General features: G+C 43.8%; 4 protein-coding genes across 9 annotated transcripts in view; 2 read left to right on the top strand and 2 right to left on the bottom strand.

Annotated features, from left to right (window-relative positions):
• Window positions 1-10368: 10368 nt before the first annotated feature.
• On the bottom strand, window positions 10369-17293 carry angptl1b (angiopoietin-like 1b). The gene is made up of 5 exons (XM_079453447.1): window positions 17216-17293; window positions 14537-15367; window positions 12422-12615; window positions 12066-12336; window positions 10369-11102 (listed from the first exon to the last, which is right to left on the bottom strand). The coding sequence occupies exons 2-5, from the start codon at window positions 15336-15338 to the stop codon at window positions 10915-10917; spliced, it is 1455 nt and encodes a 484-aa protein (XP_079309573.1). The 5' UTR covers window positions 15339-15367; window positions 17216-17293; the 3' UTR covers window positions 10369-10914.
• A 9905-nt stretch (window positions 17294-27198) lies between these two features.
• tada1 (transcriptional adaptor 1) lies at window positions 27199-34565 on the top strand. Its single transcript, XM_079452764.1, has 8 exons — window positions 27199-27634; window positions 27777-27868; window positions 29102-29167; window positions 29253-29353; window positions 29467-29685; window positions 33173-33324; window positions 33404-33560; window positions 34090-34565. The coding sequence occupies exons 1-8, from the start codon at window positions 27561-27563 to the stop codon at window positions 34240-34242; spliced, it is 1014 nt and encodes a 337-aa protein (XP_079308890.1). The 5' UTR covers window positions 27199-27560; the 3' UTR covers window positions 34243-34565.
• Window positions 34566-41092: 6527 nt separating this feature from the next.
• fggy (FGGY carbohydrate kinase domain containing) lies at window positions 41093-59091 on the top strand. 6 transcript variants are annotated; one of them, XM_079451536.1, is made up of 16 exons: window positions 41093-41393; window positions 41705-41885; window positions 42018-42129; window positions 42211-42362; window positions 42437-42525; window positions 42679-42794; window positions 43100-43225; window positions 43299-43402; window positions 43483-43590; window positions 43813-43874; window positions 43948-44098; window positions 44261-44335; window positions 44435-44555; window positions 45716-45810; window positions 45910-45971; window positions 56714-59091. In XM_079451536.1, the coding sequence occupies exons 2-16, from the start codon at window positions 41709-41711 to the stop codon at window positions 56820-56822; spliced, it is 1659 nt and encodes a 552-aa protein (XP_079307662.1). In that variant the 5' UTR covers window positions 41093-41393; window positions 41705-41708; the 3' UTR covers window positions 56823-59091. The 6 variants fall into 6 exon arrangements, with proteins under 6 accessions (XP_079307662.1, XP_079307664.1, XP_079307661.1 ...); XM_079451538.1 differs by having other exon boundaries at window positions 45885-45971; window positions 56714-59086; XM_079451535.1 differs by having other exon boundaries at window positions 41326-41393; window positions 43810-43874.
• A 24132-nt stretch (window positions 59092-83223) lies between these two features.
• The window catches only part of LOC306891610 (cadherin-2), a gene marked incomplete at both ends in the record, with an annotated part of 74236 nt that continues 13280 nt past the window's right edge, over window positions 83224-144179 (bottom strand). The window contains 11 exons of the mRNA XM_079451974.1: window positions 83224-83436; window positions 83672-83833; window positions 89187-89326; window positions 89590-89823; window positions 92012-92245; window positions 112305-112447; window positions 121822-122075; window positions 130020-130205; window positions 130320-130457; window positions 142069-142241; window positions 142355-142499. Of these exons, the coding sequence (XP_079308100.1) occupies window positions 83224-83436; window positions 83672-83833; window positions 89187-89326; window positions 89590-89823; window positions 92012-92245; window positions 112305-112447; window positions 121822-122075; window positions 130020-130205; window positions 130320-130457; window positions 142069-142241; window positions 142355-142499 (2022 nt within the window). The remainder of the gene's footprint in view (window positions 83437-83671; window positions 83834-89186; window positions 89327-89589; window positions 89824-92011; window positions 92246-112304; window positions 112448-121821; window positions 122076-130019; window positions 130206-130319; window positions 130458-142068; window positions 142242-142354; window positions 142500-144179) is intronic.

A 144179-nucleotide genomic window follows, 5' to 3' on the forward strand; every position in this document is an offset into this window, starting at 1 on the left:
GCATAAGTGAAGCCTGTGATTTTACTCAAATTTATGGACTTATTTCCCGGATATTATGGAAAGCGGTTTGCGTATAGTTTGTATATAGTTGTATTATGATATATGACAGTACCTATCAGCCTCAAATGTTATGGAAGTTTCTATGAGAAATAACAAAACGGGAGACTCCCGGCCAAAACGAGGTATTGATTTTACCCAGCCCCGAAATAATATAAAAAAACTTCAACACAGTCTCCATTATTCGAAAAATGGTGGATAGAGCCTTGAAAAAGGATATATGAGCCGGCCAAATCACAGAGATGCCGATTCACATTGGACTAATATTATCACAGGAACTCGGTGTAGGTCATTTGCGGGGGAATTGTTACTTTACAGACATGGCCGATTCCCATGGGATTAAGATCACGGACAACCTCCATAATTATTACAAATGACTAGATGTCCCCAGGTAATACCAATCCTGTGGGAATAAGGCTTAAAGCTCTGAATAGTTTAGCTCCTCAGTACCTAATGAGCACCTGTTGCATTTCAGTCCTTGACGTTCATTGCGGTCTCAGAATTCTGTCAAGTCTTCCTTGTAATGTACGAGAGGCAGGCATCACTCTACCAGTTTAAATCTGGATATATAACATCCCTTAAACATGATTCCAGTCTTTACACTAGTTCCTGATTTAGTTAGATCAACCAAAACTGGGAACACTTTCCATAAAAAAACGTGTTACATTAAATTGAATAGAATGGTATTCTACTCTCAGCTTGTCTGTCTGTTTATTTATCTGAGGTAACCAAAGCTGGAACTGGCTCGTATGTTGAAAAGATTTGTAAATCTTTTTAAGGCACTATACAGTGAAATTATCTGCCTCCTTTTAGTATTTACTATGTCTCCAAAACTATAAATTATTTCTGCCTATTTTCCAGATTTATTGTTTTATCTCTAGTTAACATGTAGTTTATACAAGTTTAGTCTGTCAAGATGCAGAAGTGTTGTGTTAACAAGCCAGTGGAGAACTTGCTCTCCTGGTCGAGTCTGGAGTTTTGGTTTCCTTTCACTGTTTGCTGCTGTTCGGCTTGCTCCCTGGGACAATTCTGACAAGCAAATTCTGCTCTGACTTGTTGACAAAGGCTCAATATCTAGCTCAAAAATACTGTCACGGTGGGAACCAGGCAGGTAGCAGATGCACAAGCACTATAAACTTTAATATAATAAGACAAAGTACAACATCATAAAAGGACATAGTAAATTAAAGTAATCCATGCAACCATAGAACAACAGGGACACAGAAACAACGACTGACAAAATTAAACAAGTTCTTATATAGAAAGAGCTAAACAGGGTAACAAGCTAACGAGACACACTTGGGGAATACCAATCAACAAGAAAAAACACAAAGGACTACAAAACATGACACAGGACATGAAGTAACATAAAAGTCCACAATACACAGACTGGATCGTGACAGAACCCCCACTCTGAGGAGCGGCTTCCAGGCATGGCAGCTATCTTGTAAGCTAAATCTGTGCTGGCGGCTATCTTAGAAGAGGGCTCTGGTGAGTGGGCGACCAGGCTCTCCATACTCAGTATGGGGCATGGAGGTTCCCCCTCTACAAAATACACTGTAAAGGGAGACCCCACATACGCCAAAGCAAAGTCCAAGAATTGTTCAAGTGACCCTTGAGGACCATTGGGGGTCAGATGTGTTTTAAGAGGTTCATTTTATCCATAGTGGTAAAAGTCTAATGAAGCAAACACCGGTAGAAGATAAGCAATTTCCAAAATGTTTCTGGTATGGTCCTCTAGGGTTTGGTTCTCTTGGCACAAACGAATAAGGGCAACTGCTGGATCCATGTTCGGTCAGTCATTCTGTAACAGTGGGAACTAGGCAGGGAGCTAATCAATTTGCAGTATAAACTTTATTAAAATGAGACAAAGTACAATAGAAACAATTAAGAACCAAGTAATCCATGAAACCATAGAACAACAGGTACACAGAGACAACAACTAACAAATGACAAGTGAAACACACAGGCTTATATAGACAGAACAAAACAGGGCAATGTGCCAACGAGCCACACCTGGGGAAGACCAATCAATAAGAAATAATACGAAGGTCTACAAAACATGACACAAATAAAAGTCCACAGTTGCACTACACTTTTTCCTTGTCTTCCATTTTGACGGACAGGGAGGTAAAAAATCTGTCATCATAAATTTGTACCCATCAATATGATGCAAGGTGATGTTACGTGTTAATTGGCATGTTTGTTACGTCATCGCAACATACATGCGTTTACTCTCTGAGTTTACTGGATTCTAATCCAGTTTCTAAACAGAATACCCAATTAAGCCGAAGTTGTTTGTGCCGAAGATATTTAATGTTTCTGTTGTCAGACATTAACTATTAATTACATATATAACTCAGTAATTCATTAATTAATTCACTCACAACTTAAAGCTGCTGTTTGTTCATGAACAGAGAAGACGCAGGGAGACTGTCACGGTGTCGTGCCGGACGAGACAGACGAGAATCCAAGGTTTCCAAAAACAGGTAACTTTTAATAAAATGACAGACTGGTACACGTAACGCAAGACAAGACATTCAGACATTCAATAAACGACAAGGGAATAACGGAAACACAGAGTATAAATAGTCGTTGGTAATGAGCAATGATGGCTGGCAGGTGCGGGAAACGGCGTGATACAAATGACGGACAGGTGCAGGATCGAGAACTAAAGTCCATTGGGAAAAACAGGCAGGGAAACGGACGGGAGTGTTACAGTACACCCCCCTCCCCAAAGGCGCGTCCTCGCGCCAACGAAACACCAGGGAGGGGGGGTGGGCAGCTGAGAGACTCGTGCGGGACATACAGACTAGGACGGGACAGGGAGTCTCTCAGCTGGCTTCCTCCTGGCTTGGGGTCTGGAGGCTTGGGCTCGGGCTGTGGGTCCGGAGGCTTGGGCTCGGGCTGTGGGTCCGGAGGCTTGGGCTCGGGCTGTGGGTCCGGAGGCTTGGGCTCGGGCTGTGGGTCCGGAGGTTTGGGCTCGGGCTGTGGGTATCCGGGGCCATGGAAAGACTGATGGGTGCCGGGCTCCCCGGATAGGCAATGTGCACCCCCCCAAAAAACATTTGGGTTGGCCCCTGGGGTTCCTTGGACTCTGGAGAGAGCTCAGAGACGGGTACGGAGGCCTGGTGAGGCTCGGGCACGGAGGCCTGGTGGGGCTCGGGCACGGGTACGGAGGCCTGGTGAGGCTCGGGCACGGAGGCCTGGTGGGGCTCGGGCACGGGTACGGAGGCCTGGTGGGGCTCGGGCACGGGTACGGAGGCCTGGTGGGGCTCGGGCACGGGTACGGAGGCCTGGTGGGGCTCGGGCACAGGTACGGAGGCCTGGTGGGGCTCGGGCACGGGTACGGAGGCCTGGTGGCGCTCGGGCACGGGTAAGTAGGCCTGGTGGGGCTCGGGCACGGGTACGGAGGCCCGGTGGGGCTCGAGCACGGGTACGGGTGTGCATCGGGGCGCTGGCACGGGTGTGCTTCGGGGCGCTGGCACGGGTGTGCATCGGGGCGCTGGCACGGGTGTAGTAGTGAGGAGCTAAACCATGCAAGGCTTTATAGGTAATAAGCAAGATTTTAAAATTTATGCGATGCTTTATAGGTAACCAGTGCAAGGTTGACAGAACCGGGCTAACATGCTCATACTTTTTTGTACGTGTAAGAACTCGAGCTGCCGCATTTTGGACCAGTTGGAGTTTTTGTAATAGGCCTGCAGGGCAACCACCTAAAAGTGCATTACAGTAATCTAGTCTTGATGTCATAAAGGCATGTATAAGCTTCTCCGCATCTGATGATGACAGCATATGACGTAATTTAGATATATTTTTAAGATGGAAAAACGCAATCTTACAGGTGTCTCAAATGACAGAGTACTATCGAATATAAAGCCAAGATTCTTAGCTGAAGATGAGGGTTTTATGGAACATCCATCAATAGTTAAGCAGTATTCTTGGTTGTAGGGTGGTTTTCGGTCCGATAAGTAACACTTCAGTTTTGTCCGAGTTCAGTAATAAAAAATTGCTACTCATCCACTTTTTTATGAGTATGAGTAAACCTGACGCTATCACTGACTTTTTTTAAGTGAGGGGGTTCAAGTAGACCAATCGTAGCACTAGCTGTCTGTGTCGCATTGATGTGCCGTTACATTTTGGACAGGTGTGTGTAGATGTAGCCCGGTTAAAATAAAAACACGATCAAAAGAGTATTTGAGTAAATTATTTACATTGGCAAATGTAAATGTCCTATTTTATTTGAATGCATTACTCAGTCATATGATCTCAAGTGGGTGGTGCTAGCCCTAAACAGCCAATTATGAGCTATGCAGGTGATGTTCAGTTGTCATGAAGGTGAAGTCCCAGCGAAGTTTTGTTTTTTGGATCTCAGTTTGAAGAGAGAGAGCAGCTAACTGCTAAAGAGGGCAGAGAAAGAAAAAAAACTCATGATAGGAGAAAGATAAGATCCGTATAATTGCTTATTGAGAGCCTAGTGACTGAACGACGGAGAGGATCTATGTGGGCTAAACACTTACCTTTCCACCTCGTGAGCTGATGCAAGTGCCTTAGCATTCACGTGCTCAGACTTTGAAATACAGAACAACGGTCAGGTTTTTTTGAGAGGACAGGGAAATCTGAGGACCAGGACGTTATCCCGATTGTGTCAGATGGCGAGTCAAACCCTTTGAATGAAAAGACACAGACAAGGAGATGGCTTCATTACCACAATCCTCACCTTGACTGGTCGGTGGGGTCTATCCGTCAATGGGGTCCTACCTGTCATGCTACGTGTATATTCTCAAGTTCCCCTGACCCTTCTCCCGAGATTCAAGAATCCATTGATGTGTCCCGAGTCCCTAAGTGCTATCATGATCTCAAAGCGGTGCTTAGCAAGAAGAAGGCCTCCACCTTACCTCCCCACCGTTCCAATGACTGCAGTATTGATTTGCTCCCTGGCTCATGTCCTCCCCGAGGCCGGATCTTCTCGTTGTCCCCCCCGGAACGGGCTGCCATGGGCACCTACATCCAGGAGTCTCTAGCTGCAGGACTCATTCGTCCATCCACGTCACCTGCAGGAGCCGGGTTTTTCTTTGTGGCCAAAAAAGAAATCACTCAACAGCATCACTGTCCGCAACCGGTACCCTCTTTCTCTCATGGCTACAGCGTTTCAACTACTACAAGGAGCATCTTTTTTCACCAAACTGGATCTACGTAACGCACACCATCTTGTACGCATCAGACAAGGGGACGAGTGGAAAACTGCCATTAACACACCCACTGGCCATTACGAATACTTAGTGATGCCCTTCGGCCTAACCAACACCCCGGCAGTATTTCAAGCTCTCATCAATGATCTGCTCCGAGACATGCTTAACCGCTTTGTGTTTCTCCATCTGGATGACATCTTCTCTGCTTCCCTCCAAGATCATATTGAGCATGTTAGGAAAGTACTCAAACGTCTCTTAGACAACAACCTCTATGTTAAGCCAGAGAAATGTGAATTTCATGCCTCCCGAGTACAGTTTCTGGGATTCATTGTGGAGCCTGGCCACATCCGAATGGATCCTAAGAAGGTTGAGGCGGTAGCGGACTGGCCAAGGCCCACATCCCTCAAAGAGGTTCAGCAATTTATCGGCTTCACCAACTTCTACCGAAAGTTCATTAAAAACTTTAGCTCTGTAGCAGCGCCCCTCTCTGCCCTTACCAATGTTTGTCTGGAGTGCAGGAGCCGAGTCATCCTTTCTGAAACTCAAGCAACACATTGTCTCTGCTCCTGTTCTGACTCTCCCTGAATTGGACAAGCCCTTTGTGGTGGAAGTGGATGCTTCGGATGTGGGAGTTGGGGCTGTGTTGTCCCAGAGAGGTGAGGACAAGAGACTCCACCCTTGCGCCTTTTCCCATCGACTCACATCCGCAGAGAGGAACTATGATGTGGGGGACCAGGAACTTCTCGCAGTCAAAATGGCATTGGAGGAGTGGAGACACTGGCTTGAGGGGGCGACTCATATCTTCCAGGTACTTACTGACCATAAGAACCTGGAATACATCCAACAGGCAAAACGATTGAATGCTAGACAAGCTTGATGGTCCCTCTTCTTCAGTCGATTCAGGTTTGTCCTCGCCTATCGACCTGGGTCTAAGAGGGGGGCCTACTAACTGTCTGTTTGTTCCCCAAAGCAGCACGGTCACAGGTCCTTCAGTGGGGGCACTCTTCCCACCTGAATTGTCATCCGGGTACTGGTCGCACCCTGGAGTTTATTCAAAGGCGATTTTGGTTGCCCACAGTCAAGATCGATGTAAGCACCTTTGCAACCAAGGGAAGCCGTCTCACCTCCGTCCTCAGGGGTTACTCCATCGTCTGCCCATCCCTCGTCGTCCCTGGTCCCACATTTCTCTGGATTTTGTCACTGGTCTTCCCCCATCTCAAGGCAATACTGTTATTTTGGTTATCGTCGACCGATTCTCCAAGGCTGCCAGGTTCATTCCCCTGCTCAAGTTACCCACTGCTAAGGAAACGGCTGAATTGGTAATTAACCAGGTATTCCGTATCTACGGCATTCCCCAGGACATGGTTTCGGACAGAGGCCCCAAGTTCTTCTCAAGGTTCTGGTTAGGGTTAGCGTTCTGCCAGCTCCTAGGAACTACTGCCAGCCTGTCATCAGGCTATCATCCAGAGTCCAATGGCCAGACTGAGAGGATGAACCAGGAGTTAGAGACCACACTCAGGTGCATGGCTTCGAGCAATCCTTCCACCTGGTCCTCCATCGTCTGGAGGACCAGGTACACTCTTCTGCTACTGGTATGTCCCCTTTCGAGTGCCAGTTTGGCTATAACCCCCCCACTATTGCCTGAGCAGGAAGCCGTAGTTGGTGTGCCCTCAGCCCAAAGATTTGTCCGACGTTGCAGACTAAAGTGGAAAAGAGTTTGTCTCAAACTCCTACGCACCTCTCAGCTATATCAACGTCAGGCCAACAGACGTCGCAGACCCTGCCCTACCTTGCGCCCAGGCCAGAGAGTATGGCTCTCGACTAAGAACTTACCCCTACATGTGGAGTCCCGCAAGCTGGCCCAAAGGTTCATCGGGCCATTTAAAGTAGCCAGGAGCGTAAACCCTGTCACTTACCGCTTATACTTCCCTAGGACACTAAGAATCAACCCCTCATTTCATGTTTCATTACTTAAACCTGTTGTGTCTTCTCCCTTCATCCCTGCAGGCAGACCTCCCCCTCCACCTCGCATCATTGCAGGCCAACCTGCTTACACTGTCCGCCGGATACTGGACTCTCGTAAGGTGCAGCGATCATGGCAGTATCTGGTGGACTGGGAGGGTTACGGCCCTGAGGAGCGCTCCTGGGTTTCTGCCAAAGACATTTTGGACCCAGAGTTAATAATAGACCAAGTGGGGATGTCGGGGGTCGTTCCTAGAGGGGGGGTTCTGTCAGGGTTTACCCATCGTTCTCTTTTAAGCCACTAGTGGCCCCATTGAGTGCCTATTTGCCCTTCACCTGTTTCATTAATGGCATCAGTTTCACCTGTGTCCTGTTTATGCAGATTGTATTTAAGCTCTCTGTTTCCTTTGTTTTGTGCTTGGTGTTTGAGTGTGTGTGACCCTTCCTTGCCCTACTCATGTTATTTATTCTAGTGAGTCAACTTCAATAGATGTACGAGCTGAACATGTTGGACTTTCCTTGTTGATGGACTCTGACTGAGTCTTTTTGAGTTCATTGTATTTAATTTTTATTTATCATTATTAGTTTTGACTAGTGGGTCATCTGGTAAAGAGGCAGACTCTCACACCAGAGACCCGAGTTCAAGCCTGGGTCCTGACAGCACACGTTAGTTTTGCAACGGGTTTATCGCGAGAGTAGTAGCAAAAGTCAAGGCAGGAATATTTGAAACTGTAGTTACAGGTTTGAGAGGTTGCAGATGCCTATTTGTGGTTGCAATTCCAATCTGAATCTAGGTAAAATCAGTTTACACACTTGTGACTATTTTTCTGCAACTTTAAATTCAGATGACAGATTTGTGAGTTTTTGAGTGAAAATCTCAACATTCAACTTCAGTTTATTATTTTACAAGCTTTCACATTGGGGCTGTGTGTGTTTATAAAAAAAGTATACCCTTGAGTTCTGTATTACCATAACAAACTCTTCTTACCGTTTACATTTTGGCATAGCTGCGGGAGCGTAGTTCGAGCAGGGGTGCTGTCTTTTTTTTTGCAAGGGCATAAAAGTAAACTTGACTTTACTTGAATTGACTGTCTGAGGAATCAGGCGTTTGAAAGTGCCGAATAACCCTAGCACATTGCCAACACACGCTGAACTCATGCTGGTGACTTTCGCACGATCAGCAATGTTGAAACCTACAAATAGCTGTGTTTGCAATAGCTGTACCACACTCTGTGCTGCAGAGTATTTTAAAGAATTATTTAAACAAAATCATTATTTAAACACTTTGATGTCACTAAGTATTTACATTCTCAAACCCACATCAATAATGTCACTATGGTTGCGGGATCATTTTTCATTTGTCATGTAATATGATATTTATGCTCTTATCAGCATAAATACTGTAATCTTATGAGTGTAATATTATAAATGTTCCTTGCGCTCAATGAGACAAAACATTTGTTTTATTGACTCAGTTTCCATTTATACGAGGTGACTTACCTCGTAATAATATAAAAATAATAAAAGCTGACTTACAACAATGAACATTTAAATAGTTGCCTTCTCTAAGAGTGAAGACAACCACAGATATCTGGCATGTTTCTACTCCAGTGGTTTCTTTTACCGCCCGTCTGGATTTCAGCAATGTGTTTCTCATTGTCTGTCCCTGTGACTCTCAGTAGCTCTGTTGTTTTCTAATACTGATCCTCGTATTACATAAACTCTCATCCCTTAAGACAGAGACTTCAGACTGGAAAAATTTCATTTTTATTGTGACCTAAACTTCTCCAGGATTGCAGTGTTAAAGAAATATAAAGACTATGGCACAATGCTACCAGCAACAGTATGTTAACTCAATAGCAATTGAACAACTATAGAAAATATTTATAATCGAATCACTTTGATATCAATATACACTCACTGGCCACTTTATTAGGTACACCTGTCCAACTGGTCGTTAATGCAAATTTCTAATCAGCCAATCACATGGCAGCAACTCAATGCATGTAGGCATGTAGACATGGTCAAGACGGTCTACTGCAGTTCAAACCGAGCGTCAGAATGGGGAAGAAAGGTGACTTTGAACGTGGCATGGTTGTTGTTGCCAGACGGGCTGGTCTGAGTATTTCAGAAACTGCTCAGTTACTGGGATTTTCACGCACAATCATTTCTAGGGTTTACAGAGAATGGTCTGAAAAAGAGAAAATATCCGGTGAGTGGCAGTTCTGTAGGCGCAAATGCCTTGTTGATGCCAGAGGTCAGAGGAGAATGGCCAGACTGGTTCGAGCTGATAGAAAGGCAACTGTTACTGAAAAAAACACTGTAACCACCGAAATAACCACCATTACAACTGAGGTATGCAGAAGAGCATCTCTGAACGCACAACACGTCGAACCTTGAGGCGGATGGGCTACAGCAGCAGAAGACCACACCGGGTGCCACTCCTGACAGCTAAGAACAGGAAACTGAGGCTACAATTCGCACAGGCTCACCAAAATTGGACAATAGAAGATTGGAAAAATGTTGCCTGGTCTGATGAGTCTCGAATTTCTGCTGCGACATTCGGATGGTAGGGTCAGAATTTGGCGTCAACAACATGAAAGCATGGATCCATCCTGCCTTGTATCAACGGTTCAGGGTGGTGGTGGTGGTGTAATGGTGTGGGGGATATTTTCTTGGCCAACTGTGGGCCCATTAGTACCAATAAGGCAGTTCTGAATGCAAAAGGTCCAACCCAGTACTAGTAAGGTGTACCTAATAAAGTGGCCAGTGAGTGTATATTTATATAGGTATCCTCCTCATAATCATCCCAATATGTACCAATTGGCTTGGTAATGCTGTCTCTTCTCCACTAATAAGCTGATGTGTGGTGGGTGTTCTGGCGCAATATGGCTGCCTTCGCATTATCCAGATAGATGCTGCACATTGGTGGTGGTTGAGGAGATTCCCCCTTAAATTTAAAGTGCTTTGAGTGCCCAGAAAAGTGCTATATAAATGTAACGAATTATCAATTATAATTATAAATGCATCCAGGTCTAAAAACATGTATAATGCATGTTGGTGATTTAACAACATTAATTAGCTTTTTCCAAAGTGACAGCAATGGGCCAAAGTGAGGCACATGCTGTGGGTTAAATTGAGCCAGTGTCCACACTTAAGTCAACAAATATTTATTTTTTTAAAACCTTTATAATTCCAATGAAACTTAAATCCGATTTTTGGGCATATCCGATTGAAATCTAATTTAAATGATTGATTGTCCACTTTTTGTATAGCAACTGTTCAGATCCGACAAACATCCTGGAATCAAATCAAATAATTTTGTGATCTAAAATACATGGTACACATATCCGCCAATCTCATTTCTTTTCAGGCTTAATTTCACATATCACAGCAATGTTTGTTTGTGTTCATTTGAACAACTGAGACCATTTAATTAAAGTTTAGATATAAAATGACAATGATGATGATAAACGTTCATCAGCTAAACAAAAAATCCACTTTGCTGTAAGATCATTTTTATAAATGTGAAACATCTTTTTTTTACTTAAACAAATCTCTGCTCAAATTTTTTATTCGAAGTAGATTTGATCAACGCTTATGGCTTTGGGATATAACCATTGAATTGTATTCCCGTTGTGTTTCCACCACGCAGACCTAAACAGACGTATTATGGCTGTCTCTTGTCTCTTGATGCTTTTCTTTAGTCAATTGGCCTGATCATCATACGCACAGACTTCATCGAGTAAAAACCACCCCCATAATCGGCCCAAAATATTCCGTCCTGAAACTTGCTGCGATAAACTCCTCCGGCGTACCACACGCCATTCAGATTGCTTTGGCCACAGGCGTTGTACCACCAGCCACCCTTGTGGAAATGAGCGCAGTTTCCTGAAAGAGACAATAACATTCATTAAGCTCATGCCCGAAATGTCATGTGGACATCAGTAGGATTCTCAATCTCGACACATTTATGTTAGAAATTGCAGAGAGTGATAAATACCCCAGGACACACTAGAATTTCGCTTGCTGCTCTGCACTAGTGTGCCCTAAGTGTCCATTACTGCGTCGATGTTATGTTAGGGCAGTGTTTCTCACACTTTTATGGCTAAACCCCCTTCTGTAGAGAAATCAGTTTTTGAGCCAAACCAGATCCATGAGACTCTTATGAAACGTCATTTACCTGCAAACTCATATAATATTTATTGAGTTCTATTGGTTTGATTTACATTTTTAGGGATTTGGCAGATGCTTTTATCCAAAGTGACTTTATCCTATACATTTATACATAGGTATCTGCAATGCCCTGGGATCCAACCCACAACCTTGCTTTGTTAACGCAATATTCTAACTACTGAGCTACAGTATTTTAATAAGATTTCATTTGAACATGCAGAGAAGAACAAGTGCATGGGTTTTTGAAGCATAGTTGTTAAAGGGCTCCTATTTAGCAATTCCATTTTTCTAAAACCTAGTGTATAATATTGCTGTCTGGCTATACATACATAAAAGTCTACAAAGGTTTACTGCATATGGAGATATTCTCAGTACTGAAATTTGTGACATCTTACTGAAAACCTAAATAAAGATCTGACAAATGCCAATAAACAGTGACATGCTGTGAGCTGGGAGTCTAGTTTATAATGTTGGGAATCACAACTGACAATACCCAAGCTTCCATTTGGGAACCACTGGGTTAGGGTGTGCTGGGATTTTTATCCACGTATTTAGGTCTGACCCAGTGTCACTGCTTTCTGATCCAAACAACACTCCTTCAAACTATACCGAAAAAACACGATCCTAACCTTGTTCGAAGCCCACTAATAAGTAACCAAAAAAGGTATGATTGGCCACCTGAGAAAGCGTCTCTGTCGTGGTCCAGCGTGGTGAACTGTTTGCCATTGTGACTGGTTAAGGAGTCTCCAGCATTGCCCTGGTAGGTACCCAGACGCAGACGGTAGGATTGACTCTCTGGCTCCAGGTGAAAGCTGCTATACGCCGCATAAACCTTCTTATTCATCCAGTCCTCCAGTTCAAGCAATAACTTGTAGTCTTCCTGTCTGCCCAGATTGTAAATGCTTTCCAGACCCAGCCAGTGTTCACCTTCCACATTACCAAAGCCCTTCTAGAGTGGAAAACAGCAGAGATATGGCACATCTGAAACCCTTCACAGATTGCTTAACCTAAATCACAGCTTCAAGCATGGCTACCTTATAGCTATCCCAGTTTCTAAAGAAATTGACGGATCCATCTTTCCTCCTCTGGAGTACAGTCCAGCCCCCTCTGTCCACATCATGCTCACACCAGGCCTGTACGGGCGTCTCACTTCCATCAGGTTTCAGAAGATAAATGCCACTCGTGGCATGTCCTGCCAGCATCGCCTGCAAACAGTCCCGAAAGGGACCTCAGAAAACACAGAGGCGGAGACAAATGACAGGTGCATCTAGTAAAGAAACATAGTTACTTCTAATTAGTAGAAAATTTTAAGTATACTGTTTTGCAGTATAAAGCTAAAGTTTGTGGTGAGGAAGGAGGGACGAGAGCCGTGAGACCAATTCAATTGGAATTGGGACTGTTGATGAGAGAGGATCGGGCCCGGACATTGTGTTAAGTTTGTGTTTATGTTTTGTGTCCGGCAGTCGACCGTGAGGTGGCTGCCGGCATTTTACTTCCGTGTTATTGTTTGTTTATTTTGATTAAAGTTTGTTGTATGTTCGCCGGTTCCCGCCTCCTTCCTTCCCTTTTATGGATCTTCATTACACAGTTTTTTTTACATTTGTGTCATTGAAAGGTATAAGTGTAACCTAGGCTCAAAAATCTTTGTAGCCTTAGTAATTTCGCTGACTAAACGGACTAAGTGTAGAAATGAAAAATAAAACATGTAATATATTCCATACAGATATGGCTTGTTAAGGATAACAACCAAGATGTAATGAGTTGCAATAAAATGTATTTCTTAGCTGCTGCGCAGGTGAGCAGCCAATAGAAAAAATCTATGTTGAGTTGACTCCGCCCCGCGGAAGCGTCTCAGAGAAACGTCCGCATTCTCCGTAACTCAGAGCGAGATTAAAACACATGTTCCTAAATCCTAAATTGTGGAATGACCTCCCTCAATCGATACGATCTGCCAAAACCTTATCCATGTTCAAAGCTAAATTCTAAGGGAGAGCTTTCTTAACTGGGTCTGTCTATGTGTTTTTATGTGATATGTTTATTTATTCTATTGTTCTGTATTTTCTAGTTGTGATTGTGAAGCACTTTGGGCAATGCCAGTTGTATTAAATTGTGCTATATAAATTAATAAACAACAACAACATGTTACACAAGGGAATCAGTGAGCTAAAATGTTTATTTTGTTCTAAATTAGGTGAATGTACACATTGTTGACGAAATATGTATAACTGTACCAGTTATATGTTATCCTGTGTGAGTACGCAGGCCACTTTTGTTATCTGATATGTAGATTCTGGATTTTCTTAATGTTACCTGTGGACTGCATTGGTCTGCAACACTTTTATAGTCTAATCGAGTAAAGATGGCGAGCCACCCACGAGACAACCTGAGACATCTAATATTTTGTTCATTTCGTCACCCCAACGAATTGTTTCACTTGGATTTTGAAGGTTTGAAGTTTTATCCCTTTTGATACTGGAACATTTCAAGGACAAGACATTTTTCATTTGGATATTGGTCTTTGCCTTACAAAAGACGCTGATAGCAGTTTGATTCACAATATTACATATCTGATCTGGACGTTTAAAGTGTTCAGTTGTATTTGAAATGTTGATATTTTGGGATTATTGATAATTTATTTAATTTGTACATGTGAATGGTGGAAGTGATTTTAATCACACAATTGAGATTTGATTTGTTGTCAAAAGTTTTGTTATAAGTACATCAGAATTTTTGTTAAGGCCTGATTTATTTATTTTGAAGGGAATCGCAGATATTGAAGGACCACATCTGATTCATTTTGGTTATTTCATTGCTCTAAAACTAATTTGTATTTTTTGTATTCTTTGCATTTTTTTTCCTTCTTTTTTATAATCTTTTATATGGTGTCGTTAACATAATAATTGTGCCTTATTGAAATCCCAAAGAAATTCTACTCTTCATGAATAAGACCGTTTAAATCTTACGTGTGTGTGTGTGTGTTTCGCCTGCCAAGAATTTTGTTGTCTTCTGATCTGTAGAAGAATCTGGTCCATAGTGTAGACAATATTCACATTGTTAACTCCCATTAACACAGGTGGGTGTTACACAAGGTGGCATGCTTTGTGCCTGACTGGCAGACATGTGGGTGGGTTCAGTCAGCAGATTGTTACCCTTCAAGGTGAAGTTGCCCTGTGGGGGACGCTGCGGCTCTAAGGCACTTTCTGTTGGTGCTGGACCTGTCCTGGAACTTCTGTCTCCTGGAAAGGCCCAACTGTGACCCCTCTGAATCTCATTGGAAAAACGAGGCACATACACAGGGATATTCTCCGGCACTACCTGTACAAGTGGTGGAGGCAGTGGCTCTTGTTTGTGATTTCCATAAACCTGCAGGCATCTCTCCTCCAAAGCCCCGATTAGCACTGACTGGTTATTGACCAGAGCAGCCAGTGCAGAGAAGCGTGCTTCCAGCTCTCTGTAGTGGGCAGAAAGTCGCAAAGCTTCGGCCGTGGCGTTGAGGATTCGGCCCTCCAGCATTGCAATCTCTAATGAATTATCACGCTTGCGAATGATTTCATGCAATAACTGCATGTAAAGTTGGGTAACGCGGGAGTTCATGTTGCGTGACTCTCTGCGCAGAAGTTTCATTTCATTGACCATGTTTCCGTCCACGTCCACAACTAACCGGAGGGTGTCTATTTCACGCCTCTGCTTGGTCAGGAGCTCCCGGACGTCAGCAATGTCCATCTGCGTAACACGCTCTTTGTCTGGGAGAGAAGGTCCCTGGCTGGCACAGATGGGTCCTGTAATCTTCTGCTCTGGGACCAAGAAAGTGTACGAGCATTTTTTAGGTGCCGCTTCCCATTCATCCTCTGCAACAATGTACGCATTTGTGCTTCGGTCACATGTGAGGACACAGACAAGTGCACAAAACATCCAGGTCCAAGGATTCAAAGTGGCTCTTCTCATCATCATCACAGGTGAGAAGTTCTGACCTGTCGACCCTGAAATAAAGAGGCAGAACAATTGTGTAAAGTTTCACGCCCATGTTTCTGTACTTTTTTGCCAGGGGGTTTCCGGATAAAGATTAAAATAAGATGAACATTTGAACAATGCTCTTTTCTGCATACACCACAAAAGAATCAACTCATCAAGAAACCAATATAAAAAAAACTAAGTTTACATAAGTTTTTTGCATTTGCATTTATTCATTTGGCAGACGCTTTTATCCAAAGCAACTAACAAGTAGTTTTATACAGTGGCACATTACTGCAGAGCAATCAGGGGTAAGGTGTCTTGCTCAAGGGCCCTTCAGTCATGACCTGCTGGTACTGAGATTAGAACCAGCAACCTTCTGATCACAAGTCCAACACTCTAACCATTAGGCCACCCTAACCCTAAATAAATAAATAAATAAATAAGAAACGACTAAGAAAGGAATACCTGAAACTTTTATGTTAAATAAATGGCAAAGCACCCGCTTTTTAAAATGAGAACAAAAAGAAAAGTTAAACATAGCCGGCTCTTGATGACAGTGCTTACATATTCTAGTTATTCTATGTTCTTTGACAGTAAAGTCTCCTCCATCGTCTTGTCGGTCAGCTCACTTCACTCTCCTCACATGATGAATCAAATTGGACTCCTGCTGCTGATCTTTGCTGCGACACTTATTCCGCTTACGCTGAATGCAGCAGCCATGTTCAGACGTGCAATTGTAGTTTGGTCTTTAACTAAACTAAGTTAATTATTTCTATAACATTTCAAAATGATGGTGGTGGTCGGTGCCACTGAGGACAAGTGATGTAATCGGTTGGACACCGTGTATCACCGGTGACACAGACTATGGTAAAAAGCCTATCAAGCAGCATTACTGATAAAATGCAAAGCATGGAAGATTAAATAAATAAGTACATTTTGATTTAGAAGATTCCTTTGCAAGAAACAGTAGGCTCGATACACTAAGGTTTGTCAAGCATATGTTTGCAGGAGCCTGGCCATGCATTTTTTTAAGCAAAGCATTCATTGAGCAAAACCAACTAAATCCGACTTATTCGTGTGACTGCAGGAAAAACAAACCAAGATACTGAAAAGAATGACAGTGGTTAGAGGAAGTCCAATAAATTGACTGTACTTAGTGGATTGAGTAATGGAGTCTCCCAAAATGTTGACATTGAGGTTTACTTAACTTGATCATATAGCACTGCATAACTTGGGAATATGATGACACAAAGTAATGAAAGCGATTCACAACGCGATGAACTGGATTCTCCACAGAACTACACAACAAGCATTTTGCATGCAATTTAATGTGTTAAAAGAATGCATTAAATATGATCCAGGTTAACCAAAGCAAACCCAAATCATAAAATGGAGCTGAGTTAGCTAAAGCCTCTAATCATTTTTACAGTGCATATTATATGTGGAAGATATGTCAGAGTTTTCAGTAATACTATCCTTTGGTGATTATTTGTAATGCTCGAGCAGTACATCAGCAGAATAGTGGAGGCAGGTGGGGCTATGGTCCCACAACCACAGAGGAAATTCCACATCAGTCAGAAAGATTTAGATTTTGAAATATGTTCAAAATATAGTGTAAACTTGACCTTATAGGGTCTTTGATTGTAGTCATTGTAGTACTAATATATTTAAATCCCAACAGTAATCTGCGAACATAAAACTGAATATAAAATTGAATACGGTGCATTAATAAAAGCCACTTAATACAACTAGTTCTAGCTGTCTTTGTAAAGTAGATGCAATGTAGTGTTTCTTAAAAAACAAGTATCAAAAGAAGCCAGAAAAATGTAAGAGTAACATTTAAAGCTAAAGAGTTGAAGTGGACAGACACTAACCTTAGTCTTTTCTCCGTCAGTCCAGGGTTTTGAATCCAGGTTTGTGAGTGTGTGTGTATTGAAAGTATGTGAGTATGTGCACACGTCTGACTGCAGTGAAGGGCTTGGCTTATTTCTGCAAAAGATCTTCCCACATTCTCTTTATTTCTCAGCACAATAATTATAACTTTATTAACAACTTTACCATACAAATGGAGTTTTTTTCTCATTTGTCACGATACTGTCAACTAAAGAAATCAATATTTCACATTACAGTCGCTTTGTTACATTCCTTGAATCATCCTTGACATTTGCAAAACAGTAAGTGCATTTCTCAAAACAATTCATACAATAGCAAAACACCATGGATTACCTGCAAAAACCAGTCTCCTGCTCAAAATCCTTAGGCCACGTTTACACGATGAAAAACGGAAAAGTTCCACGTACATATGACAACGTTATCATACAAATCCGCGTTTACACAGATCCGCAAAAAAGACCAAAACACTTTATTACACATGCCACGCCAGAAGTTGGTGACATCACGTTGTAAAGAAAAAAATACCAGAGTCCCTGATGATTGATTGACGGTTTATTGGAAGGCGGACTTCCGTCGCTAAAGAGACCATATAATACAGAGCGCTGCATTTGTCCTCATTTATAGTTAAGAGAAGTGTGTGCACATATACAAACAATCAAACAAGATGGCGAAAAGTTTGGACATTTGAAAGTTTTCCTTCCATCTACTGGTCCTCCCGGGTCCGATCCAAAAGCGCAGTTTAAAAACCCTTCGTCGCAATGAATGAGTGTTAAGATTTTGCTGTAGGTAAATAATTAGTGTCCGCTGGTGGTTCTAGCACTGGTGTAGTAAATCTACACTTTGCTGGAGAAGCGTTAACAAACTTGTAATCCACCGTTGTGTTATTTGTTTCTTCTTCTTCGTTGTGTTTGGGTGTACACGTGCATACCACACCCCCACACCTAAAACGCATGCACACAAGGTTGTTTTCTTATTCTTGCGTACTTCAGGGTTTACATGGAAATGCTAATGCCGTGGTTTTCAAAAACGTATACTTTGAAACCCGTTTTCAAAAGTTTGCATTATCATTTCCCTAAAACGCTGTTTCCATGTAAACGGACAGCCAAATCGCATACATTGTTTTGCGCTTTCACTTGAACTAAGGAGCCGTTTACACGAGACCGTTTTCATCTCTCAAAAATAAATATCTGTGTCAATGACATGTCAGTGCCATCAGAACGACAAGTCCTTGTGTCATTGTGTACGGATAAGACAGTCAAATTTCTTAGTTCAATTCAATTCAATTTTATTTATATAGCGCTTTTCACAATTTGCATTGTTCCAAAGCAGCTTTACAGGGAAAAACAAAAAACACAGAATGGTAAAACACAGAACATGAATAGTTTAACTTGTTATAAAAAAGACCTAGTAAATAATATCTAATGTCAGCATCTCCTGGTGGTCTATTTAGCATATTTTGCATTAAGTGAATGCTTGGCTGAAAAGATGCGTCTTTAATCTAGATTTAAATTGGGCGAGTGTGTCTGACCCTGGACTAGTGTCTGGAAAGCTATTCCAGAGTTTAGGTGCTACGTATGAGAAAGCTCGACCCCCTTTGGTGGATTTAGTTATTCTGGGTATTATCAAAAGTCCTGCATTTTGAGATCTTAGAGAGCGTGATGGGTTGTAGTGTGATAGAAGCTCTGTTAGGTAGGTAGGGGCTAAACCCTTTAAGGCTTTATAAGTGATTAAAAGAACTTTAAAGTCAATACGATACTTAATGTGTAGCCAGTGAAGGGTTGATAACATTGGGGTTATGTGATGGTATTTTCTGGACCTGGTTAGAACTCTGGCAGCTGCGTTCTGAACTAACTGTAGTTTGTTTATTGATGATGCAGGACAACCACTAAGTAGTGCATTACAGTAGTCAAGTCTTGAGGTCATAAATGCATGAATAAGCTTCTCTGCCTCAGCAACACACAGAATATTTCGTAACTTGGCAACATTTCTTAGGTGGAAAAAGGCTGTTTTTGTGACATCAGATGTGATTTCGAAATGACAGGTTGCTGTCTAATATAACGCCTAGATCTTTTATTGTATTTGTTGGGGTAACAGTACATCCTTCAACTTGCAGTCCATAATTAACTTGCGTTAGATTTGACGATTCCCCATTTAAATGGACAAATTGATGTCTGTCTGACAAGTAAGATCTAAACCATTGTAGTGCCTGTCCCTCAATACCGGTATAATTGTATAAACGATCTAGGAGTGAGATGTTACCTTTATCTGATGCTATAAGCAGGTCGTTTGTAATTTTAACGAGCGCAGTTTCAGTGCTATGATGCGATCTAAAGCCTGACTGAAATTTTTCGCGTATGTCGTTATTTTGTTAGAAAGAGCACAACTGAGTGCACACTACTTTTTCTAGTATTTTAGACAGGTATGGGAGATTTGAAATTGGTCTATAGTTTCCAAGTTCATTTGGATCTAAGTTTGGTTTCTTGATTAGAGGCTTAATGACGGCCATCTTAAAGGGTCCTGGGACATGGCCTAGATTAATTGACGAGTTGATAATGTTATAAATGGGCTCAATTGCAACAGGTAGTAACTCTTTTAATAATTTAGTTGGTATGGGCTCTAATAAGCAAGTTGTAGGTTTAGATGTTGCAATAAGTTTAATTAAATCTTCCTGTTTTATAGGTGAAAAACGCTGTAGCCTTTCTTTTGGAGCGAGGTTTGGTGCTAATTCATAGGACAGACTTGGAGGTTGAGTTATTACTATTTTGTCGTGAATGTTTTCGATTTTCTCTGTAAAAAATATCATGAATTAATTGCTACCGAGGTGTGGCGGAATTGCCAGGTCAGGTGGAGTCTGTTTATTTGTTAATTTAGCGACTGTGCTAAATAGAAACCTTGGATTGTTTTTGTTGGTTTCTATGAGGTTACGAAGGTGCTCAGCCTTTGCTGCTTTTAGTGCCTTTTTATAACAATTTGCACTCTCTTTCCACGCCATTTTAAAGACTTCTAATTGCGATTTTATCCATTCACGCTCTAGTTTGCGAGTTTCTCTTTTAAGGGCGCGAGTGGTGCTGTTGTACCATTGTGCAATTTTTTTCTCATTAATCTTTTTTGACTTCATAGGTGCAACAGCTTCTAATGTATTAGAGAAAATAGTGCCCAATTTGCTGGTCATGACATCGAGTGATTCTTTATTTATTGGTATGGTTATTAAAGTCAAGTCAGCTTTATTTATATAGCGCTTTTTACAATTTTCATTGTTACAAAGCAGCTGTACAAGAAAACATTGACTATAAGTAAAACATAAAAGGTTATGGAAGTCAAAACACAGGTCAAATATCAGACACACAATAAATTCCTATATGGAGTGTTAATTAAATAAGACTATCAAATTCTAGCAGCCCCCCGGCCAGGCAAACAGAGCAAAACAGTCTGCAAACGGTGGCGAGGAACCCAAAACTCCATTGGAGGAGAAAAAAACCTCAGAGGGAAACCAGGCCTAACCAGGGGATTCCAGTTCCCCTCTGGCAAAAACTGCAGCCTCTGCACAAGCTCGACAGTGCTTGTGCAACAAGGCAAAATAACAAAAGTTAGATTTAAAATTATCATTAATAATCTAATAGCGACTGAAGTTTTGTAGATTCGCCACGTCCTTCGTCCAGCTTTATCATCAAAGCATTTATCAGGTCTGGGTATTGATTGCCCCCTGCCCGCTCCGGTAACCTTGGACTGCATCCTGCCCGCTCTAGTAACCTTGGAACAATGGGACAAGACTGGCTGAGAGTAGAGTACTGTTCTGCACTCTTTGATGCAACAAATGCATCAGTTGTTATTGGAAGTGTTCCTGGTTCCGGTTGATCTAACTAGTGCAGCCTAGATCTTTGAAATATATATATTATGATAGTGTAGTGTATGCAAGATTAAAAAGATGCGTCTTTAGTCTAGATTTAAACTGACAGTGTCAGGAGTCAGATCTGGCAAGTTCTTTGCAAAGCTATCTTTAGTAGTGGAGGTAATTGTTCTACCCTGTCGATAACGAGTTAAACGTCTGATTCCTGCCGTGCGCAAAGTACCCGTTATAAAATAGTGAACGGTGACATCGTCGCTTTGAGGCGTAATATCTATATTGGTTAGATCGGCTCCGTGAGATATAATCAGGTCTAGTGTATGATTTAATCGATGAGTGGGTCCTTTAATGTGTTGTATTACCCCAGAAGATTGTAGTAGTTCTATAAACGCCAGTGCTAATGCATCGTTAGCGCTATCTACGTGGATATTAAAATCTCCGACAATTAGTATTTTATCAGCGTTAACCAATAGGTCCGATAGGAAGTCCGCAAACTCTTTCAGAAAATCAGTATAGGGACCAGGGGGTCTATACACCGTAGCCAATGTAAAAGAAAGCAATGGTTTTTTACTTTTGTTAGGAATAATTATGTTCAACGCAAGCATTTCAATATGATTTAAATTTATGCTCTGTTCTCTGAGTCACAGTAAGAACGTTTCTAAATATTGTTGTGACACCACCACCCCGACCAACCGGACGCGGCTCATGCATATAACAGTAGTTTGGTGGGGTACACTCATTTAGACTTAAATAATCATTTGGTTTAAGTCAGGTCTCTCATTTGGTTTAACAGTGTACTCTGGAGGTGGTTCTGATGTAAACTATGGCTAACATTTTGATGAAAATTATAAAAAATTGAAGGTCACACCTTAGTGTATGTGGGAGTCTGATTGCAAGAGACTGGACATGATCCAGATTTATGCTTTTACTGTTTGTACTGTCATTTATTGACAGACAGTACATCACTGCTAAGCAAAGAAAGAAAAAGAAACAAAAGTAGAAATGGGAACATAGATTAGATGATTAGATTAGATTAAACTTTATTGTCATTACACATATACAAGTACAGTGTAACGAAATTTATTTTAGGTCTAACCAGAAGCTGTTAGCAAGTGCAGGATATACAGTTAGAATAAATACAGAATACAATAGTGAGAATATAATACAGTGGGCATGGACTATGAAAATATTTTACAGTAGGTATGTTTAATGAAAATATGACAGTAGGTATGTACTATGAACAATATATACAGATGACTATATACTATGAACATTAATACTATGAACAATAATGTACCGGTGGATATGAACAGATAATAATTTAGACTAAACAATAGTCTATTGACTAGTGACTTAAGTGTGCATAGATATTGACATTAGCTATTAAAGTTACAATGCAATAGGTGAGTTAATGCAGTTGTTGGAGTAACAATGCAGTGGACGAGTTAATGCGGTTAATAGAGTTACGGTGCAGTATAAGAGTTAATAATAGGTTGCAGTCCAGAAGATGAGTAAATGCAGTTAATTAGGTTACAGTGCAGTAGATTAGTTAAAGCAGTTATTGAAGTTACAGTGCAAGAGATGAGTAAATGCAGTTATGGAAGTGGTCCATTAGTGCAAATGAGCATTCAGTTAAATATTTCAGATGTGCAAATGAGCAGTATAGAGTGCAAATGATGCTGTGTGTGTGTAAACAGTCCAGTAGAGCAGATAACATGAAGTACTGGTGTGTATAGTTCAGTCATGCATGCAGCCCTGTAGTGCAATGTCAACAATGTTATAGCAGCTTGGAGTTCCAGGTAAGAGAGGTAGTGGAATCAGTGGGGAGCAGAGTTCAATAATGAAACAGCTCTGGGAAAAAAGCTGTTTCTTAGTCTGCTGGTTCTTGTCCGGAGGCATTAAGTTTCTTCTGCATGTCCTCAATGGCAGAAAGTGTAGTCCCTGTGATGCGCTGGGCTGTTTTCACCACCCATTGCAATGCCTTGCGCTCAGCAACAGAACAGTTCCCGTACCAGACTGTGACACAGTTGGTCAGGATGCTCTCTATCGTGCAGCGATCGAAGTTCACCAGGATAGTTGAAGACAGTTGGTTCTTCTTCAGTGTCCTCAGAAAGAAGAGACGCTGGTGAGCCTTCTTGACCAGGCATGAGGTGTTGGTGGTCCAGGACAGGTCCTCCGAAATGTGAGCCCCCAGGAACTTAAAACTGGAAACACGTTCAACAGCCATCCCATTAATGTGGATGGGGTCGTGTGTGCCTCCTTTCGCCTTCCTGAAGTCCACGATGAAAGAGAGGAAGTCATACAGCTTCGAAATAGGGAGACTAAATGATTTTTACTCAGGCATCCAGGCATTTTCAAACAATAAGATTTGTTTCTAATTATCTTGAGCTGGTCCAGATTCTGTTTTTCTGCTCAGACACAGGTGAACAGAGCCTTAATGTAACACTGAGCCACAATGACAATAAACAACACAAGAGTAAATCTACAGTACTTTCTGCGTGGGGTGCATGGGTTGTAACAGTGCCTCTCCTTGCACGTGCTAGTCCTTGGCAAAGTTCTCATTTATATTAGCATAGATTTTTTTCATCCGTGATTCTGCTGCTCTTAAGCATTTGTGGTCACAGAAAAATCGAATGAGGTTTTTCTTCTTTTCCCAGAATCGACAGGACTTCTGCATAGCATCAAGAAAGCAGCCGCTCACAAGTCTATACTGCACTATTCATTCCCTTTCTAAAATAAACACATGTCGTGGCTGGCATCATTCCTGTTGACACACTGGAAAAATGTGCCTGTTACAGCAAATTAACCTCATGAAACTGCTGCTGTTCAATTAAAAGTATAGTCAGAACACATGTGACGGAACATAAAGTGTTTTCTTTTACAACTTTAAAAGAAAATGGCATAATATTACAGTACACTAAAAATGAAGAAATGTTCCTACTATATGTATAAAGGTATGGTTTGCATAAATTTTGTTTTACACTTTTCTAGTCACAAGTTTACTAGTCATGGTTTCATAGAAGCACACATTAGTCTACAAACAAAAGAAAATGACCTAAAAACTCAGGAATAGTAGCCTAACAAACCACTCTACCATTTGTCTCCAATAAATACCATGAACTGATAACAATAGTTGTATTACTCTTACTTAGTTTTATTTCTTAAAATAAAATTGTTTATTTTGAGATAATGAAATAACTCATATTAAATCTTAATAAATCCATTTATATCATCTGCTTTCACATTGATTTTAACACACTTTACAATTCAAATGGGCATCACAAGCATAAATCTCTTTACTAAATGTCACAATCTGCTGCTGGGTCGATATTTATCAGTAAGGAAAAAAATTATCTGGCCTTTATACGAGTGCTGTCCTTTTGTGCAAGACTTTGAGTTAATCTAATGCCACAAACAGAATGATATTTCTTTATAATATTAATATGTGACACTGGCAGCATGACTGCTCTGATTTTGGGTAACACTTCGGTGTGGGGGCAATTCTCACTATTGTGTGACTCCCGAAGAGAAGGGCCGTGGGAAAGATGGCTTGTCCTCGATCCCGCGAAGTCCTGGGGTGATCGTGCCACGAAAGTGAAATATGTGGAGGTGCAGTGGAAAGAGAGGAGTATCTGTAGATTGTCACTCGTTGGTCTCTACGGAAGGGGGGAAAAAACACACGTTAGTCATTAGGGTCTCTGACAAGAACAAGCTCACCCTTTCCTCTTCTTCCTCTGCTTATAAAGGGTGAGCTTGATGGGGACCAGGTGGTGACGATCTGCAGGTGTGATGGCTTGATTGCGCCGTTGCCTTGGCGACGCTGATTTGCCACTGGCCCGCTAGTCACACCCCCCAAACTGTGACGTGGTACGGCGGCTCGCCCTGTACGGGATTAGGGGAGACTGGGGGGGACTTTCTGTCCCTGACCTTGACGCCCAACTTGACCACATCCGGGAGAGCCTGTTGGCGTGGCAATGGGAAGCCCGATGTGTGACCGTGAAGTGGTAGTCCTGGAGCGCGAGGAACCACCTGGTCACCGTGGCGTTGAAGTCCTTGGCCATCCAGGTTAAAGGTGGGTGGTCCTTGACCAGGGTAAAGCTCCTCCCCAGCAGGTAATAGCGGAGCTCCAGGACAGCCCACTTTATGGTGAGGGCTTCTGTAACAAAGTTCCATAGAAGGGAAGGAAGGAGGCGGGAATTGGCAGACATTAACACAAACTTAACACAATGTCCGGGCCCGATCCTCTCTCATCAACAGTCCTGCCGGTCGTCCTTTTAAGCTCCCGATCTGCTCCGTAAAATATGCGGAACCGGTGCGTGCACAGCTGATTGCACTTATCACTCACGCCTCCGGCCCCGCCTCACGGCTCTCATCCCGACTTCCTCACCACAGCTTCCTTCTCCCCCGTGGCGTACCGGGTTTCCATTGGGGTGAGCTTTCGACTGATGTATACGACCGGGTGTTCCCTCCCATCCTTGTCCTGGGAGAGGACTGCTCTAAGTCCGGTGTCGGATGCGTCCGTCTGGAGTACGAAGGGACAGCCGAAGTCTGGGGCATGAAGGATGGGTGAAGAGGAAAGGGCCTCCTTCAGGGTCTAGAACGCCACTTGGGCCTCGTCACCCCACTTGACTTTCTCCGGCTGCCCCTTCTTGGTCAGGTCGGTCAGGGGGCTGGCTAGAGAGGAGAAAGCAGGCATGAAACACCGGTAGTATCCAGCCAACCCTGCCTTCCGCAGATCGAGTAGGACCTTCCGGAGCCTCACCAAATGGTCATCCACTCCGGGGAGTTGGGAGGAACAAGGGGCTACCCACTTTTTGAGCAGGTTCACATATTAGAGTTGCTCCACCTTCCGTCTGCCTGGCTGACGGACCCAGTAGTTGACCGGCCCTACCTTCTCCAGGACGGTGTAGGGGCCCTTCCAGGAAGCCAGGAATTTGACGGTCAGCTGTGGCCTGGTGGTAAGAGAGTTGGGCTTGTGTTCAGAAGGTTGCTGGTTCGAATCTCAGTGCCAGCAGGTGATGACTGAAGTGCCCTTGAGCAAGGCACCTTACCCCTGATTGCTCTGCAGTAATTTGCCACTGTAAAAAAAAGCAGATGTTCCTTTATCAGCGGCATCACTCGGTCGATTCGTTCTCTCATTTGCTGTACGTGTTCGATTATGCTCCTATGCGGGGTGGGGTTTGTTGCTCCCAGGCGTCTCGGGCCACGTCCAGAAGTTCGAAGGGGTAAACCTGGTGGATGCCTGGGGCACCTCTCTCACCCTGAAGAGAACATGATCCCAACATGAGGTCCCAAAATTTGATAACCCAGGCAATTTACATTCCCGATAAACAGATGGCATAAGAGAACTCGTAAGAGAACTCTTTTAACCGCTACAGTAGCCACAGCTAATACTCTGACTTCCGTTTAACAGAAGTACAAGACTGGGAGCCCTGAAGCCAAACCACACTGAAACAATAACAAAACCAGTACAATAAGCAGCTATGCTACCAACACATACCAGCTCATACACATTGCTCATAGCGATGAAAGAAAGGTGCAGGTTTTACATACCAGACATACGGTATACATACGGTACATACCAGAACGCATAACCAACAGATATACAAAAGCCGTGTCTCGTTTTCGGAAAAGCTGCGTCCTCCGGAGGACTCATTTGAAGCCTGTTACGTCATCGACGCTGTCTCATTTCATAAAAGCAGGTAGAATGCTACATATGCACCCTTCTAATGCTTCTGATGCGGTGTACATCGTTAATGCTTATATTTGGCAGATCTTGAAGACATTTAAACACTGTAAACACTGACATTTTGTGTGGTGCGAGAGCAAACCGGAAACTGAGATCCCGACTTCTGGCGACAGCGTTAGTTCGTTGCTACGCTTGTGCACATAGTCTATTAAAGCAACAATACAGGGTTTTTAGGAGGATCTATTGACAGAAATGCAATATAATATATAAAACTATTTCTTCAGAGGTTTATAAAGACCTTTCGTAATGAACCGTAATAACACGCTAGTGGCCGCTGTCAAAACTGCGCCTCTAACAGGTTGGTTCTCGTCACGAGACCTGCGCGTGCGGCATTCTGACAAGATCAAAGTGTGTCGCAACTCTGTTTTCAAGGGCTCTGGTTTGGTTGAGCATGTTTTAAAAAAGAACATGTTATCCACACTTTCTATTAAAGGCTGTTTTTGCAAATAAATCCGCTGGGAGTGTAGTCTAAACCCGCTCTCTCTGGAATGGTGATTTTGGCATTTCATATCCGTCAAACACTGCGTCATCACGTGGTCTTTCACACGAGTTGTACCGATGACACAGAATGTCGGGCTAAATACATTTGGTTTTGACAAAACGGGTTTACACAAATGCACCTCTTTCAAATGCTGACGCACATCTTGCGTTTTATGTCCACATGTGGCAGTAATGAGCTCAGATCACGGGAGCCGCGAGGAAGCAGTTCACATCAGCTTCCGGTGTGATTGTCATGGCGGCTCACGCTAGCGAACTCGAGATAGCCAAGAAGAATTTAACCGATGCCGTAGGAGAAAATGTGAAACAGTGAGTATTTAACATCACGTGTGTCGTGGGTCACGTTGGTAATGGGAACCAGTAGAAGTGTGTTTAATGGTGAGCGGCTGATGTATGTTTGGTCGTGTCACTGTGATGAAACCCACTCGGTTTGTTTACACGTGTCTTGCAGTTACTGGGCCAATCTAAAGCTCTGGTTCAAGCAGAAAATAAGCAAAGAGGAGTTTGACGTCGAAGCTCGGCGACTCTTGGCTCAGGATCATGGTATGATCTCTTGTATGGATGTCTGTGCTCTTGTATGGATGTCTGTGCTCTTGTATGGATGTCTGTGCTCTTGTATGGATGTCTGTGCTCTTGTATGGATGTCTGCGCTCTTGTATGGATGTCTGCGCTCTTGTATGGATGTCTGTGCTCTTGTATGGATGTATGTGCTCTTGTATGGATGTCTGTGCTCATGTATGGATGTCTGTGCTCTTGTATGGATGTCTGTGCTCTTGTATGGATGTCTGTGCTCTTGTATGGATGTCTGTGCTCATGTATGGATGTCTGTGCTCTTGTATGGATGTCTGTGCTCATGTATGGATGTCTGTGCTCATGTATGGATGTCTGTGCTCTTGTATGGATGTCTGTGCTCTTGTATGGATGTCTGTGCTCTTGTATGGATGTCTGCGCTCTTGTATGGATGTCTGCGCTCTTGTATGGATGTCTGTGCTCTTGTATGGATGTATGTGCTCTTGTATGGATGTCTGTGCTCATGTATGGATGTCTGTGCTCTTGTATGGATGTCTGTGCTCTTGTATGGATGTCTGTGCTCTTGTATGGATGTCTGTGCTCATGTATGGATGTCTGTGCTCTTGTATGGATGTCTGTGCTCATGTATGGATGTCTGTGCTCATGTATGGATGTCTGTGCTCTTGTATGGATGTCTGTGCTCTTGTATGGATGTCTGTGCTCTTGTATGGATGTCTGTGCTCTTGTATGGATGTCTGTGCTCTTGTATGGATGTCTGCGCTCTTGTATGGATGTCTGCGCTCTTGTATGGATGTCTGCGCTCTTGTATGGATGTCTGCGCTCTTGTATGGATGTCTGCGCTCTTGTATGGATGTCTGCGCTCTTGTATGGATGTCTGCGCTCTTGTATGGATGACTGCGCTCTTGTATGGATGTCTGCGCTCTTGTATGGATGTCTGCGCTCTTGTATGGATGACTGCGCTCTTGTATGGATGTCTGCGCTCTTGTATGGATGTCTGCGCTCTTGTATGGATGACTGCGCTCTTGTATGGATGTCTGCGCTCTTGTATGGATGTCTGCGCTCTTGTATGGATGTCTGCGCTCTTGTATCGATGACTGCGCTCTTGTATCGATGACTGCGCTCTTGTATGGATGACTGCGCTCTTGTATCGATGACTGCGCTCTTGTATCGATGACTGCGCTCTTGTATCGATGACTGCGCTCTTGTATCGACTGTGCTCTTGTATTGATGACTTGTCGTCCACAGTTCACGTTCACAATGACTTCCTGCTGGCCATTCTCACACGCTGTCAGATCATCGTGTCCACGGCAGGTACAGATGGTGGTGTTCTCGCGCAGATTTCACTTAAGTCACACGTGTCCGCTCCTTCACGTCTGGTTGTTGTGTGTTGGTACAGAAGGACCGGGCTCGTTACAGTGGTCGGGCGGATCTGCATCCAAACCAGGCAAACCTAACCGAGGAAAGAAGAAATTCCCCTCTGTCCGGCAGAAGTTTGACGTTAGTTTCTTTGTCTGCCTCGTGCGAACCTGCTGACTGTTCGTATATTTTGCGCGTGCCAAACCCACCAGTAAAGAAATAAAGCAATAATTTCTCTCCTTTTCTCTCCTCAGCATCGGTTTCAACCTCAGAACCCTCTCAGCGCCGCTCAGCAGTTCAGCCCTCGCGAGGCGGGCACAGACGATGACACGGATCCCATGAGGCTGAGCGCTCAGACGCTGCTGCTGCCCACCAAATGCCAGATCGAAGCTCGAATGATGGTGAGCGCCTTTGAGACGGGCCTGGACAACGTGACAGAGGACGCCGTCAGCTCCCTGCTCTGTGCTTTAGAGGTGAGACGGACTGCAGTCCAGGGCTGTCAATGCGGTCAATAGTGTCCAGCAAGGTACGGGTGTAGTTACCCTGCACAAAGAAAACTTAAAAACCCTTACAGAGATCTAATTTTTTCCATTAAAGCCATTTTTAAATTCCTTTTGTTGTGTGTTTTAGTCACAGTTCCCAACAGCCAGATTACATCCCACCAGTAGAATCCAACGGCGGTGCACTCGCTCAGTCTCAAAGCGGGCTTGGAACAGACGCGTTTTTCACATCGCAGCCTCTTCGCATCGCGATTCGATTTGGCTGAATCGCTCAGCCCTACCTCAGTCATATAATTGTATAGGTCCAGGAGCACTGCCGCTTTCTGTTTTTATTCAGTATATATTTATTTTTAGCAGTGGCGGTCAGTGACTCCTCTTCTGGGGCCGCCGGAATACCAAGCTCGATATAACATGTATTAAGCACCGCCATGTGTGGCTCGTCATGTCAAGATATGTGTTCAGTGCATCGCGTTATGTCAAAATACAAAGGGTTTATGAAAGAAGAGCTGTGCGTTTGCTAGATCCTCGCTAGTCTGCCGTGTAATCAGAGTTAAGTGTCTTGTGAACATGATTTATCCTAAACCCTTTTGACGGGTCGCAGCAGGCACGTATTTGACATGATGCACGTATGTTCACATGATGCACTGAACACATATTTTGTATTCCTGTGCTACCGAAAGAGATGATTTCGTATTCATTCAATCCTAAACATCTGCAGGAAACATAAATCAGTTATTAATATCCTGTTGGTTGTATTTTGTTCAAACGTTTGTCTAACTGACGCAGGAAGTTTTTCTGGACCAGAGTTGTTTACATTTTAAATAAAGATATAATCATTGTGATATGTAAACAGAACACACAAACAACTCAATATAATGCCAAATATTTGTGCATTTAGATTAGATTAGATTAGATTCAATTTTATTGTCATTACACATATACAAGTAGAGTGTAACGAAATGTAGTTTAGGTCTAACCAGAAGTGCAGTTAGCAAGTGCAGGATTGAATAAATACAGAATAAAATATGAGAGAATATAATACAGTGGGCATGGACTATAAAAATATTTGCAGTAGGAATATACTATGAACAATATATACAGATGGCTATATACTATGAACATTAATGTACAGGTGGATATGAACAGATATTAATTTAGTCTAAAATAGTGCAAGTGATTTAAGTTTGCATAAATTATTGACATTGGCTATTAAAGTTGCAGTGCAATAGGTGAGTTAATGCAGTTGTTGAAGTTACAGTGCAGTAGATGAGTTAATGCGGTTGTTAAAGTTACGGTGGAGTAGATGAGTTAATGCAGTTATTGAAGTTACAGTGCAGTAGATGAGTTAATGCAGTTATTACAGTTACAGCGCAGTAGATGAGTTAATGCAGTTGTTGAAGTTACAGTGCAGTAGATGAGTTAATGCAGTTATTACAGTTACAGCGCAGTAGATGAGTTAATGCAGTTGTTGAAGTTACAGTGCAGTAGATGAGTTAATGCGGTTGTTAAAGTTACAGTGCAGTAGATGAGTTAATGCAGTTATTAAAGTTACGGTGGAGTAGATGAGTTAATGCAGTTGTTAAAGTTACAGTGCAGTAGATGAGTTAATGCAGTTATTAAAGTTACGGTGGAGTAGATGAGTTAATGCAGTTGTTAAAGTTACAGTGCAGTAGATGAGTTAATGCAGTTGTTGAAGTTACAGTGCAGTAGATGAGTTAATGCGGTTGTTAAAGTTACAGTGCAGTAGATGAGTTAATGCAGTTATTGAAGTTACAGTGCAGTAGATGAGTTAATGCAGTTAATAAGGTTACAGTGCAGTAGATGAGTTAATGCAGTTATTAAAGTTACGGTGGAGTAGATGAGTTAATGCAGTTGTTAAAGTTACAGTGCAGTAGATGAGTTAATGCAGTTATTAAAGTTACAGTGCAGTAGATGAGTTAATGCAGTTGTTAAAGTTACAGTGCAGTAGGTGAGTTAATGCAGTTGTTAAAGTTACAGTGCAGTAGATGAGTTAATGCAGTTATTAAAGTTACGGTGGAGTAGATGAGTTAATGCAGTTGTTAAAGTTACAGTGCAGTAGATGAGTTAATGCAGTTATTGAAGTTACAGTGCAGTAGATGAGTTAATGCAGTTATTAAAGTTGCAGTGCAATAGGTGAGTTAATGCAGTTGTTAAAGTTACAGTGCAGTAGATGAGTTAATGCAGTTGTTAAAGTTACAGTACAGTAGATGAGTTAATGCAGTTATTAAAGTTACGGTGGAGTAGATGAGTTAATGCAGTTGTTAAAGTTACAGTGCAGTAGATGAGTTAATGCAGTTATTAAAGTTACAGTGCAGTAGATGAGTTAATGCAGTTGTTAAAGTTACAGTGCAGTAGATGAGTTAATGCAGTTATTAAAGTTGCAGTGCAATAGGTGAGTTAATGCAGTTGTTAAAGTTACAGTGCAGTAGATGAGTTAATGCAGTTATTGAAGTTACAGTGCAGTAGATGAGTTAATGCAGTTGTTAAAGTTACGGTGCAGTAGATGAGTTAATGCAGTTGTTAAAGTTACAGTGCAGTAGATGAGTTAATGCAGTTATTAAAGTTACGGTGGAGTAGATGAGTTAATGCAGTTGTTAAAGTTACAGTGCAGTAGATGAGTTAATGCAGTTGTTAAAGTTACAGTGCAGTAGATGAGTTAATGCAGTTATTAAAGTTACGGTGGAGTAGATGAGTTAATGCAGTTGTTAAAGTTACAGTGCAGTAGATGAGTTAATGCAGTTGTTAAAGTTACAGTGCAGTAGATGAGTTAATGCAGTTGTTAAAGTTACAGTGCAGTAGATGAGTTAATGCAGTTATTAAAGTTGCAGTGCAATAGGTGAGTTAATGCAGTTGTTAAAGTTACAGTGCAGTAGATGAGTTAATGCAGTTATTGAAGTTACAGTGCAGTAGATGAGTTAATGCAGTTATTAAAGTTGCAGTGCAATAGGTGAGTTAATGCAGTTGTTAAAGTTACAGTGCAGTAGATGAGTTAATGCAGTTGTTAAAGTTACAGTGCAGTAGATGAGTTAATGCAGTTATTAAAGTTACGGTGGAGTAGATGAGTTAATGCAGTTGTTAAAGTTACAGTGCAGTAGATGAGTTAATGCAGTTATTGAAGTTACAGTGCAGTAGATGAGTTAATGCAGTTATTAAAGTTACGGTGGAGTATACGAGTTAATGCAGTTATTAAAGTTACAGTGCAGTAGATGAGTTAATGCAGTTATTAAAGTTACGGTGGAGTATACGAGTTAATGCAGTTAATAGGTTGCAGTCCAGAAGATGAGTTAATGCAGTTTATAGGTTACAGAGTAGTAACTGTAGTTTACAACAACAGCTGTCATTTTAACTTCCCAAACAGCAGAGGTGAACTACAATGAACTGCGTACAGTCCTTTACTTTTCCATTCAGAGTTTTGCATGTTTTCTTTGCTCTTTTAAAGATCCATTTGAAAGATATTATCACCGCTGTGGTGTCGCGGAGAAAATCCTACCGTCTGCGGGACGGACACTTTCAGTATGCTTTTGGAAGTGATGTCACACCCCGACCGTACCTGAAGAATAGTCTGGCAGCTTATCACAGCGTCATTGAATGGTGAGGTTTGCAGGGCTGATGTGTTTTGATGAGTTTTGAGCGAGTGGTGATTCTGATTGGCTGCTTCTGTCTGTTCCAGTCCCCCCGCAAGCGCCTCACTTCCTGTCGGCCCCCCTCCTCAAGTGTCACCGGATGAAGCGGAGCAGCAGGCGGCTCTTCTGCTGGCCTGTTCCAGTGATGTCATCCCACCCCCTCTTCCCCCCATCAGCGTCTTCGATATACTGGAAGCTCTACAGGTGTGGGTCGTCTTTGTGATGTGATGTGATGATGGTTTTTAGGCTTGCCTCTGAAACAGAGCACATCACCGATCTCATCACTGTCATGATAGTGACTTGTCTAAAGGGCTGTTCACATTATAACTATAACGTTAACTATACATTTGCTTCTACACCAGCAGACGATATCAATTAATTGTGGACTGCATTGTTCCCAATCACTGAAATGAATGACCTGTACATGACCTGCTTTCGTTTTCATTCCCGAACGTCTTTTCTCTACAATATGACAGGCTGGATGCTCGCTCAAGGATAAATATGCGGGATGTAGAGCATACATTTTGCCAGCTTGCTCAGACTTATAGAAGTGTTACATCAGCTAGAAAGAAAATCATTCTGAAAGTGATCGTTCTCTTTATCGTTATAGTTGTGATGGGAACAATGCTATTCTCCTAAATTGAGAAGGATTTTACAGTTATCGTTATAATGTGAACAATCCGACTTATCTGGTATCTATGTTTTGTAAAAGGATTCTGATGTCTCTCTGCAGGTTCATCGCAGGGTAATGCCGTCACATACCATGTATGCACTGAACATGGAGAGGATTCTCGCCAGGCTTTGGCATCCCAGCCGTGAGGAGCTGGAACAGGATCACATCCATCGGCAGCATCTTGCCACCAAAGACGGCCTGCTTGTTAACTGATAGATGCATTTTGATGACCACACTTCATGTGTGTCAGACAGGACGGTCATGTCTACAACACACACACACTCGCTGTGGAGAAACAGCTTTCTGTGTAAATATTAACTGTTGCATGCTTCTTTTTACATTACAAAAGGACTCTGCTATGCTAATGTGTGCAAGTGTTTTGCTGTTGAATGGCAGTGAATATACTGCATGTTTTGTAAATATTTGTGTATACATGTAGCTCACTGAAGCTTTGTTGATATTTTTGTACATCACTAAAATGTTGTTTCTGCTGCCTTAAGACACTCAACATCAAATAAAAAGAATGTCACGTGAAATTTTGTACGTTCAGCTGAAAACATGCTTTTAATAGGTAAGCAATACAGTTTCATACGTCTCATCCGAAGGATCACAATTAGGCTTCACTTTTATAAACTAGCCTTGTACACTTGTCTCCAGGCTCACAGAATATCCAACGTCAATGTTTTAAACATTAGTGAAAAACAAATCACTTGTCTTGCCACCTATGGATGTCATAAAGGGGATAAATGACCAAAAAAAGTCTATTGCTGAGAATGTGCAATATCACCAGCAAAACCTTTCAAAAGAGACAACAATAAAGAGTCAAAACAAAGGCAATTACAAACATGATCACCTGAATCCAGAATCAATTAAAATTGTAACACAGTCCTTACAGATCACGCAAATAAATACTACTACACCAAAAAACAAACCATTCCTAAACCATTTGTCATAATACAATAATTGTTTTATAAATAAAACAATAAAAATAACATAAGATCAGGGAATGGGATCATAGTTATGTCTCTGACAATAAAAAGTCATAATTGAGACAAAAGAAACAGACACCAAAAACATTATTATTTAAGTTAAATATATAATCCATCCAGAAAAGAAAGAAAAGCTCAAGAAGGATGCATTGCATCTTTTATTAAATCCTCATAACGTGTCACAAAACTACGTTTTTGTAATTTATAAGTCTTAGGGAAGAAACAAGAATTGACTTCAGCAAGAAAGAGAAAGAATACGGGGGATTTTAGCCACTTTTGTTTGTGCATAAAAAAGTAACGACATATTCAAGAGAAAAGCAGTTTTAAGTTTAATAGAAAACAATAATATCTTTAAGGAAAAAGCTTTGGGTCATATTTTTTTATATTAGCAGGGACCATGCACACGCAATTCCATCAATATTGGATCATCATAGCACAGGACCTAAAGCTCTCCTGGGGTATAGGCCCTCATAATTTTTTCTCTCACTTTTCCTTAAAAACCTGCAGTTTGCAAGAGTATGCAACACAATGTACTATACAAACTTTCGTGCTTAAACCAATAAACCTACAGTGCAACAACACTGGGGAATGTAAACTTTAATGTATTTAATAAATTACTTGAGTATCTTCCACAAATTAACTTTATCTACATGTTTGCATGCACTGCGTGGAAATAATGAAAGTGGAGAGGAAATTTTCTTGCACATCTGCATTCATTACACAATGATAAAAAAATAATATAGCTGGCCAATCCATCCTTATGCAGCAAGCGCAGAGCAGCATCGGCACAGAGTCACAGGAGCAAAAATAATGGAAATACAATGTATTTGAGATACTGATAGCATAAGTGGGAATTGTCAGCATTCCCACATTTCCCCCAGTGTACTCACAGCTACCCACACTTCCCCCAGTGTACCCACAGCATGCCCACACTTCCCCTAGTGTACCCACAGCATGCCCACACTTCCCCCAGTGTACCCACAGCATACCCACACTTCCCCCAGTGTACCCACAGCATGCCCACACTTCCCCCAGTGTACTCACAGCATGCCCACACTTCCCCCAGTGTACCCACAGCATGCCCACACTTCCCCCAGTGTACCCACAGCATACCCACACTTCCCCCAGTGTACCCACAGCATGCCCACACTTCCCCCAGTGTACTCACAGCTACCCACACTTCCCCCAGTGTACTCACAGCTACCCACACTTCCCCCAGTGTACCCACAGCATGCCCACACTTCCCCCAGTGTACTCACAGCTACCCACACTTCCCCCAGTGTACTCACAGCTACCCACACTTCCCCCAGTGTACCCACAGCATGCCCACACTTCCCCCAGTGTACTCACAGCTACCCACACTTCCCCCAGTGTACTCACAGCTACCCACACTTCCCCCAGTGTACTCACAGCTACCCACACTTCCCCCAGTGTAACCACAGCATGCCCACACTTCCCCCAGTGTACCCACAGCATGCCCACACTTGCCCCAGTGTACTCACAGCTACCCACACTTCCCCCAGTGTAACCACAGCATGCCCACACTTGCCCCAGTGTACTCACAGCTACCCACACTTCCCCCAGTGTACTCACAGCTACCCACACTTCCCCCAGTGTACTCACAGCATGCCCACACTTGCCCCAGTGTACTCACAGCTACCCACACTTCCCCCAGTGTAACCACAGCATGCCCACACTTCCCCCAGTGTACTCACAGCTACCCACACTTCCCCCAGTGTACTCACAGCTACCCACACTTCCCCCAGTGTACTCACAGCTACCCACACTTCCCCCAGTGTAACCACAGCATGCCCACACTTCCCCCAGTGTACCCACAGCATGCCCACACTTGCCCCAGTGTACTCACAGCTACCCACACTTCCCCCAGTGTAACCACAGCATGCCCACACTTCCCCCAGTGTACTCACAGCTACCCACACTTCCCCCAGTGTACTCACAGCTACCCACACTTCCCCCAGTGTAACCACAGCATGCCCACACTTCCCCCAGTGTACCCACAGCATGCCCACACTTGCCCCAGTGTACTCACAGCTACCCACACTTCCCCCAGTGTAACCACAGCATGCCCACACTTCCCCCAGTGTACCCACAGCATGCCCACACTTCCCCCAGTGTAACCACAGCATGCCCACACTTGCCCCAGTGTACTCACAGCTACCCACACGTCCCCCAGTGTACCCACAGCATGCCCACACTTCCCCCAGTGTACCCACAGCATGCCCACACTTCCCCCAGTGTACTCACAGCTACCCACACTTCCCCCAGTGTACTCACAGCTACCCACACTTCCCCCAGTGTAACCACAGCATGCCCACACTTGCCCCAGTGTACTCACAGCTACCCACACTTCCCCCAGTGTACTCACAGCTACCCACACTTCCCCCAGTGTACTCACAGCATGCCCACACTTGCCCCAGTGTACTCACAGCTACCCACACTTCCCCCAGTGTACTCACAGCTACCCACACTTCCCCCAGTTAACTCAGAGCTACCCACACTTCCCCCAGTTAACTCAGAGCTACCCACACTTCCCCCAGTGTAACCACAGCATGCCCACACTTCCCCCAGTGTACTCACAGCTACCCACACTTCCCCCAGTGTACTCACAGCATGCCCACACTTCCCCCAGTGTACCCACAACATGCACACACTTCTCCCAGTGTACCCACAGCATGCCCACACTTCCCCCAGTGTACCCACAGCATGCCCACACTTCTCCCAGTGTACTCACAGCTACCCACACTTTACCCAGTGTACTCACAGCTACCCACACTTCCCCCAGTGTACTCACAGCTACCCACAACATGAAATGAGACAGTAGAGCAAAAGTAGCAGAAATACAGAATAACCGATGTCAGAAGTGAAAATGAAAGAATGTAATTTTTTACTTACCTTGTTTCTGTTTTTATATGTTTACATGTATTATAAACCACTTTAAGTTGCACTACATATATAGCATTTTATTTAATTACTTAAATGGCATTTTATTTAGTTTGTTTGCTCTTGCACCCAAGACTTGCAATTTATCAGGTCTGCAAATCAGGTGGCATGCTTGACCCAGCAGCGTTCAAGGGTTATAAGCGATTAAAGCATAATTCAGTCTTGAAACTTCAATGGTACATTTGGGACTATAAGTTGCTGATGCGCGTCAAATTTGGTGCTGATTTAACAAAAGATATCACGATTGATGAAATATTTCAAAATGTTTGACAGGCCGATCATCCAATCGTGACAGAATCTTAATTGTATGATCCAGCATGACAGGAGGAATCAGTAGACACCGAGATCGAGAGATGTTTTCTGATAAACATTTAAAAAAGTATTTGCATAAAAAATAGCCATTTTCGAGGATTGGCACCTAATAATGACATACAATGACATGCTTTAAAATCTTGCTTATTGCCTGTAAAGCCCTGCATGGTTTAGCTCCTCACTACTTGAGTGAACTTCTCTTGTACTACAGTCCTTCACGTGCACTACGCTCTCAGGTGTCAGGTCAGTTCGTAATACCTAGAATTTCAAAATCAAGTGCAGGCGGAAGATCCTTTTCTTATCTAGCGCCTAAACTTTGAAACAGTCTTCCCCGCAGTGTCCGGGAGGCAGACACACTCTGTTAAATCTAGATTAAAATACACATCTGGAGATTTGTGGGATGTGCATCCAGGGCACGAAGCTCCTGTTCCACCACATCCCGAAGATCCTCCATTGGGTTGAGATCTGGTGACTGTGGGGGCCATTTAAGTACAGTGAACTCATTGTCATGTTCAAGAAACCAATTTGAAATGATTCAAGCTTTGTGACATGGTGCATTATCCTGCTGGAAGAAGCCATCAGTGGATGGGAACATGGTGGTCATAAAGGGATGGACATGGTCAGAAACAATGCTCAGATAGGCTGTGGCATTTAGACGATGCCCAATTGGCACTAAGGGGCCTAAAGTGTGCCAAGAAAACATCCCCCACACCATTACACCACCACCAGCCTGCACAGTGGTAACAAGGCATGACGGATCCATGTTCTCATTCTGTTTACGCCAAATTCTGACTCTACCATCTGAATGTCTCAACAGAAACCGAGACTTATCAGACCAGGCAACATTTTTCCAGTCTTCAACTTTCCAATTTTGGTGATCTCGTGCAAACTGTGCTAGTGGAGAACTGTGCTAGTGGGGATGAGTGGTACCTGGTGGGGTCTTCTGCTGTTGTAGCCCATCCGCCTCAAGGTTGTACGTGTTGTGGCTTCACAATTGCTTTGCTGCATACCTCTGTTGTAACGAGTGGACATTTCTATCAAAGTTGCTCTTCTATCAGCTTGAATCAGTCGGCCCATTCTCCTCTGACCTCAAGCATCAACAAGCCATTTTCGCCCACAGGAATGCCGCATCATGGATGTTTTTCCCTTTTCACACCATTCTTTTTAAAACCATAGAAATGGTTGTGCATGAAAATCCCAGTAACTGACACCAACAACCATGCCACGCTCAAAATTGCTTAAATCATCTTTCTTTCCCATTCTGACATTCAGTTTGGAGTTCAGGAGATTGTCTTGACCAGGACCACACCCCTTAATGCATTGAAGCAACTGCCATGTGATTGGTTGATTAGATAATTGCATTAATGAGAAATTGAACAGGTGTTCCTAATAATCCTTTAGGTGAGAGTATATTCCCAAAATTTAGTCTGCACTACTTAGATCAACCGGAACCAGGAAAACGTCCAATAACAACTGATGTATTTGTTGCATCAAAGAGTGCAGAACAGTTCTCTACCCTCAGCCAGTCTTGTCTCATTGTTCCAAGGTTACCAGAGCGGGAAGGACGCAGTCCATGCCCAGACCTGACAAATGCTGTGATGATAGAGCTGGACAAAGGATGTGGCGACTACAAAATATCAGCCGCTATTAGATTATGAATGCAAATCTTAAATCTAATTATTTTTTATTTTGCCTTGTTGTCCGCGCACTGTCGAGCTTGTGCAGAGGCTGCCGTTTTTGCCAGAGGGGAACTGGAATCCCCTGGTTAGGCCTGGTTTCCCTCTGAGGTTTTTTTTCTCCTCCAATGGAGTTTTGGGTTCCTCGCCACCGTTTGTATTCTGTTTTGCACTGTTTGCCTGACCGGGGGGGCTGCTAGAATTGTATAGTTTTATTTAATTAACACTGCATATAGGAATTTATAGTCTGTCTGATTTTTGACCTGTGTTTTGACTTGCATAACCTTATATGTTTTGCTTATAGTCAATATTTTCATCTAACAATGAAAATTCTAAAACGCGCTATATAAATAAAGAAACAGATTTTATCTTTGAAAATAAAATAATATTTTCTGGTTCCACAGCCAAGTCCAAGTTTCATTTATGGAACCAACTGTACTGCAGAAAACTGTATGGCCTATAATAGCGCATAGTTATCGTTCTGACAACTTTTTATGTTGGTATGTCCTAAATTTGTCCTGATCGTAAACATCAAGGATCAGATGTTATTAAAAATGAAACGGTAATATTTTGCAGTGTTTAATAATGGTGATAACTCTTTGGTCTTTGGAACCTTTACAGGTCGTGTATACATATTATATAGTGGTTTTAATGTAGTTACACTTGTTTGTGACCAATTTACAACACGATAAGATAAATGTTCGACAATCATAGAATGCATAAAACGTTTTGCAGCAGCCAATGGTCATTGATTCCAAATATTTCTAAAAATCATGTTTTCTACTGTATCTTAATACCTTTTTTATGTTTCTTAAATTATACTTCATGATCATAATAATTATAATGCTTGACAGTATTTATTGCCTTTCCTTTAACTAAAGTATCCGGACCCGTATTCTTAAAGCTTCTTCTCAGAAGTATCCTCTCAGAAAGCTCAATATTTGAGATTTGAAGTTAAAGGGCAAAGGGTTGGCCTACTTTAAAAGATGGTCAGTTTAATTGTGAAATGTTTAGTTCATGGGATGTTGAACTTTCTCCTACAGCGGTTCTGCCTGTCAGCTGTTTATATGTAAACCATTTATTGATTCCTGAGAGAAACCCAGTGTTCACGAATCATTTACACCTATTCCAAGACATCCGCAAACACAGTGCACATCTTAAACGTCATCACTGTGTCTTCCCTCTGTACTTGAAATTGGGTTCATCTAGTTACTGAAAAGGCTAAACCATGATAAGAAGTTAGGATTGACTGATATCAAAAACTAAGGCTCTGGACTGCGGTTGTCCGAACTCCGATTCGCTAGGCGGCGCTAACACAACAAATAGGGTCCCAGAAGTGCGGTCCCAGAAGTGCGGAACATTATTGGGACCCAGTGTTTAGTCCGAGCTCGCGCGACGTCGCGTTTTCTGGCTCATACACGCGCAGGTAAACACACACAACACACGCAGCTTTATTGTAAACAGAATACAAAGTGATTTGTGTTGTTTATATTCACTCTGTCTTTTTGCTTGGCAATTAAACATACTGTAATTTCACCGATCTGCTTCTGTGTAATAGTTTGTATTCGTACTGCTTAACAGGCAGCGATGTTTTGATGATCATTGACTATATTGTTTATTTCACTTTGTTTTTTAATGACTTTTGGTTGTGAAAACGCAGCTTTGTTTTCTTGATGTTACCTAATATACTTCACGAAATAATGTGCGTGTGTGTGCGTGCGTGCGTGCGTGCGTAAGAGACATGAGCGCATATATTGGAGTGGATGTGGGTACCGGCAGCGTACGGGCGGCTCTGGTCACGCGGGACGGTCACGTCACACACACGGCAGAGGAAATCCTTCACATGTGGGAACCCTGCGCTGATCATTTCGAGCAGTCATCCGCAGACATCTGGAGCAAATGCTGCACGGCTGTGAAGGTCACTCGCAACTTCTTATAAGCACATCATGTCAAACTGAACACAAGGGACATAGAAAGCATCGCTGGAACATGGTACACAACCCATTTCTCCATTAAACAGACTGTATGCATGTTATTGTTGTTTTTGCAGAAAGTAACACAGGGCGTTGATCCAGACTCTGTAAGAGGAATTGGATTTGATGCTACGTGCTCTTTAGTGGCTCTGGACCGAAACTTTCAGCCTGTGGCTGTCAATCAAAGTGGTGACGCGGCCGTTTTTGTTATAGAGTGAAGTCCAGACGTTCCCTGTAACACTGATGTTGGATTGAGTTTCACTTTTGCAGGAATCAGTGAGAGGAATGTGGTGATGTGGATGGACCATCGGGCTGCTGAACAAGCCTCTCGAATCACAGCCCTGAAACATGAGGTCCTTCAGAGAGTTGGAGGGGTGATGTCACCTGAAATGCAGCCACCAAAATTACTGTGGCTCAAAGAGGTGGGACGTGTCACTGAGAGGTACTGCAGACAGTGTGCATCCCCTGTGTGATCTTTTCTTTTCTTTTTGACTAGAATCTGAGGGAAACGTGCTGGAAGGAAACCGCACATTTCTTTGATCTTCCAGACTTTCTGTCATGGAAAGCTACTGGGTCCTTAGCAAGGTGAGGAGGTGTCTCGCTGCGGATAAATCTTACAAAACCTGTCAAGAAGATTCCTGAAATTGTACATTTTGTTGAACCGTGCTCATCCGGATCACTATACTTGAATACCAATGTGCAGTAAAGGCCCCAACTAACCCAGATCTCCTGATGCAGGTCTTTGTGTACTGTAGTGTGTAAGTGGACCTATTCCCCTTCAGACGGCTGGAACGACACCTTCTGGACTTCCGCTGGACTGGAAGACCTGGTGGAGGACAATTATTTCAGAATAGGTAAGCTAAGACTTATTATTGGACCTTTGGAAGATCGAACGCCTCCGTCTACATTAAGCATGGGTTCCTACATAGCATAGGTTGTGTGGCTCAGTAAAGTTCTTTTCACACAGAGATCCTGAAAGATACATGGAAAATGTGTCCAGGAATTAGTCCCGGGATCGTTTGATTTTGTTCATTCACACTCTCAGTGAGTGCGTTCACACACATCCCGTGAAGATCCCATAATGACTCGAGACTTAATATATTGCAATGTATGTATGCTTTGCCTGCTTAAATTGATCGACCTGCTGATTGATTTAAAGGGGCGGAGACATGTCGTCCAGGCAGTCTGATAGGACGTCTCACCGCCAAGTCTGCCTCAGATTTAGGTCTGAAACCGGGCACCGCTGTGGGGGCTTCACTCATAGACGCTCATGCAGGAGGTTTAGGTAGACCACCACACACCATTCCCAGAGTTTGTTGATAAGTCTGCATGCCTGAACTTCATTATCTCTCGTTTAGGGGTGATGGGATCCGATGTGAGCGGTCACCACCTGCCGTGTGAAAATCAGCCGATCACATCCCGTATGGCTGTTATATGTGGCACGTCCTCATGTCACATGGCTGTAAGCTTGACTGCAGTGTGATGAAAAGAGAAGGTGTGCAGACATGTGAAAGTGTGATTCTGCAGCGCTGTGTTTTGTAGGTTAGCGAGCGGGCGCTGTTTGTTCCAGGGGTCTGGGGTCCGTATCTGTCTGCCATGGTGCCGGATCTGTGGCTGAATGAGGGAGGTCAGAGCGCCACTGGGAGACTGGTTAGTCCAATGATGTAAAACAAATCATACCCATGTTTCATCTCATCTTTAGCAGTGATTACAACAATGCCGTGATTGCCATCCCACAAACTCTCTGACAAACATCCCCCTACTATTAGTAAAGACTTATTTTAAAGTGAAATCAAAGCATGTGAACCTATTGCATGATGTATACTTACAGTATAGTGTATAGTGTTTTCCTAACAATGGGTTATTGAGCAGGTGGAGCATGTGGTGAAAGGACACGTGGCGTACACACAGTTAAAAGAGCTGGCTGACAAGAGGTTGGCAGTTTGTCATGTGAAATCTCAGTGATTCTGCTGCGTGTGGTCTCTCAACGCTTCTCCGTCTCCGTAGCGAGAAGAACGTTTACTCCTATCTGAATGTCCGTCTGGAGAACATGACCAGAGGTCCCACACACCTGGAAAAGCTGACCGCCGGCCTGCACGTCTGGCCTGATTTCCATGGCAACCGCTCACCACTGGCCGACCAGACGTCCAGGGGCACGGTGATAGCTGCACACACTGCTAATCACTGCGTTCTTGTCATAGCAAATCCTCTTCTTAAGTGCACATGCTATTTGATTTGATTTATGCGCTCAGTTGTGGCTTTGCAGGACTGAGCTGCTCGGGTGAAACATTTGAGACCACAATGTATTTTTTGGCTTCAGGTTGTGGGACTCGCTCTGTCACAGACTTTGGATGACTTGGCCCTGCTGTACCTAGCCACACTGCAGGCTATCGCTGTAAGACGCATGAAAACGAACTGTAGATATCTGATCAGATGTGTGTCTGTGACAACGCTGCCATTATTTTCATTGCTTGTCTCTCTCTGTTGCATGAAGCTTGGCACAAGACACATTATAGATGCCATGAGAGAGGCAGGCCATGACATCACGACCCTGTTCCTCTGCGGGGGGCTAAGCAAGAACACGCTGCTTGTGCAGCTACACGCCAACATCACAGGTATGTCACTCGGGAACACAAACTAGATTCAGCAGTTTCTCTTCTGAAGAACAGAAAGAAACACATCAGAAACCTGCTGTCACGCATACCAGTACATGAATGAATGTCAGTGCCTTCAACAAGCAAACTTTTCACCAAAACTCCTACAATGGTAAAGACAGAAGAAAAGAGAAAACATTAGGACAAATGATGTGATTCATGTTCACGTGTGGGGTAGATCTGTGTTTTCTTGACTTCATACAAACCAACATTTGATAATTTTACATTTTGACGCATTTTTAAATGCCCACTGTGTGTTTGTATTGTTTTGAGATGATGATGATGTTTTGCCTGTTGTCCTGTCAGAGGTGCATGTGTGTGTGTGTGTTGATTTGAGATGATGATGATGATAATGTTCTGCAAAGGTTTGCCTGTTGTCCTGTCAAAGGTGCATGTGTGTGTGTGTTGATTTGAGATGATGATAATGATAATGTTCTGCACAGGTTTGCCTGTTGTCCTGTCAAAGGTGCATGTGTGTGTGTGTTGATTTGAGATGATGATGATGATGATGATAATGTTCTGCACAGGTTTGCCTGTTGTCCTGTCAAAGGTGCATGTGTGTGTGTGTTGATTTGAGATGATGATGATGATGATAATGATAATGTTCTGCACAGGTTTGCCTGTTGTCCTGTCAAAGGTGCATGTGTGTGTGTGTTGATTTGAGATGATGATGATGATGATGATAATGTTCTGCACAGGTTTGCCTGTTGTCCTGTCAAAGGTGCATGTGTGTGTGTGTTGATTTGAGATGATGATGATGATGATAATGATAATGTTCTGCACAGGTTTGCCTGTTGTCCTGTCAAAGGTGCATGTGTGTGTGTGTTGATTTGAGATGATGATGATGATGATGATAATGTTCTGCACAGGTTTGCCTGTTGTCCTGTCAAAGGTGCATGTGTGTGTGTGTTGATTTGAGATGATGATGATAATGATAATGTTCTGCACAGGTTTGCCTGTTGTCCTGTCAAAGGTGCATGTGTGTGTGTGTTGATTTGAGATGATGATGATGATGATAATGATAATGTTCTGCACAGGTTTGCCTGTTGTCCTGTCAAAGGTGCATGTGTGTGTGTGTTGATTTGAGATGATGATGATGATAATGATAATGTTCTGCACAGGTTTGCCTGTTGTCCTGTCCGAAGAAAGGGAGGCTGTTCTGGTCGGAGCTGCAGTTTTAGGAGCCTGTGCGTCATCTGACTACAGCTCCATTCAGGTACACTACATGCTGGCCTGCATCTTACAGGTTTTATCATCATTGATTCATTACATCATCAGTCATACTTTCAGGAAATACTATCTGGTGCTTTTCTAGGAAGCAATGAGGAACATGTGCAGAATAGGGCATGTTGTCAGACCTAATCCTGAGCTAGAAAGGTAAGAATTAAAACATTCTGGTGTTTGAATCGCAGCCTGTTTGAAATAATGACGTATTTCAGGAGCTTCGGCAAAGGGGATTTGCCATCCTTCATTCTCTTGGGGTTCTTGATGTTATGATGATGATGATGGAGAAATATTTAAGGTTGTAGGATACAGAGACAAAAGAAACCCTTAAACACCTCACTGTCCACTGTCCAGCCATGACAGTCCTGGCAAAAGTACAGGAATGTTTCGGCTTTAGTTAACGAATTTATTATATTACTACATATTGGCATTTCATACTATTTGTAATGCACGGCTGTATTATTTGTTTAACCATAGCACACAATATTTGACTGCAATTACTGTGTTACCAAGAAACAACTTTTATTTTTGAAATTGTCTAAAATGATGATGATAAAAAATAAGTAAACTTTTTAACAATTTACAGGCTTTATGAGCTTTATCAACTATTACACAAGTTCAAATGAGATCAGATGAGATTGAATAAAACATGTGAGATGAACAATTGATATCAATGATATGGGTCATTAAGACCATATCGTAAAACAGCCTTAAAAGACCAATTGTGAAATGTCCACCAGTAAATATAAATCCAGAAAGGGGAAAATCCACAATCCTTGAAATGTGTCTTGAATGGCAAGTCCACAATTCTAAGAAATAATAAAGAGAACTCCACACTCCAGCAATCATTGGTTTGAGCTAACCTTAACCGCTTGTACCATGCTGCCTCCTTAAGAATCGCTCCAGGTACACTCATAAAACATTAAGACAACATGGAAAACCCATTCATTCATTCAACTTTTATTTCCAGCCTCGAGGTCATTTAGAAAAGAAACATACAACACATACAATACACAACATTTAAAAAAGACAATTAAACCAGTATTCTCTCATAGATGACTGGTATCGGATCACACTTTGCCTAGGATTTGACAACAACATAATAACAGCATTGTGTGAATTATCCAGCCGACAAATAAATGTATCATTAAAGCCAGGGCCAGATTAACACTTCCCTGTACCCTGGGCAACAATATTCAAGGGCCCCATCATCACAACCCCAGGATCACCATAATCTGGCAAAATACTGAATAAATTACAGTAATACAGTCAATATTTCAATAACTAACTGCCATCAAGTGCATTTTGATGTACAGATGTGCAAATGCTCATAGAACTACAAAATGCACCTCTATTTTCTCTTGTCAAGACCACTCAGTCATTATGTTATGAAAACAAAACACATCGGCATCAGTATAATTTGGCAAAATATGATCCACACATAGTCACAAAAAATAAATAAACAACGACTTTCAAAGCATCCAATATTTATTTAACAACACCTACTCCAAACACAAATGCATTGAATTGATTGAGCCTTCACAGAGGAAGTTCACAGACAAAACACAAACAAAAATCCATAGAATCCATCTCCTAGAAACAAGTAGCATTTTGGTCCTCAGCTCATTTTAAACAGAAATCACCGTCACCTCAGAATTCAATAGGACTATCAAGTTATAGCGCAATATAAACATTTTGTAATCTGCTGTTTTATCGCAACAACAATAAACAAACAAAATGTACAGCATTTTCATGGAGCCACCACAAGGAAAAAATTGATCAAATGCAGTATCATCTGCTCCTAAACTCTTTTGAACTTGTTTTAAAACAGAAAACAACCTGTCACATCACAGTTCAACAAGACAGGCAAGGGTTAAACATTTTAGTGCAATATAAACATTTGGAAATCTGTCAATTTATCTCAATTAGACAAGACAAAAAGAAATGCTAAATAATCTGGCAATATACACAATTTGAATCCTAAATAATGGGGAAGAGCATATTTAAATTTGAAATGCTTGATTTAATTTGGCAAACACATCTTACACAAGCATTTTTCTGGACTTTGAATGTGAAACGGGCTGCTCGCAGACTCGACGAGCCGTTCAGATGGCGGTGAGACTCGCAGCAGAATCCGGGTCGTAGGTTGAGGATGCTGCTGGGGGCTCTTCGCTCTCGGGGCTAGCAGACTAGTTGCTAACGTTTAGCTAGCGTAAGAAATTCCCTATTTTCTGTATATATTTAAAATTTTCTGCGTTCCTGATATCCTTCTCCCTTTTAAATTTCTGATTAGCGCTCCCACTTAGCTACTCCATGTTTGCATTTTTTGAGTTGTGTTGTAGCGATTGCCGTCACGCGACCGGCTCAGTGCACGTTGATTGGTTTACCGCCCACGGGGCCCTTTAGAGGTCTAGGGCCCCTGGGCAATTGCCCATATGGTTAATCCGGCCCTGATTAAAGCCAAACAGTTCCTCCTCTTGACATACAAAACAGTTTACTTTCAGTTTTATCATTGTAGGCAGTAAAGGAGCAGTTTAAAAAGCGGTCCAAAATGTCTTGACCTGATCTGAATACATATAACATTTTCTTACTTACCATATATTGGCTTGAGCATATAGCATACGCCGCTGCCTCCTCACCCATTTCATCATTAAAAATGTGTCCCAAATATTTTATTTTAGTGCGTACATTTAGTACTTGCACTGCCAGATTAAAAAAATCTGGAAAATTAAGATCCATATCTTTCATTTGACATATCATGACAGCACTCTTTTTTTGTATTACAGTGGTGTGGAAAAGTATTGGCCTCCTCCCTGATTTCGTATTTGTTTGCATGTTTGTCATACTTTAATGTTTAAAAATCATCAAACTAATTTAAATACAATTTTAAAGATAACACAAGTAAATACAACATGCAGTTTTTAAAGAAAGGTTTTATTATTAAGGGTAAACAAAATCCAAAACTACATGGACCTGTGTGAAAAAGTGTTTGCCCGCCCCTGTTAAAACATAACTAAAACAAAACCTGAGTTCAATTTCTCTAGCCAGACCCAGAACTTATTACTGCCAAACCCGTTCGCACTCAAGACATCACTTAAATAGGACCTGACTGACAAAGTGAAGTGGACCAAAAGATCCTCAAAAACTAGACATGCTGAGATCCAAAGAAAATCTGAAACAAATGAGAAAGAAAGGAATTGACATCTATCAGTCTGGAAAAGGTTATAAAGCCATTTCTAGAGCTCCACAAAGAACATAAAGGCTCGCCTCAGTTTTGCCATAAAACATCTTGATGATCTCTAAAACTTTTGGGAAAATACTCTGGACTGCCGAGACATAAGTTGAACTTTTTGGAAGGTGTGTGTAGCACAGCATTTCAGAAAAAGAACATTATACCAACAGTAAAATATGGTGGTGGTTGTGTGATGGTCTGGGGCTGTTTTGCTGCTTCAGGACTTGAATTCTGCTGACTACCAAAAAATCCTGGAGGAGAATGTCCGGCCATCTGTTTGTGACCTCAAGCTGAAGCAAACTGGTGTTCTGCAGCAGGACACACCAGCAAGTTCACCTCTGAATGGCTGAAGAAAACTAAAATGAAGACGAGAATGAGAATGAGATGCTGTGGCATGACCTTATAAAGGCGGTTCATGCTCTCAAACCCTGTGAGGGTTCTTCCGCAAATATTTAGGAGGCATTCATTTAAGGTTCAACATTGGCTCTTTATTAACCGCCAACTAATGCACCATTCACAGGTGCACACAAAAACAGAACAAAACTAATTGGAAGGACAAACTATAACAGTGGAACCATCCGCATGGGCTCTGGGTCTCAGATGTTTCTCACAGGAGTCCTCACCAGCACTAACCCACCACCGAAAATTCAATCCTCTTTAAACATATGGGCTAAACCATTTGCTAATTGCAGGGGTCTCAGTTCAGTAAATCAACCCTATAAGAATATATATAATATATACAAAACAAACCCCACATACATAGAATCACATGCAGCAAAGCAATAATAACAATATACACAAGAATGAACTCTACAGAGAAATTTAAATGAACAATCCCAACTAGGGATGCTCCGATCCACCTTTTTTGCTTCCGATACCGATTCCGATACCTGAGATTCAGTATCGGCCGATACCGAGTACCGATCCGATACTAAGGTAAAAATTTTAAAGTGCACAATTACTTAATAAACTATGTGCATTGCTGTGCAAGACATCAGGCTCGACTTAACATAAATTTCCTGACCCCGTAAAACAAAATAACAAACTAATGATTCACAAATTTAGTAAATAGTTTATTAAACCAGCACCGGTGCAAAACAAATGACAAATGAAACAAAAGTGTTCACTATCTTTGGACAAAAGACATTCAAAATTAAAGTGCAAATTAAGCAGCTGAATATAACAACAGCTTCACTAGCTTGATAAACGGGTATAAATAAATGGAAACAAAATCTCTTAATAATTTTTAAGAAAGTGCAAAAATAATTAAAAAATCAATTCGCAAAAAAAAGCTGCTGAAATTGAGCAAAAAAGTAATAGCTTTACTGCTTTAGATATTCAAAATAACATGAATCAGATCTTTTTAATGCTTTAGTCACTAAAGCAAAGTCCACTTAACTAAAGTTTAGTGAAAATAAAATTTAACATCCAACACAGAAACAGATGAATAAAACGCTAGCTTCCCTAGCTTAATAAAACTGCACATGTTTGTTGCATTTAACGTGGCATTTTGTGGCACAAAATTCTCATCCAACCAGTGTGCGGTTAAACTTAAAAGCGACATGGTGGACACGTCGCAGCTCCAGATATCTGTTGTAAAACTCACCGCATTGACATCTTTAATTTTTTCGGATATGTGTTTGCTTTTTGACTTTTCGGTACAGTTCACGGTAGAGATAAATATCAGTTAAATATTTACGCTTTGGCGTGTCGTACTGCGGCTCCAGGTGGTTTATAAGGAGTCTGAAGCCATTATTCGCAACGACGGACAGCGGTTGCCCATCCATAACAATGAAAGCGGTGGAACTTATTGGCGTAGCTGTTGTAGAATAACTCCAAATGACAGATATTTTGTCTCGCTCCATGCTGTTCGCTGCTATATGTTCACGTGCACTACGTACAGAGCACGTTGCTAGCGTATGATGTCGCACGTTGCTAGCGTATGATGTCACACGTTGCTAGCGTATGATGTCGCACGTTGCGCAATGCGCAGCCGCCCACGAGAGAGTTTAAGCGCCGGTGTCTCCATGAACTTTTACATCGTCTAGCACAAATTTTATGTCAGATCGGGTATCGGTGACAAATTGCACCGATACCCGATCTAGAATTTTATTACGTATCGACGCCGATACCCGATACGAATATCGGATCGGAGCATCCCTAATCCCAACCCATAGGGTACTCCAAACTACATTTCCCATAGTGCCTGACCCAGGATATAATGGTAATCAGGAAATGCCGTGCCCTTTAATAGCCAACCTTTGTTCCATGCTGCAGCCACAGAACCAGGCGGGACCACGGGTAAGATACTCAATTGTTGAAACTATTAAATAAATACCTCAATAAAGAATATTAAACGCGTATCTGTGTAGTGATTTATTCAAACACTAGCGTGCACACGCTAGTAGATATTCAATGCGCGCATACTGACAACATGCAACTTACACAATACTTTCGGGAGAATTGTTAACAAAACAAAAACAAAATATGTATAAACCCACAGAAACCAAATAGTAAAGACAAATTCAATTTTCCCTAAAGAAATAATATTAGGAGCAAACTTTGAACTAGATAAGTGTGACACTTAGCCATCACACCCTACAATGTGGCTGAATGACAACAAATCTGCAAAGATGAGTGGACCAAAATTCCTCCACAGCGCTGTCACAGACTCATTGCAAGTTATCGCAAACGCTCGATTGCAGTTGTTGCTGGCAAGGGTGGACCAACCAGTCATTAGGTTTAGGGGGAAACACTTTTTCAAACAGGTCCATGTAGATTTGTTAAACATTAAAGTGTGACGAACAAAATACGAAATTAGGAAGGGGGTCAACACTTTTTCACACCGCAATATATTGCACATCGTATTTGATCCCATAATCAGAACATATGTTTAGCAGCTGTTGAAATCATGACTACATGGGGAAAAGATAACCAAGTCGTCAGCATATATAAGATGATTTATTAAGGTATTACCAAGCATACATACATCTTTTAATTGAATTAAAATGAACTCTAACGGTTGAAATAAACTTCAAGTGACATCCATCCATTAGCAAAGCTGAGCACCTTCGTAACCTCATAGAAACCAACAAAAACAATCCAAGGTTTCTATTTAGCACAGTCGCTAAATTAACAAATAAACAGACTCCACCTGAACTGGCTATTCCGCCGCACCTCGGTAGCAATGAATTCATGAAATTTTTTACAGAGAAAATCGAAAACATTCGTGACAAAATTGTAAAAACTCAACCTCCAAGTCTGTCCTATGAATTAGCACCAAACCTCGCTCCAAAAGAAAGGCTACAGCGTTTTTCACCTATAAAACAGGAAGATTTAATTAAACTTATTGCAACATCTAAACCTAAAACTTGCTTATTAGACCCCATACCAACTAAATTATTAAAAGAGTTACTACCTGTTGCAATTGAGCCCATTTACAACATTATCAACTCGTCAATTAATCTAGGCCATGTCCCAGGACCCTTTAAGATGGCCGTCATTAAGCCTCTAATCAAGAAACCAAACTTAGATCCAAATGAACTTGGAAACTATAGACCGATATCAAATCTCCCATACCTGTCTAAAATACTAGAAAAAGTAGTGTGCACTCAGTTGTGCTCTTTCTTACAAAATAACAACATGCACGAAAAATTTCAATCAGGCTTTATGTGGGGAAATCTAGAATATATATATTGATAGAAGAGTATAATTGTTATAATAATTGTGAGTTAAAAGTTAGACCCCCCCATGTAATAGTTTTTGTCATTTCAGTTATTTTATTAATAATGGTAATTTAATTATTCAGTACATGCATGCCAATTTGTAGTATACAGCTATGTGATAAGTGTCCAGTTGGTGGCAGTAAGCCTGACGAAAACCCTCGGAGGAAAACCTAAAAGAGGAGAAGAAGAGTTCGTTCGCGCGAGTGTTAGCGAGTTGTATTGTACTGTGTGCTACGGAGCTGTTGCGAATGATGCGGGCTGAATAAAAGAACCCAACCAAATCACACGCTTGTTCATTCCTTCAAGTGTGCTACATTTAGATCGCATCATAGCACTGAAACTGCGCTCGTTAAAATTACAAACGACCTGCTTATAGCATCAGATAAAGGTAACATCTCACTCCTGGTCCTGCTTGACCTTAGTGCTGCGTTCGATACCGTAGACCATAACATACTTCTAGATCGCTTAAACAATTATACCGGTATTGAGGGACAGGCACTACAATGGTTTAGATCTTACTTGTCAGAAAGACATCAATTTGTCCATTTAAATGGGGAATCATCCAATCTAACGCAAGTAAATTATGGATTACCTCAGGGATCTGTTCTGGGACCAGTGCTGTTCTCGATATACATGCTTCCCCTCGGAAACATTATTAAAAAAACATGGAATTAGCTTCCATTGCTATGCAGATGATACTCAGCTATATATCTCATCAAGACCAGATGATTCCTCCCAGCTATCCAAATTGGCAGAGTGCATTGAAGATATACAACATTGGATGACCTGTAATTTCTTTCTTTTAAATTCTAATAAAACAGAAATATTACTTATCGGACCAAAGACACGCAAAACAAATATTTCTGATTATAAACTGCAAGTTGAAGGATGTACTGTTACTCCAACAAATACAGTAAAAGATCTAGGCGTTATATAAGACAGCAACCTGTCATTTCGAAATCACATCTGATGTCACAAAAACAGCCTTTTTCCACCTAAGAAATGTGGCCAAGTTACGAAATATTCTGTGTGTTGCTGACGCGGAGAAGCTTATTCATGCATTTATGACCTAAAGACTTGACTACTGTAATGCACTACTTAGTGGTGGTCCTGCATCATCAATAAACAAACTACAGTTTAGTTCAGAACGCAGCTGCCAGAGTTCTAACCAGGTCCAGAAAATACCATCACATAACCCCAATGTTATCAACCCTTCACTGGCTACACATTAAGTATCGTATTGACTTTAAAGTTCTTTAAATCACTTATAAAGCCTTAAAGAGTTTAACCCCTACCTACCTAACAGAGCTTCTATCACACTACAACCCATCACGCTCTCTAAGATCTCAAAACGCAGGACTTTTGATAATATCTAGAACAACTAAATCCACCAAAGGGGGTCGAGCTTTCTCATACGTAGCACCTAAACTCTGGAATAACCTTCCTGATATTATTCAAAGATCATACACACTCGCACAATTTAAGTCTAGATTAAAGACGCATCTTTTCAGCCAAGCATTTACTTAATGCAACATATGCTAAATAAACCACCAGGAGATGCTGACATTAGATATTATTTACTAGAATAATTGGATTTATTATATAACACACCATGTAGTGTGTTTTACCCTTTCTTGGGTTTTTCGTTTTTCCCCTGTAAAGCTGCTTTGGAACAATGCAAATTGTGAAAGGCGCTATTTAAATAAAATTGAATTGAATCCATCAGAGTTTGTCCTCATCCTTATGTGAGGCGCAAATACAAATAACAGTCAAAAAAGTCTTTATTTTCACACATTTGCACAGCGTGCTAGCTACTCTCACGAGCCCAAACAATAGCTTTAACGCGATTCTTTACCTTAGCAAAGTCTCTTAGGTGCTGACACCTTCACTCGTTATACATGTAGAAGAAATCCTGACCGGTTGCTGTATAATAACTTCAAAATAAAATAATGATTCATTTTCGTAAAAGCCGTTTATTTGTTGAGAAGTAATAAGAGTCTCATCTGATCAAATGAAATTTCCTGCCAGAGGAACTTCAGATGACACTTCGACTATAGGTAAATAATAGGGGTGGATTCATTAATAGGACAGAGTCCTAAAGATCACCATTTTGCAATGGATAGTTTCACAAACTTTCACCAGAGATGGCTGGGATTTGGGATAATCCGCTGTTACTGGTGAATGAGGCTGAACCGACTATATCTGATGCCATCGTTGGCAGTACAACAGCTTTCCCTCAAGTGGGTGTGGCTTCATCACTGACATACTGCTCATTTTTTATTTCTTTATTGTTAAATGTGCAATGCCACAATAAAAACACAAAGTAGGCTAAAAAGGGTCCTTTCTCCTTAAAAATGTTTTTTAAAGTTGGCATGAAATTCAAACTGTCAATTGAAATTGATTCACAGTGTTGCAGTCTTCATTATTTACATTTAAGCATTTGGCAAACGCTTTTATCCAAAGCATTGCATTATGCTATACATTTGTTTCTAAGTATGTGCCCACAACCTTCGCATTGCTAGTGCCATGCTCGATCCACTGAGCATTAAAAATGATTTATCTGTGCACATCATCATTTTTTATATAAATGTTTTGCTCTTGTAATCTTTAATGAGAAATGTTAAACTCTCAAACGACCTCTCTTCACTTCTGGTCATGAGGAATGATGTTGCGGGTGGGGCTGCAATGACAGATTACAAATCTGACTTCATTTTGTTGGCACCACCCAATTGTTAACGATCCAATCAGTACTCTGTGAATGAAATTAAGTCCCACCCTACATTTTTTTTCTCATTTCAGAAGATGTTTCACTCGTATATACATCATGCCGACTTTAAACTTAGCTTATATGGTAAATATAAATTCTCAGACGAAAATAAGTAAAACATTGCGTTAGCCTTATTTTGTGCACAGTTACGGAGCCTTATTTAAACACCTAAAAAAGTCGTAAAAGTCAAAAAATGACCTGTGGTGTAACTGCGATTGTGAAAAATTTATTCAATATATAAAATGCCATGGTAAGTGTAAAAAATGAAAACAACATGTCTTTCCTTTACCCTGGGGAAAAAGTATATTTACGCCCTTCGGCTGCCCGCTTGGAAAACCAACATATCACGTCGGTTCCATAGAAGATCAGAAGGTGTTAACAATGTCTCTTGAAACATATTAAAAGTTTACAGTATGTCCAGAATGCTGTTGTTAGGGTATTTACCTCGACCAGGGGCATTGCTCACATTGCTCCTCTTCTACACAGTCGTAACTGGCTACCTCACGCATTCACTTTAAGATTCTCCTGCTGACATTTAAGGCTATGAACACTCTTGCACCTGGCTATATCAAAGACCTAATTCACCCATATTTACCAACTTGATCACTAGATCGGGTGATTTGGGGCTTCTAAGCATTCCCAAGTTTAGACTGTCCACTGCAGGTGGAAGGTCATTTAGTGATAATGGCCCAAGGTTATGGAATTCTTAACCCATATCTCTCTGTAACTCTTCTTCTCTATCCATCTACAAAACACAATTGAAAACTTGCTAAGCGACCTTGAGCTTGTGGAAAGGTGCTGTATAAAACTAAACAACTTCTTACTGGCTGCACAAAAACTCTTATCTGATGGTTTACTTATTGTTGCACAGATGCACGTGTATTTGCGAGCGACTTTGGAGTTTGGTTGTGATCAAAAAGTTCTTAGCGCAGTTACTTTGTCATTCAAAACAGGAAGTTGAAGAGTCGATTCTATAGGAAAAACCTGGAATCGAACACCCTTACCTGGGAAAAAGATCTGAATAGTTATATCACAAAATGACTTGGTGGCCATTGTTTGCATTTACTTAACAGTCCTTTAGGATTGGTAACACTTAAGGTAACGTGTAGGATTGGTAATGGAATTGTATTACATGTAGTAACTAATGTATGTCTCCATAATGTCTCTAAAGCTTTTACAGAAAGAAGTATGAAGTGTTTCTGATGCTATACCATCACCAGAAGGAATACATCAAACTGATGAAGGATGGAAACCACAGCAACTCACCGTGCAGCCACTGACACAGATGCACTGATGGATTTAATGCTGCTGTGGAGTCATGTATCTCTTCATATGAATTGAGATTTTTGATTGATTAACATTTCTCCAATCTATCAAATCATCACATGTGTATAAATAAATAATGAGGCCATGTGTTTCAAAAAGGGAGCAAAGGAGTATCTGTATGAGCTCAAGATATCTGCTTATGTCACAACATGTGATGCAGGGGTGGTGAACGCCGGTCCTGTAGAGTTTTCCCTCATCTCTAATCAAACACACCAGAACAAGCTTTACCGCAAATTGAAATGTTCTTTTCCGCAGATCAGGACAATATAATTCAAAATGTGTAGAAACCTGCATTATAGGACAATGGCCTAACCCTAACCAGTAGATCAGAAATGGAAGAGGGACCCAGACCATTTAACAATTTAAAACCAATAAGCAAAAGTTTAAACACTACTCTGTGGCGCACAGACAACCAATGCAGATATCTTAAAACAGCAGTAATATGAGCACGTTTATGAGTCCAAGTTAAAAATCTAGCTGCTGCATTTTGGACCAGTTGTAGTCGGGACATAGAAGATTGACTAATCCCAAAATATAGTGAGTTACAATAGTCCAGTCTGGACGTAATGAAAGCATGAATGAGAGAAAAGGCTTAACCTTTGACTGGAGTCTCAGCTGGAAAAAGGATAATTTTACCACTAAATTTATCTGCCTATCAAACTTCAAGTGTTCATCGAAGATAACACCCAGATTTTTTACATGGTGCTTGACAGCTCACAAAGATTTATATTTGGGGCAGCCACAGAATCTGAAGGTCCGAATATAGTGGTTTTGGTCTTATCTTCATTCAAATTGAGAAAGTTTAGCGATAGCCATGCCCTTACATCACACAGTGTCATGAACTGCTCCGGGACAGGCAGGTTAGATCCAAATGCAGCTTTATTCTCAGAATGGTCAAACAGGCAGAGATCATCGACAGCGTAACGTATGTATGGGATATCCAGAATCGTAAACAGTCACAAGCAGAGGTCAGGGCAGGCAGCAGAGAATCGTAGTCAATATCAAGATACAAAGTAATACACGGAAAAGACAAATACCAGAAATGCAGTGATAACAAAACAAGACTTCGCAGTGAGTGAATAAGTGCACATGGTATATATAGAGTGAATGTGAATGATATGCAGGTGTGTGTGAAATCAGTGCTGATGAGTCCGGGTAGTGAGTTATGGGAAATGTAGTCTGTGAGTGAATGATAAGTTTGATGTGGAGTGCCCTCTGGTGGTTTTCAAGGGCACTCCAGCTGGTGACCGTTACACACAGACAGGCAAGGAGGGCATCGACACCTTTAGAGTTTCGATTAATAGGCAGATTAATTTGCGTGTCATCTGCATAACAGTGAAAAGACAGTACATATTTTCTTAAAATAGAACCCAATGGGAGCATACATAAAGAAAAGAAAATGGGAGCCAAAATCGATCCTTGGGTAACCCACATGTTAAGACAGCACTTTTAGAGGAATGGTCACCTATACTGATAGAAAAAGTTCTGTTTGAAGGTACGATTTAACTACATGAGCAGAGTCACTAATTTAATCAAATGGCCGTCGGAGACCGGGATAAAATGACTCAGAACAGCAGGACATCTTTGGTACTCCGAGGGATCAGGCTGTAGATGATTTATCCCTGTTCTGAGATCATTTATCTTACTCAAAAAATTATAGAAAGTCCTCGCAAAGTTGTGAGGATCCTTCTATCAACGAGCCAGAGGAGGGGTTAAGAGTAGCATTTATAATATTAAAAAGAGTTTTAGGTTTATGACAGTTCTTGTTTATAATTTCAGTGAAATATATAGATTTTGCTGACTTAACAGCTTTCTGGTATTGTGATAGGGATTTTATCCTTGACATGAAGTTGATCCTTTTTCCACTTTCGCTCTGCTCGCCTACACATCTGCCTAAGAGCACGTGTAGAGTCAGTTAACCATGGCTCCGGTCCAGATTTATGAACAAATGTTTTAAAAGGTGCCACCAAATCCTTAACACCAACACAAATGGAATTAAAACTGAGAAGCAATTCCTCCACATTTAAATTGCCATTCCACTCATACATATGTAGGCTTTCTTTGCTAAAAGTGGAAATAAAGTCCTCTCTAGTATGGATGTTAAAATCTCCCAAAATTAAATAATCTTACCTTTATTATTCAAAGTGAAGCACATGATGAAGAGAAACAATCTGTGTGCTCTTGACAGTGAAATAAAAGAGAGAAATAATTTTTACGCACATGAATGGTGTCTTTGTTATTCTCTCTGTGATTTTCTGTGATCAAACTTTTCAGATCAAGTACCACCTTTAATTGTTAAAAGTACCACCTTAGTGACCCCCATAGAAAATACATGACTATACACTCAAATGAGTACTAGAGCTGAGAATCTTTACTTGCCTCATGATTATACACATCCTCCGATTCTAATGTATTCGATACAAACACCTTTTTATTTTATGTTTTACAGTACAAGCACACAACACATCATTGCATTATCCACCGTTTATATAATATTCCTCACAGAAATAAAGGTGAACTGACAAACACAGCTGAACTTCAGTTCAACAAACAAAGCGCATTGATGTCGTGCTCTTGCTGGTTGACGCTTAGGTTTGTTTTTCCATAAGAATTAAGAAAGGTTGTAACGTAAGGGAATTTCATGTTGGAAAAAACCTTTCAGAAACCTAAACTAACACTAGGGGCTGGTTCGAGCACAGAAATACTATGTTATACATCCGACTAGTTTTTTGACCATGTTAAGCATGAGAAGCTTACATGTTTAACATTGTAAAGAAGTCAGAATGCATGAAACACTGTTGACCACCCCTTTAACAACAGCTTTAAACAGCGGTCCAAGTTCAGAAATACATAATAGCAAAAAAGAACTATGCTTTGGATAAAAGCGTCTGCTAAATGTAAAATGTAAATAAGAAGCACAACTCCTTCCTGGTGGAACATTCTTCCTAACGTGGTCCGGTCAACCACATCTCTTGCAACCTTCATAGAACTATGCTTTGGATAAAAGAGTCTGCTAAATGACTAAATGTAAATGTAATTAACATGCAGCTCATCAGAAGCGTCTGTCTGCTCCTGCTCTGTATTTGAGCTGCCTGTCACGTTAAATGATAATTATACCATAGTCTGTTTGAATACTGAATTCTGATTGACTTGAAGGTGTTCAATAACATTGTATTTATATTGTCTTTAATGTGCATTTATTGTCCCAATGTCAAGTCAAGTCAGCTTTATTTATATAGCGCTTTTTACAATTTTCATTGTTACAAAGCAGCTATACAAGAAAACATTGACTGTAAGTAAAACATAAAAGGTTATGGAAGTCAAAACACAGGTCAAATATCAGACACACAATAAATTCCTATATGCAGTGTTAATTAAATAAGACTATAAAATTCGAGCAGCCCCCCAGTCAGACAAACAGTGCAAAACAGCATGCAAACGGTGGCGAGGAACCCAAAACTCCATTGGAGGAGCTCTGGTAACCTTGGACTGTGTCCTGCCCGCTCTGGTAACCTTGGACTGCGTCCTGCCCGCTCTGGTAACCTTGGAACAATGAGACAAGACTGGCTGAGAGTAGAGAACTGTTCTGCACTCTTTGATGCAACAAATGCATCAGTTGTTATTGGAAGTGTCCCTGGTTCCGGTTGATCTAACTAGTGCAGCCTAAAACTTTGGAATATATATATATATTGATAGTGTAGTGTATGCAAGATTAAAAAGATGCGTCTTTAGTCTAGATTTAAACTGACAGAGTGTGTCTGCCTCCCGGACAGTGCAGGGAAGACTGTTCCAAAGTTTAGGCGCTAGATAGGAAAAGGATCTTCCGCCTGCACTTGATTTTGAAATTCTAGGTATTACCAACTGACCTGACACCTGAGAGCGTAGTGCACGTGATGGACTACAGTACGGAGAAGTTCTCTCAAGTAGTGAGGAACTAAACCATGCAAGGCTTTAAAGGTAATAAGCAAGATTTTAAAGTTTATGCGATGCTTTATAGGTAACCAGTGCAAGGTTGACAGAACCGGGCTAATATGCTCATACTTTTTTGTACGTGTAAGAACTCGAGTTGCCGCATTTTGGACCAGTTGGAGTTTTTGTAATAGGCCTGCAGGGCAACCACCTAATAGTGCATTACAGTAATGGACTGTCGTTTGATAAATATTTTTTGACGCATTGGCAACATCATAGTAGATTAGATTAGATTAGATTCAACTTTATTGTCATTACACATATACAAGTACAGTGTAACGAAACGTAGTTTAGGTCTAACCAGAAGTGCAGTTAGCAAGTGCAGGATATACAGTTAGAATAAATACAGAATACAATATGAAAAATATAATACAGTGGGCATGGACTATAAAAATATTTTGCAGTAGGTGTGTTCTATGAAAATATGACAGTAACTATGAACAATATATACAGATGACTATATACTATGAGCATTAATGTACAGGTGGATATGAACAGATAATAATTTAGACTAAAATAGTGCAAGTGACTTAGGTATGCATAGATTATTGACATTAGCTATTAAAGTTGCAGTGCAATAGGTGAGTTAATGCAGTTGTAGAAGTTGATGCAGTTGTTAAAGTTACGGTGCAGTATACGAATTAATGTAGTTAATAGGTTGCAGTCCAGAAGATGAGTTAATGCAGTTAATAAGGTTACAGAGCAGTAGATTAGTTAATGCAGTTATTGAAGTTACAGTGCAATTGATGACTAGATGCAGTTAATAGAATTACCGTGCAGTAGATTAGTTAATGCAGTTATTGAAGTTACAGTGCAATTGATGACTAGATGCAGTAAATAGAATTACCGTGCAGTAGATTAGTTAATGCAGTTATTGAAGTTACAGTGCAATTGATGACTAGATGCAGTTAATAGAATTACCGTGCAGTTGATTAGTTAATGCAGTTATTGAAGTTACAGTGCAATAGATGACTAGATGCAGTTAATAGAATTACAGTGCAGTATATAGGTTAATGCAGTTATGGAAGTGGTCCATTAGTGCAAATGAGCATTCAGTTAAATATTCCTGGTGTGCAAGTGAGCAGTATAGAGTGCAAATGGTGCTGTGTGTGTGTAAACAGTCCAGTAGAGCAGATACATGAAGTACTGGTGTGTACAGTTCAGTCATGCATGCAGCCCTGTAGTGCAATGTAAACAATGTTGTAGCAGCATTGGAGTTAAAGGTATGAGAGGTAGTGGAATCAGTGGGGGGCAGAGTTCAATGATGAAACAGCTCTGGGAAAAAAGCTGTTTCTTAGTCTGCTGGTTCTTGTCCGGAGGCACCGGAAGCGCCTACCAGAAGGCAGGAGAGTAAACAGTCTATGAGCGGGGTGAGAGGAGTCCTTGAGAATGCTGCGAGCTCGACGCAGACAGCGTTTCTTCTGGATGTCCTCAATGGCAGAAAGTGTAGTCCCTGTGATGCGCTGGGCTGTTTTCACCACCCATTGCAATGCCTTGCGCTCAGCAACAGAACAGTTCCCGTACCAGACTGTGACACAGTTGGTCAGGATGCTCTCTATCGTGCAGCGATAGAAGTTCACCAGGATAGTTGAAGACAGTTGGTTCTTCTTCAGTGTCCTCAGAAAGAAGAGACGCTGGTGAGCCTTCTTGACCAGGCATGAGGTGTTGGTGGTCCAGGACAGATCCTCCGAAATGTGGGTCCCCAGGAACTTAAAACTGGAAACACGTTCAACAGCCATTCCATTAATGTGGATGGGGTCGTGTGTGTCTCCTTTCGCCTTCCTGAAGTCCACGATGATCTCCTTTGTCTTGGAGGTGTTAAGGAGCAGATTGTTGGCTGAGCACCATGTGGCCAGGTGCCGGACCTCCTCCCTGTACGCAGTCTCATCGTTGTTGCTGATGAGACCAATCACTGTTGTATCGTCTGCAAACTTGATGAAGGAGTTAGATCCGTTCACAGGCCTGCAGTCGAGTGTGAAAAGGGAGTAGAGGAAGGGGCTCAGTACGCAGCCCTGTGGTACGCCAGTGTTGAGGGTGGTGGTGGTGGAGCAGATGGGGCCTAACCTAACAAGCTGAGGCCTGTTCGTCAGGAAGTCCATAATCCAATTGCAGGTAGGGTTGTTGATGCCCAGGTTTCCAAGTTTGACGATTAGCTTGGAAGGGATGACGGTATTGAACGCAGAACTGAAGTCTACGAACAGCATACGTGCATAAGTGTCCTTGTTGTCCAGATGTGTGAGCACGGAGTGCAGCGCCATGGACACTGCATCATCTGTGCTCCTATTGTTGCGATAGGCAAATTGGTATGGGTCCAGTGTGGGTGGTAAAGAGTCCTTTAGGTGTGCCAGGACCAGCCGCTCAAAGCACTTCATGACAATGGGTGTGAGTGCTACAGGGCGGTAGTCGTTCATTTTTTGGAATGGGCACAATGGAGGTGGATTTAAAACATGCTGGAACCACTGCTTGGGCGAGGGACATATTGAATATGTCCGTGAAGACCCCAGCGAGCTGCTCTGAACATGCCCGGAGTACGCGACCAGGGATGCCATCTGGGCCAGCAGCCTTGCGCGCGTTGATCCGACTTAGTGCATTGTGAACATCAGTGGAGTTAAGTGTGATGATTGGGTGGTCAGCAGAGGGTGTGAGCTTGGTAGCTGTTTCCTTATTGTCTCTCTCAAAGCGAGCATAAAAGGCATTAAGCTCGTTCAGGAAGACGGCATCTGTGGCTATGGGGGTGGAGTGTTTGGGTTTGTAGTCGCTGATGGCCTGGATGCCCTGCCACATGCGTCGAGGGTCAGAATTGGAAAAATGCTCCTCTAGCTTCAGCTTATAGCAGTGCTTGGCCTTTTTGATGCCCCTCTTCAGGTTTGCCCTAGAAGTACTATAGGCATGTGCATCATCCGATCGGAAGGCAGTGTTACGTGCTTTCAACAGGAGGCGCACTTCCTTGTTCATCCATGGCTTCTGATTAGGGTACGTGGTGATCTGCTTCTGGGTTGTGACACTATCAATGGTGGAATTTATGTAGTCCAAAACAGAAGAGGTGTAGCTGTTGATGTCCGTGTGAGAGCCACTGGTGGCCTGAGAAGCAAACAGACTCCAGTCTGTGTGTAGAAACCTTTCCTGGAGTGTAAAGTCTGCCCCCGCAGGCCACACCTTGATGGTCTTCACTGATGGCTTCACACGATTAATGAGGTTAATGTACTTGGGGGTGAGGAACAAAGAAAGGTGATCAGATTGTCCCAGGTGGGGGAGGGGTGTCGCGGCGTAAGCTTTAGCCATGTTTGTGTAGACATGGTCCAAAGTTTTGTTTCCTCTTGTGTGGCAGGAAACATGCTGATGAAATTTAGGGAGCACTGTCTTTAAGTTAGAGTGATTAAAATCTCCCGCAACAATAAATGCAGCCTCCGGGTGAGCAGTCTGTTGTTTACTGATGGCTGCATGAAGTTCTTTCATAGCAAGCTTGGCATCAGCATCCGGTGGAATATAAGCTGCCGTTATAATGGTGGAAGTGAATTCCCGTGGCAGATAAAACGGTCTACATTTAACCATGAGAAACTCAAGGTTAGCCGAGCAGTGTCTCCCGACAATAACAGAGTTCGTGCACCAAGTTTTGTTGATGTAGATGCACAATCCACCTCCTCTTGTCTTACCGGATTCCTCTGCCGTTCTATCCGCCCGGTGTGTGTTGTAGCCCGCTAACTCAATAGCGTTGTCCGGTATACCGCTGTGAAGCCATGTTTCCGTGAAGATTATGACATTGCAGTTCAAAAGTCTTTTGCTGTTGATGATGCGGAGTCTGATCTCGTCCATTTTGTTCACTAATGATCGAACATTAGCAAGGAAAATGCTGGGTAAAGAGAGCCGGTGTGGTGTTAGCTTTAGCCTAGCTCTTAGCCCTCCGCGCTTCCCCCGCCTTTGTTTACGATCTCGACGCCGCCGACGAGCACTTCCGCCCGGCCATGTGAGGTGCGCAGCATCGGATGTTCTGACGATCTCAGGGACGAGTTAAATGTTGCTGATGCAACTTCCGGACATGCGTAAACTGATATCCAAAAGCTCCTGTCGGGTGTACGATGTAAATGCACAACTGTTCTGGACGAACAGACCCGAGATGAGCAAGAAGTACACTATATAAATGCTAAAACTGGAGAGACGCTGAGCCTCGCGATGTACTCGCGCCGCCATCTTGGTCGCCTTGGTAGCATGGAAATCCAGACCTAAATCTGAAAGATCTATATAGAATGACAATGAACGATTTAGACTTGGGCTTTTATCTAAAAGAGGAACAGAAGACAGCGCTGAAATTTGCTGTTTTGCCGACCGGATACGGCAAGAGTCAGTTAGCTCAATGATCTACATAGAATGACATTCTACCCTAGAATTTTAGCTCCAATGATCTATCTATATATAATGTCATTATATATTTTTATTTCCTGTCTTGATTCCTAATACACAACAGATGACAATTGTTAGGTTAAACGTTCAGAATACGATTCCATATAAGGTTAGTATAGCCTAGTTCAGCACTTTACGAATGGAAAGCGCCTCAAGTAGCACCTATTCTCGCGTTCTACGAGTTCACTAGCCTACATTTTGGGGAAAATGTAAATTTTTGGGAAACGCGCGAGGAATTGCGGCTAACGTTCATAACCTTGCACGTAGAGAGCGCTTTTAAGAGCTAAGATAGGCTAGGCTACATCGTTATCGGGAAACCCGGCCCAGAACAGATAGCCTAAACAACAGAACAGGACAGAAAATAATAATATAAATATAATATAGGCTAAATAAAAAACATAAAATAGGCATACAATAAATAGCTATATATGTTTTATACTTAAATAATTAACAAATTACGACGAGAAAAAATAAAACACTGAATCAGTTAAAAATAATTTCCCCATCAGACAAAGTTTTTTCGTATAGATATTTCTGAAATCTTAAGGCTTTTTTTCTTCATAAAACGAGTTGGACATCATCACACAAATGTCTGCGTATGGACCAGTTAAATCAGAAGACCAAAATTCGTCTCTAGAGAATAAGGATGTCACAACAATAATGAGCCACTCACACAAGGTATAAGGTTTAACTGATTTTTTTGTTTTGCGTAGAATGCAAATTTTGTAGAACTTGAGAAATAGATAAAGATAAAATAAAATACGGGAAATGGAAAAAATAACAAATAAAATAAATTCTTTAAACACCGTTTTTTCTTAGGGTTTCAAGGACTTTAAATACTCTGAAGGACTCGTTTCCTAAACAAAATAAATAAAGGACAGAAAGCTATTACTTTATGCTAATACTTGTTTTTAACCTGGGTTACAGACCTCCCAGCAGTTTATGCACGCATGACATAAGCTTTCATTACATTACATTGCTTTCTCGGATGCAAGCTGCACTAACCTGATCTTTCTCTCGTGTAGTATTGTGCGTCTGTGCTGCAACTGTTCTTCAACTTTAAATGGATTTTGCGCGCGCGCTGCAAATCAAATGTAACAAGTTTACTCGGCGACCAATAAGCAATCACCATGACGAAGCCTAGTAACGTGCCATGAACATCTAAAATTTCTTTTTTGTTCTTTTTATTTAATTTAATTTAAGTTACAGTTTGAACATTTAATATTAAAATAATAACTATAAGGGATATTTTTTGGGGGCCACGCCATGGCCTGTAGGAGGGGCACGAATGACCGCTAGGGGGGGCACGGCCCTCGAATGCCCCACCATAGCGCCGGCACTGTGTGAAGTGTGTCCGTGACAGATTCTGTTTCATTTGCAAAATGAGTTTTATTGAAACACTATTGGAAGCAGAGAAAGTTGATTTAATGAAAGTCCAAAGTCAAGAGCTCAACTAAAGCAAACACTGATGATCACAATAACAGTGATTTGTTGAAATTTCAACATTTGCATGCAGGTGCAGAAGTTATATTGATTTATTTGCAAATCAAAAAATGTAGCATTGATTCAATGGCTTTTATCTGCTCTCTTGCTATCAGGGTACCTTTAATATTTCTCTCTGTTTTGATGACATTAATGATACGCAGACAGCATAGGATCATGCACTTTCTGTTAACTGCCAGTGAATCTTCTTTACACCAGTCAAAACCAGCATTGTCAGAGGCTGAAATGAAAAACACCTCTTCGTTCTGCTCCCGATGGGGGTATGGAACACCAAAATGGCCAGACAACAATACATCTGTGCGCAGATTCAGAATATGTGACTTGATCATTTTGGATGTAAAACTTTGATGTTAAATACATTTTTTATGTCAGTTTGATACGCATTTTTGACCAATTGGTCAATTTTACATATTTGTTACGGCCCTTGGCCTGTCTTTGCTGGTTCTCTTGTCCCTCCTCTATTTCAGGCTTAATTGCTGTCACCTGGGAAGAATGGTGTTTAAATAGAAGCTCCAATGTCGGACCAGGAGGTTCATCCTCGCTTCGGACGCCAGCCGTTTACGCAGATGGCCGTTTTGAGTTGACTTAAGTTTATGTCTATTATGTTTATGTCTTTTATGTTTACACTCAACATTCGCATTCATACACACAATACATCCATGCACCCGCATTACATTACTGATATTTACATCCACGTTTGATATTTTAGTTCTGTCGGCTAAACTTGTGTTATATGTATAATAAATGTATCTTTTGCACTGCTTGTTTGAGGCATGGTCTCCTATCTTTTGTTATGGCTCTGAGCCAGTCGTAACATATTTCAATATCAAGGTATCCGCTGGGAAAAATTGTGTCAAACCAGAGCATATGTCTAGCATAAAGTAGCAGTTACGTGTAGCAATTAAACGTCCCAAAGAATTCATTAATACAATATGTTACATTTTTCTCTGATATCTACATGTGGCTTTAGTTAGTGCCAAAATTATACACAAACGGTTTTACATGTCTATTTATAACCCCCTGATTTGTCCCTATAATGAAAAGGTCTGTTATTACCTTATTTGGAAGGGTCATGAATATTCATGTTGAGCACTGCTGTGATTGGCTGTTTTGCTGAGCAGCTCATGCCACTAGCTCACACAGCAAACAGATCACTACTGTCATGGCGTGAAATGGAAGAAGTGCATAAGATCACTGCATCACTAACCCAGCTTGCGGATCTGTGTGTCTGCACAGTTGTATTTGACTATAAGCGACAGAAAAAAGTTTACAGACTTTTATTTATAAAAGACACCAGTCCCCTCACAGAGCCCCTCAATAGTGCATTTATTGAAAAACTGGATTTTTTTTCTTTTTTATTGTTTTCAGTTGGTAAAATTGATGATAATGATTTTTGCATAATTATAAAATTCTCTCAAAATAAAATTTCCTTGATTGTGGAAACCCCCAACTGAAGGGGCCCAGAGGGATTAAACAGCACTGGAGTCGGTGTGTCCAGACGTGCTAGTGTGAATCAGTGATTGGGCCATTAATGACCAAGGCATTTTGTCTGTCAACACCTTTCAGGTCATTAAAGTGATAGTTCACCTCAACATGAAAGTTCTGTCTTCATTTACTAATCAATCATCATGTCATTTCAAACCTGTATACAAAACAAAACAGAATATACAGGATTTTGAAGAATGTTGTTCACATTCACATCTATTCTCAAGTCAAGTCAGCTTTATTTATATAGTGTTTTTGACAATTTGTATTTGTTACAAAGCAGCTGTACAAGAAAAGCTGAATGACATGGTCATTATGCTGAGAGGGGGGAGTTTCACTATCTTTAACTATTAACTGTCTTGAGTTTGTTGAGCTACAGGTTGTTGTGACTGCACCAGACAGCCAGCTCTTTGATCTAGGTGAATGTTTGAAGTGCAGATCAGAGCCGAGCGGGTGTGAGGTGTGAGTCTGATCTTTTCAAATCGCCATTTAAAGATCGTCATCCAGTTGTTGATTTTCCACAGACTGGGGAGGGGACGGGACGGGGGTCCAGGCGTTGGCCAAAAGCTGTTGCATATGGCAGCAGGATAAACAGATAACAACTGATGTATTTCTTGCATCAAAGAGTGCAGAACAGTACTCTACTCTCAGCCAGTCTTGTCTCATTGTTCCAAGGTTACCAGAGCGGGCAGGATGCAGTCCAAGTCCAGATCTGACAAAATCTGGGATGTTATAGCTGGATAAAGAATGATGCGGCGACTTGACACGTCTTCACCGCTATTAGATTATTAATGAAAATCTTAAATCTAACTTTTGTTATTTTGCCTTGTTGTGCGCGCACTGTCGAGCTTGTGCAGAGGCTGCAGTTTTTGCCAGAGGGGAACTGGAATCCCCTGGTTAGGCCTGGTTTCCCTCTGAGGTTTTTTTCTCCTCCAATGGAGTTTTGGGTTCCTCACCATCATTTGCATACTGTTTTGCACTGTTTGCCTGGCCGGGGGGCTGCTCGAATTTTGTTATCTTATTTAATTAACACTGCATATAGGAATTTATAGTCTGTCTGATATTTGACCTGTGTTTCTCTCTCCTTATCTCGGTTCTGTGGTTCTAGGTGATGGCCCCTGTTTGTGCGTGTCTGTGTGTGTTATGTGGAGTGTTTTGTGTGTGGGTGTGTCTGAATCTGTGTCTGTGTCCGTCTTCTGTGTTTTCACCTTATATGTTTTGCTTATAGTCAATATGTTCTTGTACAGCTGCTTTGTAACAATGAAAAGGGCTATATAAAAAAGTTGACTTGACACATAAGATAAAATATTTGTATTTTGGTTGTTAACAAACTAGTCCTTATGTTAGAAGAGTTGAGGTACATTTACTGAAACTCTCTTAAAATTAAATCATGTTGCTCTTGTTTATTTCATGGAATCAGTAAAAACACAAATGCAGTACAGTTACATCTCTTCACGTATCAAGAATGAATAAATTAAAGAAATAAAAGACAGGAAGCGGGGCTAAGAGAGGAATAACATCGCTAACACTTTATGTACAATGCATTATAAGGGTTATTAAAGGGTATGATGCATTATAATTTAAATTTAAAATGCAAAGTGTGACAATGAATTGATGAGTGTTACAATGTTTTTGTTGTAGTTAAAATTTTTCATGAGACATGACAATGCATGATAAGGTCAGATAAAACCACTTTTATACTGTGGAAATATGTAAATACTCGGCTTGTGGTTTTCACAGGAGTATTCAATGGGAAGCATTGGTCCAGGGTGGGATGCTCTGCAGTATAAATTTTTCCAGCGGTCTGTATTTATTATGGATATATGATTTTAAATGTCTCTGTAAAGAAACCGATTGACTGAAGCTCCTGTTACACTGAGCACAGTGATACGGCTTCAGGACGCTATGCACTACCTCGTGGGTCTTCAGACCAACTGCCCCTTTGAAAGTCTTTCCACACTGAGAACAGACGAACGGCCTCTCGCTGGAGTGACATTTCATGTGAATATACAAGTAAAATCTCCGGCTGAAAGTCTTCCCACAATCTTGACACACATAAGGTTTTTCTCCTGTGTGATTGGTTATGTGTTCCGTCAGGCTCTTTTTATATTTGAAGCCCTTTCCGCAGTGCTGGCAGGTGAATGCCTTCACCTCCGAGTGAACGTTGGCATGTACCTTTAAGCTGGTCTTGTACGTGAAGCTCTTTCCACAGTCCTGGCAGGTGAAAGGTTTCTCTCCGCTGTGCATTCTCAAGTGATCTCGGAGGCTTCCTTTAGATGTCACAGTCTTTCCACACTGAAGGCAGCTGAAGCCCGAACACTTCTTGCCTCCAGTTTTTCGAACTCTTTCATGTGAACGTGCAGGTTCTTCTCTGTGTGTGAAATCGTCTTCATTTCCTTCTGTCAGATCTAAAATGAACACTTCAATCGTCAAAAACCCATACAAACAATAAACGTGAAATTCAAGTGACCCGCAGTGTAACATCACGATCAACAGAACTGAATTTGATTTGGTTAACCTCAGTTTGGCAGAATGAAGTGATCAACAAACTTGCGTTATGTTTCTAATGTCACTGTTGTTTGTTTGATCACTGCAACTCATGTACTGTATATGTGAAGAGTTTGGTTCAAAAATGAAATTATTCTGTTTTTTTATTGTGCATTCCAATTAATATCAATCAAACTGCAGTTGGTTTATTTTTAAACCATAATAACTCAGGAAATACAGCTAACTTAAGAAAAACATGATAACATCATAAAAACCATGATTTTTGAAAATGTTTAAAAACTGAGTTATCTAATTTTGGAACCAAACTCTTGATATGTATTTGATCATTTCATTTATGTTCGAGTTTAAATGTTGTCTTTGTCATTTTTTTAGTTTCTTTCTCTGTTTAATGGAGAGTGGACACCAACCTCTTTGTTCCTTAGCGCTGTCATTGTCCGCTCTGCATGGTTCTTCATCGCTCATGCTTTTCTTTCAATGATTGAACTCCTCACAGCTCATCCTATGGAACACTTCTTCTCACTGTGCCAGCATTTATTGATGGATGTGAATGTGGGTGTGGCTTCACTGAAGGTTTAAATGTTGATGTGGGAGTGGCTTAAATGGGCTAGACCGGGCTCATTATGCTATGGACTTGGTCAGTGTCGTGTCCCTTTGATCGTACATCGTGTGTTCATTTATGACCTCTTTATTATTGTTTAGGAAAAATTATTATCATTTCCAGACCTGGTTGTTTCCTGTGGAAGAGATAAGGATTTGGTTTCAGAATGCTTGGTCTTTGACCATAATGTCTGTGAATGAAGCAATACAAGATGACTTGTATAAAATAAAATAGGAAAATAAAATAGATAAATAGCGATTAAATAGTGTTTATATTAAATTAAAAGGTAAAATAGTCAGGTTCAGGTTTTAAAAAGAACTTGCCTGAGTTTTAGTCAGTTGTAAAACTGTAAACGAAGTTCCAGATATGTTGGGGATCCTCTGTCCCCCTTCCTACCCACACACACCTCCATCCCCAAACCAAGACGGTGCTTTCACCCTGGCTGTCTTTATACCTGGCAAACATGGTGTGAAAACAGTCTGCTGTGTGTGATTTGGAAATTAGAGGGAGATCAATTCAATGTTTATGTGTGTGGCGTTTCTTTTGAGAGCCAGTTGGTTCCAGGTTTTGAATTTGATCTGACAAATGATGAAAGTGTTAGAGACTTTGGGGTCTCTCTTCATATCAACGTGTCCCAAACAAAGTTAAGCTTTGTGGTGTTTATGACCTACTGGTGTGTTCTCCACTGTCACTGGTTATCTAAACAACACTCCACATGGTAAAATGTGGTCTAGCTTGTCTCCCAGGACCGTGTGAAGCCCGTCTCCAGGGGCTGCGTGTATAATTTAGAGAAGTCAATTCATGGTTTATTATGTGTGTTAGGTTTCTTTTAAGGTTTTGACTTTTCTCTGACAATAATCAAACGGTTGTTTTGTGGCACAAAGGATTTGCCCCTGCCATGTTCTTCCTGATCATGAAAGAGTTTTTTTAGGCAACAAGGCATTGTGCTCTGACAAAGGTTAAGTGTTCAGGGGTTAAGTCAAAGATTCATTTAAAAAACAAATGTATGTGTTTTTCATCCTGTCTGATTTTCTTCTGACTGGGGAAGGTGTCGGGGGTGTCTGCCAGGCATAGAGTGCAAGTATATTACTGGTCCACATTCATTACAACAGTCGTCAATTAACACATGATTAAAGCACATGCCCAACATGTTCTCTCTGCCTGTGCCAAGAAGGCAATCCAAATGTGTTAGCACCTCTAAACTGTCCGTTTAGCACAACTATAGACTAGCAGTCAAATCAAGGATACGTTTAAAAATATACTATACTATATTTACTATAATAGTAATGAATACATTCTCTGAGAATTTATGTTTATAAATGTATATGTAAGGAAAAATCCAAAGCTAGCCGTGTGTTACAGGGTTTTAATGCACGACTTGGAGGCCAAGAACCACCCGGGAGCTGTGGATTATCCCGCTTATACCATATAGTCTTTTGCAAAGTTAAAGACTTTACTGATGTTTACAGTGTCATTTTAGATCAAACAGTTGAAAATGACGGTTATTTTGTAAGGTGATTTCAAATGTAAGGAAACTGACTGGAGCTACACGTGTGTTAAAGGGTTAAAACGCTAACCATAAACCAATCAGAATCCGGTATTTAAACACACCATAATCCTTGATTTGTCTGCTTTGCATGAAGTGCAGGATTTCATCTCCAGACATTGCTGACAGAAAGTTTTCCAAATAAATTTGATTTATTAATTCATACAGCAGATATGAACCAACATTATTTATAATTAATATTATACCCTTCAACTCATGCAAGTCCTTTTAACACTTAAAACCCAAACCTGATTATTTTATCTTATTTCATTTAATCTCTAGTTATATCTTTTATGTTACATCAGTGCTTCTTATTTCTTTAACTCATCTTGTATTGCTTCATTCACAGACATTATGGTCTAAGACCAAGCATTCTAAAACCAAATCCTTATCTCTTTCACAAACCCCAGGGGTTTGTAAACAACCAGGTCTGGAAACAATAAAGAGGTCATAAATGTACACAGGACGTACAATCAAAGGTGTCACAATCGTACACCTGGCAGGGGTCATAAATTAGGGGTAATAAATCACGTTTTGTCATTCGGTGTATCATATTTACCTCTTATACTTAACTAAGAACGTTTGGGGAAACACTGATTGTCATGATGCAAGAGAGAAGACAATTGCAGGTAAAAGTATGTTTATTAAATAATAAACAGCACGGTCAGAGTCCTAAACACGACACACTGGGGCGGGGAGTGACTCAGGGACCTCAACAGGCAACCGGCAGGTGATGGAGGATATCCAAAGTCCAGGATACTGACAGAGAGGAGAGGAGTGGAGTGGAGTGGAGACGAAGACACAAAGAAAACTCCACAGGAACACATCACAGCCAACCCGGGACAGGAAAAATCACTGTGCACATCACAAGGTTCTGACAACAGAGGACACCAACAACCGAGAATATAAAGGTGAATTAGATTGGGATCAGCTGGCACTAATAATGAGTAACGGTCAGAAGACACCCTCACACTAATCAACTAATCAAGGATAAAAGGCAGTGAATTCATGAACCGTGACACTTAAAGCTTAATCTATAACTAAAGATCGACGTAGCGATACGAGGGCTTGGGGAAACGCATCCCTGGAGAGCTGGGAAACAACTGTTGTGTAAAAACATCCAATAAACGTCTTAGAAAGATCACTTTTACATCCATTCTAAATCATAAACATCTTACAGACATCATCTAGATATCTCAGAGATGTATTGCCGATGATCAAACAATTTAAGTTCATCAAACGTCTTGCATTTGTAAAGGCCGACATCAAATTGACATCTCCCAGATGTACGTGTGCTATAAGGGAGGGAACACGCATACTGATTCAAATGTCTAGCCTGAATGCTCTGCAAGTCACTTTGGATAAAAGCGTCTGCCAAATGCATAATGCATGTATGGAAATGTAATCACCCATGATCCTTGAGAAGGAAGTGTTCCATTTTTACTGATTTACAAGGATATTTGTAGAACACTGAAAAAAAATTGTTGACTTTACTTATAAAATTGTATCAAGTAGTTCCACACAATTGTTTTAAATGGGATAGTAAAAACCCAAAAATAATTTGAGTCCGTGACTTGCCCTCATTTTGTTCTAAACCTTTTTAAAAGTCTTACACTATATGCTCTCAGGCGTCAGGTCAGTTGGTAATACCTAGAATTTCAAAATCAAGTGCAGGCAGCAGATCCTTTTCCTATCTAGCACCTAAACTTTGGAACAGTCTTCCCTGCACTGTCCGGGAGGCTAATAAAGTTGACTTGACTCTGTGTCTGCTCCTTAACATGAAAAAAACGCACATGGATGCAAACCAGCCTGAGTCCTCGTTACCCTATCTACTCTTTCACTGGATGTATAAAAGGTAAAAGGTTTCATTCAATGCATTTAGTTGCCTCCTTCTCCCTCTCTCTGAGTGTATGATAGGAGTGGGAGCGTGGTGTGAGGTGTGAGAGTGACACGCTTGAATTTGTTTTCAAGGTTTAATATTTTTTAGTTTTCAGTTTCTTTTTTTTTTGGTTAGTTTGTTTTTCAAGCCAAGTAGCCCATGATCAGACATCAACATTTTGCTTTAAAATACAGTGAGAGTCAGACAGTGATCTGATGCCCTCGAGCATGTTTATTTCTTATAAACATTTCTGTATGTAGCTTTACGCAACTATGTAAATCTCTTAAGTATTAGGCATAACAGTTAAAGGTACATCAGTGTTTTACAGTTCAGTAAAAGTTCATTGTGATAATTCTTTTAATATATTTTTTTCAATGTGTTTCAACTAAGTTTCAGTGTGTTTTAAATAACAGTTCAGTTTTCAAAAATGTCTTTATACAAGTCTAGTATGCACATTTGTGTCAATTTGTCAGTGAACCCTTCAATGGGATACATGGGCCTGTCCTTCTCTTAAGATCTTTGACATTGTTGGTGTTAGGGAAGCTACAGCTGTTATCAGACTATTTTCAAGTCAAAGTTTGAACTTGCACTCAGGGTGCTCTCGCCTCACACACACCCAAAACTCTGTCAGGGAACTTTTTTCAAAAGTAGTCTGCAACCCGCGGCCTGTGTATAAAATCCAATAGCTCCTCCCTCAGGTGAACAGGTAGCATGACACGGTTGCTTTGGGAAAGTGTAAACGGGTTTCTAACCCAATCCAGTTGCTCAGACTTCTCACTTACTTCAGGGAAGTATGATTTGAAACTAGAAATCACGTTAGCTAAATGTCCATCCAGAAATGTTTTTACAGTGTCTCTCTCCATATTCTCACTTACAAACTGAGGAAAACAGCTAGAGTTACCCTCTGCACAGAAAAGTCTCTGCCTTGCAGACTGAGATTCAACTTCAATTTCAGTTTAGTAAACATATCTGCTAGATACGCTAGTTTGGCAATCCAATTATTGTCTTTAAACAAAGTGGCAAGAGGGGACTGAGCATTGTCTGACAAAAGCAGACATCCAGCATGGTCTCAGCGAGCACAGCTACAGTTCAATTCAATTCAATTTTATTTATATAGCGCTTTTCACAATTTGCATTGTTCCAAAGCAGCTTTACAGGGGAAAAACGAAAAACCCAAGAAAGGGTAAAACACGCTACATGGTGTTTTATAAAAATCCAATTATTCTAGTAAATAATATCTATGTAAATCTGATTTTTTAATCATATTTGCATTAATTGAATGCTTGGCTGAAAAGATGCGTTTTTAATCTAGATTTAAATTGGGCGAGTGTGTCTGATCCTCGAATAATATCAGGAAGGCTATTCCAGAGTTTAGGTGCTACGTATGAGAAAGCTCGACCCCCTTTGGAGGATTTAGTTATTCTGGGTATTATCAAAAGTCCCGCGTTTTGAGATCTTAAAGAGCGTGATGGGTTGTAGTGTGATAGAAGCTCTGTTAGGTAGGTAGGGGCTAAACCCTTTAGGGCTTTATAAGTGATTAAAAGAACTTTAAAGTCAATACGATACTTAATGGGTAGCCAGTGAAGGGTTGATAAAATTGGGGTTATGTGATCGTATTTTCTGGACCTGGTTAGAACTCTGGCAGCTGCGTTCTGAACTAACTGTAGTTTGTTTATTGATGATGCAGGACAACCACTAAGTAGTGCATTACAGTAGTCAAGTCTTGAGGTTATAAATGCATGAATAAGCTTCTCCGCGTCAGCAACACACAGAATATTTCGTAACTTGGCCACATTTCTTAGGTGGAAAAAGGCTGTTTTTGTGACATTTGAGATGTGATTTTGAAATGACAGGTTGCTGTCTAATATAACGCCTAGATCTTTTACTGTATTTGTTGGAGTAACAGTACATCCTTCAATTTGCAGTTTATAATCAGAAATATTTGGTTTGCGTGTCTTTGGTCCGATAAGTAATATTTCTGTTTTATTAGAATTTAAAAGAAGGAAATTACGGGTCATCCAGTGTTTTATATCTTCAATGCACTCTGCCAATTTGGATAGCTTGGAGGAATCATCTGGTCTTGATGAGATATATAGCTGAGTATCATCTGCGTAGCAATGGAAGCTAATTCCATGTTTTTTAATAATGTTTCCGAGGGGCAGCATGTATATGGAGAACAGAACGGGTCCCAGAACCGATCCCTGAGGTAATCCATAATTTACTTGCGTTAGATTTGATGATTCCTCATTTAAATGGACAAATTGATGTCTGTCTGACAAGTAAGATCTAAACCATTTTAGTGCCTGTCCCTCAACACCAGTATAATTGTTTAAGCGATCTAGAAGTATGTTATGGTCTACGGTATCGAACGCAGCACTAAGGTCAAGCAGGACCAGGAGTGAGATGTTACCTTTATCTGATGCTATAAGCAGGTCGTTTGTAATTTTAACGAGCGCAGTCTCAGTGCTATGATGCGGTCTGAAGCCTGACTGAAATTTTTCGTGCATGTCGTTATTTTGTAAGAAAGAGCACAACTGAGTGCACACTACTTTTTCTAGGATTTTAGACAGGTATGGAAGATTTGAAATCGGTCTATAGTTTCCTAGTTCATTTGGATCTAAGTTTGGTTTCTTGATAAGAGGCTTAATGACGGCCATTTTAAAGGGTCCTGGGACATGGCCTAGATTAATTGACGAGTTGATAATGTTATAAATGGGCTCAATTGCAACAGGTAGTAACTCTTTTAATAATTTAGTTGGTATGGGGTCTAGTAAGCAAGTTGTAGGTTTAGAAGTTGCGATAAGTTTAATTAAATCTTCCTGTTTTATAGATGAAAAACTCTGGAGCCTTTGTTTTGGAGCGATGGTTGGTGCTAATTCATAGGACAGATTTGGAGGTTGATTATTAACAATTTTTTAGCGAATGTTTTCGATTTTCTCTGTAAAAAATTTCATGAATTCATTGCTACCGAGGTGCGGCGGAATAGCCAGGTCGGGTGGTGTCTGTTTATTTGTTAATTTAGCGACTGTGCTAAATAAAAACCTTGGATTGTTTTTGTTGGTTTCTATGAGGTTACGAAGGTGCTCAGCCTTTGCTGCTTTTAGTGCCTTTTTATAACAATTTGCACTCTCTTTCCACGCCATTTTAAAGACTTCTAATTGCGATTTTATCCATTTGCGCTCTAGTTTGCGAGTTTCTCTTTTAAGGGCCCGAGTGGTGCTATTGTACCATGGTGCAATATTTTTCTCAGTAATCTTTTTTGACTTTGTAGGTGCGACTGCTTCTAATGTATTAGAGAAAATAGTGCCCAATTTCCTGGTCATGACATCGAGCGATTCTTTATTTATTGGTATGGTTATTAAAGGAGTCAGATCTGGCAAGATCTTTGTGAAACTTTCTTTAGTAGCGGAGGTGATTGTTCTACCCTGTCGATAACGAGTTAAAGGGCTGATTCCAGACGTGCACAAAGTACCCGTTATAAGATAGTGATCGGTGACATCTTCGCTTTGAGGCGTAATATCTATATTGGTTAGATCGGCTCCGTGAGATATAATCAGGTCTAGTGTATGATTAAATCGATGAGTGGGTCCTTTAATGTGTTGTATTACCCCAAAAGATTGTAGTAGTTCTGTAAACGCCAGTGCTAATGCATCGTTAGCACTATCTACGTGGATATTAAAATCTCCGACAATTAGTATTTTATCAGCGTTAACCAATAGATCCGATAGTAAGTCCGCGAACTCTTTCAGAAATTCAGTATAGGGACCAGGTGGTCTATACACCGTAGCCAATGCAAAAGAAAGCAATGGTTTTTTACTTTTGTTAGGAATAATTATGTTCAACGCAAGCACTTCAAATGATTTGAATTTATGCTTTATTCTCTGAGTTACATTAAGAAAGTTTCTAAATATTGTAGCTACGCCGCCACCCCGACCAACCGGACGTGGCTCATGCATATAACAGTAACTTGGTGGGGTACACTCATTTAGACCGAAATAATCATTTGGTTTAAGCCAGGTCTCGGTAAGACAGAGTATATCAAAACTGTTGTCCGTGATCATTTCATTTACAATAACTGCCTTTGAATTTAGTGATCTAATATTAAGTAGGCCGAACTTTATAAATTGGTTTTGGTTGTTTATTACATTGTCTTCAGGTTTAATCACGATCAGATTTTTTCTATGACTTTTGCAAAAATTTTTACTTGGTAGTATTATTCGGGGGACACATAGAGTCTCTATATATTTTGAAACAGTAACATTTATAGCAGTTGATGCGCACATTCTATGGTTAAGGTTTTGACTTACCTGAGGGAGACTTACCTGAGGGAGACTTACCTGAGGGAGACACAGTCAACAGGTGCGTAGCGCCTTCGAGATGTTGTCGGAAAGTAGAGCCGCGCCGATGCTGCTGGGGTGCAGGCCGTCTGGGCGGAAGAGCCTAGGTCGCTCCCAGAACAGATCAAAATTATTTACAAAGAGCAGCTTCTGTTCAATACACCATGACATCAACCATTGATTAAGTGAAAAAAGTCTACTGAACTTATCATTCCCTCGTCGGTAGGTAGGCAGCGGTCCTGATACGATAATCCTCGCTGTGGGCGATGCGGGACAGCAGGAATGATCAATTCCTCAGCCAGGCTAAATGGCAAAAAGTAAAGACACGGCATACGATGCTTCGAGTGCTTTTTCATGTTCTCTTGGAATGATGTAAATTCATGAAATTTTGTGGGATCCAGCTAGTTCCGACTTGCATCCCGATATGTTGATGCAAGTCTACACCAGGTTTAACCTCAAACAGTAGTAAAACCATGATAAATGAAACTGAACCATTTTTTCAACGTTCCCATGGTATAATACATTTCGTTGCTGTTAGGACTCTGTCCTTCCTGTCTCGAGCTTTCTAGCTCACTGGGCAGAGTCATGACATTGCCACGTCTTTCGGGTTTCTGTTGTGTTATGTGTGGAGACATGTGGCTTTATGTTGTTACTTAATGCCACGTGTCTTCCTGTTATGTCTCTCAGCCCCACCCTCCTATCTCCTGTAATTTCATTAGGGTTTCATTCCCAACGTCTGTTTTGTAATTCACCTCGTTATGGTTTCATTCCCATCAGCTGTCACCACTCTCCCCATGTAATCACTCCTCGTTAGTGTCTCCCTTTATATGGTCTCAGTTTCTCTCTGTTCAGTGTTGGTGCATTGTCTTATATTGATTGTCTTATATTGATTGTCTAATGTCACTGGATGTCTTGCTGTTCTTTGGACTTTGTGTTTTGGATTTCCTGGTCTAGTTTGTAGACATATTTCATTTTCTGATACCCTTGTTTTGGCCCCCTCGTGGGAGGTGTTTGTTTGCCTTTGTTTTTTGGTTCGTGTTTTCCCCATTGTGGAGGTTTTATTTAATAAAAGTTTTCAAGTTAACCCTTCGTCTGCCTGCATCTGGGTTCTGTCAAAACCATTTCGTGACAGTTGCACTGTACTTGTATGTGTGTAATGACAATAAATTGAATCAAATCAAATCAAATAACCCCTAAAACATGAACAATTCAGCCGCTTTGCTTTTGAGACGCTCCTGTTATAAACCGGCACCACGTTGAGGATGGAACAACCTCTCGCCGGTGTGTAAATGAGGGGTTAGCTTTATTGAGACATGTATGAAACCAACATGTGTAGATCACTCAAAGCCGTGAATAAATCGTGAATCAGGTGAAAGCCATAAATATTAGAACAACGCTTTAAAACCTTATAAAAAATATAAGTGTAAAGCCAAAGAAAACAAAGAAAAACTAATTGTGATGTGTAAATATGTCTTCGATTTGCAAGTCAAAAAGTCTTGAGGAAATTTTTTGTTAGCGCACGATATATGTTGCATGCACGTTGTATATCGTAGTATGGTATTACATTTACATTTTCATTTACACATTTGGCAGACGCTTTTATCAAAGCGACTTACATTGCATTAGGATTTTAGGATATTAGGAATGAATCATTTTCTCTTATGGCACAACTGTTTATTAAAACAAATAGAAATTATCTTCACACATCGAGTTATTAAAGAAGTAAGAACTAAATTATGATTTCCGAAGCACTGCAGGGGGACATGCTGTTGAAGTCTGTCATTGGCTAACATGTGACACTTGGAATGGGTAATGCATGTGTAAAGTCATGCCACATAGACTTGACAGTTTACACACAGTGTGCCAAAATACTCCAATACTTTGCTTGTATTCGAGTGGTCATTTCTAAGCATGCCCCAACTTGCTGTGTTTTACTTTAAGAAACATTTAATAACTTCTTTAGTGTGTTATTTAATTGACCATTTCAATGACAAAGTTATGAATTATACAAATGTTATCTTGCATCCCCAACTGAGAACCACTGAGTGTTGCCAAGCAGCTTTGAAAAAACATTATAGCATAGCCATATAGCATAGAGACATATCTGCGTCCATCTCAAAAGGAATTTCTATAGTCACTTTCATCCCACTCCAGGGGCCTCATTTATCAAATGTTTTGTGTAGAAACCGTCCGAAATTTTCAATATCCAAATCCTGTATAAGCGGCAGGAATGGCTTATATTTCCAAAAGCCAGATCAACAATGGAAAACATTGTACACATAGATGCAAACAGTACATGCTCATTGTTCCATTATTAAATGATATTTTAGATTTTATTGCCAGAATTGTTTTTAATCCTTATATAGTAAAAATTGCATTGCGTAAACTCTTCTTCAAGTATAAGTTGTTTTTGATCAAGACACCTCTAACATTTAAATTAGTCTGGGACTAGATTTAGCCCTGTCTGGAAATCCGCCCCTTAGTAAATGTAATTATAGTTTTTTTCCACATTAAGTGCATTTGAAATTTTGTTTCATGCTAAGCAATGTAGAAAAAACAACAACTTTGCCATGAAGTTTTAAACTGCAAAGCTGTATATGTGTTCTTTAAATGTTTTGGTAATGTATTGTCTGTTCTGGTAGTGTGGAGATTATGAAGTTTGTAAGAGATTTTCATTCTTCTTAAAACTTCCTTGACCTTTCTGTACTGTTAATGCTGTAGCATGTCCTGACTGTGGACAGTTCCCTGACGCGTCCTCTAACAGCAATCCTCAAGCATGTTCTTCTCTTCGCTCTCTCAACGGAGGCAGTCGCATTTTCTCTCGCTCCCGTCCTCCCCTTTACTTTCCTGCTGACCTTGTGTCTCGTCTCGTATCATCTTTTGAGAGATTTTCTCTGCACTGCTCTACAACTGAAATTATGGATCTGATCAAATGGTCTCTAAACGCTATTGACACGATCTTCTCGACGAGAAGCTTGGGTTCGGGGGAACCTGCCTGCCCTGACGGAACGTTTGCAGCTGGCTACACGATGGACGCCTGGGAGAGATGGCGGATCGTGTGTCTAGCTCCGCTTTCCGTGGAGGACATTGAAGATGTCTACCTATTCGGAACCATGATAACAGGTATTATGCTGATTGGATTAGGCTGTGCCGTTTGTTATCGAGAAATTAAGAAAACGGTAACAGCTCTCAAAAGTCTCACAAGGCTGCCCGTTATGATGGAAGTCGTGGGAAGAGCGGTCGGCTCTGGAAATGAGACTATTAACCTCAATATGGATTCTATCACGGAGAAGCTCACGACTTTGCAAAGAAAATTTGATATTCTTGGAGACCAAATTGGACAAAATGGACAGAGAGAGTAGCCGTGTAAATGGAATGCGGTTGCTCGCCCAAAGACCAAACAATCAATCTTATCTCTTTCGACTCCCCCGTATCAGCCTTGGCCAAGGCTGCTGCTGAAATTCAACCCTGAGTAGAGCAGTACGGAGAGACGCTCTTGTCCCTCCCTAATTTCTACTGAAACACCTGCATAGACTATTACACACAGACTTTTCCACACAGACACAAACATAGGCCGCACTCGAGGGCGGCCACTCACACCCAGATCCAATGCCTTCGTCGCTTTGACCCGCCAGCCTGACAAGTGGGTCTGCATGCGGCGCCATCATGGCAGCAGAATCAGATGCTGCTTGTCGGAACTGGATTACCTATCCCTGTTGCAAGTCTTGTCTTTGGTGTATTGTGTACATGTTTTTCTCCCCACCTTCCCCATGTTATGCTTTATCTTCTTCTAAAAATACATTTCGTTGCACTGTACTTGTATGTGTGTAATGACAATAAATTGAATCAAATCAAATCAAATCAAAATGTTTGCATTAGGTGTTACTTTCAGTCTTGGGTTGTCGCGTTTGCCTGAACTGATTTTTATAAACCCAAGAAGTTGTCGTCCATTCGTTAAATAGAGAAAAGCTATGTTTTTCTGGTCTAGGGGTGCCCAAACTTGATCCTGGAGGGCCGTTGTCCTGCAGAGTTTAGCTCCAACCCCAATCTAGATCTCACTAGGTATAGTATAAAGTTGAACTGGTCCTCCAGCCCTGAGTTTGAGCGCCCCTGTTATGGTTGTTCCTTGTTTTCATTCATCAGTGCCACCGCCGTACATTTCAGCAAATTTTCTGAAGCGTGGACCCCAGTCACTGAGATAATCATAATCCTGGTCATCATCAATGCTGGAGGAGAAACTGATTGAGCTGACCGATCCCACCGTAGAGCCGTTGCCCTCATAGTCAAACACTAAGAGTGAGTCGTATGGCGGAGCACTAGGGTCATTGTCAGCTGCTCTAAGACCCTGCAACCACAAAGAGGCTGTTAAACAGTCAAACAGTTCACTCTTTGCTTATCATCTGCTTTCTTGTCAATAAATGCTTGTATGTTCTGTTGCTTCGTGACAAACAGCAGAAATGCATTTTCAATGGCCTACTAAAGGTTCTTTGGTCCAGTTAGCTGTAATGACTTTAATAAAATGTCGTCTTTACTCAAGTACCAACAATAAATAAAATAAGGTTTGTTTAATGCTATTCCACCTCACTGATGAAGTCTTCAACATCTCCAAGATGGGGTGCGGGAGATCTGACAGGATACTGGGGATGGGGATGCAGCGGTCTCTCGTCCAGTCTGCGTACACCAGTAGACCCGATGACATCGTTCTCTATATCTGCCTGCTGCAGCTGACTCAGGTCATAATCCTGTTTAAACACAAAAGGGATGTCATCTACATCTAGAGCAGAACACAACGGATTTAACAAAGCAAATAGAAGTTCACTACAGAATCATTTCACATCACAACAGAATAAAGAGTGTGCACGTGCAGAGATGCATCCTATTTTCCAGACTTCAATGATGCCTCACTGGACCATATGCTAGAAATGTAGATTCTGAGTATATATACAGTGTTGGGCAAACTGCTTGGAAAATGTAGTGAGCTGCTAAGCTAACAGTTACTCTAGCGTAGTGAAGCTTCATTTCATGTAAAGCTCCTACCCTGGAAATGTAGCAAGCTTAGCAACAGCAATATGGCAAATGTAGCTTACTTCATCTAAACGATTTATGAAATGATCAATAAAACTGTCAGTCAAACAGAAATGAACTTTTCCAGTAAGAGAAGAATTTTGGAAGTGATTTCCAGAGGCATTTTTTATTTTATCATAAGGCTTTTTAATTATCTTTAATGCATTTATATCAAATACTTAACGCACATTTAATAAATTATTTCAACAAATAAGACTACTGACATACAGACAGCCCCCTAAGAAATGTTGAAATGTTTTGTTCCAAGAATGTCCCTGATGGTGTCAAATGCATTTCCAGAACGTTCCGCTATATGGTGCCGATGTGTTTTTTTAAAGGGTGTTGAAATGATATTTGGTTGACCCTTACAGAACATTCATGTTGTTCTTTGAACATATAGGGGACCTTTACTGTAGGACATCCTCATAACATTTAATTGACACAATGAAGGTCCAGAGTCAAGCGACCAACTGAAGCAAACATTGATCTCAGTAATGGTGGTTTGTTATTTCAACATTAATAGCATTAATTAACATTGACAAATGAACAATTTCTGGGATGTTCTGGGCATGTATTCGACACTAGCATGAGAATGTTCTTGGAACAAAACATTTCTTAACGGGAGTAAAACATCATCAACATCAACATCAACATCAACAAAAGTCATCTTTAAACTGTAGAAGTTGCATCTGTGATGGCTTAATACAAAGACTGTTAAACTATTTAACTATACCTATTTAAAAAACAATTGTATAATATTATACGTAAGATATAATTTTAAGTACATTATAAAAAATCTAATAATACAGTATATAAATAAAGTTGACAGCTTTTTTGTCTTTAAAGTGAAATGATTCGGAGAACCATGCTATGTTCAAGTGAAACAGGAGGAAAAAGAGCACTGCTCCCCCATCACGTTGCGCACACACCAGAGTTGGAGGGGCTTGAGGCAAATCATAAAAAAAGACCCCCAATATACTGTGACGAGCGTCCCGAGCTCACATCAGCGTTGCCCTGGAAACAGACAAGAAGCACCTGGCAACACTCATCACGGGCTGATTGGTCACAGCTGACAGCGATCAACAGAGGGACTTATAAACAGCCAGCTCACAGAGAGAAGGTGAGACACCTCTACATGAGACCTGAACTAATGCTTTCTTTGTTTCACTACAGAGTACAGCCTGTGAGCGACCAACCAACCAACCGCCACGAGGACCACACAGACAAACACTCACAGAGGACATGGAGAAGACCACGGAAGAGGGATCCCACCACGCACTTTCACACCACCACATATCTGTAAAATAAAAACCACCCTCTGGGGCTGGTCATTTTGAGCTAACCTTGTCGTGTATTCTTCCACCTTGCTACAATACTAATATATGTATTTAATGGTAATTAAATATGTATTTCATCACAAGTGAGTGTTAGGGGCCACCGAATTGCAAAGCATATGACATTTCATAAATACAACAGGCGTTAATTAAAGAGGACTGTAACAAGATCCATAAAAGGAAGGAAGGAATCGGCAAACGTAAAATAACTTTTAATTAATAAAATCAAACGTAAATAAACACACACCAACCACAACATAAAGTCCAGGCCTGGTCCTCTCTCACTGACGGTCCGGTCGCTCATCCTTTTATATGCTCCACAATCTCCTCCGTGATTCGAGACTGGTGCGCGTACAGCTGACGCTCGTAATCATTCACGCACCGGCCTTGCATCCCGGCTCTCGTCCCGCCTACCTCACTACAAGGACCAATGGCGTAGCTCGTCTTGAACCTAATATTATATATACAGTATATACAGTGAAAGAGAGAGGGTTAGTGTAAAAAAGTCTAATTTGTCTATTTTCCACTTCCGCACTCGGACGCTCCGGCTTACTGCTCAACGCTTTACTCTATTGCTTTTATATTTTTATATTTTATCTCCTTTTATAATTTCAGCAAATCAGCACAGTGCTCAAACGCTTGTATTACTACAAAAAATCTGAATTATTTTATTCGACCAGCCTCCCACTGAAAACTTACATTCCGGGGAAGAGAAAACACAACTGTCTACACTCATAAGGATAAGAGAAAATGCCTTCTCTGGAATCTATTTGCTCCATAAACTGCCACACACTTTTACATAGGATTGCAGTTCTTGAAACAAAGTTACTTTTGGGACCACCAAACCAGACGGAACACAAAACAGAGCTCTGTCATGGACTGTTATTGCCGTTCTTTCAATGATCCAATACTCCACAACTTTGAAATCTTGCTTATTGCCTATAAAGCCCTGCATGGTTTAGCTCCACACTACTTGAGTGAACTTCTCCTGTATTACAGTCCTTCATATGCACTACGCTATCAGGCGTCCGGTCAGTTAGATCAACCTGAACAAGGAACACTTCCAATAATAACTGATGTTTTTGTTGCATCAACGAGTGCAGAACAGTACTCTACTCTCAGCCAGTCTTGTATCATTGTTCCAAGGTTAACAGAGCGGGTTAGGACGCAGTTCATGCCCAGACCTGACAAGAGCTGAGATAATAGAGCTGGATAAGTGACGCAGCGACTTTACACATCTTCACTATGAAATATGGGCTGCTATTAGATTATTAATGATAATCGTTTATCAAAATATTTTAAGCCGCACATCACCTACTGGTAACAGGTAAGTATCGGTCAGCACAACCTGATCATCAGATTCCTTAGGGGTGCATGAAGGCTCTGTACCCTCTTAGGACCTCTATGTGGGCCCTGTAGAGCCCTGGAAGAGGCCGCTCTCTCTCATCTATGATAAAGACGACTCTCCTACGGACGCTCGAGTGCCTGGAGTTCCGGCCAGGCAACTCCCACGTGGACCTGAGACCCCGGCCTGGCAACGCGCAAAAACTTCCTACCACTCCCCTTTGGGACCAGGTGGTGAACTTGCAGGCGTTCCCCGTTGGGGAACCCAACCCCTACCATGTTGTGTTTAGTGCGCACCTTGGGCCTCTACTTGAACCGCACGCAGATAGTGTTCGGTAGCTCTGAGCAGCTATCCCCAAACAGAAAATGCATTAGGTGGTGGAAACCATCCCTTTTCTCTCTTGCCCACTGGCAGTGAGAGCTCCCTCGACCCGGGGTATAGCCTCCTCTTGAGCACTGGGTCAGGGCACACCTCTGGCAGACATCCGTAGAAGCTGCAGGTAGGGCTACACCCATCACTTTTGCGACAGCCGACTGGGCACACACTGGCAAAGCGCCTTCTCCCCTTCTACAGGCGAGTCAGTGCGCTCTTTTGCCTCCCTACTTTCCCCACTGGGTGTAGTACAGGCATTCCATCCATCACTAAGCACCCCTTCTGGTTTCGAGCCGGGCGAGTAGAGGCGAGTATCCCCCTTGAAGTGAACCCCTTTTTACTTGAGCTGATGCTCCACACGTAGCGACTCCCCAGTTAGGTCCTCCCGTCTGATGTATTCCTCACTCTTGGTTCCCCCGGTTGTGAACTTGTGAGCTCCCCATGGTGGAGTTCACCGTTCTGTGCACCCCTTTTGGGGTCGTGCACCATTCTCCCATGAGTTCTCCCCATTTAGCAAGACTGTTTGTTTAATTTCCACATATCACATCCCTGTCGGTAGGATGTGACCTCCGTAGCACAGGCTCCTCTCTCGAGGTTCCTGCCCTCCCCAGTGCCCCTCACGGTGCATGCGGCCATCTCGTATCTAGAGTAGGAAGGCCCCCGGGAAGATCATGATACGCGGCAGTGCTCACCCTAACTCGCCTAGGCCGGTCAGGGTCGCGCCGTTTGAGGTTGTGACATTTCGTATAGGAACCCCATCTGTCGGTTTGACACAATGTCAAGAGACCGACTGAAAGGGAATGTCTTGGTTACAGATGTAACCTCAGTTCCCAGATGGAGGACACAAGACGTTGTGTCCTTTATGCCACAACGCTTCGCCCGCTGCAGCAAACCCCTTCCTTCCTAGGTTCCCCAGCCTTAAAGGTGAATGAATGGGAATGCCGTGCCATTCACCAATTTCATAGGCGAACCCAATCTGTAGGTTCGACACAATGTCTCATTCCCTCCATCAGGGAACTGAGGTTCCATCTGTAACAAAGACGTTTTCCTCGGATCAGCTTTACATTTAAGTTCAAGTTTTATGTTCCATATGCCATTGTTCAGTTTTTCCATTAAAAGCACTCTCTATAGGTGATTAGCAAAACATGTAAATAGAAACCAGGCTCGGTCAGTGCTGATCAAGGCATTACATTGCTCAGATAAGTTTTTACTTAACACTGAAGGATACCAAGTGTAAAAAAGAATGAAGTATCTATAAGGTGCCAGTCAAAGAAAATTACTAAAAAAAAATTACTGTGTAGACAGTTTCACAGGACACAAGAAACGCGCCTGGCCTGAAGTTAACTTCCCGTCAGTGTTTATTTATCGGTCTGGCTAGTGGCTTATAATATAACTATTCACATTTTATTCAATATATTCATATTAATTTAGATAATATTTACTTAAAAATATTGTGTTAAATAAACACTTGTTGAATTTGATTGAGCTAATGTCATTTACTTGTTTAACGAGCAAGATCCACGAGGAAACGACCAAGGCCGGTGACGCGAGTGATAATGAGTGTCAGCTACGCGTGGCACCGGTCTTGCATCTCTCACGGAGGAGCTTCGGGTGCATTAAAGGACGAGCGACAGGAGGGTACGACGAGAGAGGACCAGGCCTGGACTTTGTTGTGTTTTTGTGTGTTTTTGTGGCTGGCAGTCGACTGTGAGGGTCGAAAATTTTACTTTAGTTTTGTTTGTTTGTTTATTTATAAAAATCTTATGTTACGTTCGCCGGTTCCCGCCTCCTACAACTTGTTATTTCTTTTGCTTGATAACAGAAATAATCTGAGGGGAATCTATTCTTTGTGGATGTGTGCCAGAAGTTAGGGTTGGGCCACAAAAGTGTGCATGCGCAGTAACGTTTGTTTATGTTGTTCCTTTAAAACAGTCTAAATGGCTGTAAACAGATGTCTATAGATCAGGTAATAAACATTACTTGGTCTTCCTCGCCTCCTCCTTCTTCATCGTATTTGAAGATGTTGTCTCTCACATCATCCTCAGGATCGATCAGTAGTTGCTTGGCCATTCGTCCCTTATCTTGTGTCTTTATCCACATGACCAAAAACAGCACGAGGACTACAAGAGCGAAAAAGAGCAGGAGAGAGAGAAATTGACAAAAACAGAAAAGCAGAACCTATGTAGAAATCTGATATGGAATTGTATAATATGTTTGGATCCTACTGATGTAAAAACGTGACAAACTTGTACATATATTCAACAAATTTGGTAAAAACTGGCTATTCTCATGTAGGACAAAGTACCTGATAAGTATACGTCACGTCATACATAAAACCAGAACTGCTGAACATAAACTGGATGTGAAACAGGATGTGACTCACTGAGGAGGCTGATGATGCAGAGCAGAAGGGTCAGGATGGCTCCTGTGCTCATTCCAGTGCCTATGATGGGATGCCAAGCTATGCACTCTCCGTTATGATCACAGTGACACACCTTCACTCGCAGGTATGAGGTGTTGGACAGCGGCATGTCACCCGAGTCCGTGATTATAATGGGAATCTCATAGATTCCACTTTCCATGAAGTCAAATTTAATAGCAAGCTGTGCACATTCACCTAGAAAAATCAATTCAGAGAAGAGTATTACAGTTATGTATTTGGCAAACGCTTTTATCCAAAGTGACTTACATTGTTTTGTACTATACACTTTTATCTGGGAATGTACAATCCCCTGGGATCCCACCCATGACCTCTGCGTTGCCAGCACCATGCCCTAACCACTGCGCTACAGGAAAATGCCTGTAAATAATAAATAAAATGACCCACATGATGACCTTTCACCTGACAGAAATAATATAAATTTCCTAATTTATGAAAGATAGGTATATTAGGTATATTATAAATTATACAGAATAATATTCTGCGTAAATATATTACAATATATTGAATAATACATGAGCAATTACTATTCCCTTTGTGTCGTTGTGTCGACAGAATGGGGTTTGACAGAATCATCTCTGACTGACTTGAAAAGGCCAATGAAAAATTGGCAAATGAAATTTGCATGCCGGTCTCCGCCCCGTACATCTGGGTATAAAAGGGAGCATTCATGCTGCATTCATTCACCTTTTGTTCTTCGGAGCCTTCGCATCCTGATGCTGACGACTTCGACGCATTCGCATTCGTTGCATTTGCATTCCTATTGTTGGTCTTACAATGTGGTGCAGCGCACTGTCCCTTCTCCAGTGACTTCCCCTGGGTGTCTTGGCAATAATCCAGAGTTCTCTCTTCTAAAAGAGCAATTTCCATTCAGCGCGGCATGTCCCGCTGTGCTCCTGGGTGCAACGCAGTCATCGAGGAGGGGGACGGACACGACGTCTGCCTCAGGTGTCTGGGTCTCCGGCACGCTGAGGCAGCATTTGTGGATACGTCATGCCCCCACCGCGGGCGAATGATGATCCAAACGTTGATGTCACGAGTGGCTGTGTTCTTTTGAGAATCAGCCACCTCTATTGCTCCCCGTCCTGCGGTAGCAGTGGCGTAAGCCCTGCCGTCCGCCTCGGCATCAACAAGGGTGATATGGGGATAACCCGCTTCGCATGTCTGACCGGACACGGGGCGTGACAACGGTGAGATGTCGCTCTCAGCATCGGAGTTCGACCTCTTGGCATCCAACCCCAAAGATTCCTTAGAGCTCCCTCCCCCGGTGTGTCGAGCTCAGGAAGAAGGGGACGACGAGATGCCAACCATGCTTTTTGAGGGATGGGAATATCAGTACTGCGTCCTCCCCTTCGGTCTGTCCCCACGAGTCTTTACGAAGGTCGTGGAGGCCGCCCTCACTCCCCTCAGCGTGCAAATACTCTGAAATTGTGACGGGGCACAGCGGCTGTGGCGTTTTCCTAGGAACCCCATTCTGTCGACACAACGTCGAGAGACCGACAGAAAGGGAACGTCTCGGTTACGTATGTAACCTCAGTGTCCTTCATGCCACAACGCTGGCCGCCCGCTGCAGCAGTCAAGACACGATTCTCAGGCTCCTCAGCACAATCAGGGAACGGAGGTTACATATTGTGAAAATATATCACAATATATATTTTTAATATCTTGATTTTCTAGTCTAGTTGCAGAATCCCCACAGAGCCACATACATTATACAATATTTGTTCTCTCTGGTCTCGTCTTTGGCCCTGCCCCTCTCGTTTCCTTGTAAGCTTCCAGCTTGTGTCTCATTACCCACACCTGTTATGTCCTTTGTTAGTCTCCCTATTTAATGCCTTACCTTACTGTGCCTTGTGAGACGTTGTGTCGCTGTCTGTATTTAGTTTTTTTGCCACCTCGTGGGAAGTGTTTTGTTTGGTTTTCTTGTTTGGTTTCCGTGTCTCCCCATCGTGGGTCTTTGTTTTGTGTGGTTATTAAATCAGTTTTTGATAACCCATTAACACATGCGATTATTTTTTTAGATTAACAACTTCCGTTTTTTCTGTCATCTTTGGGCTAGCGTAATATTGTATAATCACACTCTTATTCGTGCAAAGCTTTGATCATTTGAAACTCTAGTGTTGTTCAATACAAAAATACATTTTAATTTGGTCAACTATGTGAAGATGTGTAATTCATGATCATATCAAATGGCCATACATTAAAAATATTTCACTTTCACCTTCACAGGCAGCACTGAATTGAGTTTTTTAGTTTATGAAATATTTAACTGATTAATTTATTGCATTCACTGGTTCAGTTAAAGTATTTGTTCTGTGTTTTATTGCGTTGCAGGAAAAACATGCAATAAAAATATTAGTCTCACCACTGAGATGTGTGACTGTCCAGTTTTCTCTCACTTCAGCAGGTTGAGAAGGCAGTTCAAAGATGAAGGGTCCGGTGTTGGGGGGGATGTCTCCGTCCAGCGCTGTGATATTGATGCCACTGTTCTCAGGTTTATCACATATCGTAGCTTCTGAAGGGGAAACCTGAGGAGCATTATCATTCACATCCAGCAGAAGGATCTGCAGAATTCCAGTACCACTGGCTGGAGGAAACCCTAAACAGAGAGAAAATAAATGATTTATTATAAACACTGCTAAGAGCAGAGTGGTGGAAAAACCACTCCACAAGATCTCAAATATTTTAATCAATATAAAGTATCAATGCTTTTTGCCATCAATGCCATACATTTCGTCTAAAAAGAGGGTTTCTATCACATTTTAAGCTGTGCGATGTTGGAAATTTGCTCATTCTACTCTATATTTAAAATAACATCCAATCTAATCTCACTTCCTAGTTTTTATTTCAGTTAGTATAAATAATCAGAACATGTGCTGCGCAAAATATATATTTTTTTATTGTGATATGACTTATTTTGTGTGTGTCCGAGAAGCTACAATGAACACTATTATATACACAACACTTTTGTTTTTGTCCCATTTTTTATGAGCTAAACTCAAAGATCTAAGACTTTTTCAATGTACATAAAAGGCAGATTTCTCTCAAATATTGGTCACAAATCTGTCTAAATCTTTGTTAATGAGCGATTTGAACTCAATGGTGAAGATAGTGATTAGACAGAATGATAATTGTAAGGTGTGTCTAAGGCTGCATGGCCACAATAAAAGGCCACACTAGAATGTGCAGTTTTATCACACAGCACGATGCCACAGATGTGGCAAGTTTTGAGGGAGCATACAATTGGCATGCTGACTGCAGGAATATCCACCAGAGCTGTTGCCTGTGAATTGAATGTTAATTTCTCTACCATCAGCCATCTCCAAAGGCGTTTCAGAGAATTTGGCAGTACATCCAGGTCCTCCTTGAACCTCCAACCAGGGACGTGCCGGCTATGTGATGGACTAAACAGCGGGGCCGAGACCTCAATCCAGGGGGGAGACAACACTGCAGCTTCGACGGTCTCTCCACGTCCTGCACTTGCTCCACTTCCTGCCACCAGGGCGGCGGAGAGGTCTGGGCTGGCCTGGTTGCAGGGACCCAGACCATTTTGCGGATTGGTGCCCGGTGATGGAGGTGGGCACAATTATCCGGGTCCTTGTACCATATACCTGTAAGTATAAATGGGGTACATACCATGCTTTGGTGGACTCAGGTTGAAACCAAACATCAACCAATCAAAGCCTGGGGCATTGGATACAGAAAACCGGTGTGTACACAGGGATGTGGTGAAGTATCAGAATCAGAATCAGAAAGAGCTTTATTGCCAAGTATGCTTGCACATACAAGGAATTTGTTTTTGTGACATAACCTTCCAGTACACAGAGACAACAACACACAGACAAGAAATAGGCAAATAAATAAGTGTATAAACAATTGTGCTAGAAATTATAATGGGATAGGATTAAGTAGATGCAGGGATGTACTAGGATGGAGGGGTAACAATAAATATAAGGATATTGCACATTTTTATTGCATAAGTGGGGAACATTTAACTGTTCATGAGGTAGATTGCCTGGGGGAAGAAACTGTTCTTGTGCCTGACTGTCCTGGTATTTGCGGCTGTGAAGCGCCGGCCAGATGGCAAAAGTTCAAAGATGGGGTAACTTGGATGTGAGGGATCCAGAGTGATTTTCCTAGCCCTTTTCCTTACTCTGGATGTATACAGTTCTTGAAGGGTGGGCAGGGGAGTACCAATAATCCTTTCAGCAGTCCGAACCGTTCTCTGTAGTCTTCTGATGTCTGATTTTGTAGCTGAACCAAACCAGACAGTTATTGAAGTGCACAGTACAGACTCAATGACGGATGAGTAGAACTGTTTCAGCAGCTCCTGTGGCAGGTTAAACTTCCTCAGCTGGCGAAGGAAGTACAACCTTTGTTGGGCCTTTTTCACAATTGAATCAATGTGATTGTCCCACTTCAGGTCCTGATAGATGGTGGTTCCCAGGAATCTGAATGAGTCCACTGCAGCCACAGTGCTGTTCATGATGGTGAGTGGGAGGAGTGCAGGGGGGTTTCTTCTGAAGTCCAGGATCATCTCCACTGTTTTGAGCGTGTTCAGCTCGAGGTTGTTAAGACTGCACCAGACAGCCAGCTGCTCAACCTCTTGTCTGTAAGCAGACTCGTCACCGTCCTGGATGAGGCAGATGACTTTAGTGTCTGCTGCAAACTTCAGGAGCTTGACAGAAGGGTCTTTAGATGTGCAGTCGTTGGCCAAGTCTCACTAACTGTTGCCGATCTGTCAGAAAGCTGGTGATCCACTGACAGATAGAGCTAGGAACAGAGAGCTGGGTCAGTTTGGTCTGGAGGGCTGTTGGGATGATGGTGTTGAAAGCCGAACTAAAGTCCACAAACAGGATCCTCACATAAGTCCCTGTTTTGTCCCGATGTTGCAGGATGAAGTGCAATCCCATGTTGATTGCGTCATCCACAGACCTGTTTGCTCGGTAAGCAAACTGCAGGGGGTCCAGTAAGGGTCCAGTGATGTCCTTCAGATTAGCCAGAACCAGTTTTTTAAACGACTTCATGACGACAGACGTAAGAGCCACAGGTCTGTAGTCGTTAAGTCCTGTTATCTTGGGTTTCTTTGGAACAGGGATGATGGTGGAGTGTTTGAAGCAGGAAGGCACTTTACACAACTCCAGAGATCTGTTAAAGATCTGTGAAAAGATGGGGGCCAGCTGGTCAGCACAAGTTTTCAGACAGGCTGGTGTAATGCCATCTGGGCCTGGTGCTTTTCTTCTTTTGTTCTTCCTGAAGACCTGGCGCACATAATCTTCACAGATTTGAAGAGCAGGAGGTGTGGAGAGGGGGATTGAAGGAGGTGTTAACGGTTGTGTAGAGAGATGGTCAGAATGGGTTTTGGGGGTTTCAAATCTACAATAAAACTCATTCAGGTCGTTAGCAAGTCGTTGATTAGCCTCAGTGCAGGGGGATGGTGTCTTGTAGTTGGTGATGGCTCTCAGTCCTCTCCACACTGAAGTTGAGTCATTGGAAGTAAACTGGTCCTCCAATTTTTTAGCGTAGGTCTTTTTAGCCGCTCTAATCTCTTTGTTCAGTGTGTTCCTGGCCTGATTGTACAATACTCTGTCCCCATTTCTGTAGGCATCCTCTTTGGCCCGACGAAGATGTCTGAGTTTTGCTGTAAACCATGGCTTATCATTGTTGAATGTTAAATAAGTCCTGGTAGGAATGCATATATCCTCACAAAAACTAATATAGGATGTTACAGTCTCCGTGAGTTCGACAAGTTCGGTGGTAGCAGCTTCAAAAACACTCCAATCAGTGAGGTCAAAACAGGCTTGTAAATCCTGCTCTGTTTCGCTGGTCCATCTCTTCACAGTCCTTACTACAGGTTTAGCAGATTTAAGTTTTTGCTTGTAGGTCGGTATAAGATGAACCAGACAGTGATCAGACAGCCCCAAAGCTGCTCGTGGAACAGAGTGATATGCATCCTTTCTTGTGGTGTAACAGTGATCCAATATATTACTGCCTCTGGTGGGACATGTAACATGCTGTCTGTATTTTGGCAGTTCACGGGAGAGATTGGCTTCATTAAAGTCCCCAAGAATGATTAAGACGGAGTCCGGGTGTTGTTGTTCTGTCTCTGTGATCTGATCAGCGAGTTTCTGTAAAGCTGAGTTCACGTGCGTTTGTGGGGGAATGTAAACACTCACCAGAATGAACGAGTGAAACTCCCGCGGTGAATAGAATGGCTTGCAGTTGACAAACAGCACTTCTAGATCTGAACAGCACATCTTCTTCAAGACAGTTACATCTGTACACCACTGTTCATTGATGTAAAAACATGTCCCGCCACCGCGCGATTTCCCTGTTGATTCTGCATCGCGATCTGCTCTAAACAGCTGAAAGTCCGGCAGATGGAGCGCGCTGTCCGGTATGGCGTCATTCAGCCACGTTTCCGTGAAACACAGAGCAGCAGAGTGTGAGAAATCCTTATTTGTCCGAGAGAGCAGAAGGAGTTCGTCCGTTTTGTTGGGTAGAGAGCGGAGATTTGCCAGATGGATGCTAGGCAACGGCGTTCGAAATCCGCGCATCCTGAGTCTGACAAGCGCTCCCGCTCGCTTCCCCCGTCTGCGCGTCCTGAAGCGTCTAGTCAGCGCCACTGTTCCTCCGACGATAATGTTCAGTAAAACTTCTGAATAATTGAAATCCGGAAAAAGATCTTGTGGTGTGTTCTGACGAATGTTCAGCAGTTCATCACTAGTTTTACCTGCGCACCTGGCAGGGTATAAAATGTTTGGTGTTTGCTTTGACTTAATTCCTCTCCATCTAAAAAATAAGAAAACACAGCTCAAGTTCAACTCTAAAGACGCAACTGGTATGTTATGTTTCTAATGATTTATTATGTTGCATCTATGTTTAATTGTATGAGGAGGGGTGACACTTTTTATTGTGAATATTTCCCAATAATGTGCAAGTAATTGATGGAAATGTTAGCATGCTTTGTTGCTGTGTTTTGAGTGTGAAAAGTAATGTGTGTTTATTTTCTGTTTAAGGTTATCAACCTATTCCCTATCCCTTAGTCCTTAATCCTTTAAAAAACCATCTGGAAGGAAAATAAATAACTAAAAAGGAATTGAGTTGTCCCTTTGTATCCTTTATGTGTTGAGCAAGCCGTTTTCAAGTTTTGGCAGAGCTGAACTAATTATAACATCTGGAGAACTTGACAAGCACTGAAGCAGCCGTTCGCGGCGCCATCAGGATGTATTAAAGGAATTAATATGACACAACGTGACACAAATCACAGTACATCAGAATGCCGCTAGTATCCGCTATTGTCCGCCGTTATAAAATTCAGGGGACAAAAGCATAAAGTAGAGGTGGCGGTTAATACTCACGACATCCGCTAATTCCGGGGACCAATTGGCTTTTGCGGAATTATTGGGTTTTTATGTGCGGATGTTGCTTGGGAAACGAAGCAGGGGAAGGGGCGGTCATTCAGGACCGGAACCACTGGGGTCTGAACCAGGGGAACCGAGTGGAATCGAGAGACTAGTTCTAGGAAATGCTGTTCCAGGCGGCTCATTGTAATCTCATGGTGGGACATTTTGGGCAAGCGACAACACTTAATCGTATAATGACCCGTTTTTTTGACCGGGCATTCACGAGAACGTGCGCAAGGTGGTGCGCCTCTTGTCGCGAATGTCAGCTGGAAAACCCACCGGCCTCCCCAAAAGCACCATTGCGCCCTCTTCCGTTAGTGCAGGTCCCCTTCCAACGAGTTGGTATGGACCTCATCGAGCCATTAGAACGATCAGCGAGAGGAAATCAGTTTGCCTTTGTCCTGGTGGATTATGCAACCCGATATCCCGAAGCAGTGCCGCTTCAGAGCATTTATACTAATGTGTATAAAATGTGTTTTTCTTTGATTGACTGAGGAGGAGTCAAGTCGCAGTCGGACGCTCCTGCTTACTTCTCTGCGCTTACTCTGTCGCTTTTATATTTTATTTCCTTTAATCACCTAATTTTAACTTCGGCACAGTGCACAAACGTATTACTACAAAAATCCGAATTATCTTATTTGACCAGCCTCCAACTGAAAGCTTACATTCCAGGGAAGAGAAAACACAACTGTCTACACTCATAAGGATAAGAGAAAATGCCTTCTCTGGAATCTACTTGCTGCATAAACTGCCACAAACTTTTACAAAGGATTGCAGTTCTTGAAACAAAGTTACTTGTGGGACCACCAAACCAGACGGAACAGAAATCAGAGCTCCGTCATGGACGCCCTCAGCACACAGCCGGTGAGTCCCATAAATCTAGTACTCCTCGACCGGCCTTTCTGAGTGTAGAGAAACAAGCCGATCGACTTACAAATAGATGGCATAAACAGGGAGCGAGACCTAAAGGCACTCGAGACATCAGACTGTCACGAGTATCACATATTGCCGCAGCAGCATCCTCTACCCCAAATACAGCTACAAGGATTGCAAACACTGGTCTCCGAACACCGCCTATAAATCTTGAGAACAGATTTGAAGTATTATTCAATGAGGAATCCCCAAATTTGATGAATGTGTCCGAACACAGACTAAATCAGCCAGCAGCTAACTCTGATTTTACCAGGCGCTCAAGGTCGAACAGACAGCGGCACTCAGCTCAAAGCGCAGCTGAGCCCAGGACTCTGATAGTGGGTGACTCCATAATCAGAAACATTAGTAGCAGGGATACAACTACGTGCTGCCTTCCACAAGCAACAACTACTGATGTAAACAGGGAACTTCAGAACATTATGATGAAACATAAGACTGTAAATCGACTCATCATTCATGTGGGGAAAAATGATATTCATAAAGAACAGTCAGAACTTCTTAAGAAGGATTTCAATGAACTCTTTGAAACACTAAAAAGACTGAATGTTCAAGCATTCATCAGTGGACCACTTCCAGCAAGAGGAACAAACAGGTTTTCACGTTTGCTTGGGCTTAATACATGGCTGCAAAAAACCTGCAATATAAAAGGAGTGAACTTCATTGACAACTTCAATATTTTCTGGAGTCAGCGGCAACTGTTTCAACAAAATGGCCACCAGCCAAATAAACTGGGTTCAAGAGTGCTTAAGGACAATATCTTCTTCTCCCTCAGTCATCCTTCTGCCAATCCACTCAACCAGAATGCCACACACACACCCGAACACAGTGTGAATGACCACATGTCTTCACCTCAGCACCTGGTTGGACATGCGGCTGACACGTCACACAATGATAACACCACTCAGTTCATGGACACCATCTCAGCTGAGCCCTGCCCACCGAGCTCAACACAGACAGACTGTGACATATTAGACCTGCTCCAAGATTCAGCACCCAAGGACGACTTCCTGGAAAACAACCACGGAAAACAGGACAGCGTATCACAGCCTCCGATAACACCAGAGACACAGCCCCTCTCACCAGACACGTTATCTCTCTCCCCAGCATCTCCACTTCTGTGCTTCTCAGAGAAAATGGAAAAACTGGTGTATGCTGGAACCAAACTTGCTGGAAGCCCCCAAATATCAACCAAAAAACGACAAGCCCCACGGCCACCAAAGCCTGCAGGCCCAGCTCGCCTTCACCCTCCTCCTGTGAGGGCTCTTCGGCCTCTACCACAACGCCAGGGCCCACACCCTCCTCCATCTGCTCGAGGTCAACCAAAAACAACTAATACCAGCTCTAAGTGATATGTGTCGGGTCCCCGCTATGATAACAGTAACTTTATCAAATGTTTACAGAACAAGCGGGAATCCAGTGTGCCTGTATCTTTTTCTATTGCTGTGCTATCACACGACAGAAAGTCTAAAGCCTTCAATAGTTGTAGATCAAACCAGACGAATCTGGTGCCAATTGCACGTCAAACCAAGATTGCTATGGGGGCAAAAAGCAAGACCGTTAAGTTAGCACTTTTAAACATCTGCTCACTTAAAAACAAATCACTTCTAGTCAACGACTTAATAACCACATACAACCTGGATTTTATGTTTCTAAATGAAACCTGGCTAGAAGACAGCTGCAGTGCAACAGTCCTAAATGAAGCATCCCCTCCTAACTTTACTTTTATAAGTGTCTGCAGATCAGTTAGGAGAGGTGGGGGAGTAGCTGCTCTTTTTAAAGATGTCTATCAATGTAAGCAAATATCATTTGGAAATTACACGTCTTTTGAATATCTGGGTATTGTGTTAAAAGGTGCTCCTCGCATTTTACTAATCACTATTTACAGGCCTCCTAAATACTCTTCATCCTTTGCTGAGGACTTTACAGAACTGTTATCAACAATTTCCTCAGAGTTTGACTGTTTCTCTATTGCCGGAGATTTTAACATTCACGTAGATAATGCAGAAAACAATATGGCAAAAGAAATCAAAACTGTTTTAAAAACATTTGACCTGACTCAGCATGTACATGGACCCACACACAATCGTGGACACACTCTAGATTTACTTATCAGTAAGGGTCTAAACATTTCATCTATTGTTATTAAGGATGTAGCACTATCTGATCATTTCTGTATTTTCTTTGATGTATTGATCTCCCCTGCCATTGAAGTTAGATCTGTGTCTGTCAAGAAGAGATGCTTAAATGAGAACACTAGTGTACTATTTATGAAGGCCATATCCTTAACACCAAGCATATCTGCTGACTCTGTTGATTCTCTCCTTGATTCTTTTAACTCGAAGGTTAAAAGTGTAATTGATGATATTGCCCCTGTGAAAATCAGGAAGAGTGGTAGACAAAAAGCACCTTGGAGAAACTCAACAGCGGTGCAAAATATGAAAAGACAATGCAGAAAAGCAGAGCGCTTGTGGCGGAAGACAAAACTTGTAGTCCATTATAACATCTACAAAGACACCATCCATGCTTTCAATATGGAACTAGGCAAAGCTAGGCAGACTTTCTTCTCAAATATTATAAATAGCAACTTAAACAACACCCGGACTCTTTTCGCTACTGTAGACAGACTGACAAACCCCCCAAGCCAGATTCCCAGTGAAATGCTCTCAGACAGCAAGTGCAGTGAGTTTGCTTCTTTCTTCTCTGATAAAATCAATAATATTAGAAAGGTGATCAGCACATCCTTGAGTAGCGCTGGGGTCAGGCAGATCACACCACAACCTGAGAAAGTAGTTACAATGTCTGATTTTGAAGAAATTGATGGCAAAAATTTGGAAGAAACCGTTCAACACCTTAAAACATCAACCTGCGCCCTTGACGCACTTCCCACATCTTTTTTCAAAAGTGTGTTAAACTGTTTAGAAGCAGATCTCCTAGATGTGGTAAATGCCTCACTTCTCTCTGGAAGTTTCCCAAACTCCCTGAAAACTGCTGTTGTCAAACCCCTCCTGAAAAAGAGCAATCTGGATAAGACCATATTAAACAACTATAGACCGATCTCAAATCTTCCCTTCATAGGTAAGATCATTGAAAAAGTTGTCTTCAACCAGCTGAACAAATTCTTAAGCTCAAACGGATACTTTGACAATTTTCAATCTGGGTTCCGCCCACATCACAGCACAGAGACAGCACTCATTAAGATAGTAAACGACATTCGCTTAAGTACTGATTCAGGCAAATTATCCGTGCTGGTCCTACTCGACCTCAGTGCTGCATTTGACACGGTCGATCACAACATACTTATAGACAGGCTGGAAAACTGGGTGGGGCTTTCTGGGATAGTCCTAAAATGGTTCAGGTCATACCTAGAAGCAAGAGGTTATTATGTGAGTATAGGTGACCATAAGTCTGAGTGGACATCCATGACATGCGGAGTCCCCCAAGGCTCAATTCTTGCGCCTCTCCTATTCAACCTGTACATGCTCCCAATGAGCCAAATAATGAGAAATAACCAAATTGCTTACCACAGCTATGCAGACGACACACAGATATACTTAGCCCTATCGTCTAACGATTACAGCCCCATTGACACCCTGCTCAAATGCATTGATGAAATAAATAGTTGGATGTGCCAAAACTTTCTTCAGTTAAACAAAGACAAAACTGAAGTCATTGCGTTTGGAAATAAAGATGAAGTTCTCAAGGTGAACGCGTACCTTCACTCTAAAGGTCAAACAACAAAAAATCAAGTCAGGAATCTCGGTGTGTCTCTAGAGTCAGACCTTAGCTTCAGTAGTCATGTCAAAGCAATAACTAAATCAGCATACTATCATCTGAAAAATATTGCAAGAATTAGATGCTTTGTTTCTAGTCAAGACTTAGAGAAACTAGTGCATGCTTTCATCACCAGCAGGGTGGATTATTGTAATGGGCTCCTTACTGGCCTTCCCAAAAAGACCATAAGACAGATGCAGCTCATACAGAACGCTGCGGCAAGGATTCTGAGCAGAACCAGAAAATATGATCATATCACACCAGTCCTCAGGTCTTTACACTGGCTACCAGTTACATATAGGATAGATTTTAAAGTTTTATTACTGGTATATAAATCGTTCAATGGCCTAGGACCTCAATACATTGCAGATATGCTCATTGAATACAGACCCAAAAGAACACTCAGGTCATTAGGATCGCATCAGCTAGAAATACCAAGGGTTCTCTCCAAGCAAGGAGAGTCTGCATTTAGCTATTATGCGAGCCGCAGCTGGAACCAGCTTCCAGAAGAGATCAGATGTGCTCCCACAGTAGTCACATTCAAATCTAGACTCAAAACACATCTGTTTAACTTTGCATTTGATTAATGTGCCACTGTGCCTCTGACCGTCCGACTGTTTGCGCTGTACTTTATTTTATTGATTATCTAATCTAAACTATATTTTATTTTATTTTATTAACTGGTTAATTTTTATTTTTCTTATTTCTTCTAAACTATGTTATTTTATTTTTTTATTCTTAACTGGTTACTTTTATTTTTCTTATTTCTTAACTGTTTTATCAAATGGATATTTTTAATTTCTTCTATGTAAAGCACTTTGAATTGCCATTGTGTATGAAATGTGCTATACAAATAAACTTGCCTTGCCTTGCCTTGCCTTGCCTAATGCCGATGCGCTGATTAGCTTAATCTCCCGCGTGGCAATCCCCAGGGAGATCCTCATGGATCAAGGCACGGCATTCATGTCACGTACTGTACACAAACTTTATTCGTTGTTGGTCATGAAATCGATCCTTACCAGCGTCTTTTTTGGAGGCTGATCTTGGATTAGCTGAGACTATTGATGCACAAACACACCCACCGTGATGAGACTGTTTAGTCTCTGTAGAAAGAAGATTGGATATAAATTATTTCATACCATGCACATTCATCCTACTTTCATGAGGGCTTTCGACGAGTACCTAGCAGATGATGATGATCACAAGTGAGGCACCGTGTGGTTTCTCCAACCGAACCCAGGTACACTACAACCTGGAGGAGAAGTTAGAGTTACGGGTGTGCCGAAGTGTCCGCAAATGGCAAGTGCCCAGGCCCTTCTGATGGATTCCCCTACCGAACTTGTAGAGGAGCCAATATTTGGCAATCACCCATTTGTTCCCAGTCGATGTGATGTCTTCGCTTGTTGTGAAGAGAGAGACTGAAAGTGACCCCATCTTCCTTCAGCTTTGGAGACTTGCCTGTCCCTGAGACCTGGAAAGAAAGACTAGTTAATAAGCTGATGAAACGCAGTGAGATTTTCTCTACACATGACTTCGACGTAGGATGCTGTAAAGCTATCAAGACCATGGAAGACAAGCCTTTCTGAGAGCGATCTCACCGACTGGCGCCAGCTGATATTGAAGCATGTGAGACAGCACCTGACACAGCTTAAAGATGATTGGATCATCACTGAGTCACAAAGCCCTAAAGCCTCACCCATAGTGGAAGTGAGGAAGTCTAAGTCTACCTCGACGGCCTAAACGTGTTTGGGGCGATGCTTGAAGCACACGAGGCAAGATTGCTAAAGGTGGTCGATCGTTTATATCACGAAGGTCTCAAGCTATCGCTGGATAAATGGCAGTTTTGCCAACCGTCAGTAACCTATATAGGCCATATTGTATATCAAGCTGGAGTGTCCACAGACCCAGAGAACACTGAGACTGTAATTACGTCGCCCAGACCAAACACAGTGGCTGCTCTACGTTCATTCCTTGGCTTCTGCGGTTATTACCGTTATTATGCAGTTCCACAGGCTTATTGTAACCTAGCTGTGCTGAGAGGAAGAGAGATGCTTGTCCTGAGCTCTTCGGAGTCTGTTGAACAGAAAGATCCTAGCCTTGGAGAGGTTTGTCAGAGCTCTTTTGGAAAGACATAGCCAAAGTCGACAAGTCAAAGCACCCATCTTTTCCCCTGCTTCTAAGAGAGAAGGATCTGTTAAAGTTAAACCATTCCGCCTGGCAGAGTCCGCCGCTCTCAGCTGGTGTTACCTGAAATATTCAGGGAGATGGTCAGGAAGTCTCTGCACGACGACTCCAGTCATCTAGGTGTTACAGATTAACCAAATATAATTTCTACTGGCCATGGATGAAATCTGATCTGGAAGAGTACTGTAAATCGTGTGCAAGGTGCATTCAGAGGAAAACCCTGCCGAAGACCGTCGCTCCATTGATTCACTTGGAAAGTGATGGGCTTTTGAGGATATTGAGCTCCAACAAACAAGCACACTAACGGTTTAGTTTACGAGCTGTGTGTTTAGGAGACAGAATTGTAAGAGGTACCCAAAATACAGTTGCCAACACCTGTAAACTTGCATTTTTCCATCTTAAAAATATATCTAAACTACGTCATATTCTGTCACCATCAGATGAAGAGAAGCTAATTCCTGCCTTTATGGCATCAAGGCTAGATTACTGTAATGCAATATTAGGTGGTTGCCTTGCAGGCCTATTACAAAAACTCCAACTGGTCCAAAATGCAGCAGCTCGAGTTCTTACACTTACAAAAAAGTATTAGCCCAGGTTTTGTAAACCTTGCACTGGTTACCTATAAAGCATCGCGTTAACTTTAAAATCTTGCTAATTGCCTATAAAGCCCTGCATGGTTTAGCTCCTCAATACTTGATTGCAATGCATGTTGGGAAGTGTAGTACATGCAGGCAGGAATGAGGACATTACGTCTCCCCCCAAAAAGGTGCAAAGGAAAAGCAGGGCACCAGGGCAGTGCCGGCAGCTGAGCAGAAGGGCACCAGGGTGGAACCATCCTGGCTGTGGTAAAGAGCACAAGAAATGTAGAGGCAGCCATCCTAGCTGTGGCATAGGGCACAAGGGACTCACGGGCAACCATCTTGGCTGTGGCAAGGCCTCTGTGGCATCAGAAACAGGAACACAGGCTTTCCATACAGCCTCTATGGCCGTGACATATGGACAGACTAAAGCCTTAACTAAACATATTACTTAGCTGAAGGCAGGTACCGGGCCGGGCTCTGAGCAATGGTCAAATTTCAAAAGTAAATAAATTACTATAGCAGAAAACTTTAAGGCGGACGACCGTTTTTTAATGTAAGTGCCAATTAATTTCTTGTGACTAAATTATGCTTTTATCAAAGCTCATTTATGGTTGTTGTTAATACGTCATGGATAAAAGAGCATACGGGTCACATGACCATAAAACGTCTCGGTTACGTATGTAACCTCCGTTCCCTGATGGAGGGAACGAGACGTTGTGTCGACAGAATGGGGTTTGACTTGAGAACCTACCTTCTCTGACTGACTTGAACAGGCCAATGAAAATTGGCGAATGAAATTTGCATGCCGGACTCCGCCCCCGGATATCCGGGTATAAAAGGGAGCCGGCGTGCCGCATTCATTCACCTTTTGTGCTGAGGAGCCTGAGGATCTTGCCCCGACTGCTGCAGCGGGCGGCCAGTGTTGTGGCATGCAGGACACAACGTCTCGTTCCCTCCATCAGGGAACGGAGGTTACATACGTAACCGAGACGTTCCCTTTCTGTCGGTCTCTCGACGTTGTGTCGACAGAATGGGGTTCCTCGGAAAACGCCACAGCGCTGTGCCGCGTCACAATTCCTCGCGAAGCGACGCTGACTGGCCTGGGCGTGTCAGACGTGAGCGCTTAGCATGAATTGCAACCTTCCAGCGGAAGGGAAGGAGTCCAGAGCTTTCAAAAAAGATGGGAGCCCCTTCCACCGGCCGTCACGGACGGCGGCCTAGTTCTCTTAACAGCGAGAAGCCGCCCGGCACCGTAAGGCCACTGGGAAGCGTCATTCCCCCCTGAGGGAACGCGCTACGGTGACCACTTCCTACCGCAGGGAGGAGCTTAGTGGAGATTCACACACGGTCTCACCGGATAGGGGAGAGCACGTGGGAGACATGCAGACACGAGATGGTGTCGCGAGCAGGTGAAGTACCCCTGGGAGAGGTCATGGGCCATCGATTGAGAGCCATTCATGAGAAGACAACAGACGGAACCGCCCTGTGGGGGGGTTACTACGTGTGGAGCACTAGGCCTTGTCTGAGTCACTGCTAGAGCTCAGAACAGGCCAAGGGAGGCAGGGCTGCTCCGCCGAGCCCGCCGCCGAGGAGTGCTTAGTGATGGATGGAATGCCTACTCTTCGCCCACGTGGGGGGAAGAGGGGAGGCTGGATAGCACCACGTCTCACCTATGGAGGAGTGCTATCGCAGGCGTACGCCCACCGGCTGCCGGACTTACCTGGCGGTGCTTCGTAAGACTCTGGCTGATACCGGTTCCACGCGGAGGCTGTAGAACCTCGCGAAGGTGTCGGGCGTAGCCCAACCCGCAGCTCTACATACGTCTGCCAGAGGGGCGCTCTGAGCCAGTGCCCACGAGGAGGCCACACCCCTGGTGGAGTGTGCCCTCACTGCAAGCGGGCACGGGAGATCCTGTGATCGGTAAGCCATTGATGGCGTCCACGATCCAGTGCGCCAACCTCTGTTTGGGGACAGCCCTCCCTTGTGCTGACCTCCCAAAACAGACAAAAAAGCTGCTCAGAGCTCCAGAGGCTCTGCGTGCGGTCCAGGCAGAGGCGCAGCGCGCGCACTGGACACAACACAGAAGGGGTTGGGTCCTCCTCCCCAGAAGGGAGCGCCTGCAGGTTCACCACCTGGTCCCGAAAGGGAGTGGTGGGAACTTTGGGCACGTAGCCCGGCCGGGGTCTCAGGATAACGTGAGATTGACCAGGCCCGAACTCTAGGCAATCCGTGGCCACGAAAAATGCATGTAGGTCCCCTACCCTCTTGGCGAGCGCCACTAGGAGAGCCGTCTTCATCGAAAGATGAGAAAGAGCGGCATCTCCGAGGGGCTCGACGGGGGGGCTCTGGAGGCCCGCCAGGACCACATTGAGGTCCCAAGAGGGAACGGAGCGCGGTTGGGGCTGAATTCAGCCTCCTCGCGCCCCTCAGGAACCTAATGACCAGGTCGTGCTGTCCCAGAGACTTCCCACTAACTGGTCCGTGATGAGCGGCAATAGCGGCTACATACACCTTCAGCGTGGAAGCGGAGAGATTGCTCTCGAGTCTCGACTGCAGGAAGGACCGCACGCTCCCGATCGAGCATATCCGTGGGTCTTCTCCACGAGAAGAACACCAGGACGAGAAGAGGCGCCACTTCAATGCGTATAACCGCCTCGTGGCCAGGGCCCTAGCCTGAACAATGGTATCCACCACCGCTGGGGGTAGACCACTCAGGATCTCCTCGTCCCGTCCAGGAGCCAGACATGGAGGTTCCAGAGGTCTGGTCTCGGATGCCACAACGTGCCCTTCCCCTGAGAACGAAGGTCCTTCGTCAGGGGAATCGTCCAGGGGGGAGTTGTCGTCAGGAGCATTAGCTCCGAGAACCAAGTCCGGCTGGGCCAGTAAGGCGCAACTAGTAGCACTTGATGCTCCTCTTCCCTGACCTTGCACAGGACGTGCGCAATGAGGCTCACTGGGGGGAAGGCGTACTTCCGCTTGTCCCGCGGCCAGCTGTGCGCCAAGGCATCCGTGCCGAGGGGGGCCTCGGTCAGGGAGTACCAAAGCGGGCAATGGGTGGTGTCCAGGGAGGCGAACAGGTCCACCTGTGCCTGCCCGAACTGCACCCAAATGAGCTCGACTGCGCGGGGGTGGAGCCGCCACTCTCCATGGGGCGTCGACTGACGAGAGAGCGCATCGGCTGTCTGGTTCAGGTCGCCCGGGATGTGAGTGGCTAACAGGGACTTCGTCACCTGCTGGCTCCACAGGAGGAGGCGTCGGGCGAGTTGCGATAGCTGCCGTGAACGAAATACCACCCTGTCGGTTGATATACGCCACAGCAGTAGTGCTGTCCGACCGGACCAGCACGTGCTTGTCCTGCACGAGGGGAAGGAACCTCCTCAGTGCAAGCAGCACCGCCAACAACTCTAGGCGATTGATATGCCAGCGCAGGCGGGGGCCCGTCCAGAGACCCGCCGAAAAAAGGTCATTGAAGACCATGGGGTTAGGGTGCGCTGGCAGAAGGGCGTGATCGGGACGCGCCTGCTGCCGGTGTGCCACGCACTCCAAGGAACTCTGCTCTGTAGCCAGTGCTGTAGCGGTCTCATGTGCATCAACCCGAGGGGGACCACCCCCGCCGAGGACGCCATGTGTCCCAGGAGCCTCTGAAAACGTTTCAGGGGGACCGCTGGCTGCTGCCTGAAGCCTATCAGGCAGGTCAGCACCGACTGGGCACGCTCGGAAGAAAGACGTGCCATCATGGAGACAGAGTCGAGTTCCATACCGAGGAAAAGGATGCTCTGCACAGGGGAGAGCTTGCTCTTCTCTCGGTTGACCTGTAACCCCAAACGGTCTAGGTGCCGGAGCACCAGGTCCCTGTGTGTACACAACAGATCTCGCGAGTGCGCCAAGATGAGCCAGTCGTCGAGATAGTTGAGTATGCGCACCCCCTGCTCCCTGAGGGGAGTGAGGGCGGCCTCCACGACCTTCGTAAAGACTCGAGGAGACAGGGACAGACCAAATGGGAGGACGCGGTACTGCTATGCCTGTCCCTCGAAAGCGAACCATAGGAACGGCCGGTGACGAGGGAGGTTGGACACATGGAAGTACGCGTCCTTCAGGTCGATCGCCATGAACCAATCCTGACGCCTGACGGACGTCAGAATGCGCTTCTGCGTTAGCATCCTGAACGGCAGCTTGTGTAGGTGCTTGTTCAGGGTACGCAGGTCCAAGATGGGCCGCAACCCGCCACTTTTCTTGGGGACAATGAAATACGGGCTGTAAAACCCGGAGTACATCTCGGCCAGAGGGACGAGCTCGATCGCCCCCTTCGCCAGAAGGGTAGCGACCTCGGCCCGAAGCACGGGGGCATCTACTCCCACTGATGTGAAGAGGATGCCCCGAAGCTTGTTTGGCGAACTGAATCGTATAGCCGAGACGGATCGTTCGCTCTATCCACCGTGCTGGTCTGGGAAGCCAACCCAGCTCCCAGGTACCGAGACAGGGGGACCAGAGGTTCGATCTGAGTCATTGCCCCCGTGGGGGGTGATTCGATGGCTGGCAGTACGGCTCCCTCGACGCGGGGGGACCCCGGGGAGGAGAGCGGCTCTGCCGAGGTGCCTGTCGGGCGATATCGCGGCATACCGCACCGTCTGACTGAGGGTGCTGGTGGCCACTGACAGTATACCCAACCGTGTGTCTCGCCGAAACACAACGTGGGGTTGCCGAGCACCGTCCTGCGGAGGGTGAGAGCGGCTGTGAGAAAGGCCCAGGGAGAGAGAAAGCTCTTTCTGCGAGAATGTGGGCACCAGGCCCTGAAAGGGGCCCGGCTGGTGTTGCTGGGACGGGGCAGGCACCGTCCCAGTCCGACCCTCTGGCGATGTAGTTGCCTGGGTCGGGCCCGGTGGACTCGATCTCCCTGGGTTCACCCCATCAGGAACGCTTCTGCTTCCGCGGAGGTTGGTGACGGGATGGTGCTCTCCTCTTCGACGTCCTTCTCCGGGAGGCCGCCTGTGCAGGGGGCGCTGGGGCCGGAGTCTGAGTCGGAGAGGGGCGGGGCTGCTGGGAAGCAGACGCCGCGCGGGACCTCGACGGACAATAGGCGGCCGGGTCACGGCGGGGCAGGATACGCCCCCATCTGCTTCTTTACAGTCGAGAACAGCTGCCCTCGACCGTATCACCAAACAGCCCACCCTGCGCGATGGGAGCGTCAAGAAAGCGAACCTTCTCAGCGTCCCGCATCTGCGCAAGGTTGAACCCAAGGTGTCTCTCCTGGACCACTAGTGTGGACATCGTACGACCCAGGGCTCGCGCCGTCACCTTCGTCGCCCGAAGAGCGATGTCAGTGGCAGTGCGGACCTGCATAAGCCCCGGGTCGGACTTTCCCTCGTGCAACTCTTTCCACGCCTTGGCGTGAAGAGCCGAGGCAGCTTGACCCGCAGCGTTGTAAGCCCTCGACACCAGCGATGCCGAAAACTTTACAAGCCTTGGAAGGGAGCCTTGGTCGATCTCTCCAGGTGGCAGCTGTCTGCGGGCACAGGTGCACCGCGACTGCACGTTCCACCTGAGGGATGTCGACGTAGCCCTTAGCTGCCCCGTCATCGAGGGAAGTCAGGGCGACCGAGCTAGTCTGACGTGCACGCGCCGAGAAGGGGGCGTTCCAGGTCCGACTGAGCTCCTCATGCACTTCCGGGAAGAATGGTACCGGCGCCGACCGTGGCTTAGAGTCACGGCCGGTCCCCAGATACCACGTGTCCAACCGCGAGCGTTGGGCGGACTTACCTGGCGGTGCGGTGCACTGCAGCCCAATACTCGCGGCGGCCCGGGAAAGCATGGCTGACATCTCGACGTCCGCTTCATCCTGAGCTCGACCCCCCGGGGGAGGAAGCTCCAAGGAATAGACGATGTCGGATGCCAGGAGGTCGCCCTCCGATGCTGCAAGCGACATCTCATCGTCGTCACGCCCCGTGTCCGAGTACGTGACGGAGGAACAAGGCGGCGTACCGCCTATTCCGGGACGGCCAGACGAGCGAGGCGGGGCGTGAACGGTCCGCGAGCCGGTGGCTGACGGATTGAGGCTCACGGTAATTCCCCGATCACCCTCTGTGCTCGCCGAAGCGGACGGCAGGGCTGATGCCACTGCTGCCGCAGAACGGGAAGCACTCGAGGTGGCGGCTGATTCTCGGAAGAACGCAGCTACCCGTGAACGCAACGTCTGAATTACCATCCGCGCGCAGTGATGCAACGTCTGGATAGCCATCCGCGCGCAGTGATGCAACGTCTGACTAGCCATCCGCGCGCAGTGCGGCCAAGATGCATCCACAAACGCTGCCTCAGCGTGCTGGAGTCCCAGACACACGAGGCAGACATCGTGTCCGTCCCCTTCCTCGATGAGTGCGCCGCACCCACGAGCACAGCGGGACATGCCGCGCTGAAGAAATATTAAGCCCTGAAAAGGGCTCGCTCTTTAGAGAGACGCTTTGGCAGTTGCCGAGACGCCCAGGGGAAGTCACAGGAAAAGGGACAGTCCGCTGCACCACGTCGTAAGACCAGCAACACGTAGATAATATCTGCAGAGTCGTCAGCATCAGGATGCGAAGGCTCCGAAGAACAAAAGGTGAATGAATGCGGCACGCCGGCTCCCTTTTATACCCGGATATCCGGGGGCGGAGTCCGGCATGCAAATTTCATTCGCCAATTTTCATTGGCCTGTTCAAGTCAGTCAGAGAAGGTAGGTTCTCAAGTCAAACCCCATTCTGTCGACACAACGTCGAGAGACCGACAGAAAGGGAACATGGCGCACGCAGTATGTCTGAAATGTATTAGTACTACTACCACTAATACTATGTAGAACGTACTGTTTTAACGGCCGATAGGTAGGTACTCATTCAAATTCAGTACGTAATGTCACAGTATGCGATTTTGGACGCAGCCCATGCTTCTTCCTCTATTCCTCTATTCCATTCCTTTATTGTTTATAAACTAGCAGAGAAACCCCAGAGGATGGAACTACAGCCTACAAAAACCATCGTAACCAGGGCCAGGGACTGTTATGATGTACTGACAGTTAATTACCTCAATTATGTTTAGATTGATTACGTTAGATTTCATATGCTGTCTTTTGTATAGAAATGATAATATGTTCACATTTATTCATTTAGACGCTTTAATCCAAAGCGATTTACAAATGAGACAGCATTTAATATTTTGTCAAAAATCTAAGCAATAATTGTAGAATATTCCGAGCAAGTTTTATATGAGTTACTGTATTATTTGTTTAAAGCATTAATTCATTAAGAGAGAGTGCCAATTTTTTTTTACAAAAATAAAGAACATAAGCAACTATGTGTCTAGAGAAATGCAGTGGACCACATGTGAGTTCAAACACAATAATCTACTTTTTAAATAAAACATTCACAGTCAACCAAGTTTTAATGCATGCTAAAACAGGTCCAAATGAGCATATTTGTGTATCATCTGCATCCCTTTTAAAATAAGGGACGCCTGTCACAGCGGTAGCCGCAATGACCACAGGCGATATATTGTGTCAACTTAAAACATGTTTTCAGTAAAGTATTAAAATTGATCCATTATTGGTTTTGAATAGAAATTTGATTTTAAAATGAAAACCCTACACATTGTTGATTTGGCTCCAAAATTAAAGATAACAGATATGATAAAACTGACGATATTTCTCTTTCTGACGGTTTAACAGAAACTGTTTAGGTTTATTTGGAGACTTCTCAGAAAACAAAAGCAAAAACAGAGTCAAGCATATTTAAATGTTTTCACGTCACATCACACATACCTGTGTCAGTGGCCAGGAATATAGCAGTGTATATATTATTTTGAACATAAGGAGATTCTCTGTCCAAAACGCTGACGGTTGTGATACGCCCATTTATTGAATCAATTCTTAGCCAGTCTTCAGGGTCAGACAGTATGCTGTATCTGATGAGAGAAAGAAAGCATCAATATTAACACAAAACACTAAGTGTTATGCATGTCCTTGCTGTCGGACTGAAACATGGATCAAACCAGAGGACTCTGCCACTCCCGCTGACCTTTCCCATAACCACACTTTCTCCCACAGCCCTCGCATCACAGGAAGGGGTGGAGGCACCGGTCTACTTATCCCCAAAGACTGGAAATTCAAACAGCTAACACCCTTGTGTGACAACAGCACTTTCGAGTTTCATGCTGTTACTATCACCCATCCTGTTAAAAGTCATTTTGTAGTTATATATCGTCCCCCAGGTCAGCTTGGACATTTCTTGGAGGAGCTGGATGTGCTTTTTTCGCCCTTCCCTGAGGATGGTACTCCTCTGGTGGTACTAGGAGACTTCAACATCTACATTGGAACTGACTTCATCAACCTGACCGCATAATTTCTCCTCGAGCAGGTTTCCACATCAGCAACCTCCACATTTACTGCTCCACTCATCACTCTCAGGTCACCCCGCTGCACACGTCTGATCACTTCTTCGTTACCCTCGACCTCACCGCTCCGGACATCGCAGATGTCTTACCGATGATCACTTTCCGGCGCAACCTGCGGCCCCTCCCTCCCTCCTGTTTTTCCTCTGCTGTCTTCTCTGCACTCCCCCCTCTGAGGAGCTCTCTCTTTTGAATACAGACAGTGCCACAGACACTCTGTGTTCCACGCTTACATCCTGCTTGGACAACCTATGCCCTCTTACATCTGGACCAGCCCGTGCATCCCTGTCGGCCCCCTGGTTATCGGATGTACTGCGTGAGCATCGCGCCAGCCTCCGGTCAGCTGAGAGAAAATGGCGCAAGTCAAAAGACCCTGCTGACCTCTCTCTCTACCAGTCTCTCCTCTCTACTTTCTCAGTAGACATCACCTCTGCAAAAACTGATTACTACCACTCGAAGATCTGCAACTCTCCGGACTCTTGCATGCTCTTCAAAACCTTCTCTGCGCTCCTCTGTCCGCCTGCTCCCGCACCTTCATCATACTTAACAGCTGCTGATTTTGCATCGTTCTTCGTAAAGAAAACTACTGCCATCAGCCGCCAGTTTTTTTACGCCACCACCTGTCGAACCCGCCCACATCCCTGACACGTGTGTGCTCCCCGCCTTTTCTCCTCTGTCTGAAGTTGATGTTTCCAAGGTCATTGGTTCCAACCACCCTACCACCTGCCCACTGGATCCCATCCCCACCCATCTCCTCCAGGCCATCTCGCCAATGGTTGTGCCTGCTCTGTCTCACATCATCAACTCTTCGCTTACCATTGGGACATTTCCCACAGCATTCAAAGAGGCCCGCATCACACCGCTACTGAAGAAACCCACCCTACACTGCTATAAAACTACAGGCCAGTTTCCCTTCTTTGCCAAAGCTCTGGAGCGGGTTGTGTTCAACCAGCTCTAATTCTTTCTCATACGAAACAACCTCCTGGACAGCAATCAGTCTGGTTTCAAGAGTGGTCATTCAACAGAGACTGCACTGCTCTCAGTCATTGAAGCCCTGAGACTGGCAAACGCATCATCCATGTCAGCTTTGCTCATCCTACTGGATCTGTCTGCTGCTTTTGAATCATCACATCATCGTCTTCTCTCAGTGCTATGGGTGTCTCTGGAATGGCGTTGCAATGGTTCGAGTCCTACCTCTCGGGTAGGTCATTCAGAGTATCCTGGAGCCAAAAACTAATCCTGAATCACAATTACAAATCTGAAAACGCAACACCAAATCTGAAAACACATTAACAAACCATAAAGCACAACAATCGATCATTAATGATAATCTTAAATCTAATTTAAATTGTTTTATTTTGCCTTGTTATGCAAGCACTGTCGAGCTTGTGCAGAGGCTGCAGCTTTTGCCAGAAGGGATCTGAAATCCCCTGGTTAGGCCTGCTTTCCCACTGAGGTTTTTTCTCCTCCAATGGAGTTTTGGGTTCCTAATCACTGTTTTCTTGTACAGCTGCTTTTTAAAAATGAAAATTGTAAAAAGCTGTAATGGAAATTTTCTGGTCTAGCTTCTTGATGTGTCTGTCTATATGTTTACGAAGTGTTTATCTATGTTTTCTTTAAAAATGTTATTATGTTTTTCTCTATACACGTCATACCACTCTGCCTTTGCCCTCGAGCAGAGGCCAAGATGTTCTGTTTGGAATAACGGGCATCACTTCTCGTCAACCAGCTCGGGATTCTTGCTGTGGGGCAAAGGGAGGGGGTGTCACGTTTTAATATATAAACTCTGTGTGCAGGAGGAAAGAGCGCCTTTGCTCTGCACCATCTCATCGCTTATGATGTAGATTAAACAGCAATAAAATACTTTGCAAAGTACCTGATGTCTCTGTGTGTTGCGTTTGTCAAAATTGACTCATCTAGATTAAGGAATAAGTAAATTCCAGAACAAAGCACTATATAAAGAAAAGCTGAATTCACTTGACTTGAACTTTCTTTTTGTGGGTTGTCCTGCTGACACTGGCATGGCTTTTTGTATCAGAGCACTGACACTGCCATGTGCTCATGCCTATTGTTTTGAATAGTTAGTTTTGAATCCCTGCCAGTCTTGTTACCTTATTATCGCTCCAGTCGCTCCAGTTGCTCCACCTGTTCTCCCTCATTACCTGCCTTATTTGCTGTCCTATTTATTTTCCTTGTGTTGGCAGTCCTGGCTAGTTCATTGTCTTATGTTAACAATTTTGTGTGTCTTGAGTGCGCCTGTTTTGCCTTGTCCTGCCTAGCCAGTTAAGCTGCTGTCAGATGGGGAAAATGTAAAGTGTGTGGAAGGATAGTATGGCTCCTGTGTAATTTAGTGTGTTTAATTTAGATTGCAGTGAGATCTTGCGTGCAGTGTCAGTGTATAAAGATATTGAGCACGTGTGATGTGTGTTTTGTAATGAGCACGTGTGTTTATGGACATTGTATTGTCGGAAGCCTACTATAGGCGTGGTATGTAATGGACTACTACAGGTGGCCCCCATTAACTGAATAGCTGCCACACCTCTCTATCATCACAATCAGACTCATAGATCTATGAAAGGGGACTGAAACTCACCATAGGCGCTGTACGGACCCTGGTCTCTCCTCCCCACGCGAGTGCTCCTCGACTGGTGAACAGCAAGATCGATTGAAGGCTTGAGTAAACAACGCACGCAAGTATCCTTAGAAAGGGACGTTTTTCTTATCCTCTCGTAATCCATTTCTGATGGTCTAGCGCTCGCTGTAGCCGCTTCTGTTGAGGACGTTTTGCTGGTTTCTTTTTCTAGAGGACGGAAAGCCGCCAAGCCGCGCCGGAGCCAGATCGCCTGCTAGACGACTCGAGAGTTACGCTGTCGGTGGTGAAGACGTTACTTCCGGGATCCCCCGCTCTGACACGCCTGCACTCGGCCATGCCCTCCAGGGAACCCCTGTGCCTCGCGAGCACCACGCCCCCTTGGTTGCTTTAAACTGCCAAGTTCAAGAACAATTCGGATAGCTGTGTTTTTGTCGTTTGAGAAGATCTTTATTGTATTGTAAATTTTGTATTTATTCATTGCCCTAGCTTTTAAGGAGAATTATTAAATAAATAAATTGGTTTTAGTTTATTCTAAATCATCTGTTTGACTCTAGTTCCTGGGATCCCATTAGAGTATTTGAGAGGGTGATTCTGACACCTTTTTGTGGCGTAGTTGGCAGGATCCAAGCAACATGAGCCAACAGAATGATGACGGCCAGTTAGGTGGTAATGTAAATGTCCCACCTATGTCGCCGCTGATTATGCCTTGGTTTTTCAGTGCGTCCTGGGCCCCTAAGTTCACTGGAGAGCGACGTAAATTTGGAGAATGGCAGACCCAGATGAGAGCCATGCTGCGCGCCCAACAAACAGGTGGATTTTGTCTTGAGCACACTGGATGGAGATGTCCGACAGGAAGCAGCCCTCCTACCGGATGCGGACCGCGCCGATGGGGAGAAGGTCATAGAGGCCTTAGGAAGAATCTTTGGGGATACAGCCACCCATGCTCATCGAGGAGCATATTTCTATAAGTGTCATCAGGGTCTAGATGAGGTCGTCAGTCTATTTGGCTTGAGGCTACGAGAATGCTATGCTAGGTGGCCTGATACTGAGCGGAATGCTGTTACGGACGAAGATGCGCTGTTACGTGACCAATTGGTGCTGGGCCTTCGGACAAGACCAGTACGACAGGAGCTACAGCGACTCTTGCGAAGAGAAGAGAGGCTGACATTTCAGGCTGCCCTGAAAGAAGCTCGTATTTTGAAAAAGGAGTTGGACAGCCCCCCTGCTGAAGCAGCGGCCCATGCTATTCGTACCCAGATCATTTCTTCCGATGTAAGGGGTGGATGTAAGTCTGACCTGGATGATCTCTGAGAGAGCCTGAAGTCTGAGCTGCGAGACGAGCTGGCAGCACAGTTAAAGACCCTTAGTAGCAAATTGGTAGAAGAACTACGGAATCAATCTCCCTATGTGGCTCCGGTAGCTAGCCGATCAGCCATTCCTGTGACCCGGCAGGCTCCTCCAGTGCGACGTCAACGTCCATCTCCATCCGCCATGAATTATCAGTGGGATGTACATGGCCTGCCAATCTGTCTGTATTGTGGCGAAGCAGGTCACATACAACGATACTGCCCCAGACGAGGACAGCGACAGGGTTTTTAGTGACCCCCGTCACAGGAAAAGGAGTGGAGGGGGTGAATGCAATCGAGGGTGACCCGTCCTCAAAACCTGCCTTAATAGGTACGTGCCCTGGTGTAGAAGTAGAAGTCAACGGTAAACTAATAAAATTTCTGTTGGATACAGGTTCTCAAGTGACTTTATTCAGCGAGACCCTGTTTAAAAAGCAACTCCAGGAGACCGTCCTTAATACGATGAATGAATCCAACTTGTTGACATTGAAGGCAGCCAATGGATTACAAATCCCCTACATAGGCTATGCCATGATGGATTTTAAGGTAGGAGGGGTATGTATTCCCAAAAAGGGGGTGATCATTGTTGAAGACCAGTGTTTGGGCAATGACGGGGCAGTCTTGGGAATGAATGTGATAACCGAGTGCTGGAAAGAACTCATGCAGGGTGTCCATCCAGGGGTAGTGGCCTTCCAGGCTGCTGTGGCGCCAACTGAAGGTAACTTATGGGAGAAGGCCTTTGCAGTATGTCGACGAATACAGCAGACGGGACCAACAGCACGAGGACATGGGGTGGCAAAGCTAACTAAGCAGCCTCCTGATGTTATTCTACCTCAGACAGAGATGGTACTGTGGTGTCGAACGAGTGAGGAAGTGCCTAGAAACAACTGCACAGTGCTGATTGAACCGTTGGCAGATGAGGAGTCAAGTTGGCTTACTGCACGTACTATTGCTGTAGTACATGATGGCCATCTGCCTTTGAGGCTCTGCAACCCAACTATGTTCCCCGTAGAGGTCCCCCAGCGTCGGCCACTTGCAGAAGTCACCCCACTGCCACCTGAACACATCGTTGGGCAGAGGGAGCTTATATTGACACCGGGCAATCCTGGAGTGGTCAAAGTTGGAGTCAGCACTGTGGGTGCCAGTCCCTCCACCTTACCAGCTGGCTTGGAACAAGAGGGTGCTGCATTGAACCAAGAACAGCGCCAATGCCTGCAGGAGTTGCTGATGAAATGGCGTTCCATCTTTGCAGAGCATGACGAGGACTTTGGCCACACTAATATCGTGAAACATCAGATCCACGCCGGGGCTGCTCCTCCTAGCCGTGAGCGATACAGACCAGTCCCACCTTTGCTGTATCCCGAATTAAAGAGCTTGCTGAGGAACATGCTGGATGGTGGGGTCATCAGGGAGAGTTCTAGCCCGTGGGCTGAACCAATCGTGCTCGTAAAAAAGAAGGATGGGTCTTGGCGATTCTGTGTAGATTACCGGAAGCTGAACTCTGTCACACATAAAGATGCCTATCCCCTCCCCCGTATCGAGGAGTCTCTGACGAGTCTTAAAGGTGCACAATGGTACTCAACATTAGACCTGGCAAGCGGCTATTGGCAAGTCGAGGTGGACTAGCGGGACAGGGAGAAGACTGCCTTCACCACCCCCCTTGGATTATATGAGTTTGAGCGTATGCCCTTTGGGCTTTGTAACGCGCCAGCAACATTTCAAAGACTCATGCAGCGCTGTCTTGGCAAATTCCTGAACGACTCATTATTTATATACCTCGATGATGTCATTGTATATTCATCAAGCTTTAACCAGCACCTCCAGGACTTTGATAGTGTTCGAGCGACTTAATGGCTATGGCTTAAAACTCCAGCCCAGAAAGTGTCGCTTATTCAAGAAACAAGTGACCTATTTGCGACATATAGTAAGCTCAGAAGGGGTAGCCACCAACCCTGAGAAGACTGCAGTCAACCAGGTCTGGACTGCCCCGCAGAATGTCCGCCAGGTACGGTCCTTCCTTGGGCTGGTGGGCTATTACCGTCGGTATATCCCTGCGTTCGCAAGACAACGTGAAGACCCTGACTTAAGTCAGCTGCTCTCCTGGAAACAGCAGGGCCAACCCCCTCCTGTAGAAAAACAGGGTGTACTGAGTGTGGTACTCCAGCAGTTCTTGCGTGAGTGGGACCAGATTGAAGTAGACCAGCATGCCCTGCGGAGAGTGATTAGAACCGAGGGGCATATGGGTGAATCCTCTAGCCAGATCCTGGTTCCCAGTGCCCACACGAAAACTCTGTGGCAGGAATACCATGTAGTAGGTGGCCATCCTAGTGCTGAGAGAACACTCTCCCTGCTGAAGAAGCGCTTCTTCTGGTATGGGATGAGACGGGACTTGACTGAGTGGGCTGCTGATTGTCCCAGGTGTCTAGTGTACAAAGCAGGCCCCGAGGTAAGAGCCCCCTTGGTGCCCATAGAGACTTCATATCCATTTCAGATGGTGGGCATTGACTTTTTGTCATTGGGTCGTCCAGGAGACTCATATCCCTATATTCTGGTAATGACCGATTTGTTCTCGAAATATGCCCTTGCAGTGCCCACCAGAGATCAGACCGCCGCCACCACTGCCAAGGCAGTATGGAAGAACCTGTTCCAGGTGTATGGGAGCCCTGAGCACATTCTCTCGGATCGTGGAGCGGCTTTTACCTTAGATCTATTTAATCAGCTCTGTCTCTTGTATGGATGTTGGATGAAGCGTACCACGGCATACCACCCACAAGTAACGGAGCCTGTGAGAGATTTAACCAGACACTCCTGAAGCTGCTGGGAACCTTAACAGATGAGGCACAGTCCTAGTGGCCATCGAGACTACCGGCCCTCCTTCAGGCGTACAACAATACCCCACATGGCACCACTGGCCTCACTCCTTACTATGTTGTGTTTGGAAAACATGCAAGGCTCCCAGCAGTAGATTGGATCCAAGAGGCTGGTCCGGTGACCAAGCGACAGACCCTCAATGGATGGGTCCAGTTCCACCACCAGGTACTTAACCAGGCACGCAAAGTAGTCCAACAACATACTTGGCAGAGGCAGCAAAGTGATAAGACCCGGCGGGATCAGAGAGCCAAGGCATTAGACCTCCTGGTTGGGGAGCGTGTCCTTCTCCGGCATTTCCACAGCCGCCAGCCAATGAACAGGCACGATCCACCCAGGAGGAAGGAATACTCCGGCCACAGGGGGGTAGCAACAACCAGGGATACAGACCCTTGGTATTCTGGCGCGCTCAGCCCCCACCAGTACCTGAGGCAACTGTTTCAGACCCTCCACCACACTTTGAACCACCCCAACTAGAGGAGATTGAGGCCACCAGCTGTGACCCTGACTCTCAGGTGAGGCCCAGTACATCCCCACAGGCACATGACGATCGAACACAGATGGAATACCCACCACACTTGGAACCACCCCAACAAGAGGGGATTGAGGCCACCAGCTGTGACCCTGACTCTCAGGTGAGTCCCAGTACAGCCCCACGGGCACATGATCAAACAGAGATGGAATATCCACCACCGAAGGCCCCTGTAGAAGAGTCCCTGGGGCTACGTCGCTCACAGTGGTCTACACAGGGTACCCGGCCATTGAGGTACCAAGCGGTGACATAGCCGGGACGACTTATGTTAAAGTGAGGGGGTAACTGTCAGATGGGGAAAATGTAAAGTGGGTGGAAGGATAGTATGGCTCCTGTGTAATTTAGTGTGTTTAATTTAGATTGCAGTGAGATATTGCGTGCAGTGTCAGTGTATAAAGATATTGAGCACGTGTGATGTGTGTTTATAATGAGCACGTGTGTTTATGGACATTGTATTGTCGGAAGCCTACTATGGGCGTGGTATGTAATGGATTACTACAGGTGGCCCCCATTAACTGAATAGCTGCCACACCTCTCTATCATCATAATCAGACTCACAGCTCTATAAAAAGGGACTGAAACTCACCATAGGCGCTGTCCGGACCCTGGTCTCTCCTCCCCACGCGAGTGCTCCTCGACTGGTGAACAGCACAATCGATTGAAGGCTTGAGTAAACAACGCACGCAAGTATCCTTAGAAAGGGACGTTTTTCTTATCTTCTCGTAATCCATTTCTGATGGCTCGCTGTAGCCGCTTCTGAGGAAGTTTTTCTGGTTGCTTTTTCTAGAGGACGGAAAGCCGCCAAGCCGTGCCGGAGCCAGATCGCCTGCTAGACGACTCGAGAGTTACGCTGTCGGTGGCGAAGACGTTACTTCCGGGATCCCCCGCTCTGACACGCCTGCACTCGGCCACGCCCTCCAGGGAACCCCTGTGCCTCGCGAGCACCACGCCCCCTGGGTTGCTTTAAACTGCCAAGTTCAAGAACAATTCGGATAGCTGTGTTTTTGTCGTTTGAGAAGATCTTTATTGTATTGTAAATTTTGTATTTAATCATTGCCCTAGCTTTTAAGGAGAATTATTAAATAAATAAATTGGTTTTAGTTTATTCTAAATCATCTGTTTGACTCTAGTTCCTGACCTAAGTTCCCTAGATCCCTGACATATTAAGTAAAGATCATGTTCCATGAAGCTTTTAGTAAATGAGTGGATATTTTCCCGGAAACACATCTACAAATTTAGCTCGCTGTTGCCTGCTCTTAGGGAATGACCCACTCAAGTGTGGTATCTAAAGCTAAGAATTTCAGCTTTAAATGAAATACGGGCTGAAAATATTTGTATTTTAATGAGATATATTTGTGTGAGCATTTGGGGAAATATCTGTATTTAAGTCTCAATCAAGACTTAAAGTACATGAACTTTTTGCATGCACAAGCTTGGTGTTTTACATATTTAATGTGTCTGGTGGATATTTATTTTTACAGATTGTGCACACCCCATGCAACTTCCTTCACAAAGAAATCTGTGATGGTACAATAAAAGTGTTGTTTACCTGAGGCTCTGCTGCATGGAGTGATCTGGATCCTGAGCAGTGAAGGTGGTTATTACAGACTCTGTCTGCGGACCCTCCTGAAGTTTCAGTAGTTTGGGGCTGGGCTCGAAATAGGGGCTTTCATTAACATCATTGACCTGGACAGAGACGGTGGCCGTGGACTGACGGGACAGATGGACGCCGCTCTGCAGAGGAACCTCATTCACAGCCACCACCGTCAGCACAAATGCTCTGTTCACCTCATAGTCAATAGGCTTCATGTGGAAGATGCAAACAAAGTCAAATGAATAAATCAAAGACAATAGAAGATTTCTCTAAAGTTGGCTTAAAATTACAGACGTGTTTGAAATTCTCAGCATAGTTGGAATTATAGGGGCGTAGCAGCCATGGGGGCTCGTCTGAGATCCAACTGAATTAATAAGGAACCAGTTCATGACACCGTCTCTTGTATCACTGGGTGTGTTGAGAATTTGTACGTGCGATTGTACAGCATCATAAAAATGCTTATGTTTACTTTGGAAAGGTTTCAAAAAAATCCCTCGCTTAGTTGTAGAAAGGATGATTTGGTGAAGATAGCAAGTCATTTTCAGATTTCAGTAAATAAAAATGCTATTAAAAAAGAGCTTAAGTCTGTGGTATATAATCGATTCGTGGAGTTGAATGTGCTTGTGTTGCCGGAGAATGCTACAGTTTGGGACAGTGTGGAGGTGGATACTTTTGGTAGGAGTGAGAATGTGATTGAGGAGGAGCTAACGGCTATGGCGGAGGTTGAAGCTGAAGCTAGGGAGGGGTTGCCTCCATTTGAACCATTCTCCCCTATGTCTATTTGCTCAAAAGGGAAACGAGACTTAAGGTCTATTTGGCCCGTTTGCAACTTGACTCGCAGGAAAAGGTGCAGGTACGGCAGGCAGAGATGAATTTGCGGTTACAAATTCGTAAATTTGAAATCGAGGAGGAGAAGCAGGTAAAAATGCAACAGCTGGAGCTTGACGCAATGAGAATTGTGGGAGGGTCCGCTGTGTTACAAGATCTCCCTCAAGTTAGTTCCACTGCCCCTGTTAACCGTTCTCCCATTGTAGTGACTACTCCTACTGTTGCACCGATGTCTGCTTCATGCTGGTAACAGGATGTCTGGTAACAACCGAGTAATTTGATGTTGGTAAAAATATTACATAAGTGCCTCATTTACGTGAGACTGAGGTGGATTCATACTTTAGTGCATTTGATTGCATTGCTATGTCTTTTTGTTGGCCAAAAGAGTGTTGGGCTTTGTTATTGCAATGTCGTTTATGTGGTAAAGCGTTGGAGGTTTTCTCTTCTCTTTCCTTAGAGGACAGTTTGAACTATGACGCTGTAAAATTAGCAATTCTACGTGCCTACGAGCTAGTTCCAGAAACATATCGGCAGAAGTTTGGAGGCCATAAGAAGAATTCTTCTCAAACATTTGTTTGAATTCTCCCGAGAGAAGGCTCTCTTTGATAAATGGTGTAATGCAACTAAAACTGATGATTTTAATTCTTTAAGAGAATTAGTTCTGCTTGAGGAATTTAAGGGATGTTTATCCGAACGTGTGGTCGTCTTTTTGAATGAACAGAAGGTTAGTTTGTTATCGCAAGCTGGTGTTTTAGCAGATGATTTAATGCTCACTCATAAAGTCTTTGTCTATTGAACACCGAGTTTCTAGTGCATATCACCCAGAGAGCCAAGGTGCAATCAAAAGGTTTCATCAGACCTTAAAAACCATGCTTAGAAAATTCTGTATGGACACAAGTAGAGATTGGGATGAAGGAATTCCTTTAGTATTGTTTGCTGTACGGGAGAGTGTGCATAATCGCTCTGTTTTTTTCCGGCCGAAATGGTTTTTGGACATACTCTTCGGGGACCGTTAGAGGTTTTGAAAGATCAGATGACAGAGAGTAAAACAGAGAAACTAACGAACGTCCTCGATTAGGTTAGTTGATTTCGAGAGAAACTGCATTGTGCATATGATCTTGCACGTAAATTCCTGAGAAAATGTGCAGTCGGAAATGAAGGATCGATTTGACAGAGACACTTTCTTTTCAGCCTGATGACAAGGTGGTGGTATTATTACCGATACCGGGGTCTGTTTTGTCTGCTAGATTTACTGGTCCGTATAGCGTAGTTAGGAAACTTAGTGATACGGATTATGTTATATGCACTCCCGAAAGGCAGCACAAGACGCATGTTTGCCACATCAACATGCTTAAAACATATCATGATAGTGATGAATGTGAACATGTACAGCAGGTCACTGACAATGCAGCTGCATTGATAACATCAAAAGTTTTGTCTGTTGTAGTAAATTGTATAACTCCGTTATTCTATCCAATTTGACTTCTGATAAGCAAACACATGATGTGGTAGCTCTGATCACATAATTTCACGTTCTTTTTTCTGATGTCCACTCCCAGACTAGGGTGTTACAGCATGATATTGATGTTCGAGATGCGAAACCGATAAAATCCGATAACATCCTTACGAGTTAACGAGATTAAGAGATCCGCTATGAAGACAGAAACTGACTGTTTGTTAGAGAATGATTTAGCTCCCCATAGTTATAGTCCGTGGAGCTCCCCATGTCTTCTCGTTAAGAGACCTGATGTGAGGGTATGATCCTCATCATCCCGATGATTGACACCTGGGGAAGAGTTACTTAAGGGAGATGCTACTGCCAGTGAAGGAGAGACTTTTTGCTGTGATTTCGCCTGATGATGTGTTCTGTTTTACTTCATTTGATCCATTTTTAAACAAGTTTTTCAGGTGCATATTGCCTGTTGTGAATGCCTATAAGAACTCCTTATGTGTGAGCTCTGAAAGTTTTAGACAGCTCTTCAAAGCTGGATTAAGCTGGAAGGAGGTGAGGGGTTTAGGTAAGCATGTCACGTGACATACATTTACACATTTAAAATACATTTGTTCTATACACACTTGTTTAGGGATTTGTGCTTCTCTCTGTATTTTTGTTTGATTAGTTAGAGCAGTTTAGTTATGCTTCTTGGACGTTGAAGACTTTTTAACTTTTTTAGTTTAGAAGAAGATGGAAATGGTTTAGTTGGTTTCCTTTTTGGTTATGGTACTTAATTTTGTATGGCACAATCCAGGTTTCCCCTTTGTTCTCCTCAGTTCCTAACAACAATCTTTTTGTAAGCATTGTTTCTCTTTATTTTTATGTAAAAAAGCTATTTTAGGGGGGTGAGTGTAACGGGTGCAAGCTAGTGAAGAGCTGTGTAGTGTGTAAGCCTCACTTCCCCGACCAACAGAGACGCTCTAGCGACAGATGCTAGAGACTGCGGTCTTTAGCCTCCTCGTTAGAGCACCCATCTCCCATCCGGACCGACGTCGGTTCGAAGCCCGCAGAGAGCGGGCCGAGTGGGACCGGCTACACAAGCTAGAAATCTAATGTTGCACTCGTGATTAATTTCTTTACCTTTTTGATGCGTTGGGAGTTATATGTGCCCCAGAAAGAAGTCTATTTCTCAAAGACACACTGTAAGAATCTGTTATTTCGTGATGAAACTAATCACGCAAGTAGGCTACATTTTCATGGGGTGAATGAAGATAGCAGAAAGTAGAAACAGTAATAAAAACCTGTTCAAATTAATTTTTTTATCGTTTGTTTATTAAATGAATAAAGCACTTTTAAAGTAAACATTAATTTTCATGTGGCTCAGTGGTTAGTGCATGGTGCTAGCAGCACCAAGATCATGTGTTCGATTCCAGGTGAATGCTTATATTCAGAAACCAATATATAGTACAATGCAATGTAAATTGCTTTGGATAATAGCATCTGCCAAATGCATGAATGTAAGTTTAATGCAACATGTAGAAATACAAGTTTCATTAAATAAACACTCAGCAACGCAAATGTCTTAATGTGGCGAGTCACCCCTAGCGCAATCAACTGTCGGTCGTCAGAGTATCATCTAAACCGGCATAAAAGCCGGTTTCACGGACAACGTGGAGAGCTACAACTCCATGGCAATAGAGTGTCTAATCTCCTATGCTTTACCCCAGGTTCGGATTACTGACAACCGACAACCGACAGCTGCCGCATACCCAAGCATCCGGCAGCACTACCCCACTCGGAAATGCACGGACACGAGGGATTACACGGATACGAGGGTTTTCCTCGAGACAAGGATTTACACGGAAGCAAGGGACTTCACAGAGACGGGGATCGAGGAGGAGCACGGATCACCACCCCGCACCGTAATCCTGGAAGCACCAAAACTTTACCTCTCTCTCTCTTGTTTTCATCACCGCCTGTTGGCCGCCCCTTTTGAGAAATTCCCCTCCGGGGCGTTGAAAAGCAGAAAGAGTTGTGCGTGACGTTTCTCTACTCGTGACACTTAACATTGACATAAAAAATAACAATTACAACTATTTGTGTATTTTCCTTTCAGAAATGTTTAGGTTACGTATGTAACCTACGTGCCTACAGAATGGGTTTTGACTTAAGAATCATCTGTGACTGACTTGAAAAGGCGAATTAAATTGGCGAATAAAATTTGCATGCCGGTCTCTGGCCCAGATAAAAGGAAGACGACGTGCTGCATTCATTCACCTTTTGTGCTGAGGAGCCTGAGAATCAACTCTCGACTGCTGCAGCGGGCTGCCAGCGTTGTGGCATGAGGGGCAGAATGTCTCGTTCCCTCCATCAGGGGTTAAAGGTTAAATACGTAACCGAGACATTCCCATTCTGTCAGTCTCTCGACAAACGCCACAAGGCTGGGCCGCATCACAATCTTTAGCAGAGTGACGCTGATTGGCCTGGGCGTGTCAGGCGTAAGCGATACCACAAAATTGTAACCTTCCAGTGGAGAAGTAGGGGGTCCCAGAGCTTGAGCTTGAGGTGGGGAGCCCCTGCCACTTGCCGTCACCGGTGGAGGCCTAGGTTCTCTAACGGCGAGAAGCCGCCCTGCACCGTAAGGGCCACTGTGAAGCGCTATTTCCTCACTGAGAAAAAGGAGACCACTTCCTACCGCAGGGATGAGTTTCAGTGGAGACACCCACATGGTCTCGCCCGTAGGGGAGAACTCATGGGAGAAATGTGCGGACAGTAAGGATGTTCCGCGAGAGGTGGAGGTCCACCTAGGATAGCTCATGGGCTACCCACATTTGGGAGGAGCCTAACCCGAAGCTCTGCATATATCCGTCAGAGAGGCACCATGAGCTAGTGCCCACGAGGAGGCCACACCATGGTTGGAATGTGCCCTTAATGCCAGCGAGGACTGGCGATCTTGGGACTGGTAAGCCGTAGTGACGGCGTCCACGATCCAGTGTGCCAATCTCTGTTTGGAGACAGCCCTCCCCTTCTGCTGACCTCAAAAGCAGACAAAGAGTTGCTCAGAGCTCCTGAATCTCTGCGTGCGGTCGAAGTAGAGGGGCAGCGCGCGTACTGGACAAAACACGGATGGGGTCCCTGTTAGGGAGTGCCTGCAGGTTCTCCACCTGATCCCGAAAGGGAGTGGAGGGAACTTTGGGCACGTAGCCGGGCCGGGGTCTCAGTATAACGTTAGAGTGTCCTGGCCCAAACTCTAGGCAATCAGTGGAGACGGGGAATGCTTATTTGTCCCCTACCCTCTTGATAGAGGCGAGCTCCACCAGGAGAGCCGTCTTCAACCAGAAATGAGAAAGAGCGTGGTCTCCAACGCGCTCAAAAGGGGGCCTCTGAAGGCCCGCCAGGACCACATTGAGGTCCCAAGAGTGTACGGCACGCGGACGAGGCGGATTCAGCCTTCTTGCACCCCTTAGGAACCTAGCGATCAGGTTCTGTTTCCCCAGAGACCCCCAACTGGTTCGTGATGAGATACAATGGCGGCTACATACATGCTCTCAAGTCTCTCTTGCAGGAAGGACAACACGCTACCGATGGAGCAACTCCATGGGTCGTCTCCTCGAGAAGAGCACCATCCCCACTAAAAGTCGTACAGCTGCCTTGTGGTTGTGGCCCTAGCCTGAGTTATGGTCTCAACCACCACATTGGGGCAGGCCACTCAGGATCTCCTCGTCCCATCCAGGAGCCAGACATGGAGGTTCCAGAAGTCTGGTCTCGGATGCCAAAACGAAAGAAGGTTCGATATGGGCCCACAGGTGTTTGTCTTTAATGCTTAATCATCTCTTAATGAATTACTTAACTGCCTCATTCTCTTCAGTGTTACTTTAAAACTCTGTAGAGTGGGACCATATACACAATTGGAGTAGTGTTGATTAAACACTGGCCATTTTACTGTGCATCAATAACTGGAGCCAAAACGTTTCTGTACTCCACATAAATTGCAAAGTAGTCAAATTAGTTAAGAGATTAAAATTATAAAAAAATTATCCAGTGAACATCAGCTTCGCCATTTACTTATTCGTGTATATAGTCTGCTTTTTTCACTACCAATATGGCGGTGGCTTTGACTTGCAATTCAGTGGACAGTGTGGAATCTAGGTATTATTTAGTATATGTCTAGGTGCTCAATGAGACATATCACATTTAAAATCAACTTGATACACCCTCAAATCTACTTTGACACACTCACCATTTAATTTTTTGAAGATTTGTCTAATCAACATGAATCCATAACTTTTGGTCATGAGTTTCTTTAGATGTTACATACAAACTTTTGTGCAGATTGAATAAATTATTTAGGAGTTAAAAAATAGTAGGTTTTCAATTTAAAAAAAAGATTGCGGACACAAAATAGGTTGCTTTATTCCGCCATGTTCACTCCACGTAACAATTCATGAAAATATTTCATATTAGGTAGGGTGACCATATGTGCAATTTTCATGCATCTGGGTAAAAAGCACGTATTGTCACCATGATGTTATGTAAATATGATTCACACATATGGAACCATCGTCCATGTCTGAATCGTGTTTAAAGAAACAATTATTTGTGTGTATGTGTAGTTCTTTGTGTCGAGACTGATGTTGTGTGACTTGAGAACCTATCATCTCTGATTGAACTTTGAAAAAAGGGCAATGAACTTGGCGAATGGTACAGCATGCCAGACTCCTCCCCGTACATACGGGTATAAAAAGGAAGATTCTTCGATTCTTCCTACTGGATCAATGACACAGATCAGTGGAACTTGTCCTGGCGTTTGCGATTCCCCTGGGCATTTCAAAGAGCATATTTCTAAAAGAGCAAATTCTCCTGCAATGTGCACATGTCGCAAGGCGTGTATAAATCAAGGGCAGCACGACCCGATCAGCAGATTCCTAAGGGGATTATCCCCCTGTCCGCTATCCATACACTCCTGGGACCTTAACATGGTCCTGGTGGGCCTGCTTAAGGCCCCGTTCAAGCCCCTGGAGAACCTGATCTTTCTCTCCAAGAGAAACTCCCACTCCCCTCTTCAGGCAAGTAAGTGCACTAGTCCAGCCTCCCTATTTCCTCCACTGGACGAAGTATAGGCATTCCATTAATCACTAAGCACTTCGGGGAGTCTGGCGGAGCAGGATATGTGAGTTTCCCTCACAAGGTGAATCCTTGTATCTGGGCTAGTGTTCCACACGTAGTGACTCACCTCCTTGGGTAGTCCCTCTGACGCTTTCCCCTGTCGGCTAACCTGTGACCTCCACTCGGTGGACTCCACCACTTCCGTGCACCACTGGTTGGGGCCCCACACTACTACTCCCATTAGTTCTCCCCACTGGTGAGACCCTGTAGGTATTCCACGTATTATCTCCCTTAGGCAGATGAGGTCTCGGTAGCGTCCCCCCCTTAGGCGAGGGGGTATAGCTTCCCAGTGCTCCTTACGGTGTTGGGCGGCCTACTTGACTCTAGAGTAGCAAGGTGCCTGTACGGCCCTGTAGTAAGAACCTCTCGTCGTGGTCACACAAAATTATGTCTTACTACATCACTGGATGGTTAAGATTCTCAAGTACGCTCATTCGTGACTCGCCTAGGCTGGTCAATGTCGTTCCACTGGCAATCAAAGCGTTTTCGATAGGATCACTATTCTGTTAGTTTCGACACAACGTTGAGAGACCAACAGAAAGGGAACATCTCGGTTACATCCTCCCTTTTATACCCGTATGTACCGGGCGGAGTCTGGCGTGCTATCCCATTTGTCAAGTTCATTGGCCTTTTCAAAGTATAATCGGAGATGATAGGTTCTCAAGTCAAACCCCATTTTATCAGTCTCGACAGAACGTCTCGTTCCCTCCATCAGGGAACTTACCTTGATAAGTGTCACCAGGCCTTTATTAGAACCAGAATCAGTGGGCACAGAGAAATGACCCATGGGGTCACCTGCTGTTATCCTGTACACAGTGTCCCACGCTGCTGTGTTTGGTTGGTCTTTGTCTGAGACTGCCAAGTTGACCAGGATAACATTCACTTGGTTCTCTGATACCTCGCCAAAGAACTGTATGTGCAGTACAATAAAAGAGATGTGTAAAAAAGAGATGTGTGCTACACATAAACACAATGTCATTACAGGTATTTACTCTTGTCTTTAATAACATTGGATAGAGCTTACAGTGTTAGAAGTGAACTCAGGAGGGTTGTCATTGACATCCGTGACTGTGATCACAGCAGTGGCTGTGTTGGAGAGACCATATGTGGGGTTTCCTTCCATGTCAGTGGCTTGAATAATCAGTGTGTACTGTGGGACTTTCTGCAAACAGAGACCACTTGTATTAATGTTCACATTTAATTCATCTCGTTTGAAATGTCACAGTGGTGTAGCACTTCTTAAGCTGAACAAAACAGGTCCGCACAAAAAAGTTTTGTATCAAGTTTATACTTTTAGCCTTATCTGTTTCTAGTGGTGGGCAGAGCGAGGTTTTGTGAAACACTGAAACAATTGAACCAAATATGGCATTTCGTTTCGAAACATTCCAACACCATTTCTCCACAGTGGCACCTAGTAGTCATTTACACTTCTTGCTTTAAAACACTTATTTAACAATGATTTAGACAATCGCTAACCCATTTGAATATGTATGTTCATGGTGATGTTTGAGTGTGTGTGCTCTTGACCATATGCAACTTGTAAGCATGGCCAGGAATGCAGTACTCGTACTGCATAGCAAGACGCTATGGGGAACCAGTATATTCCTGCCGTAATACAAGTGAAACGTTAAACATATAATTTAGCCCCGGAACTGTGGCTCGAGGGTATGGAACAGGGAATCCCTGTGGAAGGCAAAAAACCAAGCTAATAGGTGGCTTAATCCAGTTGATCATCCCAACAATGTGCTAAGTGTCATTGCGGTTAAGCAGAAAGGACCTGGGCAAAAATGGTTTCACCTTCGCTAGTAATCTCAAAGGATAAAAACAAGACTTGACCACAGAATAAATCTGTTTCTCAAACTTGAGATGACTGTCAAAAAGAACTCCTAAATTTCGAACTAATGGCTTACAAAAGGGGGCTAAATCACCCAGATCAACTAAATTATTAGGAACTACACAACTACAGTTTTCTCTTCATTTAGTTTTAAAAAATGTACAGATTGTACAGCCATGATTTGATGTCGTATATACAGTCCCGCAACAACTCTAATTGGTTCTTACTGTTCTTTTTTCAGAGGGAGATACATTTGCATATCATCTGCATAAAAGTGGAAGGGGATTTCATGTTTGTTAAAAATTGACCCGAGGGGTAACAAATACAAAGAAGAGAATTGGGCCAAGAATGGACCCCTGTGGAACCCCACTGAGCAAGGAGGCAGGTTGTGAGTAATATTGACCAATATTTACAAAAAAGTTCTGTTTAAAAGAAAAGACTTGAACCATACAAGCGCTGTACCACAAATTTTAAGGCGTGAAATCTCACGCCCTTCCTTGAACCGCCACCTTAACGTGGTGGAGGGGTTTGAGTACCCGAGTGACCCTAGGAGCTATGTTGTCTGGGGCTATATGCCCCTAGTAGTGTCTCCCAAGGCAAACAGGTCCTAGGCGACGGGTCAGACTAAGAGTGGTTCAAAAATACCTTATGATGTTCAATATATCAAGGACCGTGACGTGGCCCGGCATGGCGCTACCGGGGCACCACCCTGGAGCCAGTCCCGGGGTCGGTGCTCGTATGCGAGCGCCTGGTGGCCAGGCCTTTCCCCACGGGGCTCACCACGTGAGGGAGGGACCATAGGGGGTCTGTGCATAGTGGAACGGGCAGCAGTCGGAGGAGAATGCCTCGACAGCCCGATCCCTGGACACGGAAGGTACCCGACCTTCTTGGAGTCCCTGGGAGGGGTGCTGGAAAGTGCTCCTACTGGGGGACTTCAACGCCCATGTGGGCAACGACAGTGACACCTGGAGGGGCGTGATTGGGAGGAACGGCCCCCTGATCTGAACCCGAGCGGTGTTCAGTTATTGGACTTCTGTGCTAGTCACAGTTTGTCTATAACGAACACCATGTTCAAGCATAAGGGTGTCCATCAGTACACGTGGCACCAGGACACCCTAGGCCGCAGGTCGATGATCGACTTTGTGGTCATTTCATCTGACCTGCGACCGTATGTTTTGGACACTCGGGTTAAGAGAGGGGCGGAGCTGTCAACTGATCACCACCTGGTGGTGAGTTGGATCCGGTGGCAAGAGAGGAAGCTGGACAGACTCGGCAGACCAATTGTTCTGCAAGGGTCTGCTGGGAACGCCTGGCCGAGTCTCCTGTCAGAGAGATCTTTAACTCCCACCTCCGGCAGAGCTTCAACCGGATCCCGAGGGATGCTGGAGACATTGAGTCCGAGTGGACCATGTTCTCCACCACCATTGTCGAAGCGGCCGCTCGGAGCTGCGGCCGTAAGGTCTCCGGTGCCTGTCGAGGTGGGAATCCCCTAACCCGGTGGTGGACACCGGAAGGGAAACCGTCAAGCTGAAGAAGGAGTCCTATCGGGCCTGGTTGGCTTGTGGGACTCCTGAGGCAGCTGACGGGTACCGGCAAAGTAAAGCGGACTGCTGCCCGGGTGGTTGTGAAGGCAGGGAGGCTCGGGCCTTGGAGAAGTTTGGCGAGGCCATGGAGAAGGACTATCGACTGGCCTCGAAGAGATTCTGGCAAACCGTCCGGCGCCTCAGGAGAGGGAAACAGTGCCCTACCAACGCTGTTTACAGTGGAGGTGGGAAGCTGTTGACCTCAACAGGGGATGTTGTCGGACGGTGGAAGGAGTACTTCTAGGATATCCTCAATCCCACCGTCACGTCTTCCACTGAGGAAGCAGAGGCCGAGGGCTCAGAGGTGGACTTGTCCATCACCCAAGCCGAAGTCACTGAGGTAGTCAAGAAACTCCTCGGTGGCAAGGCTCTGGGGGTGGATGAGATTCGCCCTGAGTACCTCAAGTCTCTGGATGTTGTGGGGCTGTCTTGGCTAACACGCCTCTGCAGCATCGCCTGGCGGTCGGGGACAGTGTCTCTGGGATGGCAGCCCAGGGTGGTGGTCCCTCTTTTTAAGAAGGGGAACCGGAGGGTGTGTTCCAACTACAGGGGATCATGTCACGGGTTGACTCAGTATTTTTTTAGCTCGAGACATTAGGGCCTTGTGTGCTGTCATGTTTCCTGTGTGCATTTATATATTGGCACTCTGTATTGTAGTGGTTATTCACTGTGCATGCGCAATCACATTTGTAGTGGGTTTTGTTACCATTTTTTAAATTGCCCAACATGACTCTTTTTAGACTTCTATTTATGGACAAACCTGGCAACCGGCTTCCTGTTTTATTAAGCCCATATTTGGACTGTGCTTCCTCCCCTGCTAATGTGAACCCATTCTGTTTATTAGAATTCATCACCATGCTCCACCTTTCTGCCCATATTTGGATGACACTTCCTGTAATTGGGTAACTTTATTATTGCCTCTGCATTGCTGCTAATGATTGCAATTAGTAACTAATTGTTTAACAGCTGGCCATGATGGTTTTGAAGGAGATAATGATGCTTTTTCTTGTCTGGTGGCTGTTGTTCTGCTGCCATTGTGGTCAACGTACTCCCCTGCGCTGCAAATGAAGCCCAGGTTCCCAGTCTTCTCTATTTGACTACCGGTGTACTACAGCTGGATTCTCTCAACGCTCTCTAATGTCCTTTAAAGGGCCGTAACTATAATTTATCACACAGTGTGAATGTGTGTCTATTTTTTATCTGTGGTGTCGGTGTTCATTGTGGTCGCTTGCTTTTCTGCCTCAGAAATACCTATCCTGTGGTTCCAGTAGTTGGCGTTGTCCTGAAGATGGTGGCTATCCTCGAACCTCCTTCCACGCTTGCTGTTTGCTGACTAGAGTACCATAACTTTCTCCTGTGGGTCTGACGACTGCGGTGACCCTCTGGACGTGTCTGTTCGGCTTCCTAGAGGGAGGACAGCTGACAAACTGCTGAGAAGCCACCGAACCTTAACCTTTGCTCTAAATGGCTTCAGAGATGTAATTTTAGTAAATTCTTTCCCCTACATAATAGTATTCCCAGTTAGCACTTGCTGGCCCATTAATAAAGAGTATTTTTGTATCCTCACTTCGACTGTCTGTTGTTTCTGTGGCTGGGACCTAGTCATTTTATTATTTAAAGTTGGTCATTAGGTGACAATCACACTTCTCAGCCTCCCCGGGAAAGTCTATGCCAGGGTACTGGGAAGGAGAATACGGCCGATAGTAGAACCTCGGATTCAGGAGGAACAGTGTGGTTTTCGTCCGGGCCGTGGAACGCTGGACCAGCTCTACACCCTCTACAGAGTGCTGGAGGGTTCATGGGAGTTTGCCCAACCAATCCACATGTGTTTTGTGGATTTGGAGAAGGCATTCGACTGTGTCCCTCGCGGCATCCTGTGGAGGGTGCTTCGGGAGTATGGGGTGGGTCCTTTGCTTAAGGCTGTCAGGTCCCTGTACGACCGAAGCCGGAGCTTGGTTCCATTGCCGGCAGTAAGTCGGACTTGTTCCCAGTGCATGTCGGACTTTGACAGGGCTGCCCTTTGTCGTCGGTTCTGTTAGTAATTTTTATGGACAGAATTTCTAGGCACAGCCAGGGGCCTGAGGGTGTCAGGTTTGGGGACCACACGATTTCGTCTCTGCTATTTGCGGATGATGTTGTCGTGTTGGCCCCTTCAAGCCAGGACCTTCAGCATGCATTCGGACAGTTTACAGCAGAGTGTGAAGCAGCTGGAATGAAAATCAGTACCTCCAAATCCGAGGCCATGGTCCTCAGTCGGAAAAGGGTGGTTTGCCCACTTCGGGTTGGTGAAGAGTTCCTGCCTCAAGTGGAGGAGTTGTTCACGAGTGAGGGAAGGATGGAACGGGAGATTGACAGACGGATCGGTGCAGCTTCTGCAGTAATGCGGTCGATGTACCGGTCTGTCGTGGTGAAGAAAGAGCTGATTCCCAAGACGAAGCTCTCAATTTACCGGTCAATCTACGTTCCTACTCTCACCTATTGCCATGAGCTTTGGGTCATGACCGAAAGGACAAGATCCCGGATACAGGCGGACAAAATGAGCTTCCTCGGCACGTTGGCTGGGCGATCCCTTAGGGATAGGGTGAGAAGCTCCGTCACCCGGGAGGAGCTCGGAGTAGAGCCGCTGCTCCTCCACATCGAGAGGGGTCAGCTGAGGTGGCTTGGGCATCTGTTCCGGATGCCTCCTGGACGCCTTCCCTGGAAGGTTTTCCAGGTCCGTCCGACCGGGAGGAGACCCCGGGGAAGACCTAGGACACGCTGGTGGGACTATGTCTCCCGGCTGGCCTGGGAACGCCTCGGTGTCCCCCCGGAAGAGCTAGAGGAAGTGTCTAGGGTGAGGGATGTCTGGGCATCTCTACTTAGACTGCTGCCCCCGCGACCCGGCCCCGGATAAAGCGGAAGAAAATGGATGGAATAAAATCTCATGGTCAATGATGTCAAATGCAGCACTAAGGTCCAGTAAAACAAGAACTGCTGAGGACCCTGAGTCAACTGCAGTCAGTAGATCATTTGACACTCTGATCAAAGCAGACTCAGTACTATGGTAAGCCCTAAAACCTGACTGAAAGATTTAAAAAATATCTATCTGAAGCAAAAAGGTGTTTAATTGGTTCAAAACGACCTTTTCTAAAACCTTGGATAAAAAGGGTAACTTCGAAATTGGCCAATAATTTGATACGACAGCAGGGTCGAGATGTGTTTTTTTCAAAAGAGGCTGGACAAAAGCATGTTTAAACTGATTAGGAACAACCCCAGTTAAAAGATTCCAGTTTGTAATTGCATCTGCAAAATCGTTTTTCTTAGCCATCTTTACGGCATTCTGATAGTTGCCTCGAGACTCCCGTAACATTTGAAAGGATATCAGAAACTTGTCTTTTTTCCATTTTCGTTCAAATTATTTAAAGGTTATCCTCAACCCACAAGTCACATCATTCAGCCAGGGCTCAGGTCTAAATGTGCACTTTTTTGACATGAAATGAGGCTACTAAGTCCAAAAATGTTAGACAAACGGAATATAGCACCTCTAATGAGTAGTCTAAATCCATATTAAGAGAGAGGCTGTCCATTAAATAAAAAGGGTTAATTTCGTAAAATAGTTTTTTGAAATGCTCTATAGCTCCATAGCATTTAAAGCCCGGCGTAGTTGACTTGGAGCTCTAGGTTTTTCAATTTTATGAGGTGTCGGCACCTTAAAAATATTTGACTTATGGTCAGAAAAAGCTTGATCTGATATTTCAACATCAGAAATAGATAAACCAAAAGTCAAAACTAGGTCTAATATATGACATTGAACATGAGTGGGTCTATGCACGTGCTGTATAAGATTAAAATAATGCCTGGTGGTTAGAGAGTTGGGCTTGTGATCAGAAGGTTGCCAGTTCGAATCTAAGTGCCAGCAGGTCATGACTGAAGTGCCCTTGAGCCAAATGAAAAAAATGTAAATGTACATGCAACCTGACTTGTCACATTTAATAAAAACAACTGCAGTTCAAAGCTTAAAAAAGGGCCGACAGATAATGTTTGACAGGAGAAGCTGTTTTTAAAAACAGAAGCCAGGCCACCACCACGGCTTGTGGTTCGTGGAGTATTAAGGAAACCACAGTCCGGATTTAGCAGATCTGTTAAAGGACTTAAATCATCAGGAATTAGCCATGTCTCAGTCAGAAGCAAGAAGTCTAGGTTGCGTTCAATACAAAAGTTATTTAGAATAAACTTCTTATTTGATAGCAAATGCACATTCATCACTGCTAACATTAATTCGGTAGATACCTCCTCCTATTTGGCCGAAATGTCTGTCTTTTTCAGTTTGATTGGTCTAAGTTCTACTTGGCCTATGTAATTTGATTGGCTAGAATTCTCTAAATCCTGTTTGATTGGCCAACATTTTGACATTGACGAGCGATGTTACCGCTGTGGCTAGGGCATAGAAATCACAACTATAACTATAAGTGAGCAAAAGAAAATATTATTATAATTTCTTTATATTCTTACAGTGGGCCGGCCCACATTGAGCAGCGACCCACCGGAAATACTCCTGGTACTCCAGACGGCCTATCGGCCACTGCATCCGAGAGATTTCCAGGCCTCCTCATAGACATTATGGTTATAGTTGTTGTCAAGGTCCAGGAAAGTACTGAAGACATAGTTAAATTGGTCCATTCACTCATAGTTGTCAAGTCCCGTGTCTTGCACTCTCTATGTTGTCTGTGTTTTCTCTGTCATTGTTGTGTCGGGCATGTGACGCTGTTTTGACGGCTCCCACATGCTCTGTGTCCGCGTGTTTTTCCCTTACCCGCTTGTTCCCCTCATTATCTTTCAATTAGGTTAACTCTTCTCACCTGTTCTGCCCTCTCCTTTATTGTTTTACATGGCTGGCTTCTCTTTCCCTCATTAGTCTAATTCCCTTTATATACTGTGTGTTATCCCTTGTCCAACTTCAGACCTTTAATGTTTAGACCATAACCTAGTCTTGTCTTGCCCAGTAAAGCTTGCCTAATTAGGCTTGCCTAGTTCGAGTATTGCTATTTTCTAGCTCAGCTTGTTTGCACTGTCTTGACTCCAGTATCTAGAGTACTTCCGGGTGTCTGCTTCTCTCTCACCACTATTATCCAGTGCTTCAGCCTCTGCCGGGGATGTCGATTCTGGCAGAATTTAACTGTTCGAGTGATTTAAAGCCTCACAGGATTCTCCCTGTTCTCCAGTGATACTACCAGAGGATTCTTTCCACACAGGAGAGTGAGACTCTCCTGTGTGGATTACCCAATTTTGCGTGTGGATTTTGCGAGTGCGTCCACCTCTGGGACTATTGTTCTGCCATTGGAATTACTGTGAACTTTTGATTCTAGTCCCGGGACTACAGACGCTAGTTCTGTCTCCATTGACTATCTGTGGGATTTTTCCCCTTCACCGGGGAACAATCCTTGATCCTATTTCCAACTAAGCGGTACGCTGGCCAGGCGCTCAAGCCTCTGGTTTATTTTTTTACTCTCTGGTATCTCTGCTGTCTCCGCGGTTGAGATTGCTCTGTTTCCAATAAAGAGGTTGCTTGTTACATTCTGCATCTGACTCCTTTATGATTCTTGACAATAGTGGGTCAATCAAGTTTTTTTTAAGCGAGGAGAATGCTTTTTGTTTGAAAAGGTCTCTCAGATGTCACCTACTATGTTTATTTGTTTTCTGAAGACACCGGGAGGTCTTAAAACCACCCTGTTCCACCCTGAAGTGGAAGTCCTGGAGCGCTAGGAACCACCTGGTCACCCGGGCATTAGTCTCCTTGGCCTTAACCATCCACTGCAGCGGGGCGTGGTCAATTACCAGGGAGAAACTCAGTCCTAGGAGGTAGTACCTCAGCTCCAGGACTGCCCACTTAATGGCCAGGGCCTATTTTTCTACTGTGGCACAGCGTGTCTCGGCTGGAGTCAGCTTCCGACTAATAAACACCACCGGGTGCTCTTCCCCGTCCTTTGTTTGGGAAAGGACTGCCCCCAGGCCGGTGTCGGAAGCGTCGGTCTGGAGGACGAAGGGGCAGCCGTAATCTGGGGCATGCAGCACTGGAGAGAACGATAGTTGCTCCTTCAGTGTCTGGAAAGCCTTCTCTGCCTCAATGTTCCATTTTGTCTTCTCCGGCTGCCCCTTTTTGGTCAGGTCGGTCAGGGGGCTGGCTAGGGAAGAGAAATTAGGAATGAAACACCTATAGTAACCTGCTAACCCCAGAAAAGCACGTACCTGGGTCTTGTTGGCCGGCCTCGGGGCATTCCGGACGGCTTCAACCATCTTGATCTGGGGTTGAATCAGGCCCCGACCGACCCGGAAGCCCAGGTACTGTGCCTCTGCAAGTCCCAGATGGAACTTCTTTGGATTCGCGGCCAGCCCCGCTTGTCGTAGTTTGAGCAGCACTCTCCGCAATCGGTCAAGGTGATCCTCCCAGCTCTCAGAATGGACGACCCCGTCATCTATATAGGCCGCAGCATACTCGTGGTGGGGTCGGAGGATGACGTCCATCATCCTCTGAAAGGTTGCTGGCGCTCCGTGCAGACCAAACGGAAGGACCCGGTATTGCCAGTTTTCCGAGGGGGTACTAAACGCAGTCTTCTCTCTGGCTTCTCGAGACAACGGGACCTGCCAATATCCCTCAGTGAGGTCTAGTGTGGAGATGAACCGGGCCTTTCCGAGGCGGTCTAGGAGTTCGTCGACCCTAGGCATAGGGTACCCGTCGAACATCGACACTTCGTTCAGCATCCTGAAGTCATTTCAGAAGCGGAGAGTGCCATCAGGTTTTGGGACCATAACGATGGGGCTGCGGGATGGTTCGATGACTCGGAGCTCCTTCATACGGCTGATCTCTTCCTCAATAGCCAACCGACGAGCCTCTGGGACCCGGTATGGTCGCTGCCGAACCACGACTCCGGGGGGCGTGCGTATCTCATGTTGCACGACCTTTGTGTGTCCTGGCTTCTCACAGAACACATCCTGAAACTGACGGACCAGGGAGGCGAGATCGGCTTTCTGAAGTGGGGACAGCTGTTCTCCCATCTGCACCACTGGGGACTCCTTTTCAGCGAAGGCGGCCATCTGTGCCGGGGGTGCCACCCACTTCTTCAGAAGGTTCACATGATACATCTGTTCTTCCTTCCGTCGCCCCGGCTGACGGATCAGATAGTTGACCGTCCCAACTCTTTCGACCACCGTGTAGGGTCCCTTCCAGACTGCCAGAAACTTGGAGGCTGCTGACGGTAAGAGTACCAATACTCTATCTCCTGGTACGAAGTCTCTGGGTTGAGCGGGTCGGTCATATAGGCGGCTCTGGGCACGCTGGGCTTCAGCCAGGTGCTCCCTTACCAAGGGCATTACCCGTTCGATAAGGCTCCTCATTTGCTGAACGTGCTCTATGACACTACGGTGGGGGGTGGGTTCTTGCTCCCAGGCTTCACGGGCAACATCCAGAAGGCCCCGAGGTTGTCTCCCGAACAGGAGCTCAAATGGAGTAAAACCCATGGAGGCCTGGGGTACCTCTCGGATGCCAAAGAGCACGTAGGGTAGCATCAGATCCCTGTCACGTCCGTCCTCTGCCACCACCCGGCGGAGCATCCTCTTCAGTGTCTGGTTAAAACGTTCTACCAGACCATCTGTTTGGGGGTGGTGTATTGACGTCCAGAGCTGCTTCACCTTGAGGAGACGGCAGAGATCTTCCATCAGCCGGGACATAAACGGAGTTCCCTGGTCCGTCAGGACTTTCTCGTGGAATCCCCACCCTGCTGAAGAAAAGAACGAGCTCCTTGGAAATGGCCTTGGCAGTGGCTTTCCGCAGGGGTATGGCTTCGGGATACCGGGTGGCGTAGTCCACAATGACGAGGATGTGTTCGTGCCCCCGAGCTGATTTTGGCAGTGGACCCACCAGGTCCATCCCAATCCTTTCGAAGGGTACCTCTATGATGGGCAGAGGGATGAGAGGGCTGGGGGGGAGGTCGGTTCGGTGATGTCACCTGACAGGTGGGACAACTCCGTCCAGGGGTCCGACTAGGGGTCAGCTGTGGCCTAATGGTTAGAGCGTTGGGCTTGTGGTCAGAAGGTTGCCGGTTCTAATCTCAGTGCAGCAGGTCATGCAGGTCATGACTGAAGGGCCCTTGAGCAAAGGCACCTTACCCCTGATTGCTCTGCAGTAATGTTCCACTATATAAAACTACTTGGATAAAAGCGTCTGCCAAATGAATAAATGTAAATGTAAATGTCCAAACCAGGCCAGTGGAACCGGTCCAATATACGCTGGGCGGTGTTGGCTGCCCCCAGGTGTCCAGTTAAAGGGTGGGTGTGGGCCAACTCTAGAATGGTGTTCACCTTAGACTTCGGAACAACCAACAGATGTTTTTCCTCCCCCCTTCTCTGAGCAACACAGTAGAGCAGACCATTTCGTGCAACGAAGTAAGGGAGCGGGTGGGGTGTAGGGTGTTGGATCTCCTCGTCCACCACTCGAACTTGGGACCAGCAGTTTCTCAGCCGATCATCTTCCCTTTGCTCCCGTCCAAACGCTCCACCAGTTGTAGTGGGCAAGACACGAGACAGTCAACTTTGTGGTTGAAGACAGTCCCGGAGGGTGATTTATTCAAAACACACGTGCAAAAAAACGTTAACCGGTGACAAGCTCCTCCACAATGGTACCAGGTGGGAAGTCCAGTTCCGTGAAGGTGCTTAGTCGTGCTCTGTGGTGGTGATGTGGTTGGCGTTTCTTCCAGTCTTTGGTAGGGCCCTCGATCGTCAGGTGCTGGACTCTTTAAAAAGAAAGCAGAGAGCGACAGGGTCAATATCATCCAATTTGTGGAGTGGAAACTCACCCTCTCTCTGCGCTGTCCAGCTTTAATGTCTGCTGGGGATTAGTCGCCGGTGCTGACGATCGGCAGGTGGAGGAGTTGATTGCCTCTGTCTCCATGGCAACGCTTATTGGGAACAGCCCGACTCGCCACATTGATATATTTTGTGTATAAGCCCATACAGAAGTGAAACACAGCATTTTTTTCCATATGGTTTGATGACTTATTGTAATAAATATAACAAATCTGAAAGGTATACATTATAGTTGACACCAACATGTAGACTTTGCAGCTGGTTTTGTGATTGTAATTCATTCCCTTTACTGGCATTAAAGTAAAAACTGTGAATGTAACTTTGGAGTTACGGTCCCTTAGTTTCATGAATATCAAAATGTCTATCTTTTCCTATAACTTTAATAAAAAATTTAAAACTGTAACGGTAGACCTTGTGTATTAGCAACATAAAAAAACATGTCTTGTTTTTACACAAAGTCCTAGGTATGAATATATAGAAGTTATTTATTTTCATACTGTCAGATAAAGTTTAAATACCTCTCGGTCTAACCCCGCTGCAACAGTGATAATACTTCCTGTCTTGTTGTTAATAGTGAACATGTTGGGGCTCAGGCTGGCTGGATTCTGGGACACAATCTTATAACGGAGTTGGCCGTTTGGAGTTTTTGGATCATCTTTGTCTTTTGATGTTAGTGTCATGACTGATGTACCTATGGAAACAAAAAACAGGAAGATGATTCACAACTTATATTATACAGTATACTGGCGTGTTGTCTTTCACAATCGGATGTACTCTTATGTACAGTAAGACTTAGGTCCGTACCTGGTTTAGATCCTTCAGGAACACTTCCATTCCAAATCTGTTGGATGAACTCTGGTCGATTGTCATTCATGTCGATTACATGGATCATGATGTCAATGGGATTTTCCACCTGATTACCATTAAGGTTCACAGCATGGGCCCTTAGCTGATGCAATAACACACAAATCATCAAATCATTAATACTATTGTTATTGACAGTTGAGTTATTCTGTACACTAAAATGTGAAAGTGGCACAGCTAGTCCCTTTACATGTGTAAGGCTGGTGCCAAGGTCCAACTGGGTTTGCATCTTTTTGTTAAGCAACACACCTCACACTTTCACATCTGTTCTCCTCTTTCTCTCACTCAACTCAGCGCAACTCTACTTAAGAAATACCAAATTCTGTCGATGAGGAATGTTTGTGTTTGGAAGTGTTGGGCAAGTTCCCCGGAAATGTTATTAAATTACTGTTTACTCGTTTTTACTTTTTCAAAAGTAATTTAAAACACAACTTGTTACATTAACCCCACCCACCATTGGTGTCATTTGCTAGTGGGACAGGTGAGACATGTCCCCACATCTTTTTGGAAGAAATAAAGAAATGCTTGCTGAAGGTGTGTATTATTTAGGGGCCATTAACATGTAAAACTTGTGGAAAACGCAGGATGTGCCACTTTTTCACCACCCCCCGTTGCTCGCAGTCGTAAGTTATATTTCCAGAAGACAGAGCCGCAAATCCAGAAACGCGCTTGCAGCACTTGCTTGTGCATCCAGTGCATCCAATGAACAAGTGACATTTTAGTCATATGAATATACAGTTTTTAAGTGTAATACGTTGCAACAGCGGTGGGAACCACATAGGTTTGGGAACCACATAGGCTACTGTGAGAGCTAGAGTCAAAAAGCAAAGTAACCAATGGACAGACTGCCCACTTTATATTATAAATATTCCCAAAGAGTTATTACAGAAAAAAATATTAAAGTATTGTTTCTGTAATCTTTGTCCCCACCACTTTTCAAAACAAAGTTACGCCATTGCCCCCCACCCCCACAAAAAAAACCCTCTTTAGCCTTCTCATGACTAAACTTTATTGGGAAGTGCATACGCTCTCGCAACAAACTAAATTAAGCCTGTCTTTTCTAAAGTAGAAGCCCAGTAATGTTTCTTTCTGAAGAAGTTTAACCGTGCTGTACTGCCCTTTCATGGTTGTTGGGGTCCTGGGGGACTTAATAGGGGGTACCCTGGGGGGAGTCCCGGAGGCTCTAGGAGTCCCCGGCTGAGACACCGGCTGGAAGGCCGTCTGGGCAGGACTGGGTGCAGGACTTGACACCGGCTGGAAGGCCGGCTGGGCAGGACTGGGTGCAGGACTCGGGACCACTGGGAAGGACTAGACACCGCACTGGACACGGGCTGCAGCGCCATCTGGGCTTGCTTCCGTGCCCTCATCTTTTGCCTCTTCATTCTCAATCGCGCCACCTGTCCAGTGGTTGGCAGAAGGAAGGAGACGAAGGGCAGGTCTGGCTCTGGATTGGAGGCCTCCGAAGAGGACCCCCAGGAGTCACGCCTTCCCGTTTGCCACCCAGGCTGACTGCGGGTGGGGAGGCTGAAGGTGGTGGAGCGGAGGGCGTGGCGATGCCCAAAACCCCGACCTGCAGGACACGACCCTCCGGGCTGCTAGACATCTACCTCGGAGTAGTGGAGCCTGGGAGAAGAACAGTGCCCGAGGACTCAGCGGACATCATCCCCGAATCTCCCCTCCCCCACTCGCCGCGGATGCAGCCAAGCGGAACAGGAACCGTGGAGCTCGAGCTAGGCGGAGCTGAGTCCCCCGGGGTGGCAACAGT

This window comes from Barbatula barbatula, assembly GCF_947034865.1.
Source record: "Barbatula barbatula genome assembly, chromosome: 3".
NCBI classification, from domain to species: Eukaryota; Metazoa; Chordata; class Actinopteri; order Cypriniformes; family Nemacheilidae; genus Barbatula; species Barbatula barbatula.

Excerpts from the sequence above, each read along its gene's own strand:
- fggy (XM_079451535.1), top strand. The coding sequence starts at position 41,709 with ATGAGCGCATATATTGGAGTGGATGTGGGTACCGGCAGCGTACGGGCG. Across the intron at positions 41,886-42,017 it reads AATGCTGCACGGCTGTGAAG|AAAGTAACACAGGGCGTTGA; the intron begins GTCACTCGCAAC and ends TTGTTTTTGCAG. Across the intron at positions 42,526-42,678 it reads GCTACTGGGTCCTTAGCAAG|GTCTTTGTGTACTGTAGTGT; the intron begins GTGAGGAGGTGT and ends CTCCTGATGCAG.
- tada1 (XM_079452764.1), top strand. The coding sequence starts at position 27,561 with ATGGCGGCTCACGCTAGCGAACTCGAGATAGCCAAGAAGAATTTAACC. Across the intron at positions 29,354-29,466 it reads CTGTCCGGCAGAAGTTTGAC|CATCGGTTTCAACCTCAGAA; the intron begins GTTAGTTTCTTT and ends TTCTCTCCTCAG. Across the intron at positions 33,561-34,089 it reads ATATACTGGAAGCTCTACAG|GTTCATCGCAGGGTAATGCC; the intron begins GTGTGGGTCGTC and ends GTCTCTCTGCAG.
- angptl1b (XM_079453447.1), bottom strand. The coding sequence starts at position 15,338 with ATGATGATGAGAAGAGCCACTTTGAATCCTTGGACCTGGATGTTTTGT. Across the intron at positions 12,337-12,421 it reads GAAACTGGGATAGCTATAAG|AAGGGCTTTGGTAATGTGGA; the intron begins GTAGCCATGCTT and ends TTTCCACTCTAG. Across the intron at positions 11,103-12,065 it reads CGACAGAGACGCTTTCTCAG|GAAACTGCGCTCATTTCCAC; the intron begins GTGGCCAATCAT and ends TGTCTCTTTCAG.